This window comes from Haliotis rufescens, unplaced genomic scaffold (assembly GCF_023055435.1).
Source record: "Haliotis rufescens isolate VD_foot unplaced genomic scaffold, xgHalRufe1.0.p SCAF_24, whole genome shotgun sequence".
Classification (NCBI taxonomy): domain Eukaryota; kingdom Metazoa; phylum Mollusca; class Gastropoda; order Lepetellida; family Haliotidae; genus Haliotis; species Haliotis rufescens.
This window is the reverse complement of record NW_025963935.1, coordinates 9,517,601-9,661,779: the sequence shown is the minus strand read 5'-3', so window position 1 is coordinate 9,661,779 and position 144,179 is coordinate 9,517,601. Positions and strand designations below refer to the sequence as shown.

General features: G+C 43.7%; 1 protein-coding gene and 1 long non-coding RNA gene across 2 annotated transcripts; one reads left to right on the top strand and one right to left on the bottom strand.

Moving 5' to 3' along the window:
* Nucleotides 1-48,888: 48,888 nt before the first annotated feature.
* On the bottom strand, nt 48,889-106,748 carry LOC124127985 (serine/threonine-protein kinase SIK3-like). The gene is made up of 15 exons (XM_048402152.1): nt 106,605-106,748; nt 98,475-98,591; nt 95,451-95,514; nt 75,201-75,362; nt 71,241-71,365; nt 68,645-68,768; nt 65,541-65,776; nt 64,208-64,379; nt 62,734-62,876; nt 61,631-61,937; nt 60,867-61,155; nt 60,311-60,465; nt 58,243-58,487; nt 57,120-57,203; nt 48,889-52,706 (listed from the first exon to the last, which is right to left on the bottom strand). The coding sequence occupies exons 1-15, from the start codon at nt 106,746-106,748 to the stop codon at nt 51,357-51,359; spliced, it is 3,717 nt and encodes a 1,238-aa protein (XP_048258109.1). The 3' UTR covers nt 48,889-51,356.
* LOC124120814 lies at nt 78,946-81,546 on the top strand. The gene is made up of 3 exons (XR_007222833.1): nt 78,946-79,768; nt 80,457-80,579; nt 81,036-81,546. It is a non-coding gene; the product is annotated as an uncharacterized LOC124120814 (long non-coding RNA).
* Nucleotides 106,749-144,179: the final 37,431 nt, after the last annotated feature.

Below are 144,179 nucleotides of genomic sequence, written 5' to 3'. Positions count from 1 at the left end.
CCAACAGAGTCACCCTACACCCACAGATTCACCCTACACAGAGTCACCCTACACCCACAGAGTCACCCTACACAGAGTCACCCTACACCAACAGAGTCACCCTGCACCCACAGAGTCACCCTACACAGAGTCACCCTACACCAACAGATTCACCCTACACCCACAGAGTCACCCTACACAGATTCACCCTACACCACAGATTCACCCTACACAGTCACCCTACACAGATTCACCCTACACAGAGTCACCCTACACAGAGTCACCCTACACAGATTTACCCTACACAGAGTCACCCTACACCCACAGATTCACCCTACACCCACAGATTCGCCCTGTACCACAGATTCACCCTGTACCACAGATTCACCCTGTACCACAGATTCACCCTGTACCACAGATTCACCCTGTACCACAGATTCACCCTACACAAACAGAGTCACCCTTCACAAACAGAGTCACCCTACACCCACAGATTCACCCTACACCACAGATTCACCCTACACAGAGTAAACCTACACAGATTCACCCTACACCCACAGATTTAACCTACACAGAGTCACCCTACACAGAGTCACCCTACACAGATTCACCCTACACCCACAGATTTAACCTACACAGAGTCACCCTACACAGAGTCACCCTACACAGAGTCACCCTACACAGAGTCACCCTACACAGATTCACCCTACACAGATTCACTCTACACCACAGATTCACCCTACACCACAGATTCCTCCTGTACCCACAGATTCACCCTGTACCCACAGAGTCACCCTACACCCACAGATTCACCCTACACAGATCCACCCTACACCCACAGAGTCACTCTACACCGACAGATTCACCCTAGACCCACAGAGTCACTCTACACCGACAGATTCACCCTACACAGAGTCACCCTACACCCACAGATTCACCCTACACGACAGAGTCACCCTACACCAACAGAGTCACCCTACACCCACAGATTTAACCTACACAGAGTCACCCTACACAGAGTCACCCTACACCAACAGAGTCACCCTGCACCCACAGAGTCACCCTACACAGAGTCACCCTACACCCACAGATTCACCCTACACCAACAGAGTCACCCTATACCCACAGATTCACCCTACACAGATCACCCTACACCCACAGAGTCACCCTACACAGAGTCACCCTACACCAACGGAGTCACCCTGCACCCACAGAGTCACCCTACACAGAGTCACCCTACACCCACAGAGTCACTCTACACCGACAGATTCACCCTAGACCCACAGAGTCACTCTACACCGACAGATTCACCCTACACAGAGTCACCCTACACCCACAGATTCAACTACACAGAGTCACCCTACACCCACAGATTCACCCTATACAGAGTCACCCTACACCCACAGATTCACCCTGTACCACAGATTCACCCTACACAGAGTCACCCTACACAGAGTCACCCTACACCCACAGATTCACCCTGTACCACAGATTCACCCTGTACCACAGATTCACCCTACACAAACAGAGTCACCCTACACAAACAGAGTCACCCTACACAGATTCACCCTACACCCACAGATTCACCCTACACAGATTCACCCTACACCCACAGATTCACCCTACACCCACAGATTCACCCTACACCCACAGTTTCACCCTACACCCACAGATTCACCCTACACCACAGAGTCACCCTACACAGATTCACCCTACACCACAAATTAACTCTACACCACAGATTCACCCTACACCCACAGATTCACCCTACACCACAGAGTCACCCTACACAGATTCACCCTACACCCACAGATTCACCCTACACCGATTCACCCTACACCGACAGATTCACCCTACACAGATTCACCCTACACCGACAGATTCACCCTACACAGATTCACCCTACACCCACAGAGTCACTCTACACCGACAGATTCACCCTAGACCCACAGAGTCACTCTACACCGACAGATTCACCCTACACAGAGTCACCCTACACCCACAGATTCACCCTACACGACAGAGTCACCCTACACCAACAGAGTCACCCTACACCCACAGATTCACCCTACACAGAGTCACCCTACACCCACAGAGTCACCCTACACAGAGTCACCCTACAGCAACAGAGTCACCCTACACCCACAGATTCACCCTACACAGAGTCACCCTACACCAACAGATTCACCCTACACCCACAGAGTCACCCTACACAGATTCACCCTACACCACAGATTCACCCTACACAGAGTCACCCTACACAGAGTCACCCTACACAGAGTCACCCTACACAGATTCACCCTACACAGATTCACCCTACACAGATTCACCCTACACAGATTCACCCTACACCACAGATTCACCCTACACAGATTCACCCTACACCACAGATTCACCCTACACAGATTCACCCTACACCACAGATTCACCCTACACAGATTCTTCCTACACAGATTCATCCTACACCACAGATTCACCCTACACAGAGTCACCCTACACCACAGATCCACCCTACACCACAGATTCACCCTACACAGAGATACCCTACACCACAGATTCACCCTACACCACAGAGTCACCCTACACAGATTCACCCTACACGGATTCACCCTACACAGAGTCACCCTACACCCACAGAGTCACCCTACACCCACAGAGTCAACCTACACAGATTCACCCTACACAGAGCCACCCTACACCACAGATTCACCCTACACCACAGAGTCACCCTACACCCACAGATTCACCCTACACCACAGAGTCACCCTACACAGATTCACCCTACACGGATTCACCCTACACAGAGTCACCCTACACCGATTCACCCTACACCGACAGATTCACCCTACACAGATTCACCCTACACCGACAGATTCACCCTACACAGATTCACCCTACACCACAGAGTCACCCTACACAGATTCACCCTACACCACAAATTAACTCTACACCACAGATTCACCCTACACCCACAGATTCACCCTACACCACAGAGTCACCCTACACAGATTCACCCTACACCCACAGATTCACCCTACACCGATTCACCCTACACCGACAGATTCACCCTACACAGATTCACCCTACACCGACAGATTCACCCTACACAGATTCACCCTACACCCACAGAGTCACTCTACACCGACAGATTCACCCTAGACCCACAGATTCACCCTACACAGAGTCACCCTACACCAACAGATTCACCCTACACCCACAGAGTCACCCTACACAGATTCACCCTACAGCAACAGAGTCACCCTACACCCACAGAGTCACCCTACACAGAGTCACCCTACACCAACAGATTCACCCTACACCCACAGAGTCACCCTACACAGATTCACCCTACACCACAGATTCACCCTACACAGAGTCACCCTACACAGAGTCACCCTACACAGATTCACCCTACACAGATTCACCCTACACAGATTCACCCTACACAGATTCACCCTACACCACAGATTCACCCTACACAGATTCACCCTACACCACAGATTCACCCTACACAGATTCACCCTACACCACAGATTCACCCTACACAGATTCTTCCTACACAGATTCATCCTACACCACAGATTCACCCTACACAGAGTCACCCTACACCACAGATCCACCCTACACCACAGATTCACCCTACACAGAGTCACCCTACACCACAGATTCACCCTACACCACAGAGTCACCCTACACAGATTCACCCTACACGGATTCACCCTACACAGAGTCACCCTACACCCACAGAGTCACCCTACACCCACAGAGTCAACCTACACAGATTCACCCTACACAGAGTCACCCTACACCACAGATTCACCCTACACCACAGAGTCACCCTACACCCACAGATTCACCCTACACCGACAGATTCACCCTACACAGATTCACCCTACACCCACAGAGTCACTCTACACCGACAGATTCACCCTAGACCCACAGAGTCACTCTACACCGACAGATTCACCCTACACAGAGTCACCCTACACCCACAGATTCACCCTACACGACAGAGTCACCCTACACCAACAGAGTCACCCTACACCCACAGATTCACCCTACACAGAGTCACCCTACACCCACAGAGTCACCCTACACAGAGTCACCCTACAGCAACAGAGTCACCCTACACCCACAGAGTCACCCTACACAGAGTCACCCTACACCAACAGATTCACCCTACACCCACAGAGTCACCCTACACAGATTCACCCTACACCACAGATTCACCCTGTACCACAGATTCACCCTACACAGAGTCACCCTACACCCACAGATTCACCCTGTACCACAGATTCACCCTGTACCACAGATTCACCCTACACAAACAGAGTCACCCTACACAAACAGAGTCACCCTACACAGATTCACCCTACACCCACAGATTCACCCTACACAGATTCACCCTACACCCACAGATTCACCCTACACCCACAGATTCACCCTACACCCACAGTTTCACCCTACACCCACAGATTCACCCTACACCACAGAGTCACCCTACACAGATTCACCCTACACCACAAATTAACTCTACACCACAGATTCACCCTACACCCACAGATTCACCCTACACCACAGAGTCACCCTACACAGATTCACCCTACACCCACAGATTCACCCTACACCGATTCACCCTACACCGACAGATTCACCCTACACAGATTCACCCTACACCGACAGATTCACCCTACACAGATTCACCCTACACCCACAGAGTCACTCTACACCGACAGATTCACCCTAGACCCACAGAGTCACTCTACACCGACAGATTCACCCTACACAGAGTCACCCTACACCCACAGATTCACCCTACACGACAGAGTCACCCTACACCAACAGAGTCACCCTACACCCACAGATTCACCCTACACAGAGTCACCCTACACCCACAGAGTCACCCTACACAGAGTCACCCTACAGCAACAGAGTCACCCTACACCCACAGATTCACCCTACACAGAGTCACCCTACACCAACAGATTCACCCTACACCCACAGAGTCACCCTACACAGATTCACCCTACACCACAGATTCACCCTACACAGAGTCACCCTACACAGAGTCACCCTACACAGAGTCACCCTACACAGATTCACCCTACACAGAGTCACCCTACACAGATTCACCCTACACAGATTCACCCTACACCACAGATTCACCCTACACAGATTCACCCTACACCACAGATTCACCCTACACAGATTCACCCTACACCACAGATTCACCCTACACAGATTCTTCCTACACAGATTCATCCTACACCACAGATTCACCCTACACAGAGTCACCCTACACCACAGATCCACCCTACACCACAGATTCACCCTACACAGAGATACCCTACACCACAGATTCACCCTACACCACAGAGTCACCCTACACAGATTCACCCTACACGGATTCACCCTACACAGAGTCACCCTACACCCACAGAGTCACCCTACACCCACAGAGTCAACCTACACAGATTCACCCTACACAGAGCCACCCTACACCACAGATTCACCCTACACCACAGAGTCACCCTACACCCACAGATTCACCCTACACCACAGAGTCACCCTACACAGATTCACCCTACACGGATTCACCCTACACAGAGTCACCCTACACCGATTCACCCTACACCGACAGATTCACCCTACACAGATTCACCCTACACCGACAGATTCACCCTACACAGATTCACCCTACACCACAGAGTCACCCTACACAGATTCACCCTACACCACAAATTAACTCTACACCACAGATTCACCCTACACCCACAGATTCACCCTACACCACAGAGTCACCCTACACAGATTCACCCTACACCCACAGATTCACCCTACACCGATTCACCCTACACCGACAGATTCACCCTACACAGATTCACCCTACACCGACAGATTCACCCTACACAGATTCACCCTACACCCACAGAGTCACTCTACACCGACAGATTCACCCTAGACCCACAGAGTCACTCTACACCGACAGATTCACCCTACACAGAGTCACCCTACACCCACAGATTCACCCTACACGACAGAGTCACCCTACACCAACAGAGTCACCCTACACCCACAGATTCACCCTACACAGAGTCACCCTACACCCACAGAGTCACCCTACACAGAGTCACCCTACAGCAACAGAGTCACCCTACACCCACAGAGTCACCCTACACAGAGTCACCCTACACCAACAGATTCACCCTACACCCACAGAGTCACCCTACACAGATTCACCCTACACCACAGATTCACCCTACACAGAGTCACCCTACACAGAGTCACCCTACACAGATTCACCCTACACAGATTCACCCTACACAGATTCACCCTACACAGATTCACCCTACACCACAGATTCACCCTACACAGATTCACCCTACACCACAGATTCACCCTACACAGATTCACCCTACACCACAGATTCACCCTACACAGATTCTTCCTACACAGATTCATCCTACACCACAGATTCACCCTACACAGAGTCACCCTACACCACAGATCCACCCTACACCACAGATTCACCCTACACAGAGTCACCCTACACCACAGATTCACCCTACACCACAGAGTCACCCTACACAGATTCACCCTACACGGATTCACCCTACACAGAGTCACCCTACACCCACAGAGTCACCCTACACCCACAGAGTCAACCTACACAGATTCACCCTACACAGAGTCACCCTACACCACAGATTCACCCTACACCACAGAGTCACCCTACACCCACAGATTCACCCTACACCGACAGATTCACCCTACACAGATTCACCCTACACCCACAGAGTCACTCTACACCGACAGATTCACCCTAGACCCACAGAGTCACTCTACACCGACAGATTCACCCTACACAGAGTCACCCTACACCCACAGATTCACCCTACACGACAGAGTCACCCTACACCAACAGAGTCACCCTACACCCACAGATTCACCCTACACAGAGTCACCCTACACCCACAGAGTCACCCTACACAGAGTCACCCTACAGCAACAGAGTCACCCTACACCCACAGAGTCACCCTACACAGAGTCACCCTACACCAACAGATTCACCCTACACCCACAGAGTCACCCTACACAGATTCACCCTACACCACAGATTCACCCTACACAGAGTCACCCTACACAGAGTCACCCTACACAGATTCACCCTACACAGATTCACCCTACACAGATTCACCCTACACAGATTCACCCTACACCACAGATTCACCCTACACAGATTCACCCTACACCACAGATTCACCCTACACAGATTCACCCTACACCACAGATTCACCCTACACAGATTCTTCCTACACAGATTCATCCTACACCACAGATTCACCCTACACAGAGTCACCCTACACCACAGATCCACCCTACACCACAGATTCACCCTACACAGAGTCACCCTACACCACAGATTCACCCTACACCACAGAGTCACCCTACACAGATTCACCCTACACGGATTCACCCTACACAGAGTCACCCTACACCCACAGAGTCACCCTACACCCACAGAGTCAACCTACACAGATTCACCCTACACAGAGTCACCCTACACCACAGATTCACCCTACACCACAGAGTCACCCTACACCCACAGATTCACCCTACACCACAGAGTCACCCTACACAGATTCACCCTACACGGATTCACCCTACACAGAGTCACCCTACACCCACAGATTCACCCTACACCCACAGATTCACCCTACACCAAAAGATTCACCCTACACCCACAGAGTCACCCTACACCCACAGAGTCACCCTACACCGCAGGATTCATAACGAAGGTTGTATTTCGGGCTATACGATCAAAATAAATACTCTCCAAATTTATCATTCCAGACAGAGCCAAATATGTTAGTCTTCTTCTAGGTTGTGTGACGCATGCGCTGATCGACTCCACCAGTAGTCTGTTTATCTTGCCAACTCCTTCACGGCAAACACCACGACTTGTGATATGATAGTTAAATGCGCGACACTGTCGAGATGGCAAGGGCAGGGGGCTTGATGTATGGCTTTCCTAGCAACTACTATTAATAGCGTCCGTCTGGCGACGCTGTCAGACCGTCACGCCGCCACCACGATGATAGATTCCCGTCACTGAACAGTGAGGCGTCAGACATGGGGCGTAGTCAATGCAGTCGCCGCCACGTCCAGGCCTCGCCTCCATCGGGTCGTCTTGGTGACGCGAGGACGGGATCAGCTCCTCCATGAGCGTCATCGCTTTCACTGTTGTAATATTGATTTGAAACGTTTGGTATTGCTGCGGAATCAACTTGAGACCAGGTGAGCTAAGAAGGTATAAGTGTGGGTGAGGTAAGTTAAAAAGGAGGCTGGACGTGCATTCATAGGTAATATGGTTCACACAGTGTAAAATGATAACCACTGTATACTGTAAATCTTGAAATTAATGCGACCCCAAATTAATACGACTGCTGACCCCTAGCCAGAAATGCGACTCCCCCACCCCATCCCCAGTGGAATGATACATATCCTAACCTTAATCCATCCTCATGATCACCTCAACTCAATCAAACAGCAATTAGCTCCGCTTATTAGCGCTGAGTAGAGCTATTCCGTAAAAACAACAAAAAGTATTTTCCTAAAAACAACACACAGTTTATATGTTTATTCTGTTGACTGGCATAAATTGAGTGAGTGAGTTTGGTTTAACACCGCTTTTAACAGTATTCCAGTTATATCACGGCGTGTCAGCTTAATGTGGGAGGAAAGCCCGAAGTGATGCAGGTATACGACGTTTACCACTTCGGTGAAACCCATGAGCATGGGTATGGTGCTGACAAACCTAGAAACATAATCGGGGTGAAGCGGGATTCGAACCCACAATCATAGGTTTTTTGGTGTGCCCAAGGGACGCAACTCTGCACTCTCGCCGCGCCTGAGACGACTGGGCCACCCGTGCCTCCGACTGGCATAAAGGAAGTTCAAAGTATAATCTCTTTCCACAGTGGATTATACACTCACACACTGTAAGATCAGCATAACTACCCACCGAACACACACACACACTCTCTCCCTCTCTCTCTCTTTCTCCCCTCTCTTTCTCTCCCTCTCTCTCTCCCCTCTCTCTTTCTCTCCCTCTCTCTCACTCTCTCTCCCCCTCTCTCTCTCCCTCTCTCTTTCGATCCCTCTCCCTCTCTCTCTCTCCCCCTCTTTTTCCCTCACTTTCTCTCTCTCCCCCACTCTCTCCCTCCCTCTCTCTCTCCCCCTCTCTCTCCTCTCTCTTTCTCCCTCTCTCTCGCTCTCTCTCCCTCACTCTCTCTCTCTCTCCCTCTCTCTCCCTCTCTCTCTCTCTCTCACACACACAGACTGTGTGTAACCATCTTCCACGGTGTATATAATGAAGACAAACGAGCTCCCGTGTAATACCAATTTCATTAAAGAGTGAATAACTCTGGTATCTTACGAGCGAAAGCCAGTACGATACCAGAACTCATCACGAGGTTCCTAAGATTGGTATTACACGGGAGCTCGTTACTGTTGTAGTCAATACTTGACTATCAGAACTTTTTTTAAACCTCGTTTGAACGAATTATGAGACTTTCCGTCATAAACTAGGTCATGCGCATGAATGCAATATTTCACTGCCGTGTGTAAATATGCAGACATCGACGCGATGCACATTGATCCAATTGAAGTTGACAGATAAATACAACTTCAAAAACGTTGAAAGTTGACACGTATCAAATTATTACCATACCACGGCCTACCTTCACATATCAACATCAAAGCGTACAGCCATCGTAAATAACATTCTCACATACAGAATATTTGAATATAACATCCTCCCTCAATATATATCCATTGCATATAACCTCTTCCCTCAATTTATAACCACCGTGTATAACCTCCCCACACTGTATGATGATTGTTTATAACCACCTCCATTAATATATAACCATCATATATAACCGCCTCCCTCAATTTATAACCACCGTGTATAACCTCCCCACACTGTATGATGATTGTTTATAACCGCCTCCATTAATATATAACCATCATATATAACCGCCTCCCTCAATTTATAACCACCGTGTATAACCTCCCCACACTGTATGATGATTGTTTATAACCGCCTCCATTAATATATAACCATCATATATAACCGCCTCCCTCAATTTATAACCACCGTGTATAACCTCCCCACACTGTATGATGATTGTTTATAACCGCCTCCATTAATATATAACCATCATATATAACCGCCTCCCTCAATATACAACCATCATATATAACTTCCTCCTTCCGTACATGGGCGACGTATATAACCTCTCCCACAATGTATAAATATCGCAGATAACCTCCTCCCTCAATATATAACCAACGTGTATAACCTCCTCATACAGTGTATAACCACTGTATATAACCTCCTCCCTCAATGTTAAACCATCGTATATAACTACTCCCTTTGTATATAACCGTCGTATATAACCTACTCCCTTTTTATATAACCGTCGTATATAACCTCCCCATCAATGTTTAACTATGAGATATAACTTCCCTCAATATATATCCATCGTATATAACCTCCCCTACAATATAAAAAACATCGTATATAACATCCTCCCTCAATGTATAACCACCGAATATAACCTCCACCCTCAATATATAACCATCGTATATACCCTCCCTCAATGTGTGACCATTGTATATAACCTCCACCCTCAATGTATAACCACCGTATTTAACCTCCACCCTCAATATATAACCATCGTATATACCCTCCTTCCTCAGTGTATATTCTCCGTGGGTAACCTCCTCCCTCAATATATAACCACTGTATATAACCTCCCCCATCAATGTATAACCACCATGCAAAAGCCATGTGATACTCTCTCCGCCCATATTATATAACCATGTGATATTGTCTCCGCCCACAGTATATAACCATGTGATCTCACCTTCATAATCACTACCACTTTGGTGACTAGAGGGGTTCCAAACATATTCACATGAATCATATTCCGTTTGTTCAGAAGAAAGATTAAACTTTTATGGCAAACCCAGCACAAATATAAGGGTATACAAGTGTCTGACAAAGACGTAGATCCGCTATCTGTCGTAGATCTCCTACAGGCAAGACATGCAACAGCGAAGGCCAAACTAACTCTATTTCTGAGAGATGGACAGCTACTCGAACGTAAAAAACAGAGCAGCCAAGGATAAACATGAAATTATATCGATATACGGAAACATAAATCATATCAATACAAAAACAGGAATTTTGTGAATACCAAACTCGCAATAGATATGTGTACCCTACTCACACACATGAGTCCCAAAGAGCGACAGCTCAGCCGAAATTGCTTAGGCAGAATGCGACCTCTTAAACACTTAATGCAACAACAACAACAACAACAACAACAACAACAACAACAACAACAACGACAACAACAACATCGACATCGACAAAGACGTGTTGTACGGCGTCCAGTTTGTGCACATATATAGAAGAGGGATTGTTACTTGTTCACAGTTTGTATGGTGATAATATACGGGATGGCCAGCTGCATGTGACGTCATATAAATTTCAAAACTGACTCGGATGCCTCGTTATTCGGACGCTGTTTGGGGTCCATAGAGACAATTGGGGGCAGGTAGCGGGGGTTGGGGAGGTCTCAAAGGGTAATCTATATTGGTCGGGAATCTATATCCCGAGGTGAGGTGAGGTGAGGTGAGGTGAGGTGAAATGGGGTTTAAAAATAACGTCGCGTCCAAGATTATTGCACTTATATAGCGACGTGCATGCACGTGTGTGTGTGTGGCTGTTTGTACTAGTCCGGACTGATGCCGATTTATAGTGCTAGCACACTGAGATACCATGCCGCAGTTTAACATGAATCCCCCACCCAGACACAGTACACAGACTTCGAGCCGACCAGTCCTTGTTTTATCCCCTTAATGCCAAGCGCCAGACACGGTAACAACAAGTACCATCTTTTAACGTCTTTTGGTATGACGCGGCCGGGGATCGAACCCCGGAACTTCCGCTCTCCGGGCGGACGCTCTACCCCTAGACCACGGAGGCGGTCTCTTGATCCTGAGACACAGGTGAACCATTATAAGATGAGTGAGTGAGTGAGTGAGTGAGTGAGTGAGCGAGGGTAATCTATATGAGAATCTTGTTGCTGATTTTCTTTCGCCTTGAAATGATTTGTAAAAGTGATTTTCATAAATAATGTATTGCATTGTTTATTGTTTAACGCCGCATTTAGCAATATTCAATCTATATGACGGTGGTCTGTAAATAAAAAGTCTGGACCAGAAAAATCCAGTGATTGACATCATGAGCATCGGTCCTCGCAATTGGGATAGGATGACATGCATCAACCACCCAATCCCATCCGACCTCACCCGACCACACCCGATCCCTTCCGACCTCACCCGACTCCACCCGGCCCCACAAGCACACTATCCCCCAGGAGTTGCAGGGTCTACAATAACAGACATTGGTCCAGTTGCCCAAAACATTGAAATGATGCAAATGTCTAAAAATAGGTCCGTAGTGCCCGCGATACGCACATCAGTTTCACAGTGAAATACATGGGGTTTCCCCGGACTATATATAGGAGATTGCTTCATTCGGGGGACGCAAGGGAAGGTGGGTGAGGTTCGTTCACACCAACGGGGTTGTCCACAGCAACACGGACAGTGTGGACAGGTTGTCACCGGCTCTCTTTATACTGGGTATTATTGACAGTCGTGGATATAGATAGACGTGATATAGATAGACGTGATATAGATAGACGTGATGTAGAAAGACGTGGTATAGATAGACGTGGTACAGATAGACGTGATGTAGATAGACGTGATGTAGAAAGACGTGATGTAGAAAGACGTGGTATAGATAGACGTGGTATAGATAGACGTGATATAGATAGACGTGATGTAGATAGACGTGATGTAGATAGACGTGATGTAGATAGACGTGATGTAGAAAGACGTGATGTAGAAAGACGTGGTATAGATAGACGTGGTATAGATAGACGTGGTATAGATAGACGTGATGTAGATAGACATGATGTAGATAGACGTGATATAGATAGACGTGGTATAGATAGACGTGATATAGATAGACGTGATGTAGATAGACGTGACGTAGAAAGACGTGATGTAGATAGACGTGATACAGATAGACGTGATGTAGATAGACGTGATGTAGATAGACGTGATATAGATAGACGTGGTATAGATAGACGTGATGTAGATAGACGTGATATAGATAGACGTGATATAGATAGACGTGTTGTAGATAGACGTGGTGTAGATAGACGTGATATAGATAGACGTGTTGTAGATAGACGTGGTATAGATAGACGTGATATAGATAGACGTGATATAGATAGACGTGATATAGATAGACGTGATGTAGATAGACGTGATATAGATAGACGTGATGTAGATAGACGTGATACAGATAGACGTGGTATAGATAGACGTGATATAGATAGACGTGATATAGATAGACGTGATGTAGATAGACGTGATACAGATAGACGTGGTATAGATAGACGTGATATAGATAGACGTGATATAGATAGACGTGATATAGATAGACGTGATATAGATAGACGTGATACAGATAGACGTGGTATAGATAGACGTGATGTAGATAGACGTGATGTAGATAGACGTGATGTAGATAGACGTGGTATAGATAGACGTGATGTAGATAGACGTGATATAGATAGACGTGGTATAGATAGACGTGATATAGATAGACGTGATATAGATAGACGTGGTATAGATAGACGTGGTATAGATAGACGTGATGTAGATAGACGTGATATAGATAGACGTGATATAGATAGACGTGATGTAGATAGACGTGACGTAGATAGACGTGATATAGATAGACGTGATGTAGATAGACGTGATGTAGATAGACGTGATATAGATAGACGTGGTATAGATAGACGTGATATAGATAGACGTGATACAGATAGACGTGATATAGATGGACGTGGTATAGATAGACGTGGTATAGATAGACGTGATGTAGATAGACGTGATGTAGATAGACGTGGATATAGATAGACGTGATATAGATAGACATGGTATAGATAGACGTGGTATAGATAGACATGATATAGATAGACGTGGTATAGATAGACATGATACAGATAGACGTGATATAGATAGACGTGATGTAGATAGACGTGGATATAGATAGACGTGATATAGATAGACGTGATATAGATAGACATGATACAGATAGACGTGATATAGATAGACGTGGTATAGATAGACGTGATATAGATAGACGTGGTATAGATAGACGTGATATAGATAGACGTGATATAGATAGACGTGATATAGATAGACATGGTATAGATAGACGTGGTATAGATAGACGTGATATAGATAGACGTGATGTAGATAGACGTGATATAGATAGACGTGATGTAGATAGACATGGTATAGATAGACGTGGTATAGATAGACGTGATGTAGATAGACGTGATATAAATAGACGTGATGTAGATAGACGTGATGTAGATAGACGTGATGTAGATAGACGTGGTATAGATAGACGTGGTATAGATAGACGTGGTATAGATAGACGTGATATAGATAGACGTGATGTAGAGAGAAGTGATGTAGATAGACGTGATATAGATAGACGTGGTATAGATAGACGTGATATAGATAGACGTGATATAGATAGACGTGGTATAGATAGACGTGATGTAGATAGACGTGGTGTAGATAGACGTGATGTAGATAGACGTGGTATCATAGGTCACAATCATAGGTTTCTGGCATGCCCAAGGGACGCAACTCTGCACAGCGAATAGCGGCGCCTTAGACGACTTGGCCACCTGTGCCCCCAATCATAGCTGAAAAAAGATCAGGCTGATTTTGTTGTTTTAGTGTGCAATGGTCGTTATAATATTTTTATCACATCGGGACAAACCTTTGCACAGCGGCGGGGAAAACTGAGTAACGAAACTTTGTTATTTTTTCACGTCGAAATGAAAATTCGGGGTTGGTGGGAGATGGGAAGCTCAATATAAGGACTGCTTTAGAACGTATATAACTTAACTGTTTCTTATTTTCTATTTAATCCATTTTTGGTCTTCGCTATTATTAATGTGATGTAGATTTATTAACATAAGCTATCAATTCTACATACAGTTTTATCGAATTAATGCGAGTCCTTCACAGATGCACTGCCGCTCAACAAAACGGGGGAGAACACGTTAAAACTCTTTCAGAAGTAAATAATCGATTAATTTCGGTGAGAGGCATTCCTTCAAGTCGCGTCCGTGCTGCGAATTAATTAAATAAATATGATATCAATCGAAATACGTTTATACCTGCGAGATCGGTCGTCCTGGGTTTTGTTGGCTGCGATCGCCTTCAAACCAAGCACGTGATCAATGACGTCAATCGGTCGTGCCGGGACATGGTAGCTTGTGTTTCGGCAGCAGGTTTTTGTCCCAAAAAAATCATTTTCTCGCAAAAATCATGTTTGATTGCATTGCCGCATTCAAAGCGATATCAGGCTCTGATGTTTGCGCGCTATGACGTCATAGGGGATGACAATTAGCGTGCTGATTGGCTGTTAACAGTGATTGACGGTAATGGACGCGTGTAGACGGCACGTGACAGTTTCGACCATCGCAGAATGCAAGGAATTAATCACTAGATCTCCGCGATGTGCAACTTGTTGTATAAGTATGTTCCCAGCGCTGCTGGTGTTGTTCTGAGTCAGCCCCGTCGTTGTACCTACATGCTAGGGCTGGGACGGGTAACTCGGGTACTCGGGTGGGTACTGAGTAGGACCTGGGTACCCATTGGACTACCCGGACCCGTGGTTAGTCACGTGATTATATTGTTAATTGGCAAAAATTATCTAACTCTATGGTGACACTATAAGCGACAAATGTTCACATTTATTTCCGACTATGCGCATATTCCTTCTGACTTTATATGTTTGAATAAAGATAAAACTTCAGTCAACGTCAGTGTATACATGACCAGATCATTTTATACCTGTATCTAAATACATTTTGACAGAAGTACGGTCAAACGTTTCCCAATTGGACATTTTGTACCTACCTCTTGAGACCCACAGCGGGTACCTGGGTAGGGTTGGGTAATAGGGGGGTGGGTACCCGGGTAGTAAATTTGGACTCGTGCCACCTCTACTACATGCGTTGGATTATTAAAAATTGATAGAACTGAGTCAACCGAGGCTGACACAATTATGGCAACCAGGGTTTACTAACTTCAACCTGTGTCAACCATGGTTAACTTAGGGCAATACCCGAAATAAAGCGCATAAAATGCAACCTTAGATATAATACAAAATGGCCGCCAGGAAACACAACAGCCATGTGTGATGATATAATACTTAACAAAGCTGCCATTGTATATTTTCCATAAAATGAATGTAAAAAGACAAGAAAGTAAAAACAATAGCCCTTAAAATCACTGAAGCTGCATTGTTGACTCAAAAGTAGTTATATCAACAGTTGAATGTTTAATTTCCCTGAGGGGTGGTCGGGTAGCCTAGTGGTTAAAGCGTTCGCTCGTCACGCCGAAGACCCGGGTTCGATTCCCGACATGGGTACAATGTGTGAAGCCCATTTCTGGTGTCCCCGCCGTGATATTGCTGGAATATTGCTCCTGGCGGAAGTCTTACCGTAATGACATCATTAAATGCTTTTATTCATGATTGCCTCAATAACTGATACGAATAAGCTTTAGCGTTGACGTCGTAACGCCGTCTCTGGACGCTGCTGACCACGTGGCGCACCCCAGCGGCTCAGTGGGATGGTCAACTGAGGTCCACCGATGCATGATGTAATTATTTAACATGTCTACCACTGGTCACCCAGAGTTTACTTGGGTCATACCATGGTCAACGCGGGCCCACTTGGGTCGTCCAGGGTTTGGAAATCCAAAGAAAGCGCGGTTACTCTGGTGATATCCTACTTGTCCGACAGTCGGCAAACTGTGGGTGAGTTGGGTTTAACACCACTTTTAACAGTATTCCAGTTATATCGCGGCATGTCAGCTTAATGTTGGAGGAAAGCCCGAAGTGATGTAGGTCTCAGACGTTTACCACTTCGGTGAAACCCGCGAGCACGGGTACGGTGCTGACAAACCTAGAAACATAATCGGGGCGAACCGGGATTCGAACCCACAATCATAGGTTTCTGGCGTGGCCAAGGGACGCAACTCTGCACAGCGAATCGCGGCGCCTTAGACGACTGGGCTACCCGTGCCCCCGCCGGCAAACAGTTAATCCCCAGACAGACCGCACTACCTCGTCAGTTTCATCTGATCTCAGTTCTGAAACAGAAGCAAAATAATAAATATACAATGATCTACAAAGTATAACAATGTGAATCTTATCTGTGAATCCTCGTTTTGGATCATTTTTACACAAAAGGACAGTTTTACTTGCATACTTAGATAAATAACTCAACTGTACAATGTAATAACTGATTATACAAAATTGTTCAATGTATGGTGTACTTACTTGACAATTCCTCTTTGTACAGTCTGGGTTTGATTCTGTGCGCACTGTATTCTTCAAATTTGCCAGAAATTTGTCAACAGTAATTTGATTAGTGATATGAATTCATCAATTACCAATAACAACTTATCACCAGAGACCATATAATAGATTATTATATGGTCTCTGTTATCACTAACAGCGTAAAATGTGTTCACCCCCGAATTCATTACAGTGTGAAATTTGTTCACCCCTAGCATAAAATCTTGAGATGCCCCCCTAATCCCCCTATTGTTTGACCAATTAGTACGCCTGGGCGATTTTACTACTGAGACAAAAGGTGCCGGACAAGTAGGATAGTAAAGTAAATTCCAAAATTCTATATAAGCAACCCCTAAAACCCCCCTCTTGGGTTGCACAGACCACCTTCGCCCCTTTCGGAAACACATTAAATGGCCTGGCCGGGCCCGTGTGCGAAATACGCATCAGTCGGAAAGCGCACGTTAAATCTCCAAAGTAAGTAAGTAAGTTAGTTGGATGCCCCCTTTACTCTGTGTGTGTCACATCGAGAACCATGACGTTGGTGCTTAATTTATTTTACATTTACAACGTTCATCAAAGTAATTCTTGGATACTACAGATGAACTTCGTCAACAAACACAGGGATCCGTTATCTGTTAACCTGACTTGAGTGATGGGTGTAACCCGGGAGTATACAACATATATCACACCCTTGAACTCTCGTATAATTAATTACAATGCCCTTTCAGCCGTTGGCAAGAGGGCGTTTAGGTATGAATTTCCAACATCAGCACTTGTCTTCAGATCTTGTCACTAAATATCACGTCACTATGTATCACGTCACTATGTATCACGTCACTATATATCACGTCACTATGTATCACGTCACTATATATCACGTCACTCTATATCACGTCACTATGTATCACGTCACTATGTATCACGTCACTATATATCACGTCACTACATGTCATGTCACTGTATATCACGTGACTATATCTCGTCACTATATATCACGTCACTGTATATCACGTCAGTATATATCAGCGGTCGGGTAGCCTAGTGGGTAACTCGTTTGCTCGTCACGCCGAAGACCCAGGTTCGATTCCCGACATGGATACAATGTGTGAAGCCCATTTCTGGTTTCCCCCTCCGTGATATTGCTGGAATATTGCTAAAAGCGGCGTAAACCATACTCACTCACTTAGTATATATCACGTCACTATATATCACGTGTCAGTGTATATCACATGTTACTACCTGGTTGGCTTAGAGTCAGTATACTGTGTCTGAGTGGGATATTCATGTTAAACTGCGGCATGGTGTCTCATGGCCGGCACTATAAATCGGCATCAAGCACACACACACACACACACACACACACACACATACACACACACACACACACGTGCATGTACGTCCCTACTTCGTGCAATAATCTTGGACGCGACGTTAAACCCAGGTTACACAATAACATACTTTTTCGTTGGACAATGTCTTGAACAAAAACGTCCGGCTCCCCTTTGGAGGTAAATTTATATCTTCACGCAGTAGCCCACAGAATGCCTTGTCTGTAACACGCATCCATTGTTAGAGTAGGTCATTGCAAGTGTATTTGGTCTGTTGAAGCCGTCTGTACACTAGTGACAGCCAGTTGAACGCGATGGGGGTCTAAATGGACACAGAAATGGAAAAGAACGAGTTTTTGACTGAAGAGAAACGTACTCCCCAAGACATTCATGACCGCGTGTTGAAAGTCTATGGGGATAAGTGAACCAGCTATTCCACTGTTAAACGTTGGGCAGTTACGTTTAAGGCTGGCACTATTCCAATTCTCCGGCACCAAAGATATTAAAGTCTTCAAGATCAGTGAAGAAAGTTATGGTCAATATATTTGGGATTCAACAGGTAGGATCCTAGTTGATTACTTAGTATGTCAAAATACGATTGAATGTGCCTTCTATGCTGAACTGCTTCGTCGCCTGAGAGATTCTATCAAAGAAAGGCTGCGAGAAATGGTGACTGCTGGAGTTCTACTACTTCATGACAATGCCTTTTCCCACACCTCTCGACTTGCAAAGGCTGTGCTTCCTCACCCTCCATACTCGCCAGACCTGGCATAGTGATTTCCACCTGTTTCCTTAACTGAAAGAACACCTTCGTGGAAAGCGCTATGACCTCTAAGCTGCTGTGAATGGGTATTTCAGGGTGGCTTCAGAAAACTTCTTTCTGACTGGAATTGAAAAGGTTCACTATCGAAATGAGAAGTGTATTGAAAAGCAGGGAGATTATGTTGAAAAATATATTTAAAACAATTTAACAACTGTTGGTTTTGTTTGTTAGACTTAGAACGTTTTGACCAGCCCACGTATACTGTAATGATCAAACAGATTTCAGCCGTCATAAAAACAACCAGCTGTAAACCTTGAGCCAACATATTGTCTTCCAGTTTTACAATCAGCAACTGTTTCAGCTCTCATGTCTTTTTTTGTTTGTTGTTTAACGCCGCACTCAGCAATATTCCAGCTATATGACGGCGGTCTGTAAAATAATCGAGTCTGGACAAGACAATCCAGTGATTGACATCATGAGCATCGATTGACGCAATTGAGATCGATGACATGCATCAACCAAATCAGCGGGCCTGACCACCCAATCCCGTTAGTCGCCTCTTATGACAAGCATAGTCGCCTTTTACGGCAAGCATGGGTTGCTGAAGATCTATTCTACCCCGGATCTTCACGGGTCGTTCTTGTATGTAGAGTAATGCAATGTATAGGATGGTTATCAATATTATAAAAACACGAAGCATTTTGTGGACAACTTCTTAATTCTATTTTTTCCCCATTTTTGCAACTTTATTTCCCATAACGTCATTTCATGGCTACTTCATCAGGTGCAGGGTCAGGTGCATGGTCAGGTGCATGGTCAGGTGCATGAAGTTCAGGGCAAGAAGGGGGCAAGGGTGGCTCAGTCGTCTGAGGCGCCGCGATTTGCTGTGCAGAGGTGGGCACGCCAAAAACCTATGATTGTTGGTTCGAATCCCGGTTCGCCTCAATTATGATCCTAGGTTTGTCAGCACCATACCCATACTCGAGGGTTTCACCGAGGTGGTAAACGTCTGAGACCTGCGTCACTTCGGGCTTTCCTCCCACATTAAGCTGACACGCCGTGATATATCTAGAATAATGTTAAACGCGGCGTTAAATCAAACTCACTCACTCACTCATGGCAAAAAGTAGTCCTTTATGTTACAAAGAATAAGGAAGTTGTTATCCATCAAAAGCGTCAGCCTCCGTGGAGAGCGGAAGGTCCAGGGTTCGATCCCCGGCCGCGTCATACTAAAAGACGTTAAAAGATGGTACTTGTTGTTACCCTGTCTGGCGCTCTGCATCAAAAACAAGACTGGTCGGCTCGGAGTCAGTATACTGTGTCTGAGTGGGGTATTCATGTTAAACTGCGGCATAGTATCTCAGTGAGCTACCACTAGAAATCGGCATCAGTCCGGACTAGTACAAGTAGCCATACACACGCACAAACGTGCATGCAAGTGCAATAATCGTGGACGCGACGTTAAACCCAATTTGACCTCACCTTACCTCACCTCACCTTAATGTTCTTTCAAAGTCTAATTGCCTATCAAAGACTAGTACTTCTACGCCCCTGGATCGAACCTTATCTTTAATGTATTTATATTTAATGTATATTTTATCTCCAGCCATCACCTCTGTAATCCGAACCCTGTCTAGACCAGACGTATATTTCTGTCCAAAAGAACTCCGGTTTAGACAGGTTCAGGGGCATAAACAACTATTTCCAACCCAAATGGAAACACTAATTTTTTTCAAAATGTCAAAATGTCAAACAATTCAGAAATCAACTTCCAGTACACAGTTCGGGGTTTTATATATATATATGTTTCAAGACAACAACACGTATCACAAGAGAGATGACGTCAGTGGAATTTGTTTTCAAGAAAAGACATGACGCTGTGGTACGAGGTATACATGGCTACTATCTCTGTCGGCTTGAGTTCTTGGACTTGGGCGGACTGATTGAAAAGTCCTCAGCGTACGTCAGGCTATTGACGTCATAGCTCTGTTGATTGCCCGTGCAGCGCACAGTTATCGTGATTGAAAACCAGTCTAGGGGCATTTGGTGATCGTAATTAACCCCATTGATTTCAAGCCTCGTTTGGAGTTACCGCAATCTGGAATGTCATTGTTGTTACTTGCAAACTCTCCTCGGTCTGAGTTTAACCACTTTTTACGACACTGTGGAATCCATTACAGCATTGTTTAAAGGTTTTCACGACGTTAAATATGATTTATGCGTTACAGATTTTGTTGTTAGAGAATATGTACCTTGTGATTTATGTGCGTTAGCATAGTTACCAAAGTTTAGAAATTTTGCGGCCATTAGTGAAAGAAACTCTTTGAGCGAAAAATAGCTGAAATATTTATGTTTGTTTCTGACAAAATAACAACAGTTTATAAGTTAGGGGAGGTAACTCAACAGTTGGTGGTGAAACTACCCCCACCGCCTCCAGCTGACACTGCCGCTGGCCGGACTACACAGCACGGCCACATATCATACTCTGTAGACATAACTACATATCGTACATAATATACATAACTATGTAGACAGAATAATTCCTTAATATCGAAGAAACTTTTCTTTATATGGTATACATAACTACATATATATGGTATACATAACTACATATATATATGGTATACATAACTACATATATATGGTATATATAACTGCATATATGTTATATACATAACTACTTGTATATGGTATACATAACTACATATACATGGTATACATAACTACATATTTATGGTATACATAACTACATATATATGGTATACATAACTACATATATATGGTATACATAACTACATATATATGGTATATATAACTGCATATATGTTATATACATAACTACATATATATGGTATACATAACTACATATATATGGTATACATAACTACACATATATGGTATACATAACTACATAAATATGGTATACATAACTACACATATATGGTATACATAACTACATATATATGGTATACATAACTACATATATATGGTATACATAACTACATATACATGGTATACATAACTACATATATATGGTATACATAACTACATATATATGGTATACATAACTACATATATATGGTATACATAACTACATATATATGATATATATAACTGCATATATGTTATATACATAACTACATATATATGGTATACATAACTACATATTTATGGTATACATAACTACATATATATGGTATACATAACTACATATATATGGTATACATAACTACATATATATGGTATACATAACTACACATATATGGTATACATAACTACATATATATGGTATACATAACTACATATATATGGTATACATAACTACATATACATGGTATACATAACTACATATATATGGTATACATAACTACATATATATGGTATACATAACTACATATATATGATATATATAACTGCATATATGTTATATACATAACTACATATATATGGTATACATAACTACATATATATGGTATACATAACTACATATATATGGTATACATAACTACATATATATGGTATACATAACTACATATATATGGTATATATAACTGCATATATGTTATATACATAACTACATATATATGGTATACATAACTACATATATATGGTATACATAACTACATATATATGGTATACATAACTACATATATATGGTATATATAACTACATATATATGGTATACATAACTACACATATATGGTATACATAACTACATATATATGGTATACATAACTGCATATATATTATATACATAATAATAAATATTCCCAAGGCAATGATATCAGCACAGGCGAATGGGTTTCCCACTTATAAAACTCTTTTCGAATCAAATAGTAGTGATGTGGATATGGACCATGTACATACTACAGAGTGTGACCGAATTCGTGAAACCGATGAAGTCGTAACTGACATTTTAGATTCTCCAATTTATTCTCAGGAAATAATGAATAGCATAGATAATTTGAAAAACAATAAATCGCCAGGAATTGACAAAATGCTACCGGAATTCCTCAAACACTGTGCAGATATCATAATACCATATTTATCACTTGTTTTTAATCATATTCTACAGGGTGGGAATTTCCCCGAATCATGGACGGTTGGCATAATTGTCCCCATCCATAAACATGGTGATATTAACAATACCAATAACTACCGAGGTATAACACGTTTAAGCGTCTCTGGTAAATTATTCACATACATTATAAAAAAAAAGATAACGGAATTGGGCAGATATAATGGGGAAATGTAGTGAAGCACAAGCTGGTTTTCGACAGGGATATTCTACCATCGATAATATGTTTACACAACAGAGTCTAATAGAGAAATGTCTTCGTAAAAGGTGGAAAATTTTATGCACTTTTCGTTGATTTTTCAAAGGTGTTTGACAGAGTAGATAGAATAAAACTATGGACACTGTTAGAATCGCAAAATGAAAATGAGTAATCTTTTGAGAAGTATATACACCAATGTCAAAGCCTGCGTGAGAAATAATAACGAACTGTCAGAAAGTTTTACTATTGATTTGGGTGTTAGACAAGGCTGTATAATGAGTCCGTTTCTATTTTCCTATTTCATTAATGAATTTGCTAATCAAATATAAGAAAGTTGTCTCATGGTATACAGTTACATCCAGATCTTACGGAGATTTTTCTGTTGCTGTTTGCAGATAATGTCATACATTTCTCTACGACAGTGATTGGTTTGCAAAAATTCTGTAAAGAATCAAACTTAGTTGTAAATAGAGGAAAAACAAAAGTTATAGTCTTTAAAAATGGGGGAATACTAGCATCAACTGAAAAATGGTTTCACAATGGAGAAATTTTGGAAACCACATCTTCCTATAAATATTTTGGTGTTTATTTCACAAATCAACTTTCATGGCATTTTCACGTCAATCAAACTGCTATACAAGCTAAAATGGTTTGGACTGGTATATTTAGACAGTCTCCATTTCTAAGAGACATCTCATTTAGATCATATTTTAAAAGGTTTGATACAAAGATAATTCCAATACTACACTATGGTGCTGAAATCTGGGGTATAAAAATTCATGATCAAATTGAAAAAGTACATTTGTTTGTTTGCAAGAAATATTTAGGAGTTAAAAATAGTACGTGCAGCTTAATGGTATATAGAAAAACGGGACGATATCGCTGTATATTCAATCCTACTTCAAAGTTATGAAATACTGGCTTCGCTTGATAAACATGACTAATGATAGAAACCCTAGGAAGTGCTATGATATGTTAAAACTCTACGACAGTACAGGAAAACGAAATTTGGTAACAAACGTAAAAGAATTATTATTTATTACGGGTTTTAATTATGTGTGGTATAATCAGTGTGTAGAATCAGAACCGCTCTTTTTAATGTCCTTCACCGAGAGGCTAAAAGATATGTATTTGCAGAAATGGTTGGCTTAATGTCCAAATCCAATAAATGTTTATATTATAGAATCATGAAAAGTAATATTGAAATTGAGGCGTACCTCTGTAAACTTGAGTTTAAAAAATCTACAATTGCACTAGCACGATTTAGATGTTCCTCTCACAACCTGTATAAAGAGACTGGTAGATATAATCACACTGATAGAAGAGACAGAATATGCACATTGTGTAACACAAATTCAGTTGAAGATGAGTTTCACTTTCTCCTGGTATGTCAGGCTTACAAACATTTACGTGATAAATATTTGCCATCTTTCTACTCTGTACTCCCGAATGTCCACAAGTTTGTAGATCTTTTAACTTCATCTAATGATACTATGTTATGTAACTTGTCAACATATGTTTATCACGCGATGTCACATAGAAACAGAATTGTTAGTTAACAACCACGTCACCTACATGTAAATACGCATCGTACTATAGGCCTGTGGCCTTCTAAGTACTGAATAAAACTGCTTGGATATGTCACGTATAACTCCATATATATCATATACATTACTACATATACATTATATACATAACTACATATATATTATATACATAACTACATATATATGACATACATCGCTACATATCATACCTTGCATGCGTAACTTCATATCGTACATTATATACATCACTGCATATCGTACATTATATACATGACTGCATGTCATACTCTGTATTCATAACTCCATATACATGATATACATAACTCCATATACATGATTAACATAAAAACATAGATGCTCATGATATCAATCACTGGATTGCCTGGTCCAGACTCAACTAGTTACAGAACGCAGTCATATATCTGGAATATTGTTGAGTGCGGCGTTAAACAAAAAACAAATAAATAAACCCCATATAAATGACATACATAAATGCATAGAACACATTATATACATAACTCCATATACATGATAAACATAACGCCATATACACGAGTGGGTGAGCGAGTGAGTATGGTTTTACGCCGCTTTTAACAATATTCCAGCAATATCATTGCGGGGGACACCAAAAATGGGCTTCACGTATTGTAACCAAGTCGGGAATCGAACTCAGGTCTTCAGCGTAACGAGCGACCATTTTAACCACTAGGCTAACCGGTCGCCCCAATATACATGATATACATAACTATATATCACACTCTGTATACACAACTACATATCGTACATTATATATATCTACACATCGTAGATTATATACATAACTACACATCGTACATTTTATACATAACTACATATACATTATATACATAACTACACATCGTACATTATATACATAACTACATATACATTATATACATAACTACACATCGTGGATTATATACATAACTATACATCGTACATTATATACATAACTACACATCGTACATTATATACATAACTACACATCGTACATTATATAAATAACTACACATCGTACATTATATACATAACTACATATACATTATATACATAACTACACATCATACATTATATACATAACTACACATCATACATTATATACATAACTACATATACATTATATACATAACTACACATCGTACATTACATACATAACTACATATACATTATATACATAACTACATATACATTATATACATAACTACACATCGTGCTTTATATACATAACTACACATCATACATTATATACATAACTACACATCATACATTATATACATCACTGCACATCATACATTATATACATAACTACACATCGTACATTATATACATCACTACACATCATACAATAGAGCCTAAGTATCGACATCGGCCATATACTGACCAAGTATAGGTAGATAATCATATACCAGCAGAACCTAAACACCGACAGTGGATATATACTGACCAGGTATAGGCAGATATTCATATACCAGCAGAACCTAAATACCGACAGTGGATATATACTGACCAGGTATAGGTAGATATTCATATACCAGCAGAACCTAAATACCGACAGTGGATATATACTGACCAGGTATAGGTAGATATTCATATACCAGCAGAACCTAAATACCGACAGTGGATATATACTGACCAAGTATAGGTAGATATTCATATACCAGCAGAACCTAAATACCGACAGTGGATATATACTGACCAAGTATAGGTAGATATTCATATACCAGCAGAACCTAAATACCGACAGTGGATATATACTGACCAGGTATAGGTAGATATTCATATACCAGCAGAACCTAAATACCGACAGTGGATATATACTGACCAGGTATAGGTAGATATTCATATACCAGCAGAACCTAAACACCGACAGTGGATATATACTGACCAAGTATAGGAAGAGATTCATATACCAGCAGAACCTAAATACCGACAGTTGATATATACTGACCAAGTATAGGAAGAGATTCATATACCAGCAGAACCTAAATACCGAGAGTGGATATATACTGACACTGACCAGGTATAGGCAGAGATTCCTATAATCACCAGAGACGATGTACATTTATCAGTGGGGGCTATAGCAATATTTCAGCAGAGATGTGTATTTGAAAGATTCGTTGATTGTCTCAAGGCAAAGGGGTTACTTCAGTTGCTCGAGGCGAATAACGGAAAGGTAAAAACTACAAACTTTTTTTCTTATGGCCTACCATGGAGCTAACAAAGCTGCGGTCTTCACTCTGCCTCATTCTCTGATGTGTTTTTTTTCTACGCAAGACGCGCGAGCTGGGAGAGGTATCAGTGTCGCGATCAATATATCCCCCTCATCGAGCGGCCGTGTGCAGGCCACTCGCAAAAGTAAAAGACCGTTTGGCCAGTTGCGTCATTGTGACGTCAATGCAGAGTACAGAGGTCGAAGGTCGCAGATTGAATTTGTGTAAGTCATGCTCCAAAGCTATAGAATATTGTGCTGGAATATCGCATCTAGTCTCCCTTCACTTGTAAACGCAAGATTGCCAATAGATAGGTAAGCTTTCAGGCCGTTGCTTGCGAGACTAAAGCTGTCGATTACTCGGCGAGAATTCTATCGATGCTCAAAATGGGTTTTTGCTGAATGAAAGCTCCCGGCCTCGCCTAATGCTGGTACCAGGTAGTTCATTACTTCCGCGGTTTACAGAAAGTCAAAATTATTTCCGCAATGAGGCAATGACGTCATACGGACGCACGAGCCGGCTGAAGAGCACTGAAGGTATTCATGACTATCAGGGATCCATATGAGACGCCATATAGGAATTTTGATGGTTAAAACGCTCGTGAGAGAGAGAGAGAGAGAGAGAGGGAGAGAGAGAGAGAGAGAGAATGGGTGGGTAGCTGTCAGTGGTAGGAATGTTAGGCTGGGGTGTCTTGGTGTGTGTGTGTGTGTTGTGGTGTGTGTGTGTTGTGGTGTGTGTGTGTGTGTGTGTGTGTGTGTGTGTTTGTGTGTGTGTGTGTGTGTGTGCTTCAAGCAATATTCCAGCACAATCACCCTTAGAAAATGGGCTGCACACATTGTACCCATGGCGGGAATCGGACCTGGGTCTTCGGCGTGACGAGCGAATACGAGAGAACGGGTCGGTAGACGCATTAACGTAATTACTGTTACCACAACAGTCACTACACTCTACTGTAGTAACTACACTCAACTGTAGTCATGACACTCTAATGTAGTCACTACACTCTACTGTAGTCAAGACGCTCTACTGTCGTCACTATACTCTACTGTCGTCGCTACACTCTACTGTCGTCGCTACACTCAACTGTAATCACTACACTCTATTGTCGTCGCTACACTCTACTGTCGTCACTACACTCACCTGTAATCACTACACTCAACTGTCGTCGCTACACTCAACTGTAGTCACTACACTCAACTGTAGTCACTACCCTCAACTGTAGTCACTACACTCTACTGTAGTCACTACACTCTACTGTAGTCACTACACTCTACTGTCGTCACTACACTCAACTGTAGTCACTACCCTCAACTGTAGTTGCCACACTCAACTGTAGTCACTACACTCTACTGTAGTCACTACGCTCAACTGTAGTTACTACACTCTACTGTAGTCACTACACTCAACTGTAGTCACTACACTCAACTGTAGTCACTACACTCTACTGTAGTCACTACACTCAACTGTAGTCACTACACTCTACTGTCGTCACTACACTCAACTGTAGTCACTACCCTAAACTGTAGTTGCCACACTCAACTGTAGTCACTACACTCAACTGTAGTCACTACACTCAACTGTCGTGGCTACACTCAACTGTAGTTACTACACTCTACTGTAGTCACTACACTGAACTGTAATCACTACACTCTGCTGTCGTCGCTACACTCAACTGTCGTCACTACACTCTACTGTAGTCACTACACTCAACTGTAGTTACTACACTCTACTGTAGTCACTACACTCAACTGTAGTCACTACACTCAACTGTAGTCACTACACTCAACTGTAGTCACTACACTCAACTGTAGTCACTACACTCAACTGTCGTGGCTACACTCAACTGTAGTTACTACACTCTACTGTCGTCACTACACTGAACTGTAATCACTACACTCTGCTGTCGTCGCTACACTCAACTGTCGTCACTACACTCAACTGTAGTCACTACACTCAACTGTAATCACTACACTCTACTGTCGTCGTTACGCTCTACTGTCGTCGCTACGCTCTACTGTCGTCGTTACACTCTACTGTAGTCACTACACTCAACTGTAGTCCCTAAACTCTACTGTCGTCGCTACACTCAACTGTAGTCACTACACTCAACTGTAGTCACTACACTCAACTGTCGTCACTACACTGAACTGTCGTCACCACACTCGACTGTAGTCACTACACTCAACTGTCGTCGCTACACTCAACTGTCGTCACCACACTCTACTGTCGTCGCTACACTCAACTGTAGTCACTACACTCTACTGTCGTCGCTACACTCAACTGTAGTTACTACACTCAACTGTAGTCATGACACTCTACTGTCGTCGCTACACTCAACTGTAGTCATGACACTCAACTGTCGTCGCTACACTCAACTGTAGTCCCTAAACTCTACTGTCGTCGCTACACTCAACTGTAGTCACTACACTCAACTGTAGTCACTACACTCAACTGTCGTCACTACACTGAACTGTCGTCACCACACTCGACTGTAGTCACTACACTCAACTGTCGTCGCTACACTCAACTGTCGTCGCTACACTCAACTGTCGTCGCTACACTCAACTGTAGTCACTACACTCTACTGTCGTCGCTACACTCAACTGTCGTCACTACACTCAACTGTAGTCACTACACTCTACTGTCGTCGCTACACTCAACTGTAGTCACTACGCTATACTGTAGTTGCCACACTCAACTGTAGTCACTACACTCTACTGTCGTCGCTGCACTCACCTGTAGTGACTACACTCAACTGTAGTCACTACACTCTACTGTCGTCGCTACACTCTACTGTAGTCACTACACTCAAACTGTAGTCACTACACTCAACTGTCATCACTACACTCTACTGTCGTCGCTACACTCTACTGTAGTCACTACACTCAACTGTCGTCGCTACACTCAACTGTAGTCACTACGCTCTACTGTAGTTGCCACAATCAACTGTAATCAGTACACTCAACTGTAGTCGCTACACCCAACTGTAGTCACTACACTCAACTGTAGTCACTACACTCAACTGTCGTCGCTACACTCAACTGTCATCACTACACTCTACTGTCGTCGCTACACTCTACTGTGGTCATGACACTCTACTGTCGTCGCTACACTCAACTGTCATCACTACACTCAACTGTAGTCACTACACTCAACTGTAGTCACTACACTCTACTGTCGTCGCTACACTCAACTGTCATCACTACACTCTACTGTCGTCGCTACACTCAACTGTCATCACTACACTCAACTGTAGTCACTACACTCTACTGTCGTTGCTACACTCAACTCTAGTCACTACACTCAACTGTAGTCACTACACTTTACTGTCGTCGCTACACTCTACTGTAGTCACTACACTCAACTTTCATCACTACACTCAACTGTAGTCACTACACTCTACTGTCGTCGCTACACTCAACTGTAGTCACTACACTCAACTGTAGTCACTACACTGTACTGTCGTCGCTACACTCAACTGTAGTCACTACACTCAACTGTAGTCGCTACACCCAACTGTAGTCTTATTATAATTTATAATTTTCTCATTAGATGGAAATACAAAGTTCACCAGTACCTTAAATGACGTCAACAATTTGAAATATACACGTTAGTAAAATCAATTGCAAGCTTTTTATTTATTAATGCAAGATATGTTTATCTTCGAGTCAGCGTCCATCAGAGCATGCGGAATGAGCATATTATGTTGAAACTGCACATCAGCTGTGACGTTTTGTTACCATGGTGATGTCAGCGGTTAGCTCACCTGGACGTGACAGGACCGTGTGGAATCTCAGCCCCCACCTTTGTCTGTACCACGTGTTTTACCATTGCTTCAGTGATGTAAACGTCATCTTAATGTTGCTGTTGTTTGGTGTGTTTGATGTAGTGCCTCAGCCCTGTAGCAATGTGTCAGGGCCTTTGTTTCACCCTCCGTACTGGAAAGAGCGTCTGCCCTCGACGTGAAGGTCTGGGATTCGACCTCCGGCCGCGTCATACCAAACAACTTGTTGTTACCCGGCCTGGCGGTAGGCATTAAGAGGCCACAACAAGGACTGGTCGGCTCGGAGTTTGTATACTGTGTCTCAGTGTGGTATCCATGTTAAACTGCAGTGTAGTATCGCAATTGACTAGAACTATAAAACCGACATTAATCTGGACAAGTACATGCTAGAGTAATGCTGGGTGCGGCGTTAAACAGTAAACGAACGAACCTAAAACTAAATTGTTTGAAAGGCATTTTTTAGAAGTTTAGGGAATTTTAGAATTAATGGACACTCTGTAATTTCTGTAAGCAGTGTTTCAATGGTACTGTCTCCGTTCTCTAAGCAATGTTTCAATGGTATTGTCTCCGTTCTGTAAGCAATGTTTCAATGGTATTGTCTCCGTTCTGTAAGCAATGTTTCAATGGTGTTGTCTCCGTTCTCTAAGCAATGTTTCAATGGTATTGTCTCCGTTCTGTAAGCAATGTTTCAATGGTATTGTCTCCGTTCTGTAAGCAATGTTTCAATGGTATTGTCTCTGTTCTGTAAGCAATGTTTCAATGGTGTTGTCTCCGTTCTGTAAGCAATGTTTCAATGGTGTTGTCTCTGTTCTGTAAGCAATGTTTCAATGGTGTTGTCTTTGTTCTGTAAGCAATGTTTCAATGGTGTTGTCTCCGTTCTGTAAGCAATGTTTCAATGGTGTTGTCTTTGTTCTGTAAGTAATGTTTCAATGGTGTTGTCTCCGTTCTGTAAGCAATGTTTCAATGGTGTTGTCTCCGTTCTGTAAGCAATTTTTCAGCGGTGTTGTCTCATGGCACCAAGACGATGTCAGCGTATGAAATTGTCCTAAAAGCGGTTTCAATTCCGTACGGAAAAAAATGCAAAATATACAGAACCGGCCCAAAACATTCTGCGCTAACTTGTTATACACCCACAACGGGCTGGCCAATAGCCTTCCCAATGAGCTACCTCCGTCTTGTCATAAACACACACCATGTTGAGGTGAGCTACAAGAACTGGTAGACTCGGCTGCGTCAGACGTCATGGAGAACATTGATGACGTCACAGTACCCTTTTCAATAAAACATGATGTAAATGAAAGAAAAAACATTAAGTAGGAGTTAATGTTAAAGCATCTTCAAGAAGTGATTGTGACGTAGGGTAGGCGTCATTTATAGCAGGCGGGGGAGGGAGTTGGGGAGGGGGCGAGACTCCCAGTCCGTATCCAGCTGATGTTGGTGTGTTTGTCAAATATAGATTCTGCTTTCAAATATAACATCCTTGATCAGTGGGTAGATAAGGATTGACGTTATTACACTGGCACCTTGACCTTTGTCGACTGACGCAGCAACGAAGGTGTACCCGGTTAGAAACAATATGTATAAATTTACGATTGTTTCAGAAGTCAAAACCTTCATAGGTCCTTCGACGAATGGGGCACCATGATGCCTTGTGTACGAGGACCGACAGACACAGTAGGGCAACTCACAATGATGCCTTGTGTACGAGGACCGACAGACACAGTAGGACAGCCTTCTGTACGTGGACTGACACCAGTAGGATAGCTCACCATGATGCCTTGTGTACGTGGACTGACACAGTAGGACAACTCACCATGATGCCTTGTGTACGTGGACTGACTGACACCAGTAGGACAACTCACCATGATGCCTTCTGTACGTGGACTGACACAGGAGGACAGCTCACCATGATGCCTTGTGTACGTGGACTGACACAGTAGGACAACTCACCATGATGCCTTGTGTACATGGACCGACACAGTAGGACAACTCACCATGATGCCTTGTGTACGTCGACTGACACAGTAGGACAGCTCACCATGATGCCTTGTGTACGTGGACTGACACAGGAGGACAGCTCACCATGATGCCTTGTGTACGTGGACTGACACAGGAGGACAGCTCACCATGATGCCTTGTGTACGTCGACTGACACAGTAGGACAGCTCACCATGATGCCTTGTGTACGTGGACTGACACAGGAGGACAGCTCACCATGATGCCTTGTGTACGTGGACTGACACCAGTAGGACAACTCACCATGATGCCTTGTGTACGTGGACTGACACAGGAGGACAGCTCACCATGATGCCTTGTATACGTGGACTGACAGACACAGTAGGACAACTCACCATGATGCCTTGTGTACGTGGACTGACACAGTAGGACAGCTCACCATGATGCCTTGTGTACGTGGACTGACACAGTAGGACAACTCACCATGATGCCTTGTGTACATGGACCGACACAGTAGGACAACTCACCATGATGCCTTGTGTACATGGACCGACACAGTAGGACAACTCACCATCATGGTGAGCTGTCCTACTGTCAGTCAGTCAACGTATACAAGGCATAATGGTGAGCTGTCCTCCTGTGTCAGTCCATGTACACAAGGCATCATGGTGAGTTGCCCTACTGGTGTCAGTCAGTCCATGTACACAAGGCATCATGGTGAGCTGTCCTCCTGTGTCAGTCCATGTACACAAGGCATCATGGTGAGTTGCCCTGTGTCAGTGGACGTACACAAGGCATCATGGTGAGCTGTCCTACTGTGTCAGTTCAGGTACACAAGGTATCATGGTGAGCTGTCCTCCTGTGTCTGTGAGTCCACGTACACAAGGCATCATGGTGAGCTGTCCTACTGTGTCAGTTCAGGTACACAAGGCATCATGGTTAGCTGTCCTACTGTGTCAGTCCACGTACACAAGGCATCATGGTGAGCTGTCCTCCTGTGTCAGTCCATGTACACAAGGCATCATGGTGAGTTGTCCTACTGTGTCGGTCAGTCCACGTACACAAGGCATCATGGTGAGTTGGCCTACTGTGTCAGTTCAGGTACACAAGGCATCAAGGTGAGTTGTCCTGCTGTGTCAGTCAGACCATGTACACAAGGCATCATGGTGAGTTGTCCCACTGGTGTCAGTCCACGTACACAAGGCATCAAGGTGAGTTGTCCTCCTGTGTCAGTCAGTCCACGTACACAAGGCATCACGGTGAGTTGTCCTACTGTGTCAGTCCACGTACACAAGGCATCATGGTGAGTTGCCCTACTGGTGTCAGTCAGTCCACGTACACAAGGCATCACGGTGAGTTGTCCTACTGTGTCAGTCCACGTACACAAGGCATCATGGTGAGTTGCCCTACTGGTGTCAGTCAGTCCACGTACACAAGGCATCATGGTGAGTTGTCCTACTGTGTCAGTCCATGTACACAAGGCATCACGGTGAGTTGTCCTACTGTGTCAGTCCATCTATACAAGGCATCACGGTGAGTTGTCCTACTGTGTCAGTCCATGTACACAAGGCATCATGGTGAGTTGTCCTACTGTATCAGTCCACGTATACAAGGCATCATGGTGAGTTGTCCTACTGTGTCAGACCACGTACACAAGGCATCATGGTGAGTTGTCCTACTGTGTCAGTCCACGTACACAAGGCATCACGGTGGGTTGTCCTACTATGTCAGTCCATCTACACAAGGCATCATGGTGAGCTGTCCTACTGTCAGTCAGTCAACGTATACAAGGCATAATGGTGAGCTGTCCTCCTGTGTCAGTCCATGTACACAAGGCATCATGGTGAGTTGCCCTACTGGTGTCAGTCAGTCCATGTACACAAGGCATCATGGTGAGCTGTCCTCCTGTGTCAGTCCACGTACAAAAGGCATCATGGTGAATTGTCCTACTGTGTCAGTCAGTCCACGTACACAAGGCATCATGGTGAGTTGCCCTACTGGTGTCAGTCAATCCACGTACACAAGGCATCATGGTGAGTTGTCCTACTGTGTCAGTCAGTCCACGTACACAAGGCATCATGGTGAGTTGTCCTACTGCTGTCAGTCCACGTACACAAGGCATCACGGTGGGTTGTCCTACTATGTCAGTCCATCTACACAAGGCATCATGGTGAGCTGTCCTACTGTCAGTCAGTCAACGTATACAAGGCATAATGGTGAGCTGTCCTCCTGTGTCAGTCCATGTACACAAGGCATCATGGTGAGTTGCCCTACTGGTGTCAGTCAGTCCACGTACACAAGGCATCAAGGTGAGTTGTCCTCCTGTGTCAGTCAGTCCATGTACACAAGACATCATGGTGAGCTGTCCTATTGTGTCTGTGAGTCCACGTACACAAGGCATCATGGTGAGCTGTCCTACTGTGTCTGTGAGTCCACGTACACAAGGCATCATGGTGAGCTGTCCTACTGTGTCTGTGAGTCCACGTACACAAGACATCATGGTGAGCTGTCCTACTGTGTCAGTCCATGTACACAAGGCATCATGGTGAGTTGCCCTGTGTCAGTGGACGTACACAAGGCATCATGGTGAGCTGTCCTACTGTGTCAGTTCAGGTACACAAGGTATCATGGTGAGCTGTCCTCCTGTGTCTGTGAGTCCACGTACACAAGGCATCATGGTGAGCTGTCCTACTGTGTCAGTTCAGGTACACAAGGCATCATGGTTAGCTGTCCTACTGTGTCAGTCCACGTACACAAGGCATCATGGTGAGCTGTCCTCCTGTGTCAGTCCATGTACACAAGGCATCATGGTGAGTTGTCCTACTGTGTCGGTCAGTCCACGTACACAAGGCATCATGGTGAGTTGGCCTACTGTGTCAGTTCAGGTACACAAGGCATCAAGGTGAGTTGTCCTGCTGTGTCAGTCAGACCATGTACACAAGGCATCATGGTGAGTTGTCCCACTGGTGTCAGTCCACGTACACAAGGCATCATGGTGAGTTGTCCTACTGGTGTCAGTCCACATACACAAGGTATCATGGTGAGTTGTGCTACTGGTGTCTGTCAGTCCACGTACACAAGGCATCATGGTGAGTTGTCCTACTGGTGTCAGTCCACGTACACAAGGCATCATGGTGAGCTGTCCTCCTGTGTCAGTCCACGTACACAAGGCATCATGGTGAGCTGTCCTACTGTGTCAGTCGACGTACACAAGGCATCATGGTGAGCTGTCCTCCTGTGTCAGTCCACGTACACAAGGCATCATGGTGAGCTGTCCTCCTGTGTCAGTCCACGTACACAAGGCATCATGGTGAGCTGTCCTACTGTGTCAGTCGACGTACACAAGGCATCATGGTGAGCTGTCCTCCTGTGTCAGTCGACGTACACAAGGCATCATGGTGAGCTGTCCTCCTGTGTCAGTCCACGTACACAAGGCATCATGGTGAGCTGTCCTCCTGTGTCAGTCGACGTACACAAGGCATCATGGTGAGCTGTCCTACTGGTGTCAGTCCACGTACACAAGGCATCATGGTGAGTTGTCCTACTGTGTCGGTCCATGTACACAAGGCATCATGGTGAGTTGTCCTACTGTGTCAGTCCACGTACACAAGGCATCATGGTGAGCTGTCCTCCTGTGTCAGTCCACGTACAGAAGGCATCATGGTGAGTTGTCCTACTGGTGTCAGTCAGTCCACGTACACAAGGCATCATGGTGAGTTGTCCTACTGTGTCAGTCCACGTACACAAGGCATCATGGTGAGCTATCCTACTGGTGTCAGTCCACGTACAGAAGGCATCGTGGTGAGCTGTCCTACTGTGTCTGTCGGTCCTCGTACACAAGGCATCATTGTGAGTTGTCCTACTGTGTCTGTCGGTCCTCGTACACAAGGCATCATGGTGAGCTGTCCTCCTGTGTCAGTCCACGTACACAAGACATCAGGGTGAGTTGTCCTACTGGTGTCAGTCCATGTACACAAGACATCATGGTGAGTTGTCCTGCTGTGTCTGTGAGTCCACGTACACAAGACATCATGGTGAGTTGTCCTCCTGTGTCTGTCAGTCCACGTACACAAGGCATCATGGTGAGCTGTCCTACTGGTGTCAGTCCACGTACACAAGGCATCATTGTGACTTGTCCTACTGTGTCAGTCCACGTACACAAGGGATCATGGTGAGTTGTCCTACTGTGTCAGTCCACGTACACAAGGCATCATGGTGAGCTGTCCTACTGTGTCTGTCAGTCCACGTACACAGGCATCATGGTGAGTTGTCCTACTGTGTCTGTCAGTCCATGTACACAAGGCATCATGGTGAGTTGTCCTACTGTGTCTGTCAGTCCACGTACACAAGGCATCATGGTGAGCTGTCCTCCTGTGTCAGTCCACGTACACAAGGCATCACGGTGAGTTGTCCTACTGTGTCATTCCATCTACACAAGGCATCACGGTGAGTTGTCCTACTGTGTCAGTCCATGTACACAAGGCATCATGGTGAGTTGTCCTACTGTATCAGTCCACGTATACAAGGCATCATGGTGAGTTGTCCTACTGTGTCAGACCACGTACACAAGGCATCACGGTGAGCTGTCCTCCTGTGTCAGTCCACGTACACAAGGCATCATGGTGAGTTGTCCTACTGTGTCAGTCCATCTACACAAGGCATCATGGTGAGCTGTCCTACTGATGTCTGTCAGTCGACGTACACAAGGCATCATGGTGAGTTGTCCTCCTGTGTCAGTCCACGTACACAAGGCATCATGGTGAGCTGTCCTCCTGTGTCAGTCCACGTACACAAGGCATCATGGTGAGTTGTCCTACTGTGTCAGTCAGTCCATGTACACAAGGCATCATGGTGAGCTGTCCTCCTGTGTCAGTCCATGTACACAAGACATCATGGTGAGTTGCCCTACTGGTGTCAGTCAGTCCATGTACACAAGGCATCATGGTGAGCTGTCCTCCTGTGTCAGTCCACGTACAAAAGGCATCATGGTGAATTGTCCTACTGTGTCAGTCCACGTACACAAGGCATCATGGTGAGTTGTCCTACTGATGTCTGTCAGTCCACGTACACAAGGCATCATGGTGGGTTGTCCTACTGTGTCGGTCCATGTACACAAGGCATCATGGTGAGTTGTCCTACTGTGTCGGTCCATGTACACAAGGCATCATGGTGAGTTGTCCTACTGTGTCGGTCCATGTACACAAGGCATCATGGTGAGTTGTTCTACTGTGTCAGTCCACGTACACAAGGCATCATGGTGAGCTGTCCTACTGTGTCAGTCCACGTACACAAGGCATCATGGTGAGCTGTCCTACTGGTGTCAGTGCACGTACACAAGGCATCATGGTGAGTTGTCCTACTGTGTCGGTCCATGTACACAAGGCATCATGGTGAGTTGTCCTACTGTGTCAGTCCACGTACACAAGGCATCATGGTGAGCTGTCCTACTGGTGTCAGTCCACGTACACAAGGCATCATGGTGAGTTGTCCTACTGTGTCGGTCCATGTACACAAGGCATCATGGTGAGTTGTCCTACTGGTGTCAGTCCACGTACACAAGGCATCATGGTAAGTTGTCCTACTGTGTCAGTCCACGTACACAAGGCATTATGGTGAGTCGTCCTACTGTGTCAGTCAGTCGACGTACACAAGGCATCATGGTGAGTTGTCCTACTGTATCAGTCCACGTACACAAGGCATTATGGTGAGTCGTCCTACTGTGTCAGTCAGTCGACGTACACAAGGCATCATGGTGAGTCGTCCTACTGGTGTCAGTCAGTCGACGTACACAAGGCATCATGGTGAGTCGTCCTACTGTGTCAGTCAGTCGACGTACACAAGGCATTATGGTGAGTCGTCCTACTGGTGTCAGTCAGTCGACGTACACAAGGCATCATGGTGAGTTGTCCTGCTGTGTCAGTCCACGTACACAAGGCATCATGGTAAGTTGTCCTACTGTGTCAGTCCACGTACACAAGGCATCATGGTGAGTTGCCCTACTGGTGTCAGTCAGTCCACGTACACAAGGCATCACGGTGAGTTGTCCTACTGTGTCAGTCCACGTACACAAGGCATCATGGTGAGTTGCCCTACTGGTGTCAGTCAGTCCACGTACACAAGGCATCATGGTGAGTTGTCCTACTGTGTCAGTCCATGTACACAAGGCATCACGGTGAGTTGTCCTACTGTGTCAGTCCATCTACACAAGGCATCACGGTGAGTTGTCCTACTGTGTCAGTCCATGTACACAAGGCATCATGGTGAGTTGTCCTACTGTATCAGTCCACGTATAGAAGGCATCATGGTGAGTTGTCCTACTGTGTCAGACCACGTACACAAGGCATCATGGTGAGTTGTCCTACTGTGTCAGTCCACGTACACAAGGCATCACGGTGGGTTGTCCTACTATGTCAGTCCATCTACACAAGGCATCATGGTGAGCTGTCCTACTGTCAGTCAGTCAACGTATACAAGGCATAATGGTGAGCTGTCCTCCTGTGTCAGTCCATGTACACAAGGCATCATGGTGAGTTGCCCTACTGGTGTCAGTCAGTCCATGTACACAAGGCATCATGGTGAGCTGTCCTCCTGTGTCAGTCCACGTACAAAAGGCATCATGGTGAATTGTCCTACTGTGTCAGTCAGTCCACGTACACAAGGCATCATGGTGAGTTGCCCTACTGGTGTCAGTCAATCCACGTACACAAGGCATCATGGTGAGTTGTCCTACTGTGTCAGTCAGTCCACGTACACAAGGCATCATGGTGAGTTGTCCTACTGCTGTCAGTCCACGTACACAAGGCATCAAGGTGAGTTGTCCTCCTGTGTCAGTCAGTCCATGTACACAAGACATCATGGTGAGCTGTCCTATTGTGTCTGTGAGTCCACGTACACAAGGCATCATGGTGAGCTGTCCTACTGTGTCTGTGAGTCCACGTACACAAGGCATCATGGTAAGTTGTCCTACTGTGTCAGTCCACGTACACAAGGCATTATGGTGAGTCGTCCTACTGTGTCAGTCAGTCGACGTACACAAGACATCATGGTGAGCTGTCCTACTGTGTCTGTGAGTCCACGTACACAAGGCATCATGGTGAGCTGTCCTACTGTGTCTGTGAGTCCACGTACACAAGACATCATGGTGAGCTGTCCTACTGTGTCAGTCCATGTACACAAGGCATTATGGTGAGTCGTCCTATTGTGTCTGTGAGTCCACGTACACAAGGCATCATGGTGAGCTGTCCTACTGTGTCTGTGAGTCCACGTACACAAGGCATCATGGTGAGCTGTCCTACTGTGTCTGTGAGTCCACGTACACAAGACATCATGGTGAGCTGTCCTACTGTGTCAGTCCATGTACACAAGGCATCATGGTGAGTTGCCCTGTGTCAGTGGACGTACACAAGGCATCATGGTGAGCTGTCCTCCTGTGTCTGTGAGTCCACGTACACAAGGCATCATGGTGAGCTGTCCTACTGTGTCAGTTCAGGTACACAAGGCATCATGGTTAGCTGTCCTACTGTGTCAGTCCACGTACACAAGGCATCATGGTGAGCTGTCCTCCTGTGTCAGTCCATGTACACAAGGCATCATGGTGAGTTGTCCTACTGTGTCGGTCAGTCCACGTACACAAGGCATCATGGTGAGTTGGCCTACTGTGTCAGTTCAGGTACACAAGGCATCAAGGTGAGTTGTCCTGCTGTGTCAGTCAGACCATGTACACAAGGCATCATGGTGAGTTGTCCCACTGGTGTCAGTCCACGTACACAAGGCATCATGGTGAGTTGTCCTACTGGTGTCAGTCCACATACACAAGGTATCATGGTGAGTTGTGCTACTGGTGTCTGTCAGTCCACGTACACAAGGCATCATGGTGAGTTGTCCTACTGGTGTCAGTCCACATACACAAGGCATCATGGTGAGTCGTGCTATTGGTGTCTGTCAGTCGACGTACACAAGGCATCATGGTGAGTTGTCCTACTGGTGTAAGTCCACGTACACAAGGCATCATGGTGAGTTGTCCTACTGTGTCAGTCAGCCCACGTAAACAAGGCATCATGGTTAGTTGTCCAAATGGTGTCAGTCAGTGTGGACAGATGGAAGACATGCAGCAATATTTTAGCTGTATATCATTGGCCTGAATGTGATCAAGTCGGAACCAGACAAGCCATCAACTGAGCCTGACCACCCGATCCATTATGTCATCTCTCACAACCAGCACAGCTCACCGGCAACATATTCTTACCAAGAATCCACATGGGGCCCAATTGATGTGAGATGTCCTTCTCTTAAAACACAACACAAAGTCTGTCTGTACAATAATAATTCTGTTTATTCCCTTCAGTTGTAGGCGATGAGGGAGGAAATCCAGCACAACACCTGCTGGCAAGCTCCTCACAGCGATAGCCCGTTCGCGGAGCTCTCTATACTATTGCTGCCACCAGTCAAAACTCCCCACTGAATAGGTTGCCACAACCATGCTTGGAGTTGAACTCCCAACCGAATGACCGTTATGTTTACAAACAAGCGACGACTGTCGTGACGCCAAATACACTTATCGCTGCTAAATTACTTTCTTCGTTTGTCAATTTGAATTTCTGTTTCATTAAAACTATCGTGTTATTGATATAGATAGAATGTAAGGGAGAAGTTGATTTTCCGTTAGTCTGCAATCTCGAACCAATCTGATTATTAAAACAACAAAGTAAATTCATCTGGAAAACATGGTCAGTCATAAACCTTTTCAAAATGAAATATCATGGCATTCCCAATGACATAGACAATAGTATAAACAGTACTACATTTGGCCGCGCCCACACTGGTGGCAGCGATGTTACCGAGAGTGTAACGAAGGTGTCACGCGCTGGTAAGGAGCTTGACCTGCTGGGGGTGAGGGGAGGTAACTCAGTCTGAATGGGATCATGCCACTCAATGTCACAGCTGCCCCTGCCTCGATCACATATACTCAGGGACAGAACAAAAGGAACATAGTGGCCGATGATGACACCTCATACACCGAGGTAATGCTTTGATATGAACACTTCCTCTACATTAGGATTGCTCCCTTACTTGTATAACTATCACATCTGACTATCAAATGCTGTCTTATGAGATATTCTCTAGCTCCTACTTTAGGAACATTATTTTCCTCGAGAGCAGGAGCATCCTCTATTGTTGATATCTTACACTAGAATACATACTAGTTCGTTCAGGCAGGATTTGAGCTATTACTTTTGATTTGACCTACATGTGAAATTTATGTCTCAGCCTTCATAAAGACTGGTGAAAGTTTCTCCTGATTCCTTCTATCTTGATATCGTGGACACGAATGCCTCATTACAACACTCCAACTACTGTTCCTCTCCCTCAACATAAATCTAACTTCCTTTTCATGCCGATTTCAAAAATTGTGTCATAACTTCCTTATTACCTTAATTCCATTGTTTTCAATCAGAGAGGGTTTATTGTGATTTGACACCTCTGATTTGAAATACTTTAGAGACACAAGACAAGTGTAAGGAGGATGGAGGCAGGTGGTTGGGGTGATGAAGCAGGTGTAGGACAGTGGCAGGTGGGCAGGGCGACGGAGGCAGGTGGGTGGGGCGACGGAGGCAGGTAGGTGGGGCAACGGAGGCAGGTGGGTGGGGCAACGGAGGCAGGTGGGTGGGGCAACGGAGGCAGGTGGGTGGGGCAATAGAGGCTGATGGGCGGTGTGGTGGCAGGCGATCAGGCCCATAGAGGCAGGTGGGAGGTGCATCAGAGGCAGGTGGGCGGGGCAACAGAGGCAGGTGGCGGGACATGGGTGACCTGACCCCATCTGGACCCTGGGTTATCTCGACATGGGTAACAACAGTTTGGGGGGTGGGCGCAATCCCACCCCAATATAAGGAATAGCTTCATGTATATATACACATTGTTGACTTTCGTACACAGCTGAGAAGAGTTTATCTTCTCCACCCACCCTTTCACAGACATAAAGCAGTATGTACAACAGTAGGAACTCATCAGAAAACAACAAAGGGGGGATTGAAGGGCATGGGATCACAGTGACGTTCCACGCAGAACATCCAGTAATGTCAGACTGACGGAGATGGGACAATGTCGATCTCCGGCAGAAATATCATGACAATGTCATATGGCGGCAGACAGAATCCTGACAATGTCGTACAGCGGCAGACAGTATTGTGACAAAGTCAAGTATTTACATTATGTGACAATGCCATATATAAACAGATAAAAATATGACAATGTCAGATATCAACAGTCAAAACCATGTCATATAGTGACCGCCATAAATGTGATGATGTCATATGAACCGTCTAAAACCCTTGTCAGATATTGACTAGCACAAATATGACAATGTGACACGCTGACAAACAAAAATATGACAATGTTAAATATCAACAGTCAAAAATATGTCGCATACTGACAGGTATAAATATGAAAATGTCACATATTGACAAAAAACGTGACAAAGTCCGGACATACCAAAGCCACTAATATACTACTCAACAGTTGACAGGGAAACCCAGATTTTTCACAATGTGACATAACGCGACGACAACTTAGTGAACTTTGTATCTATGCTTAATCAAGTTGCACAGGTTTCAGTTCTGAGGCAAATTTTGAATACTATTCGTGTAACAACATATTGGAGCAACAACTCACACAGACCCCTCTTGGATGCGCCCTGTCCCTATCATATGCTGAGCAGTATATTCTGACAAAATCACACTTATGTATAACAACAAGACACACTAGATGTCCACACGCGACAGTTCATTAACACAGTAAGTACGACATAGTTGTCTCCCCTGCAACAGGCGAAGTCGTTAGTTAGCAATGGCAGCAGTTTCGTACTTCTTGTGACCTTGAATTTAACATGATTCTTGTTATCATAAAACATAAAACCCCTACAATGGTGAGAAAATGATTCAATGATTCAGTTGGTCATCAGTTCTCATTGTACAGTACTATATTCACCTTAAAACTGAATTCCAATCAAACAATACAGTAAAATAATGTATTCGGTGGTCATTCTGATATATAATAGGGAACGAGTGAGCGTTATCCTAGAAACTGACGCAGACCTATTTTGTATGATAAATTACGCTGATCGTCTGCACATGGCTTCTGTGTCTATACAACAAACCACTTTCAATGTCGACCAGCAAGGAGAAAGATGCATCTCAACATTTCTTTCAGCTCATCAAAGATTGAGAATGAAAGCCACACACAGGACTTGAACTTGAATTAGAATTTTTTAGGCTGAAAATCTTCTTAGTAAGTACATTTTATGTATGAATTTTTATAATTTTTTTAAAAATCAAGAAGGGAGTGACTATTTAGTATGCTTGTGTGTATGTGTGTGTGTGGGGTGGGTGGGTGGTGGGGTGGGGGGGAGGTTAGAGTTTTGTTTGCATGATTTTTGAATAAGTGGTAAAATAAAAATAATATTGCTCTTGGAACAATTATTTTAATTTATTTAGGATATTAGGAACAGATTCCTTTTTTAAAAAAAAGAACTTTCGCAGGCCACACCGGGATATCCCCTGGTGAGTCTTCGACAGCAGGTCTGCCGGTGGGTACATGCTAACAGACACCCACAGACTTCTTGCTCTCACTGACTGACCATCTTCACTGACAAGTACAGGATCACACAACAGCGTCATGCCATCGACATAACTTCAAGCATATTTCGATATCCATGTCTCATAACTCACTTATAAATACTAAGAAAAAATGCCATCACTGTAACAGAAACGCATTCTGTATCCATTTGAGTATGACACAATCCCCAATTTTGATGTCATAGCACTTTGATGACAATATACCAGGCCTAAACACAGCTAGAAAGAAAGCATCAGAACCACAAAAAAATAATTTACCGGGTATTTGCTTAAAGCAAGGATGAAGTTGACAAACTTGGAAACACAAAGATACGAATAAGCCCTACCCCCCCTCCCCCTCAACCCTTTGGCCCAAATATATGTTGTCTGTAGGAAATTATCCAGGAGGTGAGCATGGCCAGGTTTAGCTGAGTGAGTGAGTGAGTGAGTGAGTGAGTGAGTGAGTGAGTGAGTGAGTGAGTGAGTGAGTGAGTGAGTGAGTGAGTGAGTGAGTGAGTGAGTGAGTGAGTGAGTGAGTGAGTGAGTGAGTGAGTGGGCGCTCTAGACAAGCAGTAGTACTGGGCACCTGCTGTCACCCTCCTGTTCATGACATGTAGCCTGTTCGTGACACTGCACTGAATGGAATGGTAGATTGAGAATTAAAGTATGCATACAAAAGGTACTGAACTTACAGATAACAGTGACAAACAGGACCATGACTGATTTAAAAAATGAAACAAAAAGACCCGAAAACGGTTAAACTGCATGAAAGCAAAATTCTATTTCTTTGATTGAGTTAAGAATGGTGATGCAGCAGAGGACAACTCTGGACACGGGTCCCCCACAACCCACACTACTTTAACAGCTCCACTTATGTTCGGGGAAAAGGGGAATTGCTTGGAATCCACTTAAGTTCAGTTTAAGAGGGACATGCTTGGAATCCACTTAAGTTCAGTTTAAAGGGGAACTTGCTTGGAATCCACTTAAGTTCAGTTTAAGGGGGACATGCTTGGAATCCACTTATGTTCGGGGAAAAGGGGAATTGCTTGGAATCCACTTAAGTTCAGTTTAAGAGGGACATGCTTGGAATCCACTTAAGTTCAGTTTAAAGGGGAACTTGCTTGGAATCCACTTCAGTTCAGTTTAAGGGGGACATGCTTGGAATCCACTTATGTTCGGGGAAAAGGGGAATTGCTTGGAATCCACTTAAGTTCAGTTTAAGAGGGACATGCTTGGAATCCACTTAAGTTCAGTTTAAGGGGGACATGCTTGGAATCCACTTAAGTTCAGTTGAAGGGGAACTTGCTTGGAATCCACTTAAGTTCAGTTTAAGGGGGACATGCTTGGAATCCACTTAAGTTCAGTTTAAGGGGGACATGCTTGGAATCCACTTAAGTTCAGTTGAAGGGGAACTTGCTTGGAATCCACTTAAGTTCAGTTTAAGGGGAACTTGCTTGGAATCCACTTAAGTTCAGTTTAAGGGGAATTGCTTGGAATCCACTTAAGTTCAGTTTAAGGGGAACTTGCTTGGAATCCACTTAAGTTCAGTTTAAGGGGGACATGCTTGGAATCCACTTAAGTTCAGTTTAAGGGGGACATGCTTGGAATCCACTTAAGTTCAGTTTAAGGGGGACATGCTTGGAATCCAATTAGGTTCAGTTTAATGGGGGACTTGTCTCGACTCCACTGAAGTTCAGTTTAAGGGGAAATTCCTTGGAATCCATATAAGATCAGTTTGGGGGACATGCTTGGAATCAAATTAAGATCAGTTTAAGGGGGACTTGCTTGGAATCCACCTAGGTTCAGTTGAAGGGGGACTTGCTTGGACACCACTTAAGTTCACCGCTTGTGTTTTTGTTTCGCCACACATTCAATTGTGACCCTAAACTGTTTATAAATAACACCCTCCTCAAAACTGGAGTAAGAAACTCCTAAAGTGAGTGAAAGAAATTGTCAGCTGAATGTGAGCACCTCACTGATGGCACCCTGACATATGGCACACGATGAGACAACCACACACACAGTACGTACACAGATTTATCAAAACAGAAATGAAATCAGCCACATTTTCAATTCACAGCATGTGCTTACAAGTGACATAACAGATGAGAACTGATCTTACTGGTCACACCTAACTGACCACACATTCTCTCACTGACCACTCCTACTCTCACTGACCACTCCTTCTCTCTCTGACCACTCCTCTCTCTAACCACTCCTTCTCTCTCAATGACCACCCCTCCTCTCTCACTGACCACTACTTCTCTCACTGGCCACACCTCCTCTCTATCTAACCACTCCTTTCGTCACTGGCCACACCTCCTCTCTATCTAACCACTCCTTTCGTCACTGGCCACACCTCCTCTCTATCTAACCACTCCTTTTCTCAATGGCCACACGTCCTCTCTCTGTGACCATTCCTTCTCTCTCACTGACCACACCTCTCACTGACACCCGTCCTCTCTCACTGACCACTCCTTCTCTCACTGGCCACACGTCCTCTCTCTGTGACCATTCCTTCTCTCTCACTGACCACACCTCTCACTGACACCCGTCCTCTATCACTGGCCACACCCTCTCTCTCTGACCACTCCTTCTCTCTCTCTGACCATCCTCTCACGCCACCCGTTTTCTTTTCTTCTCATTCAGCCCCAGTAGACACCTGATTCTCTGTCTCTCGGCCCAATACACAAACAACAGGCCATGTCATTCTGTCACAAAGTCAAGAATCGAATAAAACAGCAAATTGTAAATAATCAAATCGCAAATATTTAAAAATTAAAACTATGAAATCAATATTTATCCTATGTTGGCTTGTGGATAAACGGGATAGAAAGAAACAACTGAACGTCATAGTAAACATTCATCTCACCCTGTTCAACGTCATCCAGTATCGTGACAAACATCGGTCGCAAACAACTGCACCGTGGAGTCTTATAGAACAATTAAATATATGTAAATATATATATGTATATATATAAAACACCAGCCAATACAAGCTGGGAGTGCTCTGACATTGGTATGGGCGGGGCCAGGTGAGGGAGTCACAGTGAATGAAATAGACATGTCTTTGTCTTCCCTTCAAAAAGAGTTGAAACTGAGTTGTCTCCCTTCAGTAATGTTGAAACTGAGTTGTCTCCCTTCTTTAACACTGCCATTGTTTGCTTGTTATTTAACGCTGCACTCAGCAATATTCCAGCTATATGACGGCGGTCTGTAAATAATCAAGTCTGGACCAGACAATCCAGTGATAATTAAAATAATTAAAATGGTCGGGATAATGAATTCCTGAGAGAGTGAGTGAGTTAGCCAGGTAAACACCGTTCTGATTCATATTAGTTCAATGGCAGCCTAAGACATGTAATTTTTTTAAGAATACCCCTGAGAACTAGTGAGAACATTATTTCACCAGTCCTCAAAGTTTGCATTTTCCCGAGGCAAGGGAGTTAGCTGACTGTAAAGGTCCAGTTTCCACCCTTGCCAAACTAGGCAGGAATTACTGGGCTCGATCGTAGCGCCACCAGTGGCTATTACCAGTTATGTCCCTTTTAAGCCTATCCTATGGACCAATCAGATTCCATCACTTGCGTTTGCTTTACACAAAATGGTGGCGCCCAGTCAGGACGATCTGATCGATAATCAAGATCTATATTGCATCGCGAAATGCATCAAATCACGTGAGCACCTTGATTAAAAACATGAAAAGATTTGGAAAATATCTGCTGATGAGACTGCGGTGCACATGCTTTGCAAAGCCTGCAATTGACCGAAATCTGCACGACAGTTTACAAACCGGATTTCGGTGCGCGATTTTGATTGGACTATGCATAGACTCGTTAGTCCAGCCACAATGTAACTCCATAATACCAGCCTAGTTCGGCAAGGGTGGAAACAGGACTTTTATAGTCAGTTAACTCTCTTGCCTCAGGAAGATGCAAAGTTTGTAGCTTGTCCTGTTTACATTTTCTGTCAGTTTTATTCAGTTCCAATTTGTAGAAAAATTGAAAGCATTGAGATTCATAACTATAACCCTGACATGCTTGCCCGTCTATGAGGTCTGGACTTATGTCCCCTAACTATCAACACTGCATTTCCTCATAAATCAGGGCAGAAGCTACCTTCTGCAAAGTGGAAAGTTTTGATAGCGAAGTTGTCTTGTTAGTGCATTGCATGATTCTATCAATACATATTTTATTCTAACACGAATGTGCTTCAGGTCGGCAGTGATCAAAATATTTTTTTTCAAAATGATAGTTATAATTTTTTTACAAATTTTCTCAGCATTTTGGGTCAAAGCATCTGTAAAGCATTAAAAGAAAAAACCCTGAGATATATCAAATCTCCACTGAATACAACAACTCAATATTCAACTCTCTTTGCTCTAGTCATGCTAAACATTGGCATGTCTACATTCCGCCTGTAGGTGTCCCCATTGTCTGGAGAGACATGGTTGATTATTGATGATCAATAACAGACAATTGTAGGTCAAACTTTCTGAAAAGTTCAGTCTTGACACCTTGGACCTGTGAGGTGCATGTGTAAGTATCATTTACCCTTTTTAAAGTCAGTTCCCTGGGACAGACTGTCATCACTCAGCGCTTCAAGACATACCGGATTTGACGTAATAAGCGCCCCGCTCTAATAATCGCCCACGGCGATATTTGCTAATATATTGGCTAGTGAACAATCCCAATTAGCACCCCTTCCGATTGATCAATGTACACAAGACTTGTTTATTCGTGTATAATACGCACTGGTGTGTTATATGCACCCTTAATTATTGGCAATTAAATTCTGGAAAATATATCTGTCGTGTATAAAATGCACAGACTTTTCTTTCGTATCATTTCATGCTTTCAGCATGAACCCTGAAATTTACGATCTTTCAACTCTGTTTTTTTTCTCACCAAAATTATATTTGAATAACAGCCCCCTATTTCTAATTTTGAGAGCACCCTGAGCGCTCATTACGTCGAATACGGGTTTGAAAGGAGGAACTAAACACTTGTTTGTACCCACAAAACAGTACTTATCTGGACATTTCACATGTCCGGTGATTGATTAAAATGTTTGTAAAACCGGGGGATAAGTGAATCTTTTCCCCAAAGGGACAAAAATAGTTATTAAAAATATTACAACCCTCCCAATATAAAATTGTCACCCTCAAACAAAAATCAACCGTGTCACTTCAAGACAATTTTTAAAAAGAGAGGCTTGTCTACAGGCCAGACTTTTAACATTGGCAAAAACACAAAGACTCTCCCTGCCACAGTCACAGCATGCAGTATACACAGCTTCAAACCATCACAGATCATCACCAGCCCTGACCATGGATAGATATCGGACATGGTCACAGCATGCAGTATACACAGCTTCAAACCATCACAGATCATCACCAGCCCTGACCATGGATAGATATCGGACATGGTCACAGGTTACAGGTCCCACAGGTTACTTGACACAATTATTTTGTTTCACATAAATATTTTAAAATATGTCAAAATATGAATCCACACAAAATTAACTACACTGAAGTGGCCGACAGGTTAAAAAAAAAAAATTAAATAATTTAAAAAAGAAAATAAATGTTTAAGATAGAAATATTATTTGCCCTACAAACGAACACATAGCAATACTTGAAAGACAAGCAGCAGTGTGATATCCAACATGACATGCATTATTGCTCTCTTAGTAAAACAGCACGTTACTGTTAGCGACAGAAAACAATCACTGCTATGCCCTATAACATTGTCACATTGAGTGAGTGAGTGAGTATTGTTTTTCCCCGCTTTTAGCAATATTCAATCTCTATCAGCGCGGAGGCACCAGAAATGTTCAAAATGTGATTTCTCAAAGTTACTTTTTTAATAGAGTCGAACCTCATTGTGTTGAACTCGTGGAGACCTGGGAAAAATTCTAGTTATACAGGGTTCGAGACATCAGTGGAATTTCACACTTAATTTAGATACTTTTGACTCCTAAATGAGTTCAAGAACACCGTAAATTCAACACATCCAAGCTCGACACAATGAGGTTTGACTGCATGTAACTTCTTTTCTGAAATTCAGAGATATTTAAACACTGTATTTTGAGATTGTATTCCACATAATGATATAAAACTAAGCACTTAGACCTCTTCCTATTTCTTCGTCCTGTTACACATAGCTGTGTGGTTGTGACATAATAGCCTATTGTTGTTGCTGCTGTAAGAGTTTACGAGGTCACCGTTTGCCTCAGCAATTTCAGCTGACCTGCCCCTCTTTGGGAACTGATAGCCTATACAACCTACACACACAGCTGCCTACATGTGACTGTGACAGAGAGTTTGGACAGTAATGACTTAATTATTCATGCAGGAGAGCAGATCATGACAGAGGCGGGAGTACTGGACACTGTCCCCGGACAGCTTCCGGACCTGCACCCCGGGAACGTCCCCGTCACATATCTCCAGCTCCACCTGGACGTCTGCGTTCTGGAGACGGAACAAGTTCTGCGAGCAGTGATAGTCCACGTCCGGACATCGAGTATCTAACATGTTTTTGATGGCAGACAACACATCGTCAACAGTTTTGTGCAAGTCGGGGTTGATGTGGATGACTACCTTGGAAGAGTCTATGCTTATCGGTGATGGGGAGGAGAAATAGCAGCCATTGACCGGCGCCGACACTACATTCTCCTGGCTGTGGGAGTGGGTGATGTGAGCGGCCTTGTGTTGGGGGGAGAGATCGAGGACCGTCCTCGACTGGAGGTCGGCCTGGTCGAAGCTGTGACCTCGAGGTATAGAGTCTGTGTTAATGAGGGGCGTGTTTTGAAGGGTGTACTGGAAGAATGGGTCACGGGCGTCGTGGAGGGTGTGATGGCGCCGGAACCGTGACTGGTTGGTTCGGTGGAGGCGGGAGCTGTTGAGGATGAACTGGGAGTTGCACAAGTTGACCACGCCCATCTCCGCAGCCGCATCCTCAGGTGGGAACAATGGCGGCTGGATGCCGGCCAGGTTTGTATTTACATAGTTATTAAACAGATACAAGGGATAGGTAGGGGCACCGGGTTGCCGGGGATGCTGACCTGTTTGAATGGGGTCGGAGGTCATAGGTGACTGCAGTGGACTGGCTCCGACCCCTGATGATACTCCTGAGGCTCCGGAAGCCACAGTCTTTGGCACATTCGTTCTATCTAAAACACGCTCATCGTCTTCGTTCGTCACATCGGTCACATGACCTTGTGTATCAGTGATGCTGATCTGCGGTTTCCCCGCAAACTGTCTGTGTCTCACTTCCTGTGCATTTTTTTCGCTGCTTGCTGTCGTATCTACAAACATGTCCTCTTCTTCCGTCCTCATGGGTTCGGCAGCGTCCCCCGCGTCCTCTCGGATCATGTGGAGATTCTGGAAGTTTGGGGGCGAGCTGCTACGCTGGTGGGTCTGGGGGTAGTTCTGGAGCAGGTGGGTGTAGGTCGGGGTGGGGGACTCGGAGCGCTGAGACGGTGGCAGGACAGAAGTCAAGGTCGGGGGCGAGGCTCGGCTGAATGGGGAAGAGGCACTCGATGTCTGGATCTGCTGTAAGTGCAGTCGCTGAAGGTGCTGATACAAGTTGCCAGGCAACACATCTGATGTGACTTGTTGCCGCTGGAAACTGGGGGATGCTGGGAGAGGTGGGGAAGGCACGGGAGATCTCTGCAGAGTGGATGTAGTCTGAAACAGAAAGTCACCATCATCATCATCACCATCACATCATCACCATCATCATCACCACCATCATCACATCACCATCATCACAATCACCATCATCACATCACCATCATCACATCACCATCATCACAATCACCATCATCACATCACCATCATCACATCACCATCATCATCATCATCATCACCACCATCACCATCATCACATCATCATCATCTGCGGCACCGTCCCAACTAGTCCGTGAAAACAATCACAAAAGAGAAAGATAAGTTATTCCTTGCAAACTACACTGAAAGTTATTAGTACCAGTTTGAGATAAAAACAATTTCTTAAGCATTCACATTTACAGGTTTCACGGGTGTTTTTACTAGGGGTGACTATTGGTCTGGAAATCACTATTGCGATAACTATTGATATTGCAAGCAACTATTGCGATAAGTATTGATAGTTTTCAGTGAATCATTTAGATGGATTTTAGAGTTGAATTAAACCTTGGAACTGAAGTTTCCTTTGAATGTGATGACCACAACAACAAATAAAAAGTAAACTTTGAGATATGACTGATTTGTTTTTTCTTTACCCAAATAATTTAAGAAAAAGAAACTTTCACATTACCATGTGTAAATTACTACCACTCATGATAAAAAAAATAAAAATTTTGAAAAGCATTGCATGTATTTTATTGATATGGTAAATGCAATCGAAACTATCGATATTCCTAACTGAAATTGATATTATTGATCGGAAACTGATTTAATAATCGATTTATTGACTTTAAGTGCTAACCAATAGCAATATATCGATAGTTTGATTTATCGTGGCACCCCTAGTTTTTACTGACAGACAACACAAAGCTACATTTCAAACAACGGAAGACAGGATAGAGGTCCAGGGTTGATGTAGAGAAAGCACACTGTCAGTGGGAGGTAGTCCACAACATAGACATGTCAGCCATACAGGACACCCTATACCCACTATCCTTCTCCTCGCCTGACATTTGGACTTTTTCTGAGTTTGCTTTAAAATTGACCTCCAAGGGTAAAAAAAACACACTAGACAAGACTGTGACACTGGAGAAAACTGTGACACTGGACAAGACTGTCACACTGGAGGAAACTGTCACACTGGACAAGACTGTCACACTGGACAAGACTCACATTAGAAGACTGTCACACTGGAAGACTGTCACACTGGACAAGACTGTCACACTGGACAAGACTGTCACATTAGAAGACTGTCACACAAAAAGACTGTCACACTAGAGAAGACTATCACACTAGAAGACTGTCACACTAGAAGACTGTCACACTAGAGAAGACTATCACACTAGAAGACTGTCACACTAGAAGACTGTCACACCAGAAGACTGTCACACTGGAGGAACACACTAGACAAGACTGTCACACTTGAGGAAACTGTGACACTGGACAAGACTGTGACACTGGAGAAAACTGTCACACTGGACAAGACTGTCACACTAGACAAGACTGTCACACTGGAGAAGACTGTCACACTGGAGGAAACTGTCACACTGGACAAGACTGTCACACTGGAGGAAACTGTCACACTGGACAAGACTGTCACACCGGAGGAAACTGTCACACTGGAGGAAACTGTCACACTGGACAAGACTGTCACACTGGAGGAAACTGTCACACTGGACAAGACTGTCACACTGGACAAGACTGTCACACCGGAGGAAACTGTCACACCGGAGGAAACTGTCACACTGGACAAGACTCACATTAGAAGACTGTCACACTAGAAGACAGTCACTAAAGAAGACTGTCACACTAGAAGACTGTCACACTGGGGGAAACTGTCACACTGGAGGAAACTCACTGGACAAGACTGTCACACTGGACAAGACTCACATTAGAAGACTGTCACACTGGAGAAGACTGTCACACTAGACAAGACTGTCACACTGGAGGAAACTCTCACACTGGACAAGACTGTCACACTGGAGAAAACTGTCACACTGGAGAAGACTGTCACACTGGAGGAAACTGTCACACTGGAAGACTGTCACACTGGACAAGACTGTCACACTGGAGGAAACTGTCACACTGGGTAAGACTGTCACACTGGACAAGACTGTCACACTGGAGGAAACTGTCACACTGGGTAAGACTGTCACACTGGAGGAAACTGTCACACTGGACAAGACTGTTACATTAGAAGACTGTGTGTGACACTAGAGAAGACTGTCACACTGGACCACTATCCTTCTCCTCGCCTGACATTTGGACTTTTTCTGAGTTTGCTTTAAAATTGACCTCCAAGGGTAAAAAAACACACTAGACCAGACTGTCACACTTGAGGAAACTGTGACACTGGACAAGACTGTCACACTGGACAAGACTGTCACACTGGAGGAAACTGTCAAACTTGAGGAAACTGTCACACTGGAGAAGACTGTCACACTGGAGGAAACTGTCACACTGGACAAGACTGTTACATTAGAAGACTGTGTGTGACACTAGAGAAGACTGTCACACTAGAAGACTGTCACACTAGAAGACTGTCACACTAGAAGACTGTCACATTACAAGACTGTGTGTGACACTTGAGAAGACTGTCACACTAGAAGACTGTCACACTAGAAGACTCTCACATTACAAGACTGTCACACTAGAACAGCCTGAAGATGCTATATACTTTTTCATCATACCTCCATGTCAGATCTTGACACGTGATCTTAATAAAACACTGTGTAACCCGCCTTGGAGGGTAATAATTATCTCTTTTACCCTGCCACGAGCAAAACAGGCTGCACGTGAATTTCCGAGAGACAGAATAAATCCCTTATACCCCGCTTCAAAGCAAAAAGCTGCAAGCTTTTTCTGAGTCAATAGAAGTCACGTGAGATAGCGCAAGTTAACCTCAAGCTCAATCGAACAACTGTTTTCTATCAATTTTGAATTTTTTGTTTTAATTCTTTGACAATGTCAGATAAAACATGTTGGTAAGGGTACATGGGGTTTTATGCTTCCCACGTTACTTGCCTCCGGTTTGTGGCATAAACCCCGACACAGGACTCTTGTACCCCGAGTGATACTGTGACAACTGATAACATGCGTTCTACTCTACGAGGTATATTGTGGGAGGTGAGTACAGGTCACGTCTACAGGTCTTGGGGAGGCAAGAATGAAAGCTGTCAAATCTGCAACTGCAACAGTTGAAATGTGATGTCCTGATTAGTACGGGGAAAGGTTCTCTTATTTTAGGCAGATTCATTCGCATAACAAAATCATCAATCTTCTGTGTCTGGGGCAAACCCATCTTTCCAAGGCAATGTGAGTTAACTGACTATAAAAGTGCAGTTTCCACCCTTGCCGAACTAGGCTGGTATTATGGAGTTACATTTTGGCTGGACTAACGAGTCTATGTATAGTCCAATCAAAATCATGCAACAAAATGGAAATCCGTCTCGTAAACTGTCGCCCAGATTTGGGTCGATTGCAGAATTTGCAATGCAAGTGCACCGCCATCTCGTTGTCAACAGACATTTTTAAATCCTTTCATGCTTTAAATCAAGGTGCTTGTGTGATTTGATGTAATTCACGATGTAAGACTCGTTTTATCACAATATAGATCTTGATATCGATCAGATTGTCTTGATTGTGCGCCGCCATTTTGTTTAAAGCCAATGCAAGTGATACAAGAGGTGGAATCTGATTGGTCCATAGGAGGGACATAGAAGGAACATAACTCGTAACAGCCACAGGCGGCGCTTTCGATTGAGCTCAGGAATACCAGCCTTGTTTGGCATGGGTGGAAACTGGACTTTTAAAGACAGTTAACTCTCTTGCCTCGGGAAGATAGGACAAAAACCCAATGGTCTAAGCCTGAGCTGTTAAATTTCTGTGACATCCTCGGCCATCCAGGGCATTACATTTCCAGTCATCCTGCTGAAAACACGCGTCCCATTTGCAACAATATCCTGGAAGTAATGGGTCATCGCAATCGCAATCTTTCTCATCACTAACTTGGTACAGACGTCTACTTTGATTCAACAGCTGTAGTTAGCATCATATATTATTTGAGTTGGCCTCAAAAACCAGTTACAGGTTTGACAGCTTCCGATGCCCAGGTTAACACAGAATCAAGAAGAGCAGGAATTGCAAGAGGAGGTAACTCTCACTACACCGTTCCATGCAGATTTGTTGCGGTCACTTAGCGCCGTGTTTTGGAGTCTAAAGTGAGATGAGAAAATTCAAAAGAAAACTGAACAAAATCAAAGGAAGGAAACAAAATCGTGACAAAAATATAAAGGGATACAAATAACAGTTTTACACAGGTTAAAAATCAACAGGACATGTCGGGCTCCTGCCCCCCTGCCCCCCTGCCCCTCACACAGAGGAGCTACACCGGGTGATGTCTGTGAGGGATGAAGGACGGAATACCCGACTCACCTGTAGAGATTGCTGAAACCGGGAAATAGTGTGTTTTTGCTGCAGTTCTGCTTGTTTTTCTACATCCACTGAACCAGCTTGTTTCTGCCAGGAAAACATCATCATCATCATCATCATCATCAACATTGTCATCATCATCGTTGTCATCATCATCATCATCAACATCATCATCATCATGTTCAGCACCCACCAAAAATTGAAATGCTTATAAATATATTCTTCCTGGATTTTCAGAACAATGCTTATTCCTTCAACATTGTGCCCTCCTCATATCAGTAACATAATCACCTAGATGGAACCAGAACATTGGTTACTTCTGACCAAGACGTTCCTTATACCGAAAACCCACCACCCCTGCCCCATACTCCACCACCCCTGCCCTATACTCCACCACCCCTGCTCGATACTCCACCACCCCTGCCCTATACTCCACCACCCCTGCCTTATACTCCACCACCCCTGCCCTATACTCCACCACCCCTGCCCTATACTCCACCACCCCTGCTTGATACTCCACCACCCTTGCCCTATACTCCACCACCCCTGCCCTATACTCCACCACCCCTGCCCTATATTCCACCACCCCTGCTCGATACTCCACCACCCCTGCCCTAACCCTCCACCACCCTTGCCCTATACTCCACCACCCTTGCCCTATACTCCACCACCCTTGCCCTATACTCCACCACCCCCGCCTGATACTCCACCACCCTTGCCCTATACTCCACAACCCCTGCCCTGATACTCCACCACCCTTGCCCTATACTCCACCACCCCTGCCCTATACTCCACCACCCTTGCCCTATACTCCACCACCCCTGCCCTATACTCCACCAACCCTGCCCTATACTCCACCACCCCTGCCTTATACTCCACCTATACTCCACCACCCCTGCCCTATACTCCACCACCCCTGCCCTATATTCCACCACCCCTGCTCGATACTCCACCACCCCTGCCCTAACCCTCCACCACCCTTGCCCTATACTCCACCACCCTTGCCCCATACTCCACCACCCCTGCCCCAACGCTCCACGACCCTTGCCCCAACACTCCACCACCCTTGCCCCGACACTCCACCACCCCTGCCCCGACGCTCCACCACCCCCGCCTGATACTCCACCTGCAGTTCTTGGCACTCCTGCTGGATGGCCTTGACACTGTTCTGACTGTTGTGTCTCGACCCCTGCCCCTGCTGCTGCTGCTGCTGCTGCTGCTGCTGGGCCCCGAGGGTCTGGTTGAAGATCTTCTCCAGATGCACTTGCTGGTACTTGGGCATGTTGGCCAGGCCTTCGCTGGCACGCCTCACCGGGGAAAAGCGCTCGTTGGGCAGGTGGAGTGAGGTGATGTCCTTGAAGGAGTCCCGTGCTGCAAACAATGCATGGTAGGAAGTTGGCTACAGGCTGTCAACTTGATGACTACCGTATTCTACGTGATAAGCGCCCTGCTCTAATAAGCGCCCACGGCGATTTTTGATAATATATTGGCCAGTGAACAGTCCCAATAAGCACCTCTTCCAATTGATCAATGTACACAAGACTTATTTATCCGTGTATAATACGCCCTCGTGTGTTATATGCACCCCATATCATGGGCAATGAAATTCTGGAAAAAAATATCTGTCGTGTCTAACAGACTTTTCTTTTGTATCATTTCAGGCTGTCAGCATAAACCACGAAATTTACGATCTTTTAACTCTTATTTTCACCCAAATTTTATTCTAATAAGAGCCCCCTATTTCTAATTTTGAGAGCGCCCTTGGCGCTTATTATGTCGAATACGGTATTCAGTTGTCTGCTTACATTTGTAGTTAGTTGTTCAACACTAGAGGTCTTCAAGTTATCTGGGCCCTATTCCACAAAGCAATCAAAGTGCTGCGACTGTCACAAATCTTTGTTAAAACATGCAAGATTCGATCACCTTAGTGCTGGGACTGTCACAAATCTTTGTTAAAACATGCAAGATTCGATCACCTTGGTGCTGGGACTGTCACAAATCTATGCTAAAACATGCAAGATTCGATCACCTTAGTGCTGCGACTGTGACAAATCTATGTTAAAACATGCAAGATTTGTTCACCTTGGTGCTGGGACTGTCACAAATCTATGTTAAAACATGCAAGATTCGATCACCTTGGTGCTATCTATGCTAATCTATGTTAAAGTATGGGAATTATGACCACCTTAGTGGAACTGGGCCCTGGACCAAACAATCCAGTGATTGGCAACGTGAGCAACTATCTGAATTGTGGTGCCGAGGCGACAGAACAGTACACTACAACATTTCATAACTTTACAAAACCCTCATGTTTCCTGTAAGGCGACATTTTTTTCTATTTCTTGGTTTACGGATACACCGCTCTTTCAAAGTCCAAATGTTGAAAACAAAATAAAAATGAAAATTACCCCATTTTTTAATTACCGCCGATCTTTTCGTCAAAAAGTAAAAAAAAAGAATTTCATTTCCTCGTCGAGCGTAAAGCAAAGGGAAGTCACTCTGATATTTCTGGCTGGGATCCTTCAAATACCATCAAAGCTTGCCAACGCTAAGCGTAGTGGTGACCAGTTTAACTCTTTCAACACTGTTAGCCGGTCAAGAAGCCACGAGTCACACCGCGCGTAGGGTAGACTGACCAAGTCACGTGAAAATAGATTATAATTTTAATAAGCTACTTGTCATATCATTCATTTATTAAATCTATCGCATTTCACAATATCCGAAATACGTATTCCATTTGATTTTATCATTTTTTATCGATAGATTAAAAAATAATTCACTATTTCCAGCAATGTAATTGAAAGTACAATTTTCGGACACACTTCGACAACGGGTCCTCATCGAACATGTCAAACAGCAAAATAAAGAAGTTTTAAGCAAATCTTCAAATATATTATACAAAGAAATAATGTCAACAAAAATATATCTAAAAGTTGCCAAACTGACATCTAAGTTATTATTTCCATCTTGTCGTGCGATCGCGTGTAATCCTAAGTCAAATGACATCACGGCTTTCCTCGCCTTGGTTTCTCGGCTCGGACACGATGTCTTTAATGCTAAAATGAATGCATAAGAAATCTTTGTCACAGCTCGTAACCTAGCACTATGCATCCATGAAATTCCATATTTTTAATATAGATCGTGATTTAATGCTTAAAACGTCAGAATAACATTGATGGTGGTGATCAACTCACTACTTGAGCGGTCTGTCGGGGACAGTAGGCCCCCGCCCCGCCGGTGTCGGATTGGCTGGAGAGACAGTTTCCGCTGTAGCTCTTCAGGGATCTCATTCATCGGATTGGCCATCGCTAACGTGTGTCGCTTGGACCATCCGCGATTGTTTAAATATCTGAAAGAAAAGTTCAGATGAGTGCCAGCTTTTGATATGCATATTGTCATAAGATGTAGGGTGGAGTGTGTGAGTGAGTGAGTTGGGTTTAACGCCGCTTTTAACAGTATTACAGTTATGTCGCGGCGTGTCAGCTTGATGTGGGAGGAAACCCCAAGTGATGCAGGTCTCAGATGTGACCACTTCAGTGAAACCCACGAGCACGGGTATGGTGCTGACAAACCTAGAAACATAATTGAGGAGAATCGGGATTCGAACTCACAATCATAGGTTTCTGGCGCACCCAAGGGACGCAACTCTGCACAGCGAATCGCTGCGCCTTAGACGACTGGGCCCCCAGATGCAGGGTGGAATGTCGGTAGATATCAGAGACGTTTGTAGTTTTATCTAAAGTCACGCACCTGTACACAGCATCAGCATCTGGCTCCTGGTCCGATCCACCATCCTCCACCTCCTCCACTGTGATGGAGTTCTGCAGGGACGGCGTGGGCAGTGGGATCCCCGTAGGGGACAGCGTCGACTGGCTCAGGGGTGACAACCCTGTCGGGGACAATGTTGTCTGACTCAAGGGAGACAACCCTTCATGACTTCCTGGTTGGCTATCAAAGTACATCTGACGTTGGAAGTGTTGGGAGAAGAGGTGGATGTTAGCACCGCCGTCAGACGCTCTTCTAGCCATCTGGGATGTACCTGAATGAAAGGGAGGTTAAAGTAAGAGCTCACCTGACAATGAGAGGCAGGTTAAGGTTAAAGTAACGGCTCACTTAAAAATCATATTATATGAATAACACTACCTTGATATCAGACCCGTGAAGATTCCGGGGTAGAAAAGGTCTTCAGCAACCCATGCTTGCTGTAAAAGGTGACTATGCTTGTCGTAAAGGGCGACCAACAGGATCGGGTGGTCAGGCTCGCTGGCTTGGTTGATGCATGTTATCGATCCCAATTGCGTGGATCGATGCTCATGATATTAATCACTGGATTGTCTGGTCCAGACTCGATTATTTACAGACCGCCGTCATATAGGTGGAATATTGCTGAAAGCGGCGTTAAACAACCAACCAACCAACCAACCAACCAACCTTGATATCATATGAAACCACAAATACGTAACCAAACAACCAACCAACCAACCTTGATATCATATGAAACCACAAATACGTACCTTGCCCTAATGGAATGGGAGGCTGCAGCAGGTTGTGATCGGTGATGGAGACGTTCTGGAGGGGGGATGAGCCTGGGGGGAGGTACTGGGGGAGGTTTGTGTTGGGGAACGTCGTGAACGGCATGAAGAAATTGGGCTGCGGTGTGGCAATGAGTGCTTGGTTCTGGGCCATCTTGACCCTGGCGTCTTCTGGCGCCTCGTGCCGGGGGTCCCCCACGCCCACCGTGTGGCGCCGCATGGCCAAGTACCGTGCCAGAGCCTCGGGACACGGCTCCTCATCCGAATCTGACTGATTGCTGTCCTCAGGCTGGGAAAGAAGGAAGGCAGAGTTATCTCCCCTTGAAGTCTCTTCCTGATCTAACTACTGTCTGTATACTGTATTCGACGTAATAAGCGCCCCGCTCTAATAAGCGCCCACGCCGATATTTCCTAATATATTGGCTAGTGAACAATCCCAATTAGCACCCCTTCTGATAGATCAATATACAAAAGACTTATTTATTCATGTATAATACATGTGTTATATGCATCCCTAATTGTGGGAAATTAGATTCTGGAAAAATACATCTGTCGTATATAAACATTTCAGGCTGTCAGCATAAACCACGAAATTTACGATCTTTTAACCCTGTTGTTTTTCATCAAAATAATATTCTAATAAGAGTCCCCTATTTCTCATTTTGAGAGCGCCTTGGGCGCTTATTATGTCGAATACGGTATCTTAAGTCTAAGTGGTAGAATGTACTTATTTTGCCCAAAAAAATATAAGACTTGCTGAACCATCCACCATTTAATATTCTACGGGTGTGGGAAGAAAAATCCCCAGAGATAAAGTTATCTTACTTAAAAAATATATCTCTACAAGATATATAAAGTAAAATGCAAATGGAGCCCAGAACAATCTGGCCTGGAGCTGGGGCAATCTAGACTTGCCAAATCATTCTAGACTTGAGTTGGATTTGTATTTTAATTTATTCTCCAGACTTCCAAACACACATCCTTTTCTGTGGCAGGATCAGATAACGCTTACATTGTCAAGCCAACAATTAAACCTTTTGGTAAAACATGGTCATTTTTATATATTTTGTTGTTGTTTTACTCACAGCTGAGAGTTGATTCTTGTCGTTGTTAAATTGCACTTGGGTAATGGCACTTAGATGAGCAGCTAGGAGGGGTAGGGTGGTTGGGGGTTGAGGCGACGCCCTCTCCCCTTCATGGACCTCGACAGGCACCTCCACTCGCTCCACTGAAACACAGAGACCACATCTTGACAATAAGACCACATCTTGACAATAAGATCACATCTTGACAATAAGATCACATCTTGACAATAAGACCACATCTTGACAATAAGACCACATCTTGACAAGATCACATCTTGACAATAAGATCACATCTTGACAATAAGATCACATCTTGACAATAAGATCACATCTAGACAATAAGATCACATCTTGACAATAAGACCACATCTTGACAATAAGATCACATCTTGACAATAAGATCACATCTAGACAATAAGATCACATCTAGACAAGAAGATCACATCCTGACAATAAGATCACATCTTGACAATAAGATCACATCTAGATAATATGAGATCACAGAGGGGTCATCACTTCTCACCCACACCCGGGGTGATGCTGGAACCCTAGAGGGGTCATCACTACTCACCGACACCCGGGGTGATGCTGGAACCCTAGAGGGGTCATCACTACTCACCCACACCCAGGGTGATGCTGGAACCCTAGAGGGGTCATCACTGCACACCCAGGGTGATGCTGGAACCCTAGAGGAGGCATCCCTACTCAACCACACCCAGGGTGATGCTCGAACCCTAGAGGAGGCATCACTACTCACCCACACCCGGGGTGATGCTGGAACCCTAGAGGAGGCATCCCTACTCACCCACACCCGGGGTGATGCTGGAACCCTAGAGGGGCATCACTACTCACCCACACCCGGGGTGATGCTGGAACCCTAGAGGAGGCATCCCTACTCACCCACACCCAGGGTGATGCTCGAACCCTAGAGGAGGCATCACTACTCACCCACACCCAGGGTGATGCTGGAACCCTAGAGGAGGCATCCCTACTCACCCACACCCGGGGTGATGCTGGAACCCTAGAGGGGCATCACTACTCACCCACACCCGGGGTGATGCTGGAACCCTAGAGGAGGCATCACTACTCACCCACACCCAGGGTGATGCTGGAACCCTAGAGGAGGCATCCCTACTCACCCACACCCGGGGTGATGCTGGAACCCTAGAGGGGCATCACTACTCACCCACACCCGGGGTGATGCTGGAACCCTAGAGGAGGCATCACTACTCACCCACACCCGGGGTGATGCTGGAACCCTAGAGGAGGCATCCCTACTCACCCACACCCGGGGTGATGCTGGAACCCTAGAGGAGGCATCCCTTCTCACCCACACCCAGGGTGATGCTGGAACCCTAGAGGAGGCATCCCTACTCACCCACACCCGGGGTGATGCTGGAACCCTAGAGGAGGCATCACTACTCACCCACACCCGGGGTGATGCTGGAACCCTAGAGGGGTCATCACTACTCACCCACACCAGTGGTGATGCTGGACCTTCTCTCCGTCCGCGTCGCTATGGGCAAGTTCTGGGGCAGAATGATACTGGGGAGTTTGCTGGTGAGTGTCTTTGGATGTTTCTTGTACTTCTCCAGGAGTAGATGGTAAATTGCACTGTGATGGTCGAAGCACTGCTCAAGCACAGACTGAAACATGGAGTGATTGAGTGAATTATATTTATATGAAGAAAGAGGTGAATCAAGAAAAACTGTTTCATCTTGCATGTCATTGTCCTCTGAAACTTTTGGATACCCAAGCCATTTAGAGTTATCTCCCTTACTCAGCTTCATTACAAGCAGTTCACAACCTTGTAGTTTTATATAACATGTGTAGATGTGTAGAAAGTTAACCCCCTACAACCCCACCTTCAAGGTCCTCTCCTTGTCGAAGCCCAGCTCCTCTAAATACTGCAGGATCTGGGGTTGGGTGATCCCCAACGTTAACCCCCTACAACCCCACCTTCAAGGTCCTCTCCTTGTCAAAGCCCAGCTCATCTATATACTGCAGGATCTGGGGTTGGGTGATCCCCAACGTTAACCCCCTACAACCCCACCTTCAAGGTCCTCTCCTTGTCGAAGCCCAGCTCCTCTAAATACTGCAGGATCTGGGGTTGGGTGATCCCCAACGTTAACCCCCTACAACCCCACCTTCAAGGTCCTCTCCTTGTCAAAGCCCAGCTCATCTATATACTGCAGGATCTGGGGGTTGGGTGATCCCCAACGTTAACCCCCTACAACCCCACCTTCAAGGTCCTCTCCTTGTCGAAGCCCAGCTCCTCTATATACTGCAGGATCTGGGGTTGGGTGATCCCTCACGTTTAACCCCCTACAACCCCACCTTCAAGGTCCTCTCCTTGTCAAAGCCCAGCTCATCTCTATACTGCAGGATCTGGGGTTGGGTGATCCCCAACGTTAACCCCCTACAACCCCACCTTCAAGGTCCTCTCCTTGTCAAAGCCCAGCTCCTCTCTGTACTGCAGGATTTGGGTTGGGTGATCCCCAACGTTAACCCCCTACAACCCCACCTTCAAGGTCCTCTCCTTGTCTAAGCCGAGCTCCTCTATATACTGCAGGATCTGGGGTTGGGTGATCCCCAACGTTAACCCCCTACAACCCCACCTTCAAGGTCCTCTCCTTGTCGAAGCCCAGCTCCTCTATATACTGCAGGATCTGGGGTTGGGTGATCCCCAACGTTAACCCCCTACAACCCCACCTTCAAGGTCCTCTCCTTGTCTAAGCCCAGCTCCTCTATATACTGCAGGATCTGGGGGTTGGGTGATCCCCAACGTTAACCCCCTACAACCCCACCTTCAAGGTCCTCTCCTTGTCGAAGCCGAGCTCCTCTATATACTGCAGGATCTGGGGGTTGGGTGGGACAGCATGGTGTGGGTCGAGGTCCGTGACTTGGTTGTACTCCTGGATCATCTCGTGAAACTCCACGTCCACGTCGCCGAGCTTCATCCACTTGTGGGTAACAATCTGGTCCACCGACAGCCGCTTGTTGGCATCAACAATCAGCATGTGCCGGATTAAGTGTTCACACTCTGAGATGGAATGAGAATGGGTCACATATTTTGCTCCAGCAAAGGGCTTTACAAATTTGTCAAATCTTGTAATTAACTGGGGCTGGGATGAGTCAAACTTTGCTGAGTACCTAACTGTCTATTACCCGACCCTATCCAGGTACTCACTGTAGATCCTAAGGGCTGGGTAAACAATGTCTGATTGGAAATTGTTTTACAGGAACCCAGGCAAAAACAATTTAGATACATGTATAAAATGATCTGCCCATATAGTCTGGAAGGTAATTTAAGGTATTGACGTTTACTACAATATCTGAAACACTATTGGACCTACTCCAGTCAAAAAAGTATGAGATTATTAAACAGTCATACATAACTGGATATTACATTTAAAGACAATCGGTGCATGAATAAAAAATCTGTCCATTTAGCTATTAATATATTTCATCAACAACCAGACCTGTTCGTCACGGTTGGAACGAGCATTCATTGAAACAGCCATCTGCATAATGCTACCCCTGCGTCACAGGGTCATACGACACAGTTGAACCAATCAACTCAACTCGAAAGGGTGCACGGGAACCACGCCCGCACCAATACCGTGTTAGTGTTGGGCGTCTCAATGTGCGTGATTCCCGTGCACCTTTTCGAGTTGAGTTGATTGGTTCAACTATCGTGTATAATATGCAGACTTTTCTTTTGTATCATTTCAGGCTGTCAGCATAAACCACAAAATTTACAATCTTTCAACCGCGTTTTTTTCTCACCAAAATTATGTTCAAATAAGAGCCCCCTCTTTCTAATTTTGAGAGCGCCCTGGGCTTATTACGTCAAATGCGGTAACCAAAATTCTAACCATGCAAAGGCAAACAGTAAATAAATCTGGACTAGACAAACCAGTGATTGATAATATGAGCAACGTCCCACATCATTGGGTTACCATGATAAACATACAACAGTCAGTCTGTTGTCAGCAAGGGGTAAGATCAATCAATATCTTTTGATGCTTACCTTATTTGACGTAACAAGCGCCTCGCTCTAATAAGCGCCCACGATGATATTTGCTAATATATTGGCTAGTGAACAATCCCAATTAGCACCCCTTCCGATTGATCAATGTACACAAGACGTATTTATTCGTGTGTAATACGCACACATGTGTTACATGCACCCTTAATTACGGGCAATTAAATTCTGGAAAATATATCTGTCGTGTATAATATGCACATACTTTTTTGTGTATCATTTCAGGCTGTCAGCATAAACCACGAAATTTACGATCTTTCAACTGTTTTTTTTTCACCAAAATTATGTTTGAATAACAGCCCCCTATTTCTAATTTTGAGAGCACCCTGAGCGCTCATTACGTCGAATACGGTATATGTTGGGTTTGAAAAGAGGAACTAAACACTTGTTTGTACCCACAAAACATTTCGAATGTCCTGTAATTGATTAAAATGGGTTTTTTCTCACCAAAATTATGTTCTAATAAGAGCCTCCTATTTCTAATTTTGAGAGTGCCCTGGGTGCTTATTACGTCAAATGCAGTAAGTAACATTCTAGCCATGCAAAGGCAAACAGTAAATAAGTCCTTATGCTTATAAGATGCTTATTTTTCGTAATTCAAATTTAAATATAAATAACAAAAGTTAATAATTTGATCTAATTTGAATGTGAGGAGGTCCATCACTTAAATGCTTGGTCCCATGTGAAATTTGTCCTTTCTTGGAATTTCATTAACTTACCAGGTTTGTCCACATTTCATTTGTAAAGGAACCTTTCTAACTGGTTCACATCATCACAAGGTATATTCTTGACCAATTATGATTTTAAGTGTTCCCTTTAGGGAACAGGAACATTATGATAAAGAGCAAACTTGGGTTTCTAAAAATGTAGAATCATTGCTGATGTTACAGAAATTTTAGAGTGAGTGAGTTGGGTTTGACGCCGTTTTTAACAGCATTCCAGTTATATCGTGGCGTGTCAGCTTAATGTGGGAGGAAAGCCCCAAGTGATGCAGGTCTCAGACTTTACCACTTCAGTGAAACCCACGAGCACGGGTATGGTGCTGACAAACCAAGAAACAGGATCGGGGCAAACCGGGATTGGAAGCCACAATCATAGGTTTCTGGCGTGTCCAAGGGACGCAACTCTGCTTGGTCCCATGTGAAATTTGTTCTTTCTTGGAATGTCATTAACTTACCAGGTTTGTTGACATTTCATTTGAAAAGGAACCTTTCTAACTGGTTCACATCATCACAACTGACACAAGGTATATTCTTGAACAATTATGATTTGTGTTCCCTTAAGGCAACAGGAACATTATGATAAAGAGCAAACTTGGGTTTCTGAAAATGTAGAATCATTGCTGATGTTACAGAAATTTTAGAGTGAGTGAGTTGGTCCACAGTGGTGTCCACAGTTTACTGGACTTGGAGTGAGTGAGTGAGTGACTTGGGTTTAACCCCGCTTTTAACAGCATTCCAGTTATATGACGGCAGGTCAGCTTAATGTGCGAGGAAAGCCCGAAGTGATGCAGGTCTCAGACATTTACCACTTCGGTGAAACCCACGAGCACGGGTATAGTGCTGACAAACCTAGAAATTTCTACATAATCAGGGCGAACTGGGATTCGAACCTACAATCATATGTTTCTGGCATGCCCAGAGGACACAACTCTGCACAGCGAATCGCGGCGCCTTAGACGACTGGGCCACCGGTGCCCCCAGAAATTTTAGAACCGGAAATGCATGTTTTAAGCCCAGGGCCACCACCTTTTTGGACCAAAACTAATCCGAAATTAAACTCTGGACTTTAATACAAAAACTATTAAAAATTACCAAACTGTCGAAATCAAACACGGATGAACCAAGTGGCCACAGCACTCACCTGTAGACATGAAAAATGGAATGCGGAATTTGCCGCTGAGCACCCGAGATCGCAGCGACTGCAGCGTGCTGCCATCAAATGGCAGAGCACCACACACAAGTACATACAGGACCACCCCGAGACTCTGGAAGTATACAGGGAGCAGGTGAGTTGGGTATACAGCATATATTATACAATTAGTGATGAAAATGATATTTACCTACAGAAATATCAATAATTCACTCAAGTGAAATAACACCTTCTACAAGACATCCATCTTACGGCATCATATTCCCTCCCCTCAAACTGTTCCGGAGCAGCATAGGGGGGACAAACTACTCACCCAGACATCCACCTTATGGCATCATTTTCCCTCCCCACAAACAGTTCTGGGGCAGCATAGGGGGGATAAACTACTCACCAGACGTCCACCTTATGGCATCATTTTCCCTCCCCACAAACAGTTCGGGGGCAGCATAGGGGGGACAAACTACTCACCAGACGTCCATCTTAGGGGCATCATATTCCCTCCCCTGAAATAGCTCCGGGGCAGCATAGGGGGGACAAACTACTCACCAAGACGTCTGTCCATCTTAGGGACATCTTTCTCCTTCCCCTTAAACAGTTCCGGGGCAGCATAGGGGGGACAAACTACTCACCCAGACGTCCACCTTACAGCATCATGTTCCCTCCCCTTAAACAGTTCCGGGGCAGCATAGGGGGGACAAACTACTCACCCAGACGTCCACCTTACAGCATCATGTTCCCTCCCCTTAAACAGTTCCGGGGCAGCATAGGGGGGACAAACTACTCACCCAGACGTCCACCTTACAGCATCATGTTCCCTCCCCTTAAACAGTTCCGGGGCAGCATAGGGGGGACAAACTACTCACCCAGACGTCCACCTTACAGCATCATGTTCCCTCCCCTTAAACAGTTCCGGGGCAGCATAGGGGGGACAAACTACTCACCAAGACGTCTGTCCATCTTAGGGACATCTTTCTCCTTCCCCTTAAACTGTTCCGGGGCAGCATAGGGGGGACAAACTACTCACCCAGATGTCCACCTTAGGGGCATCATATTCCCTACCCTCAAACAGTTCCAGGGCAGCATAGGGGGGATAAACTACTCACCCGACGTCCACCTTACAGCATCATATTCCCTCCCCTCAAACAGTTCCGGGGCAGCATAGGGGGGACAAACTACTCACCCAGACATCCACCTTAAGGGCATCATATTCCCTCCCCTCAAACAGTTCCGGGGCAGCATAGGGGGGACAAACTACTCACCAGACGTCCACCTTATGGCATCATATTCCCTCCCCTCAAACAGTTCCGGGGCAGCATAGGGGGGACAAACTACTCACCCAGACGTCCACCTTATGGCATCATATTCCCTCCCCTCGAACAGTTCCGGGGCAGCATAGGGGGGACAAACTACTCACCCAGACATCCACCTTAAGGGCATCATATTCCCTCCCCTCAAACAGTTCCGGGGCAGCATAGGGGGGACAAACTACTCACCAGACGTCCACCTTATGGCATCATGTTCCCTCCCCTCAAACAGTTCCGGGGCAGCATAGGGGGGACAAACTACTCACCAAGACGTCTGTCCATCTTAGGGACATCTTTCTCCTTCCCCTTAAACAGTTCCGGGGCAGCATAGGGGGGACAAACTACTCACCCAGATGTCCACCTTACAGCATCATATTCCCTCCCCTCAAACAGTTCCGGGGCAGCATAGGGGGGACAAACTACTCACCCAGACGTCCACCTTATGGCATCATATTCCCTCCCCTCGAACAGTTCCGGGGCAGCATAGGGGGGACAAACTACTCACCCAGACGTCCACCTTATGGCATCATATTCCCTCCCCTCGAACAGTTCCGGGGCAGCATAGGGGGGACAAACTACTCACCCGACGTCCACCTTACAGCATCATGTTCCCTCCCCTCAAACAGTTCTGGGGCAGCATAGGGGGGACAAACTACTCACCCAGACGTCCACCTTACAGCATCATGTTCCCTCCCCTCAAACAGTTCTGGGGCAGCATAGGGGGGACAAACTACTCACCCAGATGTCCACCTTAGGGGCATCATGTTCCCTCCCCTCAAACAGTTCCGGGGCAGCATAGGGGGGACAAACTACTCACCCAGACGTCCACCTTACAGCATCATGTTCCCTCCCCTCAAACAGTTCTGGGGCAGCATAGGGGGGACAAACTACTCACCCAGACGTCCACCTTACAGCATCATGTTCCCTCCCCTCAAACAGTTCTGGGGCAGCATAGGGGGGACAAACTACTCACCCAGATGTCCACCTTAGGGGCATCATATTCCCTCCCCTCAAACAGTTCCGGGGCAGCATAGGGGGGACAAACTACTCACCCGACGTCCACCTTATGGCATCATATTCCCTACCCTCAAACAGTTCCAGGGCAGCATAGGGGGGATAAACTACTCACCCGACGTCCACCTTATGGCATCATATTCCCTACCCTCAAACAGTTCTGGGGCAGCATAGGGGGGATAAACTACTCACCCGACGTCCACCTTATGGCATCATATTCCCTCCCCTCAAACAGTTCTGGGGCAGCATAGGGGGGACAAACTACTCACCCAGACGTCCACCTTAGGGGCATCATATTCCCTCCCCTCAAACAGTTCCGGGGCAGCATAGGGGGGACTGCCACACCAGGTCTTCAGTTTTGTCCCAGGTGAGAAGTAGTTGCTGAACCCAAAATCTGTAACCATGGTAACCAGGGAGATTTCAAAATCGATATTTAACATGGCATTCAATATTTCAAAACACTGGCTGTACATTATGGACAAAATCAAATGAAACCTTTCAAAAACAGGAGATGAAAGCACTTTGTGTTTGACGATATCTTGACCGTTTGACTTCTCTTCTTGATGAACTTTTCCATAATCATGATGCAACCGTAGATTTACCATGTTTACAACAAAAAAATCATCAAAGCATTTCTCAGTCGAGCTGTGCTGTGACCACGAAGAAAAGCGATATACTTCATACTAATACAAGTAGGGGCCTCATTGATTTGTTGGACAAAAACATGTCACGAAATATCAATACGTACTGATTAGTAATCAGATTATTCTGTATGTGTATAGATAAGTATGACCTGTAGACTTGCAATTAATCAATTTAATGCTAACTATGAAAAAGCAAATATTTGCCCGTTTTCACCATTTGTAAACTTTGATGGACACCTGTAGCGAACTTAAACTTGCTGACCTGCTGTCTGCTGTATAGGTAACCTATACCTAACAAGTATGCTACAAGACGTGCTACTCCATGTATAACTCTGTAATGTCATATACTGAATTGAATAAAAAATATTTTTAAAAAACCAAAAGAACTATGAAAAAGGCTGATCCGTTAAATATTCAAAATAAAATTGTCTCATTGACCATGTTAACAATAGTGAATTTAATAAATGTCATCATTTCTCAAAATAATTAATGGAGTAATTGAGCATCGACATAAAATGTACCTCGATACACAGATAACATCCCTACAAGTATCCCAAACATCATTAACTGTGCATAAATAACACTCAGAAATAGTCGTTTTGGGGAGCCAGGTGAAGGGAGACAATTCCTGCAACCAACATGCAAGTGAGGGTTGTTTAGTTGTCCCCACCAATGTCATGTCATGCAGATGAAGAGAAATGGATCGGGCAAAGATGATCCGTTCCCAACGAGCAATCCTCCAGTTTTTTCTGGACATGCAGTTGCCATTGTGTCCAACTGATCCACATTCCAGTCGTTACTTGAAACAGTGAGTGAGTATGGTTTTACGCCACTTTGAGCAATATTCCAGCAATATCACGGCGGGGGACACCAGAAATGGGTTTTACACATTGTACCCATGCGAGGAATCGAACCCAGGCCTTCAGTGTGACGAGCGAATGCTTTAACCACAGGCAACCTCACCGCCCCTCACTCGAAACAGGAGGGACTTTAGTGTGACAACCAATACCACCAGTAACATTGTTTTACGGACGCATAATTCCTGCAAATTCGCTACGGTTGGTTGGTTGGTTTGTTGTTTAACGCCGCACTCAGCAATATTCCAGCTATATGAAGGCGGTCTGTAAAAAATCAAATCTGGACCAGTCAATCCAGTGATTAATATCATGAGCATCGATCCACGTAATTGGGATACGATGACATGCATCAACCAAGTCAGCGAGCCTGACCACCCTGTCCCATAAGTCGCCTTTTACGACAAGCATAGTCGCCTTTTACGGCAAGCATGGGTTGCTGAAGACCTATTCTATCCCGGATCTTCATGGGTCCCAAAAAATCAAAATTCAGACTGAGCATTTACAATATTAGATACAGTGTTTGAAATTGGCACCAGTCCTATAGTCCTTGCCAAACTGCCCAATAGTAACGGTGTCATAGGTCCCAGTTAAAATTTGCCAATTTAAGGGTTTTTCTATGTTATCATTATAAGGACTAGTTGACTAATAATTTTAATTTCTACTGCTGATAAAGAAAATACTGACCTTTACTCTGCTTGTTTTAAATAAAATAAATCTACAAACGTTCAGAATTACGTGACTGAAAAAACTTACATAAAATAGAAACTTGGAATTTCCACTGTCTATTTATAGAGCGTTGTCACAATGCATAACTGACGTGACTACACAGTAGCCAATCAGCTGTGAGTATTTCCTATTTTTAAAAAGCAATCAAAAACCCTGAGTACAAGCTCAACTGTTTGTAATTAACAAATTCCAATTCTTCCAGGAAATGATGATATTTCTGCTATTTTGACAGGTCTGATTGTTAATTTAGGTCTACACAGTAGAAAACACCTAATAGCTATTTTGGTATTGAGGTTTGCGTCCAGCAGTAGAAAACACCTACCAGCTATTTTGATATTGAGGTTGGCGTCCAGTAGTAGAATGAACCTACCAGCTATTTTGGTATTGAGGTTTGCGTCCAGCAGTACAAAGCACCTACCAGCTATTTTCATACTGAGGTTTGCGTCCAGCAGTAGAATGCACCTACCAGCTATTTTGATATTGAGGTTTGTGTCCAGCAGTACAAAGCACCTACCAGCTATTTTGATACTGAGGTTTGCGTCCAGCAGTAGAATGCACCTACCAGCTATTTTGATATTGAGGTTTGTGTCCAGCAGTACAAAGCAACTACCAGCTATTTTGATATTGAGGTTTGCGTCCAGCAGTACAAAGCACCTACCAGCTATTTTGATACTGAGGTTTGCGTCCAGCAGTAGAATGCACCTACCAGCTATTTTGATACTGAGGTTTGCGTCCAGCAGTAGAATGCACCTACCAGCTATTTTGATTTTGAGGTTTGCCTCCAGTAGTAGAATGAACCTACCAGCTATTTTGGTATTGAGGTTTGCGTCCAGCAGTATTAAGCACCTACCAGCTATTTTGATATTGAGGTTTATGTCCAGCAGTAGAATGCACCTACCAGCTATTTTGATATTGAGGTTTATGTCCAGCAGTAGAATGCACCTACCAGCTATTTTGATATTGAGGTTTATGTCCAGCAGTAGAATGCACCTACCAGCTATTTTGATATTGAGGTTTGTGTCCAGCAGTAGAATGCACCTTCCAGCTATTTTGATATTGAGGTTTGCATCCAGCAGTACAAAGCACCTACCAGCTATTTTGATATTGAGGTTTGCATCCAGCAGTAGAAAACACCTACCAGCTATTTTGATATTGAGGTTTGCGTCCAGTAGTAGAATGCACCTACCAGCTATTTTGATATTGAGGTTTGCGTCGAGCAGTACAAAGCACCTACCAGCTATTTTGATACTGAGGTTTGCGTCCAGCAGTAGAATGCACCTACCAGCTATTTTGATATTGAGGTTTATGTCCAGCAGTAGAATGCACCTACCAGCTATTTTGATACTGAGGTTTATGTCCAGCAGTAGAATGCACCTACCAGCTATTTTGATATTGAGGTTTGTGTCCAGCAGTACAAAGCACCTACCAGCTATTTTGATACTGAGGTTTATGTCCAGCAGTAGAATGCACCTACCAGCTATTTTGATATTGAGGTTTGCGTCCAGCAGTAGAATGCACCTACCAGCTATTTTGATATTGAGGTTTGCATCCAGCAGTACAAAGCACCTACCAGCTATTTTGATATTGAGGTTTGCGTCCAGCAGTAGAATGCACCTACCAGCTATTTTGATATTGAGGTTAATGTCCAGCAGTAGAACGCACCTACACGCTATTTTGATATTGAGGTTTATGTCCAGCAGTAGAATGTACCTACCAGCTATTTTGATACTGAGGTTTATGTCCAGCAGTAGAATGCACCTACCAGCTATTTTGATACTGAGGTTTATGTCCAGCAGTACAATGCACCTACCAGCTATTTTGATATTGAGGTTTGCGTCCAGCAGTAGAATGCACCTTCCAGCTATTTTGATATTGAGGTTTGCGTCCAGCAGTAGAATGCACCTACCAGCTATTTTGATATTGAGGTTTGCATCCAGCAGTACAATGCACCTACCAGCTATTTTGATATTGAGGTTTGCGTCCAGCAGTAGAATGCACCTACCAGCTATTTTGATATTGAGGTTTGCGTCCAGCAGTAGGTTTTCAGCTTTGAGATCCCTGTGGACAATTTGACGACAGTGGCAGTACGACACTGCAGCAACAATCTGTTTGAATTTTTTTCGTGCTTCTTTTTCATTCATTCTCCCATGAGCAACAAGATGATCTGAAACAACAAACACAAAATCTTCACCATTAAATCATCACAAAATCATCACCTGAATAAACTGAACCAGGAAAGCAACTCTACTTTCAGCAGACTAACTTGAACTCAAAGTTTCAACCAATTTTCCACTATTCTTCACACAAACAAAATTTACCATGGACAGATTCACTGAAGGTTTCCTGTGCATTGAGATGTCAATCAATTTCCTGAAGGTTTCCTGTGCATTGAGATGTGAATCAATTCACTGAAGGTTTCCTGTGCATTGAGATGTGAATCAATTTACTGAAGGTTTCCTGTGCATTGAGATGTGAATCAATTCACTGAAGGTTTCCTGTGCATTGAGATGTGAATCAATTTACTGAAGGTTTCCTGTGCATTGAGATGTGAATCAATTTACTGAAGGTTTCCTGTGCATTGAGATGTGAATCAATTCACTGAAGGTTTTCCAGATTATTGCACTTACACAGCGACGTGTATGCATGCACCTGTATGCATGCATGCATGCATGCGTGTGAGCGAGTTAGGGAATGAGTCTGGACTAATGCTGTTTTTGTATAGGTTAGTCCACGAGGACCCAGTGTCTAATCCTTGAAATGGTTAGTTAAACCACGAGGCACGCAGTGCCAAGCGGTTTGATAAACCATTTCAACGATAAGACACTGGGGTGGTCTAACATACTTAAACCATGTCCAACATTTACGGCACCTAAAATGCTTAAAAACCTTGTTTTGTTGAATGTATTTTGAAAGATATTCAGGAACTCTATGCTCAACTTTGAAAACACTGTGTGAGTCGGCTAGGGGTGTCACGATAAATCAAACTATCGATATATTGCAATTGGTTAGCACTTAAAGTCAATAAATCGATTATTAAATCAGTTTCCGATCAATAGTATCGATTTCAGTAAGGAATATCGATAGTTTCGATTGCATTTACCATATCAATAAAAATACATGCAATGCTGTTCAAATTTGAATTTCTTTTGATCATGAGTGGTAGTAATTTACATATGGTAATGTGGAAGTGTCTTTTTCTTAAATTATTAGGGTAAAGAAGAAACAAATCAGTCATATCTCAAAGTTTACTTTTTATTTGTTGTTATTGTTATCACATTCAAAGGAAGCTTCAGTTCCAAGGTTTAATTCAACTCTAAAATCCATCTAAATGATATACTGAAAACTATCGATATGCATCGCAATAGTTGCTTGCAATATCAATAGTTATCGCAATAGTTTCTTTCAATATCAGAGTCCTTATTCACTAGAGTGCCCACTTTGATACCTATGAATTTCAAACAGTTGTAAATTTAATTCCAAGGAGAGTATCTGCAAAATCTGAACTACATTGGATACATCATGAATTTTGGAGATAGTAAACATATTTTGAGCTTTTTAAACAATGTATATAAATTAAATAAAAGAATTTTTAAATTAAAACAAGTGTGTTTTCTGAGTTCTGTTTGTTACATGTCTGTGCATACCTCCAATCTGTAGGCTGTATTCCACATTCAGTTCAATAATAATGTACGATTTTAACAGAATGTAACAGGTACCTTTGTACTTTAACAGATTTCAATAAAAAAAAAATTGAAAAAAAAAATAAAATTAATACAAATGTACAATTAATTTGACAAGTGTCGGACGTAACAATGTCTGTCCTCGATGGGTGGTGAACAAAAACATCATTTTGTAACGAATTGTGAAACCACAGAAAGTTACTTCGGAAGCAGAATGAAAGTTGGTGATCAATGTATGTTAAACCTAAACATGAAATCAAAACAGGTTTGCAACCACAGAAAATAAATGCAAATCATAAACGTCTATAGAAAACTCTGTCCCACTGTTACGGGCGAATTGTCGATCATAATTTAACTTTTCTGATCGCTACACGTCATCTGGTTTATATTCCGTCATCGGATTTGCCAAGTTCCGGTTGGTTTCCACATGATACGAATTACATGATTGCCGAAATTTGGTCAGCAGCAGAGATGGCGCCAAAGAAGAAGGATGCTTCCACGTCTGTCTCGGTAAGTGTAAATGTTACAGGCGACCCAATGTTACGGGCGAACATTGAATTAGTCGATTTATATACGATAGTTCAAGTTTTCACCAGTTCGGCCACAAGTACTTTAGAAAAGTAATTCAAACACACAATTAAACACGACTACTAGAGTTTGCTTCGCACTATGAATAAGAACAAGCTTTGCGCAAAGCCTCGCATAGAAAAAGTTGGACAGACTTACTTCGTTCGGGCATAACATTGAGACAGACATTTTATTGTCGGTCGTAACAAGTGGACATATTATCTGACGGTCGGACAAACTGGTAGACAGACGACTTCGGTCGGGCAAAATAGTATATATTTTTATGGACCTACCTGTAATATCATTCATTTATTTAATCTATCACATTTGACAATGTCGGAAATACGTATTCCTTTTCAATTTATCATTTTACATCGATAAATTAAAAAAGTATTCACTATTTTCCGTGATGTTATTGAAAATAAAATTATCGCACAACGGGTCCACATCGAACATGTCAAAGAGCAAAATATAGACGTTTTAAACAAACTTTAAATATATTATACAAAGTAATAAATAAAATCAACAAAAATATATATAAAAGTAATCAAACTTACATAGATGGGTTATTATTTCCATATGTTCGTGTATCGCGTGTAATGCAAGTCAAATGACATCTCGGCTTTCATCGCCTTGAATTCTCGGCTCGGACACAATGTTTAATGCCAAAATATATGCATGAAAAATCTTTGTCACAGCTCATAACCTAGCACGATGCATTCACGAAGTTCCATATTTTTAATATATATCATGATTTCCTGCTTAAAACGTTCAGAATAATACGATTTAACGAAAATCTTTCGTCAACTTCTGAAAATTATCAAACACGAACTTGTTATCACAGCTGTAATTTGATTGGCTGCCTTAGGTCACGTGCTCAAATTTGGCTAATCGCGAACCTTGTAGCAGATTTCGGCAAGAAAGCCTCATAAGAAACCAATTTTATTCCAATGACATCGATTGTTATAACTACGGAACAAAAACCAGACCATGTTACGAGCGTGTAGATGGAGGAATAAGCTTTCCAGCGATGTGTCATATGCCATTCTTCAACGAACGTGTTATTCATACGAAGTCTCGAAAACGGGGGTATTTCTTCATGTTACTGAGCGGACAGCCGCTGTTATCGGGAAATGGGTGATGACAGAAACTATTTATAATTCTTTTTAAAATGATTTTCCAATTACGTAAACAATGAAAATAAAACAGAAATGGGTAAGTGGATTTTATGAAATCTTATATTTGCCGAAAATCGTCAAGTTTACGCTTCCTTGGTCCTTAATCTGGATGTTAACTACGTGTTAGCTTACATTTTATTTATTTACAACAAACTTATGCATTATTTTAAATAATGTGAAAAACATAACTTTCATATTTATAAAATATAGGATTATAGGATCAGACCTTTCAATTGATGTATAACATGTAGCAGCAAATATATTTTACAAGCAGATATCTTCTTTGATGAATGTTGGCTTCATCTATCACACAAGAGTCTCTGGGAACTTGTGAGTGAGTGAGTGAGTTGGGTTTAACGCCGCTTTTAACAGTATTCCAGTTATATCGTGTCCCAGCAGTAAACACTTCTGGTTGACTGGTGTTGAAAGAGTTAATTGACTCATTTATATCTTGGAGCTACTTTAATCTTCCATGGGGCTATGTAAAACATGTTAAACATTTACATACAAGGGTTAAAACAATAAATGACATGAAAAAATGTGAACATGAATTTAGGTTAGGATGGATGACTTTTTGTAAATTAAAACCTGAGAACTGTACTGTTTCAAAGAAAATTATACCTCCATATAAAAATTACTCATTCAAAACTATATTATAGTTTTTTTAATTTGAATGCTGACATTTTTCAAAGTAGGGCCGAACAAAATTAATTGTGCGTTTCCTAGATTAGGATTTTAAGTGTGTAGGTCTACATCAAGCTTTATAAAAGTGAGTTTAAATTAAAAAAATAATGATAAAAAAATTCCCTATTCCTTAATCCTGGGAACATTTCATAAAAAATCCAAATATCTCCCCCCTCCCCTTTTCAGTTTTTTTAGCTTGGCGTAACAGAATATAAGTGTTGTCCTAGTTTGTTTATGAATAAAATATAGATCTATATGTTTATTGACAGTGCAATACGCATTGCTAAGGGTAACATTTTGCTTTATTGTAAATTAATGAATGTACTTATTGGTCTCATTAGAATGGTGAGAGGTGTAGGCGATGGGAGGCAGCTGAAAAAAGGTGACCAAGACTACATCGAACAGGAACGAAAGCGAAAAGCTGATTATAGGGGTCGGATGAATCCTGAACAAGTTGACAGGTAACAAACTTCAGAATTAACTTTGTGTTTTCCAATATAAAAACAAGATGGAGTTACTCCAAGTCAACAAGGGAAATATATATAGTCCGATATGTAGTAGATTAATAGATGGGTCCATTTCTCTGTTTATCAGTATGATCACATTGGACTCAACAATATACTTTTGGTTTTTAACAAAATGGAAACTCACATCCTCCAAAGGGAAGTAATTATACACAATATCATTACAAAATCTCATTTATGCTTAATAAATTAATCTTAAAAATAAAATACCACCTGGATATTAAACAAAACTTCAAATTTATATTTACTATATGGATGTGCTTCACTTTGGTAAAAGCATGGTAAATTACAATTATTACTTGTCTTGATACTTCCTAGATCACAATTAAATTCAGTTATACAGTCTATATTTTGCTTATTAGAACCACTGTGGCAAAGTGGTTAAGTCTAGAACTCAAAATCCACAGGAAATTTGGGTCTGGGTTCAAATGAAAAGTTGGCCGAGTTTGTGGCAGCCCCATCTAAAATTAACCTGGTTGTTCATGGGGCAATATTTACATTTTCAGTCTTCTGTCTAAAGTCTGCTTTCGTGAATCCTTCAATAAAATTAAACTGTGCAGCTTGCTTATGAAATCATGTTGAAGTAGCAAATACATATTATATATTATAATTTTGATTTCAACAGGTGGATGATTGGCCATGGGTGACTTTTTTCACTAAAGTGAAACAAAGATGGCTGGCAAAGGACATCCACCACACTGTCATGTTCGAAGACGTCAGAATAGCAATTGATTGGACATTATTTGATGTAGGACATTTAATAGAACTTTATCTAACTCAAAATATTGCATCATATTTCTGACTGTTGTACTGAAAGAATTCAAGTTTTTGGTCATGAATATAATGTTGTTTAAAGGGACAGTCCCCGAAAACACTGTTTTTATGGTTAGATATGTTAGCATGTGCTGTGCATTGGAGCTGTACAACAATTTCAACAATAATCTTCATCTGCACATAGATAATAACAAAATAGCAAATTAGATTCACTATGAATGGACCGATTTTCACCAAACTTTACCATGTGTTGCACAAGTGTATCTTGCAAAAGTGAAGTGTAGCATACTAAAGTAGGTCACCTTACCTATATATTATTGACTTATTATCTTTCGATGAGGGACTATGAATTGCCTTGCCTTGTATGTTAATGTTCTTCAATTTTTAACATTTTATTGGTGATGCAATTATATATATCTTGTTGATACAGGAGATGACTAACGCCCTGTCCACCTTTAGAATGGACTACGAGATCAAGAACCAAGAGGACACCAATAACCAGTTTCTGAATAAACATAAAAAGGAGTATGGCAAAACTGATATTGGTCATTGAGATAAACAATATTCAAGATACAGGATAGCTAATGTTTAATTGCACAGTGGAAGACTTTCAAAGTTAAATTAAATTAAATTAATTTTTCTAAAATGATTTTTCATGTGGATACAAAATAGCAGCAATTGTACAGCTTTGCCTAGGAATAATTTATTGTGTCGCAGTTTTTTCCTGATTAAGTCTTGCGATAATACTTTGAATTCATCAACAATTTGAAGTGGTTTGTAAAATATTCAGTACAATGAATAATTGTCAAACAGTTACTGAATATATAAATTATAAAGGGTTATTCCTAAATGAATGTTTGAGAGGGCTGGGATGTACATTTAAAAATATTTAATGAGTGGTGGGGATATCAAGATTCCACAATCTGTTATTTTTAATATACAACTTGCAGACAGCATTATAGTTTTAAAATTTGATGGGCGTGTGGGGTCCCTGAGTCTTAGAAAATATCTTCCTGCCCTGCCCACATTAATTTCTGGAAAACCCCAAACCACATTCCAGGCTGTTGGGAATCTTGTCTACCGATAAACAATTGTACTTGGAATGAAATTATGTATTAATACAGTAATGGAATGTGTTATCACTATATATTACAACTTCATTACAATGTAATTACCCTGGTGTGTTAATTAGTAACTTAATGTCAAAATAATATCTAGAAACAAAAGAATTTTCTTCTAGAACATATTTCGGGCATACCATGAGGCACAAGCATTTTTTTTTACAAAGTAGACACATTTATAGTTGGTTGTAAAGAAGACATAATTGCATGATACTTCATGAATTTTTATGCTAAATTAGATATTATTGATATGCATATGATTTAATTCAGAAATAATGAACAGCTGTTATTTTCCGGCGATGGGACAGCCTTATTGGGTTGTTTATATTGAAAAATATTCCATGGTTATAGACCAGTTAGAAATTATTTTGAGATACATCGTCATCACCATTGTAGAATTTGTGACTTGTCACACAGTATGATTTGGAATATGAAATAAAAGTGGTTTGCAGACTGTATTTTATCCTGTTTTGCTTTGTATGTCCTTTGTTCGTCCTGACATCACAAATGTCTGTCCTTTGTTCGTCCCGACATCACAAATGTCTGTCCTTTGTTCGTCCCGACACAAAACCCTGATTTTTATTTGTCTTGTGCTGCTTAAATAGTTGTAATTAACCTTTAATTGTTTGATTATATCTTAATGTACTTGTAATGTTTCATTCCATACTTCAGGGAACATTTAATTTTTCTTGTAAATTGCTATTTTAAAGCATCATGTCTGTCTCCGTTTGTCCCAACACTTTTTGATTTTTTTTTAACCTTGAAAGAGTTTCAAGACATTGATATATTCACATGTATTAATCCCATTTTGGGTGGCAAGTTGTACCCACTACCCGAAATGCAAATGAATTAAAACAGATTTATATGAAGAAAACTTAGGTTTTGTCTGTCCTCGTTCGTCCCAACATGTCTGCGTACCATCAGTGTTTTCATGTCAAAATTAAACAAACTGAGCCAGATATTATCTTCCCATGTCCAAAGATGAAAAAAAGAATGTTTAAACTTGTCAAAAATGCCGCCACCTTGTCTTTTCATAAATATCTAAATACTGACTCCAATGTAACACTTCAATGGGCATAAAAGTGAATAAGGACTCTTCAATAGTTATCGCAATAGTTGCTTGCAATATCAATAGTTATCGCAATAATTGCTTGCAATATCAATAGTTATCGCAATAGTTGCTTGCAATATCAATAGTTATCGCAATAGCTGCTTGCAATATCAATAGTTATCGCAATAGCTGCTTGCAATATCAATAGTTATCGCAATAGTTGCTTGCAATATCAATAGTTATCGCAATAGCTGCTTGCAATATCAATAGTTATCGCAATAGTGATTTCCAGACCAATAATGTGTTCCCTGAGCCTTTCAAACGTGCACCTTGCACTTTCCTGATTTGGGTTATGAAAAACAGTGAGATACCATGCCACAGTTTCACATGGATACCCCACTCAGATACCATGCCACAGTTTAACATTGATACCCCACTGATATACCATGCCACAGTTTAACATGGATACCCCACTGAGATACCATGCCACAGTTTAACATGGATACCCTACTGAGATACCATGCCACAGTTTAACATGGATACCCACTGAGATACCATGCCACAGTTTAACATGGATACCCTACTGAGATACCATGCCACAGTTTAACATGGATACCCACTGAGATACCATGCCACAGTTTAACATGGATACCCTACTGAGATACCATGCCACAGTTTAACATGGATACCCACTGAGATACCATGCCACAGTTTAACATGGATACCCCACTGAGATACCATGCCACAGTTTAACATGGATACCCTACTGAGATACCATGCCACAGTTTAACATGGATACCCACTGAGATACCATGCCACAGTTTAACATGGATACCCCACTGAGATACCACGCCACAGTTTAACATGGATACCCACTGAGATACAATGCCACAGTTTAACATGGATACCCTACTGAGATACCATGCCACAGTTTAACATGGATACCCACTGAGATACCATGCCACAGTTTAACATGGATACCCTACTGAGATACCACGCCACAGTTTAACATGGATACCCACTGAGATACCATGCCACAGTTTAACATGGATACCCTACTGAGATACCATGCCATAGTTTAACATGGATACCCACTGATATACCATGCCACAGTTTAACATGGATACCCTACTGAGATACCATGCCACAGTTTAACATGGATACCCCACTGAGATACCATGCCACAGTTTAACATGGATACCCCACTGAGATACCATGCCACAGTTTAACATGGATACCCACTGAGATACCATGCCACAGTTTAACATGGATACCCCACTGAGATACCATGCCACAGTTTAACATGGATACCCTACTGAGATACCATGCCACAGTTTAACATGGATACCCACTGAGATACCATGCCACAGTTTAACATGGATACCCACTGAGATACCATGCCACAGTTTAACATGGATACCCTACTGAGATACCATGCCACAGTTTAACATGGATACCCACTGAGATACCATGCCACAGTTTAACATGGATACCCCACTGAGATACCATGCCACAGTTTAACATGGATACCCTACTGAGATACCATGCCACAGTTTAACATGGATACCCACTGAGATACCATGCCACAGTTTAACATGGATACCCCACTGAGATACCACGCCACAGTTTAACATGGATACCCACTGAGATACAATGCCACAGTTTAACATGGATACCCTACTGAGATACCATGCCACAGTTTAACATGGATACCCACTGAGATACCATGCCACAGTTTAACATGGATACCCTACTGAGATACCACGCCACAGTTTAACATGGATACCCACTGAGATACCATGCCACAGTTTAACATGGATACCCTACTGAGATACCATGCCATAGTTTAACATGGATACCCACTGATATACCATGCCACAGTTTAACATGGATACCCTACTGAGATACCATGCCACAGTTTAACATGGATACCCCACTGAGATACCATGCCACAGTTTAACATGGATACCCCACTGAGATACCATGCCACAGTTTAACATGGATACCCCACTCAGATACCATGCCACAGTTTAACATGGATACCCCACTGAGATACCATGCCACAGTTTAACATGGATACCCTACTGAGATACCATGCCACAGTTTAGCATGGATACCCCACTCAGATACCATGCCACAGTTTAACATGGATACCCCACTCAGATACCATGCCACAGTTTAACATGGATACCCCACTCAGATACCATGCCACAGTTTAATATGGATACCCTACTGATATACCATGCCACAGTTTAACATGGATACTCCACTGAGATACCATGCCACAGTTTAACATGGATACCCCACTGAGATACCATGCCACAGTTTAACATGGATACCCTACTGAGATACCATGCCACAGTTTAACATGGATACCCTACTGAGATACCATGCCACAGTTTAACATGGATACCCCACTGATATACCATGCCACAGTTTAACATGGATACCCCACTGAGATACCATGCCACAGTTTAACATGGATACCCCACTGAGATACCATGCCACAGTTTAACATGGATACCCAACTGAGATACCATGCCACAGTTTAACATGGATACTCCACTGAGATACCATGCCACAGTTTAACATGGATACCCAACTCAGATACCATGCCCTAGTTTAACATGGATACTCCACTGAGATACCACGCCACAGTTTAACATGGATACCCCACTGAGATACCACCCCACAGTTTAACATGGATACTCCACTGAGATACCATGCCACAGTTTAACATGGATACCCAACTCAGATACCATGCCACAGTTTAACATGGATACTCCACTGAGATACCATGCCACAGTTTAACATGGATACCCAACTCAGATACCATGCCATAGTTTAACATGGATACCCCACTGAGATACCACGCCACAGTTTAACATGGATACCCTACTGAGATACCACCCCACAGTTTAACATGGATACTCCACTGAGATACCATGCCACAGTTTAACATGGATACCCAACTCAGATACCATGCCACAGTTTAACATGGATACCCAACTCAGATACCATGCCACAGTTTAACATGGATACCCCACTCAGATACCATGCCACAGTTTAACATGGATTCCTAACTCAGATACCATGCCACAGTTTAACATGGATACCCCACTCAGATACCATGCCATAGTTTAACATGGATACCCCACTCAGATACCATGCCACAGTTTAACATGGATACCCCACTGAGATACCACGCCACAGTTTAACATGGATACCCCACTCAGATACCATGCCACAGTTTAACATGGATTCCCAACTCAGACACCATGCCAATGTTTAACACGGATACCCCACTGAGATTCCATGCCACAGTTGAACATGGATACCCCACTGAGATACCATGCCACAGTTGAACATGGATACCCCACTGAGATTCCATGCCAATGTTTAACATAGATACATTCAGACACTACATATACACTGATCCTAGTACGACCAGTCCTTGTTTTATCCCTTGATGCTGAGTGGCAGGAAGGGTAGCAAGTACAGCGGCATCAATTGGCACTAGTGTTGACAGTACATGTTTTCTCTTAAGAGTACTGCATCACTTGAAACTGCATTGTATGCAGAATTATTCAAAACACATGTCTACTGATTGGTTTCAAAACAGCCAAAAGACTGGATCCAAGCATACAGTGACTCCCCAAAGTTTATTTATTGTTTAACACCGCACTCAGCAATACTCCAGCTATATGACGGCAGTCTGTATATAATGAAGTCTGGACCAGACAATTCAGTGATTGATGCCATGAGCATCGATCCACACAATTGGGATACGATGACATGCATCAACCAAGTCAGCGAGCCTAACCACCCAATCCTGTTAATTGTCCCTTACGACAAGAATAGTCACCTCTTAGGGCAAGCATGGATTACGGAAGACCTATTCTAACCTGGGGCTGAATACCCAAAGAAAACTACCAAACATCCAGTGTGAATAATAACTTGACAGCTATTATTCAATGGCTCAACAACCTTTCTGTAGACCCTCAAACATGTAATATGGCATAAAACACAATCAAGTTTTTTATCTTTGCTTTTTGAGAGACAACATATTTTTCAGTCAGCCCTTCAAATCATACTATTTCTCCACAGAAAGAAAGAGCCGAAAAAATTGTATTTCACCCATTACACATTTATTTTCAATCATTGCTCAATATTTTTCACCCACTACACATTATTTTGTCTTGAAAACAAGATATTTTTTTCTATAAAATCTGAGGAGAAACTATCGTTCTAGCATTTTGGGAACCGCTTCTTTTTTTTCTCTAAAATACCCCAGGCCCCTCCCACAATATCAATGGTCAACCCCTAATCCCTCAGTGTGTGATAATCCTTAGAAATAATCCAAACTATTGACTTTAACCCGCCATAACCGACAGTCCTGAGTCCCATCTCAGCCCCATCTCCCCATTATAACAAGCTCCGTACCAACCAACGTCTAACTCAAGCAGTCCTGATTTTCCAGTCAAAAACTGAGCAGAACCATATCTGATCCAGTCGTTGTAGAAAACCTGTTCTATTCATTCCAGTCGCCATCAATAAAACCTTATAAAAAACAATCCATTAATGTGAGGAAAATTCAATACGATATTTTCATTAATCAGCATAATTTCAATGTTCAGTCATGATGCACTGGCAGTGACAATGGCTTCCTCGAACTAAGGCAACGAGCAGGCATGGAAGTCTGTGAATGCACCAGGGACGCTGTCTGTGACAGCGCGGGAGATGGCATCTACGTCACTCTGACGCAACTACAGCCGAAAAAAACTGCAATATCCTTTGGCAAGTTTTCCCTGCAGGCTTGTGGTTGAGAATGAAGTGACGCTGGCTTCCCAGCAGGAGAGGAAGGGTTGGCTAACCTTTCCAGTGCTGAGTTTCAAGTCCTGGACTAGACATGCATCGGTGGTACAACCAGAAACGTATATTGACGGATGTGACTTGGACCAGCAGTGGACGGTCAACAGTGCCATAGTTTCTCAGGCAGTATTCATCGACATTTGATGATTTTCGTTTGGTGGGTGGGGTTTAGTGTGTAGTATGTGGTGATGCGGGGGGGGGAAGAAAGAAATAGAGTGTGAAGTGATGGGGAGTGGGGAGGAAAAGGGTGTCTAGTTGATACTCACACAGAAACTCAGTTCAATTGTTAACTGATGTCCCCACACAGACCTAGCAGTTCAATTGTGAACTGACATCCTCACACAGACCTAGCAGTTCAATGGTTTACTGATGTCCTCACACAGACCTAGCAGTTCAATGGTTAACTGATATCCTCATAGAAACCTCGCAGTTCAATGGTTAACGGATGTCCTCACAGGCCTAGCAGTTCAATTGTTAACTGACATCCTCACACAGGCCTAGCAGTTCAATGGTTTACTGATGTCCTCACACAGACCTAGCAGTTCAATTGTTAACTGACATCCTCACACAGGCCTAGCAGTTCAATGGTTTACTGATGTCCTCACACAGACCTAGCAGTTCAATTGTTAACTGACATCCTCACACAGACCTAGCAGTTCAATGGTTTACTGATGTCCTCACACAGACCTAGCAGTTCAATGGTTAACTGATATCCTCATAGAAACCTCGCAGTTCAATGGTTAACGGATGTCCTCACAGGCCTAGCAGTTCAATTGTTAACTGACATCCTCACACAGACCTAGTTCAATTGTTAACTGATGTCCTCACACAGACCTAGCAGTTCAATTGTGAACTGACATCCTCACACAGACCTAGCAGTTCAATGGTTTACTGATGTCCTCACACAGACCTAGCAGTTCAATGGTTAACTGATATCCTCATAGAAACCTCGCAGTTCAATGGTTAACGGATGTCCTCACAGGCCTAGCAGTTCAATTGTTAACTGACATCCTCACACAGGCCTAGCAGTTCAATGGTTTACTGATGTCCTCACACAGACCTAGCAGTTCAATTGTTAACTGACATCCTCACACAGGCCTAGCAGTTCAATGGTTTACTGATGTCCTCACACAGACCTAGCAGTTCAATTGTTAACTGACATCCTCACACAGACCTAGCAGTTCAATGGTTTACTGATGCACTCACACAGACCTAGCAGTTCAATGGTTAACTGATATCCTCATAGAAACCTCGCAGTTCAATTGTCAACTGATGTCCTCACACACACCTAGCAGTTCAATGGTTAACGGATGTCCTCACAGGCCTAGCAGTTCAATGGTTAACTGACATCCTCACACAGACCTAGCAGTTCAATTGTTAACCGATGTCCTCACACAGACCAAGCAGTTCATTGGTTAACTCATGTCCTCACAGGCCTAGCAGTTCAATGGTTAACTGATGTCCTCACACAGACCTAGCAGTTCAATGGTTAACTGACATCCTCACACAGACCTAGCAGTTCAATTGTTAACCGATGTCCTCACACAGACCAAGCAGTTCAATTGTTAACCGATGACCTCACAGACCTAGCAGTTCAATTGTTAACTGATATCCTCACACAGACCTAGCAGTTCAATGGTTAACCGATGTCCTCACAGACCTAGCAGTTCAATGGTTAACTGATATCCACACACAGACCTAGCAGTTCAACGGTTAACTGATGTCCTCACACAGACCTAGCAGTTCAATTGTTAACTGATGTCCTCACACAGACCTAGCAGTTCAATGGTTAACTGACATCCTCACACAGACCTAGCAGTTCAATGGTTAACCGATGTCCTCACACAGACCAAGCAGTTCAATTGTTAACCGATGACCTCACAGACCTAGCAGTTCAATTGTTAACTGACATCCTCACACAGACCTAGCAGTTCAATTTTTAACTGACATCCTCACACAGACCTAGCAGTTCAATGGTTAACCGATGTCCTCACAGACCTAGCAGTTCAATGGTTAACTGATATCCACACACAGACCTAGCAGTTCAACGGTTAACTGATGTCCTCACACAGACCTAGCAGTTCAATTGTTAACTCATGTCCTCAGACAGACCTAGCAGTTCAATGGTTAACTGATATCCTCATAGAAACCTCGCAGTTCAATTGTCAACTGATGTCCTCACACACACCTAGCAGTTCAATGGTTAACAGATGTCCTCACAGACCTAGAAGTTCAATTGTTAACTGACATCCTCACACAGGCCTAGCAGTTCAATGGTTTACTGATGTCCTCACACAGACCTAGCAGTTCAATTGTTAACTGACATCCTCACACAGACCTAGCAGTTCAATGGTTTACTGATGTACTCACACAGACCTAGCAGTTCAATGGTTAACTGATATCCTCATAGAAACCTCGCAGTTCAATTGTCAACTGATGTCCTCACACACACCTAGCAGTTCAATGGTTAACGGATGTCCTCACAGGCCTAGCAGTTCAATGGTTAACTGACATCCTCACACAGACCTAGCAGTTCAATTGTTAACCGATGTCCTCACACACACCTAGCAGTTCATTGGTTAACTCATGTCCTCACAGGCCTAGCAGTTCAATGGTTAACTGACATCCTCACACAGACCTAGCAGTTCAATTGTTAACCGATGTCCTCACACAGACCAAGCAGTTCAATTGTTAACCGATGACCTCTCAGACCTAGCAGTTCATATGTTAACTGATATCCTCACACAGACCTAGCAGTTCAATGGTTAACCGATGTCCTCACAGACCTAGCAGTTCAATGGTTAACTGATATCCACACACAGACCTAGCAGTTCAACGGTTAACTGATGTCCTCACACAGACCTAGCAGTTCAATCGTTAACTCATGTCCTCAGACAGACCTAGCAGTTCAATGGTTAACTGATATCCTCATAGAAACCTCGCAGTTCAATTGTCAACTGATATCCTCACACAGACCTAGCAGTTCAATGGTTAACTGACATCCTCACACAGACCTAGCAGTTCAATGGTTAACTGATGTCCTCACAGACCTAGAAGTTCAATTGTTAACTGATGTCCTCACACAGACCTAGCAGTTCAATGGTTAACTCATGTCCTCACGCAAACGTAGCAGTTCAATGGTTAACTGATGTCCTCACATAGACCTAGCAGTTCAATTGTTAACTGATGTCCTCACACAGACCTAGCAGTTCAATTTTTAACTGACATCCTCACACAGACCTAGCAGTTCAATGGTTAACTGATGTCCTCACACAGACCTAGCAGTTCAATGGTTGACTGATATCCTCATTGAAACCTCGCAGTTCAATTGTCAACTGATGTCCTCACACACACCTAGCAGTTCAATGGTTAACTGACTTCCTCACACAGACCTAGCAGTTCAATGGTTAACCAATGTCTTCACACAGACCTAGCAGTTCAATTGTTAACTGATATCCTCACACAGACCTAGCAGTTCAATGGTTAACTGACATCCTCACACAGACCTAGCAGTTCAATGGTTAACCGATGTCCTCACACAGACCTAGCAGTTCAATGGTTTACTGATGTCCTCACACAGACCTAGCAGTTCAATGGTTAACTGATATCCTCATAGAGACCTCGCAGTTAAATTGTCAACTGATGTCCTCACACAGACCTAGCAGTTCAATGGTTAACTGATGTCCCCCTCATAGAGACCTCGCAGTTAAATTGTCAACTGATGTCCTCACACAGACCTAGCAGTTCAATGGTTAACTGATGTCCCCCTCATACAGACCTAGCAGTTCAATGGTTAAATGATGTCCCCCTCATACAGACCTAGCAGTTCAATGGTTAACTGATGTCCCCCTCATACAGACCTAGCAGTTCAATGGTTAACTGATGTCCCCCTCATACAGACCTAGCAGTTCAATGGTTAATTGATGTCCCCCTCATACAGACCTAGCAGTTCAATGGTTAACTGATGTCCCCCCTCATACAGACCTAGCAGTTCAATGGTTAACTGATGTCCCCCTCATACAGACCTAGCAGTTCAATGGTTAACTGATGTCCCCCTCATACAGACCTACTTCCCTGACCTTAAGCTACACCTCCAGCCAGTCTCCAGCACAGTCAAGGATGAGACTTGTCTCTGTATTAATTACTGCATGCAAGTAAACAGGCCCTGTACATCAAACACTGCCTCCACTGTGCGAACAGTAGCCTGGCGAAAGCTCCATCGCACACACAGCTTGGATTGCCCGCTCGCCGGTGTGTGGAGATTATTGTTTAATCTGAAGAGCATGGAGGACGGGTGGAACAGGGAGGCAGGAGCTGCCAGGGAAGGCCTTCGTCCAGAGATGATGATCTACCTGTGTATTTGAGCTATGTATTTCAATAAATCTGGGCAATAAGGGACGGGTTGAAACTGCCTCAATGACAATGAGGGGCTTGTTGTCTGAGAGGATTAAGACTGGAGGAATGGAAAGGAATGTTCCCGTTGCCTTGAGTGAAGTGGAGGATTGCAGGCTGGGGGAGGCAGTGATGGGGTTAATGTGACTGGCTGTGTTGCTTGTCATGACAGTTGGAGGAGGGTGTTGCTTGTCATGAGAGTCAGAGGAGGGTGTTGCTTGTCATGAGAGTCAGAGGAGGGTGTTGCTTGTCATGACAGTTGGAGGAGGGTGTTGCTTGTCATGACAGTTGGAGGAGGGTGTTGCTTGTCATAAGTGTCAGAGGAGGGTGTTGCTCGCATGACAGTTGGAGGAGGGTGTTGCTTGTCATGACAGTTGGAGGAGGGTGTTGCTTGTCATGAGTGTCAGAGGAGGGTGTTGCTTGTCATGAGAGTCAGAGGAGGGTGTTGCTTGTCATGAGAGTCAGAGGAGTGTGTTGCTTGTCATGACAGTTGGAGGAGGGTGTTGCTTGTCATGAGAGTCAGAGGAGGGTGTTGCTTGTCATGAGAGTCAGAGGAGGGTGTTGCTTGTCATGACAGTTGGAGGAGGATGTTGGTTGTCAAGAGAGTCAGAGGAGCGCGTTGCTTGTCATGAGAGTCAGAGGAGGGTGTTGCTTGTCATGACAGTTGGAGGAGGGTGTTGCTTGTCATGACAGTTGGAGGAGGATGTTGCTTGTCATGACAGTTGGAGGAGGGTGTTGCTTGTCATGACAGTTGGAGGAGGGTGTTGCTTGTCATGACAGTTGGAGGAGGGTGTTGCTTGTCATGACAGTTGGAGGAAGGTGTTGGTTGTCATGACAGTTGGAGGAGGGCGTTGGTTGTCATGACAGTTGGAGGAGGGCGTTGCTTGTCATGACAGTTGGAGGAGGGCGTTGCTTGTCATGACAGTTGGAGGAGGGTGTTGGTTGTCATGACAGTTGGAGGAGGGTGTTGGTTGTCATGAAAGTTGGAGGAGGGTGTTGGTTGTCATGACAGTTGGAGGAGGGTGTTGGTTGTCATGACAGTTGGAGGAGGGTGTTGGTTGTCATGACAGTTGGAGGAGGGTGTTGGTTGTCATGAAAGTTGGAGGAGGGTGTTGGTTGTCATGACAGTTGGAGGAGGGTGTTGGTTGTCATGACAGTTGGAGGAGGGTGTTGGTTGTCATGACAGTTGGAGGAGGGTGTTGGTTGTCATGACAGTTGGAGGAGGGTGTTGCTTGTCATGACAGTTGGAGGAGGGTGTTGCTTGTCATGAGAGTCAGAGGAGGGTGTTGGTTGTCATGAGAGTTGGAGGAGGGTGTTGGTTGTCATGAGAGTTGGAGGAGGGTGTTGGTTGTCATGAAAGTTGGAGGAGGGTGTTGGTTGTCATGACAGTTGGAGGAGGATGTTGCTTGTCATGACAGTTGGAGGAGGGTGTTGCTTGTCATGACAGTTGGAGGAAGGTGTTGCTTGTCATGACAGTTGTAGGAGGGTGTTGCTTGTCATGAGTGAGTGAGTGAGTGAGTTGGGTTTAACGCCGCTTTTAACAGTATTCCAGTTATATCGCGGCGTGTCAGCTTCATGTGGGAGGAAAGCCCGAAGTGATGCAGGTCTCAGACGTTTACCACTTCGGTGAAACCCACGAGCACGGGTATGGTGCTGACAAACCTAGAAACATAATCGGGGCGAACCGGGATTCGAACCCACAATCATAGGTTTCTGGCGTGCCAAAGGGACGCAACTCTGCTGTTGCTTGTCATGACAGTTGGAGGAGGGTGTTGCTTGTCATGAGAGTCAGAGGGGGTGTTGCTTGTCATGAGAGTTGGTGGAGGGTGTTGCTTGTCATGACAGTTGGAGGAGGGTGTTGGTTGTCATGAAAGTTGGAGGAGGGTGTTGGTTGTCATGACAGTTGGAGGAGGATGTTGGTTGTCATGACAGTTGGAGGAGAGTGTTGCTTGTCATGACAGTTGGAGGAGGGCGTTGCTTGTCATGAGAGTTGGAGGAGGGTGTTGCTCGCATGACAGTTGGAGGAGGGTGTTGCTCGCATGACAATTGGAGGAGGGTGTTGGTTGTCATGAAAGTTGGAGGAGGGTGTTGGTTGTCATGACAGTTGGAGGAGGATGTTGCTTGTCATGACAGTTGGAGGAGGGTGTTGCTTGTCATGACAGTTGGAGGAGAGTGTTGCTTGCCATGACAGTTGGAGGAGGGTGTTGCTTGTCATGACAGTTGGAGGAGCATGTTGCTCGCATTACAGTTGGAGGAGGGTGTTGGTTGTCATGATAGTTGGAGGAGGGTGTTGGTTGTCATGAAAGTTGGAGGAGGGTGTTGGTTGTCATGAGAGTCAGAGGAGGGTGTTGGTTGTCATGAAAGTTGGAGGAGGGTGTTGGTTGTCATGACAGTTGGAGGAGGGTGTTGGATGTCATGAAAGTTGGAGGAGGGTGTTGGTTGTCATGACAGTTGGAGGAGGGTGTTGCTTGTCATGAGAGTCAGAGGAGGGTGGTGTTGCTTGTCATGAGAGTCAGAAGAGGGTGTTGCTCATCATGGGAGTCAGAGGAGGGTGTTGGTTGTCATGAGAGTCAGAGGAGGGTGTTGGTTGTCATGAGAGTCAGAGGAGGGTGTTGGTTGTCATGAGAGTCAGAGGAGGGTGTTGGTTGTCATGAGAGTCAGAGGAGGGTGTTGGTTGTCATGAGTCAGAGGAGGGTGTTGGTTGTCATGAGAGTCAGAGGAGGGTGTTGGTTGTCATGACATTTGGAGGAAGGTGTTGGTTGTTATGACAATTGGAGGAGGGTGTTGGTTGTCATGACATTTGGAGGAGGGTGTTGGTTGTCATGACATTTGGAGGAGGGTGTTGCAGTTCAATAACTGACTACCAATGATCATTGGAACATCTCTCTAGGGACAAAATACTGCATCCTATGTGCATCAACGTTAAGAAACAGGCGCTTATCACATACAGGGTGTGTCCAACAGGGTGTGTCCACGCATCCTAATGCATGAGGATTGAATGCTGATATTTCATAATTTGTTTGTTGTTTGATGCTGCACTCAGAAATATTCCTGCTATATGACGGAGATCTGTTAACAATCAAGTCTGGACCAGACAATACAGTGATTGATATCATGTGCATGGATCCACGCAATTGGGATACGATGACATGTTTCAACGAAGTGAGCGAGTATGACCACCAGATCCCATAAGTCGCCTCTTGCGACAATTTGTCTAGTGGACCAGTGAACTTGTCCATTGTTTAGTGGACAAGTGTTTTGTATGGAAGGCCAACTCATGAGAGGTGTCAAGATGGTACTATTTACAAAAAGTATTTTGAATAAGACCATTTATTTATAATCTTTCACAGAAACATCACTAGTTGCACAAGTTTGTTTCCAAGAACATATTCATAGTAACTAAACTCACCGAATATCTCCCCTCCACTCGCATACTCGGTGACCAAATACAACATCCTCTCTGTCTCCATCACCTGCAACATCATCATCAACATCATCATCATCAACGTCATCATCATCATCATCATCATCATCAACGTAACATCATCATCGTCATCATCATCATCAACGTAACATCATCAACGTCATCATCATCATCATCATCATCAACGTCATCATCGTCATCATCATCATCATCGTCATCATCATCATCAACGTCATCATCATCATCATCATCACCATCAACGTTGTCATCATAATCATCTTAAAAAAATGTTCCTTGACCAAGGGCAAGTATGACAAACATTCGTACTTGCCCTATTTTAAAATGTACTTGCCCCGAATCACGCTAATAAATTCAGTTAAATGCATGCACCATTTGTTTCAAGTACCCAAACATACACGCTTGCAATCGTAAGAGATAGTTTATTAATGGATGTTCAAATTTCAGAATTTTATTCTCAGTTCTGCAGCAGTAACATTTTACTGAATTTATTAGCTTGATTTTGGGCTAGTACATTTTAAATAGGGCAAGTGAGAATGTTGGTCATACTTGCCCTTGGTCAAGTAACATTTTAAAAAAAATTTCAACCCCTGGTGATTACCCTTTAAATGTTTGTTACAGGTAAAATGATGATCAACTTAGAAAATATTCGTTTGTTGTCATGCATGTATGAAATGGCCTATAACCTGAGGTAATTACCTAACACCTGTCCCGAGGTGATGACCTCACACTGTCCCGTGCATTCTCACAGGTGCAAATGTCACCGATTTGGGGGTGGTCTCAAAATATTGCTGTTAATGTATACTGAACAATAAAAATTCCTGTGACATTGAATAAGATTTAATGAAAAGTTATGTTTTTAGCAAATCTGAAACAATTTCGGTTTGCAGCAGATAAAAGACTCCTGTAAGTGTTCAAATGATTTAATTTGCCATAATGACTTCAGAAAATGTGTGATTTCATAAAAAAAACCATGAATATGCCAAAATGTTAATTTACAAATCAATAGCATGTGTGTCCACCTCGTCGCAGTAGCGCTGTCCATTGAGATTTCCCTCTACCACTATCAAACGGCTCCTCTGTCTTGCAGTAATCCCACCCCCATACCATAACGCTGCCGCCCCCGATCCGATCTTCTTCCATGACACAATGGTTGACGTAGCGTTCACCTCAACGTCGGTACACTCGAATCCGTCCATCACTGTGGCTTAGGTGAAAATGAGACTCGTCAGTGAATAGAACTTGTCCCCACTGCATGGCCGTCCAGCGTAGACGCTGTCTGCACCACTGTAGACGTGCTTGACGGTGGTTTCCTGTCAAAATGGGACCTTTGGCGGGTCTTCTGGCGACAATCCCTTCACATCTGAGGCGATGACGTACGGTTTGTGAAGATATTCGTCGAAGGCCAAGGATGCTTCTTGCAGCCACTGTAGCTGGCTGGAATCGATTTCGATTTCGTAGGTGTGTTGTTCGAATCCAGTTGTCTTGTCGATTATTGGTTACGCGTGGCCTGCCACTCTGAGGATGGTCTTTGACTGCATTGGTCTGTTGCCAAAGTTGCCATAAACACCAAATGGTGTTTATGTGGTTGTAAAATTGTCTTGCAACATCACTTTTGCATGAAGTGCATGCTTTTCTGTAGCAGTTGCATTTTTGTGACTTGATTCCATACATATACTACAATATTGAGAACCAAACTTTACTTGTTTGAAAAATGCAGTAAAATATCGATGTCACAGGAACTTTTATTGTTGAGTATATGTACTAGTGGGCTAAAACTGTTAGTTTCCATCACTGTTGTTGATGTTGGTTGTTGTTTAACACCGCACTCAGCAATATTCCAGCCATAAGACAGCAGTCTGTAAATAGTGATTGACATGATGAGCATCAATCCACGCAATTGGGATCGATGACACACATCAACCAAGTCAGCGAGCCTAACCACCCAGATCCCATTAGTCGCCTCTTATAAACCTACTGGCTGTTTGTGTAACTCGGAATGGAGTTTTGGAAATTGTTGTAACACCTCGCAGGAGGTATAACAACGATTGTAACACCTCGCAGGAGGTATAACAACGATTGTAACACCTCGCAGGAGGGCTTACAATCATTATAACTTCCGTTCAGATTGTAACATGTAATGAAATGTAAAATCAAATGACAAATGTTTTCTTTATATTCCCGAGGATCGAACTCGCAACCTTCATATCTGTAGCCCAGTGAGTGTACCACAAAGCTACAGAAGTGTTGATAAGCAGCAACAGGCAGTACAATTAATAAGCGTCAGTCAAAGCAAAACGTGTAATAGTCTCAGCCTACGAGACGCACGTGCAGATTTCTTGCCATTGCGAGACACACATGCAGAATTCGCACCATTGCGAGATCCAAGTGCTGAGGTCACCGGTTTCATTGAACCGAGTTCACGACTGCAGGCGATATTTCATCTCCGATACAGGTTATACATTTGAGAGTTTTTATTAGTTATTTAATTAAAAACGTTGTCTGTGCGATGAGTCGGTTTATAAGTTGGACAAACCATGTCTCCTCGAGATTACTAGAGATTGTAAACCCTCACATTCGGGAATGTCCCTCATGTGAGGGTTTACAATCTCTAGTAATCCCTCGGAGACATGGTTTCTCCTACACACAGAGTCGCCTCTTACAGCAAGCATGGGTTTTGTGTAGGGTTGCTGTAGAGTATGTAAATTCTGATAAGTACAGGAATAATCTAGTGAACAAAACTGGGTATTTGACTGATAAGCAACAACCTATTTCTAACAAGTGACAAAATGACAAGATCGCTTCCGTGTAGTTAGGGCTATGAACAAATGATGAAGGACATGTCATGTGGCAATGACACTCACGTGCAGCAGATTTGGAGAAGATCATATTGAATGTTTCAGTTCTAACGGGCGGACAGATGCACAAGCTCACACTGACCATGTCAAGATGAGCTAAAAATGTTGAAACATAGTCACCATGGTTACTCACCTGATGAAGACGAATAATGTGTGGATGTTTGAGCAGCTTCATAATCTTTATTTCACGGAATATTTTCTTCAAATTATCTTCACATAGCTGTGTTTTATCTATAATCTTGATAGCTACCTGAAACACACAAGGGTTATACTTTAGTCATGATATGATACATACAGACAGCGATACTGGAGTCACAATACATATATCTAATCCACATGTTGACACATTCTACAGTCACTGACCATCTAATCCACATGTTGACACATTCTACAGTCACTGACCATTTAATCCACATGTTGACACATTCTACAGTCACTGACCATCTAATCCACATGTTGACACATTCTACAGTCACTGACCATCTAATCCACATGTTGACACATTCTACAGTCACTGACCATCTAATCCACATGTTGACACATTCCACAGACACGGACCATCTAATCCACATGTTGACACATTCAGTAGACACGGACCATCTAATCCACATGTTGACACATTCAGCAGTCACTGACCATCTAATCCACATGTTGACACATTCTACAGTCACTGACCATCTAATCCACATGTTGACACATTCTACAGTCACTGACCATCTAATCCACATGTTGACACATTCCACAGACACGGACCATCTAATCCACATGTTGACACATTCAGTAGACACGGACCATCTAATCCACATGTTGACACATTCAGCAGTCACTGACCATCTAATCCACATGTTGACACATTCTACAGTCACTGACCATCTAATCCACATGTTGACACATTCTACAGTCACTGACCATCTAATCCACATGTTGACACATTCTACAGTCACTGACCATCTAATCCACATGTTGACACATTCCACAGACACGGACCATCTAATCCACATGTTGACACATTCAGTAGACACGGACCATCTAATCCACACGTTGACACATTCTACAGTCACTGACCATCTAATCCACATGTTGACACATTCTACAGTCACTGACCATCTAATCCACATGTTGACACATTCTACAGTCACTAACCATCTAATCCACATGTTGACACATTCTACAGTCACTGACCATCTAATCCACATGGTGACACATTCAACAGACACGGACCATCTAATCCACATGTTGACACATTCTACAGTCACTGACCATCTAATCCACATGTTGACACATTCTACAGTCACTGACCATCTAATCCACATGTTGACACATTCTACAGTCACTGACCATCTAATCCACATGTTGACACATTCAACAGACACGGACCATCTAATCCACATGTTGACACATTCAACAGACACTGACCATCTAATCCACATGTTGACACATTCAACAGACACGGACCATCTAATCCACATGTTGACACATTCAACAGACATGGATCATCTAATCCACATGTTGACACATTCAGTAGACATGGACCATCTAATCCATATGTTGACACATTCAACAGACACGGACCATCTAATCCACATGTTGACACATTCAGCAGACACGGACCATCTAATCGACATGTTGACACATTCAGCAGACACGGACCATCTAATCCACATGTTGACACATTCTACAGACACGGACCATCTAATCCACATGTTGACACATTCAACAGACACGGACCATCTTATCCACATGTTGACACATTCAACAGACACTGACCATCTAATCCACATGTTGACACATTCAACAGACACGGACCATCTAATCCACATGTTGACACATTCAACAGACACGGACCATCTAATCCACACGTTGACACATTCAACAGACACAAACCATCTAATCCACAAGTTGACACATTCAACAGACCATTTAATCCACATCCACGACCCCGGTAAAACAACCTACCTATTATTTCCGAACAGAACCCTTTAGAACACAACACCAACATCTATTTCCTCCGTCATAACCTTATTGAACACAACACTGACATCGTATTTCCTCCGTCAACTCTATTGAACACAACACCAACATCGTATTTCCTCCATCATAACTCTATTGAACACAACACCCACATCATATTTCCTCCGTCATAACCCTATTGAACACAACACCGACATCATATTTCCTCCGTCATAACCCTATTGAACACAACACCGACATCATATTTCCTCCATCATAACTCTATTGAACACAACACCGACATCGTTTTTCCTGTCATAACTCTATTGAACACAACACCGACATCATATTTCCTCCGTCATAAACCTATTGAACACAACACCGACATCATATTTCCTCCGTCATAACTCTATTGAATACAACACCGTCTATATGTTCATTCAGCCGTAACATGGCGATGGTATCAGCATGGCTATGATTTATCAGTGCTGATGTACGAGCAAGTGGACCTGACAGTCATTCTTTGAAATATGAGTCACAAAGTTACAGCCATAACTATTTACTGACCCCAGTGATTGCGAACACGTCAGTGGGACGTCACCGGTGACGAGGCTACAGCCCCCGGTCATACCGGGCTGCACTTAGCCTCCGATGACCCCATACCTAACAGAGTTGTCTGCTTCTTGTGGAGCTCTTTTGCCTCTTATAGGACATGCCTTAAAAGGATAGCAGATCACAGCTTTTGAAATTGTCGGGAGGTTGGCATGTTGGATGCGTTTACCCAGTCGTAACCAGCCATATCAAAACTACCAGTTTGTTACCAGTACAATTAGGCTTGGACCAGTAATTCATATGACTGCCAGACCCTGTGGGCTGGCAAACAAAGTATCTCATCAATCTTTCTTGAACAAAACACAGGTAATATTCATATAAGTTAATTTTTCGAACGATGTCAGCTTGTCTGTTACCATCAGGGTTTCCCCTTGTCTATTTTTAGTGCAAGGAAATAAAGCTTTGCTTTGCTTCGAGGTTAAATATATATTTGTTGCAATTTAGTCTCGAAATATTTTTTTTCAAAAAGAGTGAGTGAGTGAGTTTGGTTTTACGCCGCTTTTAGCATTATTCCAGCAATATCACGACGGGGGACACCAGAAATGGGCTTCACACATTGTACCCATGACGGGAATCGAACCCGGGTCTTCGGCGTGACGAGCGAACGCTTTAACCACTAGGCTACCCGACCGCCCCTTTTTTTTTTTCAAAAAGAGAAATTGTGACTAAGCTTGAATGATGAATGATGTGTAGCTCTAACTAAGTTACTTCAGAGGTGACGTCATTGCATTGAACATGATGTTGAAAGAATTAAAACCAGGGCCCTCTTGCACAAAGCTTGGTTGGTTGGTTGGTTGTTTAACGCAGCACACAGAAATATTCCAGCTATATGACGGCGGTCTGTAAAATAATCGAGTCTGGACCAGACAATCCAGTGATTAATATCATGAGCATCGATCCATGCAATTGGGATCAATGACATGTATCAACCAAGTCAGCGAATCTGACCACCCGATCCCGTTTGTCGCCTTTTACGACAAACATAGTCACCTTTTCATAGGTTAGGTTGCTGAAGACCTATTCTACCCCGGAATCTTCATGGGTAACAAAGCAATCTTAGCAGTAAGATGATCATAACTCCCATACTTCAACATTGGCTTACGGCAGTCTTTGCGCTAAGATGGCTTTGTGCAAGTGGGCCCAGGTAATTTTCATACATTTTTGAGTCGTTTGAAAGTTGGGACTGACAACAGTTAGTGGGGACTGGTAAATTTTGAAGTTGCCATTCCACCAGGAACACTGATCTCATGTCTGCACTGAGTCTATTCACCTTGTAACATCTCATTCACTTCACTATTGACACATGTTACCATGGTAACAACAGTTAAAGAAACTTGATTTCAATGAAAAATGTTTGTGTGACATTTATCAGCTGTATCCACTCATCTCCAGCGTAATTGAAAATTAGATCAGAGTCAGTTGTGATTGACAGACAAGAGATGACACCTCCAGCTTGAATGGCATCTTGCTTCCCAACCAACCAGACAAGCGAGATATCATTACTTATTAAAGAATTGGACCGTCATTGATTAAGATGATGTTTCTGACAGTTCATGGTCTGAAAAATACTATCATGAAAGTGTATCCCGTGGATAACAGCGGTAGAAGCTAACAGTTTCAGTCCACTAGTCCTTATAATGATAGCATGTAGCAAAACCTTTAAAAGTTTCAAAATTCTACTAGTCCTTAGGATACCTTTACTATTGGGCACTTTGGCAAGGACGTTAGAACTAGTGCCAATTTCTAACCCTGGTATAAGCCCATCCCTTTCTACAGAATCTTTTTTTCTGGCCCTCAAAATTTGGCTTATCTGCGGACATTCTGTAAATCGTGAAATTAATGTATCTCCAAAAGAATGCGACCGCTGGTCCCGAACCAAAAGCTGACTCAATATGAACGAGACACCCCCCTCCTCTCAAGCATCAGTGGATTAATATCTAAAGAAAATGTCCTTTATCAGGTTTACAAGAGAATTCTCACCTTAATCCAACCTTACATTAATCCAATTACACACCAAATAGCACCGCTTATTAGCGCTGAGTAGAGTACATGCGCACTGGCTCGTGTCGGCCTTTGACACAGTCGCAAAGAACAAAGACACCATGATGGTGGTGTCTGTCTGGACTTGTAGGTGTGATCAGTGATGACGTGAGTGAGTAGAACTCTTGTCTTACCCCAGCAGTGACAATTCACAGGATGTAATTAGTGTTTGAATGACATTGTTTATATACTTGTTACAAGTGCTGCTCAATAAACAGTGATGTGGAATATATAGTTGTTTGTTTTCAGCGTATGTCTGAGTTGGTATTTCTGCTACCCAAAATGTCTTATTGTTGATATAAATGCGATGTTTAACAATGCGAGCAAAGACCACTCTCATTTTTCGCATTTATTCATGCTCGCGTTGATTTCAAGATCTACAGTATACGGAAGCTATCTGATGCTAGTGAAAGACCAGCTGCCATCTTGTTTGTTTTTCATTGTAGTATATGCCGCACTCAGCAATACTCCAGCTATATGATGGCGGTCTGTAAATAATCGATTCTGGACCAGACAATCCAGTGATTGACTTCATGAGCATTGATCTACACAACAGGGATACGATGACATGCATCAACCAAGTCAGCGAGCCTGACCACACAATCCTTTCACTAGTGTTTGTCAGCCCTCCAAGTTTGTTTTTTATTAGGGAGCGAGTGGCTCCTGATCTGAATATTTTAGGAGCCAAAGCTAAGTTTTTACACGTCAAGGAACCAGGCTAAGAATCTGAGATAGGACAAACGTCCCAATGTTTCATATATGATATATGCTTACAGGAGCTTATTGTGTGAATTCTAAAGATTGGTGTTCAATTGTAATCATGGTAATGGACAGGTAAATTAAATATTAACGTGAATTTTAACTTTTGGTACAATATCGCTTGAGTTCATGCAAATGCAGGGGCGGTCGGGTAGCCCAGTGGTTAAAGCGTTCGCTCGTCACGCCGAAGACCCGGGTTTGATTCCCACATGGGTACAATGTGTGAAGCCCATTTCTGGTGTCCCCGCCGTGATATTGCAGGAATATTGCTAAAAGCGGCGTAAAACCATACTCACTCATGCAAATGCAACAGAGTAAAAAATACTCAAATTACTAATTTTGGTTTTTTGTTGGTTGTTTTACGCCACACTCAGCAATATTCCAGCTATATGACGGCGGTCTGTAAATAATTGAGTCTGGACCAGACAATCTAGTGATTGACATCATGAACATTGATCCACGCAGTTGTGATCGATGACATGCATCAACCAAGTCAGCGAGCCTGACCACCCGATCATGTTAGTCGCCTTTTAGTTTTACGAAAAGTACTGTATTCGACGTAATAAGCGCCCTGCTCTAATAAGCGCCCACGGCGATATTTGCTGTATGTATACGTTGGCTAGTGAACAATACCAATTAGCACCCCTTCCGATTGATCAATGTACACAACACTTATTTATTCACGTATAATACGTACGTTTTATATGCACCCTTAATTAAGAGCATTTAAATTCTGGAAAAATGTATCTCTTGTATATAAACAGTTTAGGCTGTCAGCATAAACCACAAAATTTATCTTTCAACACAGTCTTTTTCACCAAAATAATATTCAAATAAGAGGCACCTATTTCTAATTTTGAGAGCGCCCTGGGCGCTTATTTCGTCGAATACAGTATATTCCCCTTTTACAGCAAGCATGGGTTGCTGAAGATCTACTCTACCCCGGATCTTCATGGGTCCAAATTACTAATGAAACTCTTGTGACTTAACATGATTGGTAATTAATGTCTATTCATCGCTTAAATTGAAATTGTTGCCAGTTATGTTTACTTTTAGGTAGCCAAGTGGTGTGCAGTAGACAAACTTTGGTCATCAATCATGGATTAATGTCACAGTGACCACCAAAATTGTCTCTTCTTAGCAAGGATGCTGGACCGAATGACAGCATAATGTTTGGTGTTATGTCAAAAGCTTGTCACACTCACGGTTACCATGGTTACCATGCTGGACATCTGATGGCTGTTTCATCAAAAGTAAGTCTCTTAACTTGTAACTCATGACAATAAATTTTTTACATCTTTGGCCTCATGGTTTACTGATCACAAAATCCCATACACCCGTTTAGTGACAGGAATGATCAGGTCATGCCGAAGACCTATCATGGGTATAATGTGTGAAGCTCATTTCTGGTGTCCCCCGCCGTGTTATTGCTGGAATATTGCTAAAAGCGCCCTAAAACCATACTTACCCACTGTTAGTGACATGTAACTCATAGTTCACCCATGGGTCTTCATCAACCCATGCTTGCCGCAAAAGGTGACTATGCTTGTCGTAAAAGGTGACTAAAGGGATCAGGTGGTCAGACTCACTGACTTGGTTGATGCATGTCGTCGCATCCCAATTGCGTAGATCGATGTTCATGGTGTCAAGCACTGGATTGTCCAGTCCAGACTAGATTATTTACAGACCGCCGTCATACAGCTGGAATATTGCTGAGTGTGGGTTAGAATAGGTCTTCAGCAACCCATACTTGCCGTTAAGGCGACTATGCTTCTCGCAAAAGGCAACTAACGGGATTGATACATGTCATTGATCCCAATTGTGTGGATCGATTCTCATGATGTGAATCACTCATGACTGGATTGTCTGGTCCAGACTGGATTAATTTACAGACCACCCTCATATACCGGTAGCTGGAATACAGCTGTGTGCGGCGTTAAAAAACAAACAAACAAACAAAACACAAATCATGGTGAACTGGACCTGGGTTCGATTCCCGACATGGGTACATTGTGTGAAGCCCGTTTCTGGTGTCCCCCGCCGTGATATTGCTGGAATATTGCTAAAAGCGGCGTAAAACCATACTCACTCACTCGTGGTGTACTGATCATAAAATCCCATACACCCTGTATAACTCATAGTACACCATCAAGTGACATCATAGTCTGATGTGTGAGACGTAACTCTGAACAGCACAAACCTTAGACGAGTGGTCTGCTGTGTCCCCCTTATGAGAAGTTTGGATAACATATTACAGAACCTGACATTCCCACACTGATCTACACAGACAATTTGTGTGACGTGGATGATGTAAGCAACAAATAAACAGACAATTCAACAACAATAAGAGCTATTGACCCAACACAGAACTGAAAAGTTGACAAGTTTTCTTCCATTTCACCAGACAATAGTCATAACACTGATCTCCCATAGCCATTGGGTCTGTGACGACTTTGTTTACATGGCCGCTCTGGTCCCTAACTCACGGACAGGGGTTGGTTTGGTTGGGCAGATACTAGTGTGTGATGACGAACCTCGGGTACTGCGTGGGGGGAGCGGGCTTAGAGTCATGTATTTGACAAACATGACATGCATGCACTGATTTCCTTTCGTAAACAAACAATTTGTCAGCATGGCAGTGGGAGCTGATATTGTTAACTGAAAGGGACAAGCATGTCCACCGCAGACAGGCCCTCTTTCTTATCAGTCAAACCAGTTCTGACACCACCTGCTGCCAACCGCTCTGCTTAAAACACTACGTAACATGACATCTGAAGGATTCACACGTGCACTTTGATTATGGCGAAAATCGCCAAATCGCACGCATTGACACAAAATCTTGATCGAGATCTTTCGCTCGACGACCAAAACAGTTGAGTTTCTCTGGCATTTTCCGACTTACCTTGGTTTTAGTGACTATGTGGGAAGCCCTTTTAACCACAGCAAAGTTGCCTTTGCCGATTGTAGTTTCCATTTCATAGTATCCAACTCTAACTGGCCCACCGGAGCCGGGGACACTTCGGCTCGTCGACTTGGCGGCCGCCATTTTGTTTACCCTCTGAGATTACGCATGTACGTAGCCTCGAAACCACAACGATTATATGTATGTCAAACTCTCGACGCCATATTTTCCGGTAAATCCCCTTTATAAGGCGACCGGGATTGCGTCACAACTGATGTCAAGTGTGTTGTGTTTATAATACGGCTTGTACAAATATCTTCATTCCGCCAGTTTGGGCTTGGAAAATGTTTTTCAGGAGATGGTTGCAACATATAAGACAATTAACTGCTTGCTGTAAGAGCTGGACGACTATAAGCTTGTAATAGGCGACCAACGGGATCGGGTGGGCAAGCTCGCTGACTTGGTTGATGCATGTCATCGTATCCCATGCGTAATCTGTCAAGGCTCATGGAGTTAATCAATGGATCGTCTGGTCCAGACTCGATTATTTACAGACCGTCGTCAAATAGCTGGAATATTGCTGAATGCGGCGTTAAACAACAAACAATCACGTCTAAAAGTAATAACAAATATCGCTCTGCTGACGAACGTATAGCAGTCGGGATCCTGAACGAGGCAATGCGGATAGTGATATTTATTCCCTGTGTTATAACGGACCAGTTGTGTGTGAAGTGGACTGTTACTTCATACGTACGCGTGTGTGACGAATGTATTGTTACGTCATCGAATTATGACATCATTGTCTATTGCAGCGGAACTTCACTACAATCGTGCCATCTTGACGTCTTGAATAATGATCAATTAGTCAAGCCCTAGTTTTTCTGTAACTGGGATGGGCTCTAATTTACACCTATTTTGGGGTACGCGTGTACAGGGGTGCGCTAGTCCAGCCAAACTGGGATTGTCTAAACGTCGGACCGGGCCAAGACGGGCCAAAGTTATTATTGGCAAATTACTCCATTATCGACGACCATACCTACATATTATTGATGCAATATACAGGCATAGCATTAATCCACAATCACAATCCAAAAACGAGTAGCATAATTAAATTATTGCGAGTAAATCGTCTGACAATCTGGAATTCGAGCCATATGTGAGCCTAGCTGAGTGAGGTTACATGTAAAAGAGGATTCATGAACGAAATAGGATTTGAACGTATCAACATTTTCAACTATCGTGACACAACATTCCATCTGTCCGGCATAGCATTTACGTCTGTAGAATGTGAACGTATCTAAGTAAATGTCACTTTATAATGTCGCTGTTCATCGTATTTAAAGTAGACGCGCTGATAAAAGTGAACATCTTTTCCCCACACTCTCAACATTCTCTCCGTCATCAGTTTTAACCACGTGTCGTGTCAGTCACCTTGGGACATCGCAAATATCCACATCCAGGAAAACAACACCCCGTCTTTGCTTCAAATGAATGAGTAAAGGTTAAATAGAGAGGTCTAAGATGGTCAGCAGGGAGGTCCAACATGTCATCAGGGAGGACCAGCATGCCATCAGGGAGGTCCAACATGTCATCAGGGAGGACCAGCATGGTCATGAGGGAGGACCAGCATGGTCATTAGGGAGGACCAGCATGGTCATTAGGGAGGACCAGCTTGGTCATTAGGGAGGTCCAACATGGTCATTAGGGAGGACCAGCATGGTCATTAGGGAGGACCAGCATGGTCATTAGGGAGGACCAGCATGTCATCAGGGAGGACCAGCATGGTCATTAGGGAGGTCCAACATGGTCATTAGGGAGGTCCAACATGGTCATTAGGGAGGACCAGCATGTCATCAGGGAGGACCAGCATGTCATTAGGGAGGTCCAACATGGTCATTAAGGAGGACCAGCATGGTCATTAGGGAGGACCAGCATGGTCATTAGGGAGGACCAGCATGTCATCAGGGAGGACCAGCATGTCATCAGGGAGGACCAGCATGGTCATTAGGGAGGTCCAACATGGTCATTAAGGAGGACCAGCATGGTCATTAGGGAGGACCAGCATGGTCATTAGGGAGGACCAGCATGTCATCAGGGAGGACCAGCATGTCATCAGGGAGGACCAACATGGTCAATAGGGAGGTCCAACATGGTCATTAGGGAGGACCAGCATGGTCATTAGGGAGGACCAGCATGTCATCAGGGAGGACCAGCATGGTCATTAGGGAGGTCCAGCATGTCATCAGGGAGGACCAGCATGGTCATTAGGGAGGACCAGCATGTCATCAGGGAGGTCCAACATGGTCATTAGGGAGGACCAGCATGTCATCAGGGAGGACCAGCATGGTCATTAGGGAGGTCCAACATGGTCATTAGGGAGGACCAGCATGGTCATTAGGGAGGACCAGCATGTCATCAGGGAGGACCAGCATGGTCATTAGGGAGGTCCAGCATGGTCATTAGGGAGGACCAGCATGGTCATTAGGGAGGTCCAACATGGTCATCAGGGAGGACCAGCATGGTCATTAGGGAGGTCCAGCATGGTCATTAGGGAGGACCAGCATGGTCATCAGGGAGGTCCAACATGGTCATTAAGGAGGACCAGCATGGTCATCAGGGAGGTCCAACATGGTCATCAGGGAGGTCAAACATGGTCATTAGGGAGGTCCAACATGGTCATTAGGAAAGTCCAACATGGTCATCAGGGAGGTCCAACATGGTTATCAGGGAGGTCCAACATGGTCATGAGGGAGGTCCAACATGTTCATTAAGGAGGACCAGCATGGTCATCAGGGAGGTCCAACATGGTCATTAGGGAGGTCTAACATGGTCATCAGGGAGGTCCAACATGGTCATTAAGGAGGACCAGCATGGTCATCAGGGAGGTCCAACATGGTCATCAGGGAGGTCCAACATGGTCATTAAGGAGGACCAGCATGGTCATCAGGGAGGTCCAACATGGTCATCAGGGAGGTCCAACATGTTCATTAAGGAGGACCAGCATGGTCATCAGGGAGGTCCAACATGGTCATTAGGGAGGACCAACATGGTCATGAGGGAGGTCCAACATGGTCATTAAGGAGGACCAGCATGGTCATCAGGGAGGTCCAACATGGTCATCAGGGAGGTCCAACATGTTCATTAAGGAGGACCAGCATGGTCATCAGGGAGGTCCAACATGGTCACGAGGGAGGTCCAACATGGTCATGAGGGAGGTCCAACATGGTCATTAAGGAGGACCAGCATAGTCATCAGGGAGGTCCAACATGGTCATCAGGGTGGTCCAACATAGTCACAAGGGAGGTCCAACATGTTCATTAAGGAGGACCAGCATGGTCATCAGGGAGGTCCAACATGGTCATCAGGGAGGTCCAACATGGTCACGAGGGAGGTCCAACATGGTCATTAGGGAGGTCCAACATGGCCCTAGAGAGGTCCAACATGGTCATCAGGGAGGTCCAACATGGTCATCAGGGAGGTCCAACATGGTCACGAGGGAGGTCCAACATGGTCATTAGGGAGGTCCAACATGGCCCTAGAGAGGTCCAACATGGTCATCAGGGAGGTCCAACATGGTCATCGGGGAGGTCCAACATGGTCATCAGGGAGGTCAAACATGGTCATCAGGGAGGTCAAACATGGTCATCAGGGAGGTCCAACATGGTCATTAGGGAGGTCCAACATGGTCACCAGAGAGGTCCAACATGGTCATTAGTGAATTCCAACATGGTCATTAGGGAGGACCAACATGTTCATTAGGGAGGTCCAACATGGTCATCATGGAGGTCCAACATGGTCATCTGGGAGGTCCAACATGGTCACCAGAGAGGTCCAACATGGTCATCAGGGAGGTCCAACATGGTCATTAGTGAATTCCAACATGGTCATTAGGGAGGACCAACATGTTCATTAGGGAGGTACAACATGGTCATTAGGGAGGTACAACATAGTCATTAGGGAGGTACAACATAGTCATTAATGTAAAGACGTATATATCTTTGGAAGAAAGGTTGTCAAAGCACTGTCACGTCCTGCCCTGGACATCATTATACCTGATACGGAGTCCCGTCACTTGCCTGGCACCTATTGGTCTCTAGTCCCCAAACAATGGGCACACGGGGTATCAGACACACTGAAAGCAAAAAGCATTTAAGGAAGAGAATTTACATCTTCCCGAGGCAAGAGAGTTAACTGACTTTAAAAGTCCAGTTTCCACCCTTGCCGAACTAGGCTGGAATTTCTGGGCTCGATCGTAGCGCCACCAGTGGCTATTACCAGTTATGTCCCTTCTAAGCCTCTCCTACTGACCAATCAGATTCCACCTCTCGCATCACTTGCGTTTGCTTCACACAAAATGGTGGCGCTGAGTCTGGACGATCTGATCGATAATCAAGATCTATATTGTGATAAAACGGGTCTTATATCGCGAAATGCGTCAAATCACGTGAGCACCTTGATTAAAAACATGAAAAGATTTGGAAAATATCTGCTGACAACGAGTTGGCGGTGCACATGCTTTGCAAATCCTGCAATCGACCGGAATCTGCACGACAGTTTACGAACCGGATTTCGATTTCGGTGCGCGATTTTGATTGGACTATGCATAGACTCGTTAGTCCAGCCAAAATGTAGCTCCATAATACCAGCCTAGATCGGAAACTGGACTTTTATAGACAGTTAACTCTCTTGCCTCGGGAAGATGGAGAATTTATTGATGTCAACTATGACGGGGAACGCAACGTTTCGGCTTCCATTGTCCATTGCTAATCACTTATCAGTGCTAATTAACTGTTGGCTTCCCTTGTTAATTTTAAATCTTTGTTATCTTTTCACGTTTGTTGTTCTTACAGGTAACTGATTGGCATTAAGCAAACAAACAAACAAACAAACATATAGTCCTGCACCAGGACCGTGGAATATATTTATTTATGAAAAAATAATAATCTAGAAACGCATACAAAAGCAAGTCTAGCCAGCTCAATCTAGCTCTATTTCTGAATCAGCATAGGGATTTTTTTATATCTTTTGAGTCAAGAAGGATATTGTGTAATATAAGATTTGAGAGACTAAACAACTTCTCGTTTGTTGCATATGCATAAAGTACGTTTTCTCTCTTCTGACAGGTACATATTATTTATGTTCTCTGCTTCATAACATCTGTTCACCTGATGAAGGAGTAAGTATCTACCCCGAAACGTTGTGTTCCTCCTAATAAAGAAGTTGACATCCTTAAAATCTCTTCCTTGTGTGCAACACTTCTAAATGCCTTTCAAAGACTTGATTATAACATTTGTTCATCCGTATAACATTTAGATTGACGATTATTTCATTATTTATATTAAAATTTATTTAGAGATAACTAAAGAGTTATATATATCATTATTTATATTGAAATTTATTTGGGGATAACTAAAAAATATAAGCTCTTGAAAATCACATGCGTGAAACCGGTTGAGTAAATTATACAGCTCATCTTTTGACTTTTGTATTTTATATATATTCTTCAAAAAAAGAAACTTGACACTGACTTTCAAAATGTAATATAATGCGATTGTTTCAAAATAGAACACAGAAACCATAATTGAAACACTGTTTGAAGATCAATGTACACAATGTTCAAACATTAATCGTGTCACCTAGACAGACACACGTACACGATACAGTTAATGTCACAGGGGTACAGAAAATGTCAGTATCGGTTGTGCCCACCACGTGCATCAATCACCGCTTAACACCGACGACCCATAGATGCAATCAAGTTGTCAATAACACGCTGTTGGATGTGCTGCCATTCATGCTGAAGTGCATCAAGAAGCGCCGGAAGTGTTTGGGGCGGTGGATTCCTTCTGCGAACGCGTCGATCCAACTCGTCCCACAGATGCTCAATCGGGGACAAATCTGGTGACCGGGCTGGCCAAGGTAATGTCTGGATGTTGTTGTGCTGTAAGAAGTCCTGAAAAACACGTGCAATATGCGGTCGAGCGCTGTCCTGCTGGAACTGTCCGCCATGAACGTTGACGTGAGGAAGAACGTAAGACTGTATAGGATCAAGTCAATGCACCTGCCACATGCACGAGAGGCGTCCTACCACCGTGATGAATTCCGGCCCATACCATGACACTCCCGCCGCCAAATGGGCAACCTGCTGCACACAGCTGGGGCGTAACGTTCACCCCGACGTCTGTAGACACGTGCGCGCCCATCAGTAAACAGTACATTTCTCCACCTTGCACGTGCCCATCTAACCCTCTCTTGGCACCAAAACAGACGGTCCGCCAGATGACGTGGGGTCAATACATGACGTCCCTCAGTCTGTTGCGTAGCGTTTGATCTGATATTCTGCGTACCCCAGGGATCTGTGTGGTTGTAGACGTGGCTGTGGTAGTGCTGTCTCGGAGGTGTCGCAGCCGGAGGTATCGATCTTGTGCTTGGGTTGTCTCCCTTGGTCCTCCTGACCTTGGTCTGTGGTCAACTCTGTTGGTGTTGTTGTATCGGGTCCACAGTGCGGAGATTGTCTGTCTGGATACGCCAAAGTGCCTGGCCACTTCTTGCTGAGTTGCTCCAGCTTGTAATCTCCGAATGGCGTTGTTCCGTTGAGCTGCATTCAGTCTTGGCATTCTGTCACTGCCTCTACTGCCGTTATAAGGACTGTATGAACAGCCGTTGATGTGGATTTTTATACCCATTCAACAAGGGGGGGCCTGCATGCCTAAATGCAGGATCCTGTGCTGCACGTTTTTTACAGGTGTTTGCGTTTGGATGAAGCTGTAAAATTGATCCCCAAACGCTACGTTTATGTGCTTTGCATGCGTTTTCGTGAATTATAGACACATCATCTTTCTGTTTGACTTATTTGGTTCTCATTTAATGTAATTATTTTAGATATTTGGCAAAATGTGGTTTTACATCTATGTCAAGTTTCGTTTTTTGAAGAGTATATATACACTGGGCGGCAAAAGAAAGTATAGGTCGAGTTCCATGATGGATAAAAAAAATAACAAGAAGAGGTTTTGTTGTGAATTATAATATAATCCAGGGAGGGGTAACAAATGATTCATCAACCACAGTTTGAATGAACTTGTGCAATCACAGGTAATGTGAGCTCAAGGTTAACAATGGTGGGGTAAGAAATTTCATTTTCAAAAGTTGTCTGAAATGTCACCAAACAATTGTCAGACACACTACAAGTTCATTGTCGACACAGTTGCCTTCAATAGCGTGTATGACCTCCAGCTGCCTAAATGCATGCTGTCATCGATGACGTCATTCTTGTGATGACGTGGACTGGAATCCGTTGCCACTCGTCTCTCAGGGCCTGCTGCAATTCTTGTCTGTTGACGGGAGGCATTTAGAGAAACGGATTGGCAAGACCATATATAAGATGCACTCAAAGTGAGGATATTAGATGATTTCCGTTTAAAATTATTCACTACATTCTTACAACAAACAAATATTTACATAAAATTGGATATGTTGTTTCTCTTATGTGTAGTTTCTGTTAAAATCAACCTAAAAGAACATGTAAGAAAGAAACTTTACATTTGGATAAAATCCGTTGTGGAAGGAACCATTGCTTTGAACAGAGAAAATGTTTTGTTCGGATTTGTTATTGAATATTGTAATAACAGAATAAGTAATATACAGACAATGAAGGAAAAATTACTGCCACATTTTGAACATGAGATAAAAAGTTATTACAATGCTACAAAGGTAATGTCATTCACAAATTGTAACTATGCAAACTTTTTTAGTTTCTGGTCTTCCTTCTCTCTTTGTTTAAAACCAATCTGAAAGACACACTGATACAGTACGTTGACTTTATAGGCAAGAATTTATACGTATGAAAAGATGTTCACATCGTGAATACAATGTACCACCATTTTACTGACATGCCATGTATATACTGTATATGCTGTACCTGCTGAGATGAGATCTGTGAAGATCCGGGGTAGAATAGGTCTTCAGCAACCAATGCTTGCCGTAAAAAGCGACTATGTCGTAAAAGGCGACTAACGGGATCGGGTGGTCAGGCTCGCTGACTTGGTTGATGCTGAGTGCGTTTTTAACAACAATCCAACCTGCTGAGATGCATCAAGAAGGGGGGAAATTGCAACATATTTATAGTCGTGCTTAATCTAACGATTATTTCTAATTATGACTTCATTTAGATTAGGGGCGGTCGGGTAGCCTAGTGGTTAAAGCGTTCGCTCGTCACGCCGAAGACCCGGATTCGATTCCCGACATGGGTACAATGTGTGAAGCCCATTTCTGGTGTCCCCCGCAATGATATTGCTGGAATATTGCTAAAAGCGGCGTAAAACCATACTCACTCATTTAGATTAATATTTAGTGTGAGTAATGAACTACTCCTCACCTGGCCTTATCAGTACACAGCTCGCTCTGTGCGGGGTCCTCTATACACACACAGACTATAACGCAGTGTCTTCTCTGATAGGCATTTAGAAGTTGGAGTACTAAGTAAGGGTAAGAATTTATGGATGCACAACTTCTTTGTTACAATTAAGAGCGACCTTTCGGTGTAGGTTCTAACACCGTTATCAAGAAAGTGATATACAGAGTGTGGTTACTTACTTACTTACTTACTTTGGCGATTTAACGTGCGCTTTCCGACTGATGCGTATTTCGCACACGGGCCCGGCCAGGCCATTTAATGTGTTTCCGAAAGGGGCGAAGGTGGTCTGTGCAACCCAAGAGGGGGGTTTTAGGGGTTGCTTATATAGAATTTGGGAATTTTGAGATTTGGAATAGATGCCGATGGGATTAGGGAGGAGAACTAAGGGAGCTGGGTATGGTGGATGTTTGTTTGTTTATGTGATTTTGATTTGGTAGGTTATTGTGTTTTTAGATGCGTTTTATTAGTTCCGTTTTTATTAAGAATACGCCTAAGGCCTTGAAGTTTTCTAGTTTATTTTGTGGGTTTAGTATTGCTTCTAGAGTTAGAGCCTTGTTTAGATTGAGGGTGGTTTGTAATGCGGTTCGATGTGTTAGGTAGTGTGTGCAGTGGATGAGTGCGTGTTCTGGGGTTTCTGGTTGTTTGCAGTTACCTGTAATGTGTTTTTTAAATGTTTTTAGGTGGTTATTTAGGTTGGTGTGTCCTGTTTGGAGTTTAGTGATTACTCTGTCGATTTTTTTCGATGGATTGAGAATTTTGGGTTTGGTTAGTGGTTTGCTGAGCACTTTTTTGATTTGGCTATTTGAGTTTAGATATAGGTTATGCCATTTTTTTGTGAGTTTTTGCTTGTTTACACTTTTAATTTCTGATTTTGAGATGGGTAAGTTTAAGCTTATTTCTGGGATTTTGAGGGATAGTTTAGCTGCTTTATCGGCGTTTTCGTTACCGTATATTCCTACGTGGGCGGGTATCCACAAGAAGGTTATTTGTTTGCCTGCCTTAGTTAGGTCGTTGGAGCTTTTAAGTATTTGATTTATTAATTTAGGTCGGTTTTTGGTATTTTTGTTTTGGAGGGCTTGCAGTCCACTTAGGGAGTCGGTAAGTATTAGGATATTTTTGTGTTTTTTGGATTCTTGATTATGGAGGGCTGAGGCCATGCCCATTAGTTCTGCCGTGAATATTGATTGGTTGTTTGGGAATCGGAAGGATTGTGTGGTTTTAGTTGGTTGTGTGGTATGAACTCCGAAACCTGTGTGTTTGGAGGTCGGATCTGAGGATCCGTCCGTGTAAATGTGACACCAATTTGGCCAATTTTCTTGTATGTATGCTAGTGTGGTAGTTTTAGCTATGTTTGGGTCGGTTTGTTTATTTATTTGGCTAGCTAGTATTGTGTCTATTTTGGGTATTTTAAGTTTAGGGGTGAAGATATTTGATTGTTTGCAGTTTTGTTTAAGATTTTTAATTTGGTGTTCATTTAGGTAGTTTGTTATTTTTGGGATATTGGGGTAAGTAAGGGGTGTTTGCGAGCTAGAGCTTGGTTTTTGGGGCTGATGTTTTGGTTTATTAAGTTTTGGATGAGAGGGTTTGATTGGGACGCGGCCCAGAAATTTAAGCTTAGCTGTTCCCTGCGTAGACTTAGTGGCATTTCTCCTGTTAAGGCCTGAAGTGAGGTGTAGGAGGTGCCATGTTGGGTGCGTGTAATTAGTTTGAGAGCCTGATATTGTATTGAGTCAAGTTTTTTAGATAGAGAGTTGTTTAGGGTGTTGTATATGGCGCAGCCGTAGTCTAGTTTTGATCTAATAAGTGATATGTAGAGAGAGAGGAGGGTATCTTTGGATGCTCCCCAGTTAGAGCCAGTTAGGCATCTTAGGGTGTTTAGGTCTTTACTGCATTTAGTTGTTAGGTTTTGGATGTGAGCATCCCAGGTGAGATGTTCATCGAAAATAAGTCCTAAGAATTTGGTTTGTTTTTGAAATTTGATTGTTTGATTGTTTAGCTGGAGGATTGGGGAGGCGGGTTTCATGTTTTTATGTTTGAATACTATTCCTGTTGTTTTTTCTGAGTTAAGGGAGAAGCCCCATTTGTCAGCCCATTGTTGTATTTTATTAAGAGATTTTTGGAGTAGATTTTGGACCATGTTCATGCTTTTAGTGCGGATCCAGATGGCTCCATCATCCGCGAATTTTGATGTGTTCACTTTAGGGGATAGGCCCTCGAATAGATCGTTTATCATTTTATTGAAGAGGGTGGGGCTGAGGATACTGCCCTGTGGAGTACCATTTTCTAGGGGACATTGGTCCGATAGAGTTTGGTCTATACCCACGGTTATTTTACGATTGTTTAGGAAGTCCTGGATGTAGTTTATTATCTGACCTTTGAGTCCTATTTTTTTAAGTTTTTGTATTAGCCCACAGAGTGTGGTTGACAAGTATATATACACGTAGGAGGCAATGTTTATACAGTAGAGTAGATATTGTTATACTGGGGTAGAGAAGCCTGTTGTGTACACACAAGGGTAGTGATGACAATCATCGGTGAAGTCAGTGCCATAAACAAAGGATGAAGCCAGTAATATAAACAAAGGGTTTATGGCTGATTGGGGTCTTTGATGAGTTGGTGGTACGCCGGGGGTATGTGAGTGAGTGAGTGAGTATGGTTTTACGCCGCTTTTAGCAATATTCCAGCAATATCATTGCGGGGGACACCAGAAATGGGCTTCACACATTGTACCCATGTCGGGAATCGAACCCGGGTCTTAGGCGTGACGAGCGAACGCTTAAACCACTAGGCTACCCGACCGCCCCCCGGGGGTATGTAATAGCCTTGGTCACGGTTGATTGACGGCTGGAGTCTTTTGGTGTTGATGGCTTCTTGTAGCTTCCTGATCTTGAAGTCTTTGAGGTTGGTGGCGAGGGTTGTGACTCTCTCCCACTGAATGCTGTGGCTTGGGTTGTCACGGATGTGGTCTGATGGAGCTGGTTTAGAGTCATCTTTGAGACTGAGCTTTGATGTTCCTTTATTCGGGTTTTGAGAGGCCTAGATGTTTCTCCTGTGTAAGCTTGTCCACAATTGCATGGAATGCGGTACACTGCTCCTGATGGTTCTAGCTTGTGGCTGGATGGTGGTTTCCCTGTGGCTTTAATTGTATTCTGAATGGTTATACGAATATCTGAATACAACGCTGTGTTCATCCAAGCAGAACAGATAATCCCTTCTAATCCGTGCTGAACCCCTCAAACGCTAAGGTCAGTCAGATCTATATACGTATTTGGACATACCAAAGGTAAACACATAGAATCTAGAAACTGCTTCTTCTACGAGGGCTCTCGGTATTAGTCATAGTTATCACTTGATTATTTCGTTGAAAATACATTTAGATTCTAACTCAGTTCCTTGAGCAAAACTATGCTTCCAAAATGTCCTTTAGAGATATATTTGTACAGATACACACGTTTCGTTTTAATTTTCTGCAATCCGTTTTTAGTATTACCCGCTGGCCCGGCCCGGCTTTTTCGCAATCCCATTATACAAGCGGGGAAAGAGTAACTGTGCTTCGTATAATGTTTAAAAAATGCGTTTATGCTGAAATTTAATAGGATATTAGATATCTCATTATCTGCAAATCGCGCAATGGTTCAATATTGGTCCACATACAGTATAAGTAATACAAAAAGCTGGACTGAACTTTAGTGTGAATACAGATCCCTGCATTTCATGAATGAGTGAGTGAGTTTGGTTAAGCGCCGCTTTTAACAAAATTCCAGTTATATCACGGCGTTGTCAGCTTAATGTAGAAGGAAAGCCCGAAGTGATGCAGGTCTTAGACGTTTACCACTTTGGTGAAACCCACGAGCACGGGTATGGTGCTGACAAACCTAGAAACATAATCGGGGCGAACCGGGATTCGAACCCACAATCATAGGTTTCTGGCGTGCTCAAGGGACGCAACTCTGCACAGCTAATCGCGGCCCCTTTCATGAAAGCTATAACAAGGCTATACCCAAGCGCACCGCGGGATAATGATGTTTCTCTCGGTTGAGTGCATTATGAATAAGAGAGAAACTGCTTTCTCTTTAGCGGTATGCAATGGCTAAGGGAGGTAATTAGCCTGGGTATGTTACGGGTATAAATAAGGGGCGTGGAAAGCAGCTCGTCTCTATCGCTAGTCAGCACGGCAGTAACACTGAACGTAAGTTTGTGTAATCCATTATTAATATGTATGATTGAACAAAATATTTATGTATGTTTCTGTTTGCAGAATTTCAATTCTGACGAGAAGGACTGTGCGATCTGGGAAGTGAAGTGAATGTGAAGTGTGGGAATTTTCATTGAGCGGGTTGGTTTATATATGTACCTAGACACCCCATTATGTGTCTAATTTGTCTGAATAGTCGTAAGAATACGTGGAAAGGTTATTTGTAATCCAATCAGTTTTGGAAGTTAGGCTGGCGAGCCGTCATAATACGTTCATGCACGGACTTGTATAGGTCCGTGGTTCGTGGAATAAATGATGTAAATGTATATTCCGTTATGGATAGGGCTGACGAGTCATTATAATACGTGCAAGAATTATGGCCTAAATGTATAATCGGTGATGGAGTAGGCTGGTGAGCCTTTATAATACGAGAGTAATGAATGTATATTCCATTATGTAATTGGCGGAAGTCAGTATACCTTGCTAACAAGCTCATTTTAAGTCATAACACTGTATACCTCTTTGGGTTTATGTACATCAAATAGATATTCTATAAACTCCCCAGAAAAGGGACTGTTGACTTCGTTGGGAGAACACGGTCCAGAGCAATTTTCTCTTAATCTTGTTTTTGATCTCTGGTTTACGTGTCCGGCAACAGTTCCGTATATAATGATGTATTATGGGAGTGTTGGAGTATTTAACATGGATGTTAATAAACTGCCCGTGTCGACACTGCGACCGGGCCATTGTAAATATTGGTGTTATGTTGCATGGGCGGTTATAGCTTTTTTGAAAAGGGTGTGTGCACATTTAAGAGCTATTTATTGTCTTTGGTGGTAATTTATACAGAAATAAAGATTTTTTTCGAAATAAAAAGGGGGGTGGGGTGTGGGGGATGGGTGGGGTGGGGGGTGGGGGGGGGGGGGGGGGGGGTGATCTAACCCAAGCGATATCTCCTGTGGTAGCCAGTTTTGGATGATAAATAGATATACAACGACATTTCTTATTATACATTCATTATTATTATTATTCATTATATTATACAATCAAAGAGATGAATACAATCAGTTTTGAAGGGTAGGATGGACATAATATTGTAAAGGTATATACTGTTTACGAAAAGTTTTACAGACGCTTTCTTCATGCCATGTCTTACATGTATGTTCCATCCTTCCTACGATAATGCGCAAACGGTATCCATTAACTGTTAACGTCAACTATCTTCAGTTATGACGTCATTTCGTGTGTGACGTCATTCCGACCTCATGTCACAATAAGATTCGAATGACGTCAACAATGCAGTCCGGATGACGGAAACAATACACACGTGATATGACCTCAGCTCACATATGATTCTTATGAACCCCGATATGTTTGCCTTCGAAGGTAATAAATTTATATATACTACGGATAAGAAAATACTGCAGCGTTTACACTGCAGTTCTTATCGAGATTTAACCCTCTTGGTGCCACGGGACCATATATGGTCCCTTACTTTTCACACCCGCACAGTGCCAAGGGACCACATATGTTCCCGATAAAATGCCCTTTTTGAAATCGTGAATTTAGATATCAAACACTGAGTGCACAAAGTCAAAATTATAACCATCATCACCCAAATCATCTTAGCTATAACATCGTGTAACTCATACTTTAAACAATGCGAAATATGGAGAGATTGGTAAAGTGGTTTCCGCGCTTCTCGGCCTTTCTCTGCCATGTTTGAACACCAAGCGAATGACGGCGAATTTTGATTATGCACCCATGTCACATACACGTAGATATTTTCAGACAAAATCCTTGTTCATGAGGAATAATATGACCAGAGTGGTCAGAAAGACATGTTTCTCACACCTGTATATTTATTCACGTAAATATATTTCTGTTCACTCCTTTGCGAACAAGTTTATTTACACGTTTTGTATATTTTTATCGACTGTCGGTAATGGCGGAATGGTCGGTACACATGAGAAAACGACAGTGTATATTTCAATTACATTTATGACGTTCGTTGAATGAATTTACAACCATTATCACCCTAATCATTTCAGCGTTAAAATCGTGTAACTCATATTTTATGCAGTGCTACGGATTGCGAAATATGGCGAGATTAGTAAAGAGGTTACCGCGCTTCTCGATCTTTTTCTGCTATGTTGAACTTAATGCGAATGAAGGCATTTTTTTATTATGCACCCATGTCACATACATGTAACTATTATTATATCAGACAGCCAATTTGAAAAAGAAATCTGATCGGACTGGTCAGAAAGATTTACTTGTCCCCACTGTACAGTTATTGGCGTAAGAGTACTAACGTTTAGTCGGCCACGGAATTTTTTTGTTCAAGTATTGCATATGTTTATCAACTGTTTGTCATGGCGATTTAGCACGGCGCTAGAGACGAAACGACAGCGCAGATTGTCTTTTTGTTTATGATGCTGATTTACATAAAATATTCAAATCAAAGATATGGAAAGATAGCTATAATCGTTAATATTAAGGTGGTATAGTGTATATTTATGGGCAGGAAGTTCATGATCAAAACCTAAACATTGAATGGCCAAGCCCGAGGTTATCGACGACAAGGCACGTTCGCATCATAGCTGTGCCGCGATTTCTTGTCTACCGGTTGTCCTACATGCTCGCCCGTTCAGACAAATAACTGCTACTTTTTTCATATGAAATGACTAAGAGTCATGTGTGATTGCTCAAACTACCTGACCGTGTGAGTGACTTGCCCTAACTGTTTCACATTTTGTCGCAAATGGAGATTTCAAAAGTGTGGCCACGACATCTAACGTGAGTCGACGCCATATTGTAAACAAATTGTGTCAAGGTCAGTTCCACATGTGGTAGCTCGGCCCCCGTTTCTGTCAATGGTACACGCGATACAAACATAATACAACTACTGAAAACATCAACATAACTTCTACAATGATGACCGCAATTCCTTTTTGTATTTGGGTTAACCGCTTATGGATACGCTGTGCTGTTAAGTTCGATTTCGATTTGTTTTTCCTTTCATTGAAACTGTGATAATGGCGCTGTGATTGGTTTGCTGAAATAGTATTTTCCATGAGTCTAGCGTACATGGTACATGCTGTGATTGTACAAGATAATTGCTAACCAATTGTGTATACATATATATCATCAAATACACATTAGTAATCTCTTCAGAAAATGGAATATATTATAGCTCGTATTTCAAACATTCTGCCATGGATATTAGATCTAATATTAATATTAGATTTACAAATTATTGATGTACACTGTACTCTTGATTAACGTATGATTATCTATTGCAAGTCTTCAACTCTTATTTGATATGTCATCTGAAATATCAGCAATGAGTAAATTTAATTTTATTTCGTTACAATCTGCAATTTTAATCGAATAGGCTTAAAGACGGTCGGTGATTTTCCGCCGCTGTGAATTTGTCGTCAGGACAGGTGCGCGTGATTTGACCTCGCGTGTTGTGACGTGGATGACGTCACATGAAACAGCTGATCTAATGTTGTGGTAGTATAAATGGATACACGTGGTTTCATTTTCCAAATAACAATTTTCTCTTTGACTGAACTAGGAAGCAAATCTAGTACATCACGATTGGAAAATGTCCACGGCGACCGACGAGTGAATGAGACCGCTTTTCATTTGACTAACAGTGTTAGAATATTTGGCTCAGTTTTCTAATTTTGATATGTTGACATGTGCTTTTCATATCTGTTTGAAGGCTTGATATTCCAAAAAAAATAATGTGCATTTAGTTGAGTACAGAGAGAAAGCTGTCAAAATGGATCCAATATTAAACAATCTCGACACTTTTGAGACAATGTATACGTTTTTGAAACAGCGACGTCATAACAGTGCGGCACTGAGCGGTATGCAGGCTGACTGACGTCCAGGCACCATGAGGGTTAAGCTCGATATGATAATTAGGAAAAGGCACGTGCATATCGTGGAAGCCGTCTTGATAAACGGAAGCACTGACTATATATTACCTGCGAGGGCAAACATATCGGGATTCATTAAAATCATTTATTACTTGCCCGTGAAGAGATCACCCGTTTAATAAACATACAGCTGTATTACACATTGTGTAATACCAAAACGCGTGCTTATGTACTCTCGGAACACGTTTCACGAACAAATATTGAAAGCTCTCAACATCCCTTGGCTTATTCAACGACATTGCGTGTGGAGATGATAGATCACTGAGAGGAGTTTATGCACACTCGATGACCCCAGCAACTTTGTTGCTAGGTTGACGTCACATGGCATTGTTTCGCCGAAGGATCTTGCAACAAAATTCCACAAATTACGTCATCGGGTATTGTGACGTGATTGTAAACTTTGAGGTGCAAGGCCCCGTTCCACAAGGCCATCGTACGGTAGCGCAACGACAGTCGTTGGTCTAAGTTAAAGTATATGAGTTGCGATAACCTTAACGCTACGATAATTTTGTGGAACGGACGCCTGAATTCTAAAGGTGGACCGTTGGATGGTATTAAATTCATACGTTTCAACTTTTGACGTATTTGAAGTATTACTGAAGTATTACCGTGTTAAACTCAGTTGGATTATGCCGTGGATCGTGTAGGTGTCAGCCTATTCACACTCAACAGTATAATTCTAAAAACGTTATAAATGGCCAGTAATATATAAAATACTAAACTCGCTCCCGTGTAATACCAATTTTATGAAACTCGTGAATAATTGTGGTATCTGACTCGCTTTCGCTCGTCAGATACCACAACTATTCACTCGTTTCATAAAATTGGTATTACACGGGAGCTCGTTTAGTATTCCGTAAAAGGCGACTGTGCTTGTGGTAAAAGGCGACTAACGGGATCGTGTGGTCTGGCTCGCTGACTTGGTTGATGCATGTCATCGATCCCAATTGCGTGGATCGATGCTCATGATATTAATCACTGGATTGTCTGGTCCAGACTCGATTATTTACAGACCGCCGTCATATAGCTGGAATATTGCTGAGTGCGGCGTTAAACAACAAACCAACCAATCGTTTAGTATTCTATATATATATGCCCCACGGTCATATCACGTCACGAGACAACAATGTATTGTTTCCGTCATCCGAACGTTTTTGTCGACGTCATTCGAATCTTATTGTGACCTGACGTCGGAATGACGTCACACTAGAAACGACGTCATAGCTGAAGATTGTTGACCTCATTCGACAAATTGTGGTTCCGCTACTGTTGCGACTTGCTGTCCTTGTAGGCAAACACTAAAATTCGTCTCTGTATGTAGACATCTTCGTCGGTAATAAATAGAACATTATATTCGTGTTCATGTCATAATATATTTACGACACTCGTGCCTAAATTCCGGCATTTCCCTCACTTCCGCTCGAGAAATACCGGAATTTAGACACTCGTGTCGTGAACATAGTCTGATATGAACACTCATTTAATATCCTCTGTATATTTGATTAACTCTCTACAAAATACATGCATCTCACGACTTTCATCTATCCAGAACACAATCTGCAGATGACAGATTGTTCTTACGATAATGTTTAAATTCATTTCAGTATTCGTACGACATTGACGTCCCCGTATTTTCACATATTCACTTTAATACTGGCGGCGAGCGTTTTTCGTTTTCACTTTTTGTAAACGTTTGGCATTTCTCCCCTATTCTTTTCCCCTTTCACTTAAGGCAGATATGTCTATCTGCTTTATTTATGTTTTCCTAATTTCATTGTTATTCTCTTTTATTTCCTTTTGTGTTTCTTATCCTGTTTGTTGTTCAAAAAAAGAAAACCGATTTATTTTATGTTTATGTTCCTTGTACCAAGCTAGACATGTTGTTAGGGTGTGTCCGAATTATTGTTCTGTTTTCTCAAGACCGACTGTCTGTTTGATTCATATATATTTTCTTTCCCGACGTCGGTTGACATATGGGTACATTGTGTGAAGCCCGTTTCTGGTGTCCCCCGCCGTGATATTGCTGGAATATTGCTAAAAGCGGCGTAAAACCTCACTCACTCACTCACCCATCCACCCACCCACCCACCCACTCACTCACTCACTCACTCACTCACTCACCCACTCACCCACTCACTCACTCACTCACTCACTCGGTTGACATAACGCAAAATAGACCAGCAGTGGTACCTTTGCAGTTTTAATTCACACAAAGTATTTATCCAAATTCCTGATTTTCTTACAAGTTTCAAAATTTCGCTGCTGTATAATCCCCATGTGTCTATTTTCGTTTACTTTAGTCTCTGTTGTGGATTGAGTGAGTATGGTTTTACGCCGCTTTTAGCAATATTCTAGCAATATCACGGCGGGGGACACTAGAAATGGTCTTCACACATTGTACCCATGTGGGGAATCGAACCCAGGTGTTGAGCCTGACGAGCGAAGGCTTTAACCACTGGGCTATCCCACTGCCCCTGCATTTGCAGGAACTCTGAAAGAAAGAAGATACCGCACCAAATTGAAGACATTTTATAAAATGAGTGATTGAGTGAGAATTATTTTATGCCGCTATTAGCAATATTTCAGCAATATCACGGCGGGGGACACCAGAAATGGGCTTCACACATTGTACCCATGTCGGGAATGGAACCCGGGTCTTCGGCGTGACGAGCGAACGCTTTAACCACTAACCACCTGACCGCTCCTTATAAACGAATACACATATTGCACCTGCATATTTCAGTGAACGCATTCCGGCTCAAATCTCAGATAATAATGATTATAATGTTAGGGATGGATCTATAAACTGTACGACCCAATGGTCAACAAACTCGTGTCTTCATCAAACGGTTCGCCCCGATTGTGTTTCTAGGTTTATCAGCACCATACCCGTCCTCGTGGGTTTCACCGATGTGATAAAGGTCTGAGACCTGCATCACTTCGGGCTTTCCTCCCACATCAAGCTGACACGCCGCGATATGACTGGAATACTGTTAAAAGCGGCGTTAAACAGAACTCACTCACTCACTCACTCTTCCTCATACGATTCAACTGTTGAACGCTCTTGCTCATTATAAATTACGAGAATGTAACACTCTAATCAATGGCCCTGACACTACAAATAAATACAACTTAAACTTAAATTTTTAGATTCCGTCAGATTATGCATTGACGCGTCAGCCTCGGCTGCAACGAATTAAACGCTCATAAATGTAATCGACACGTATCAGACAGATGAGACTGCAAATATGGGTATCATTTCAAGGATGCATTTTCCATTCACATGCAGAAACTACACAAATATTGGAATGATATATATTTTTACACCTATGGATATAACTTGAAAACTGTTTTATACAGCAGCTTTTCATTTAGAGACGCAATTATACTGAAATCAGCAGTTATAATATTCTAAATACGTTTTGGATAAGTATTGAAATCGATAAACTGCATTCCTTTAGCTCGGGCACCATTAGCAGGACCGGCTCCGTGGTCTAGTGGTAGAGCGTCCGCCCGGAGAGCGGAAGGTCCGGGGTTCGATCCCCGGCCGCGTCATACCAAAAGACATTAAAAGATGGTACTTGTTGTTTCCCTGTTTTGTGCTCGGCATTAAGGGGCTAAACTAGTCTAGTCGGCTCGGAGTCAGTATACTGTGTCTGAGTGGGGTATTCATGTTAAACTGCGGCATGGTATCTCAGTGAGCAAGCACTATAAATCGGCATCAGTCCGGACTAGTACAAGCAGCCACACAAACACACGTGCATGCACGTCGCTATATAAGTGCAATAATCTTGGACGCGACGTTAAACCCACTTTCACCTCACCTCACCTTACAGTTACAAGTTAATCTACTGAACTCTACATATAGATTCAACATGAAATGTAATCTGGTTTTCCTGGAGCGGACTTAGATCCTGCTTGTTTACCAGTCACGTATTAAATCAAAATATGTTTGAATCACATTCATTTGTTAAAAACACATCACAACAGTTATTCTTGGTAGGGTGACATGATATTGTGAGTGAGTGAGTGAGTTGGGTTTAACGCCGCTTTTAACATTATTCCAGTTATATCAGGGCGTGTCAGCTTAATGTGGGAGGAAAGCCCGAAGTGATGCAGGTCTCAGACGTTTACCACTTCGGTGAAACCCACGAGCACGGGTATGGTGCTGACAAACCTAGAAACATAATTGGGGCGAACCGGGATTCGAACCCACAATCATAGGTCTCTGGCGTGCCCAAGGGACGCAACTCTGCACAGCGAATCGCGGCGCCTTAGACGACTGGGCCACCCGTGCCCCCTGACGTGATATTGAGAAGGTGTATACTGTTAACTGAAATTATCAAACATATGACACGGTAATAAAAATGCTATTCATTTTCAATGTCACTCTGTTTATGTTTATGTGACGTAATCTTTGCGCTCATGTTGTTTTGATACTATCTTCCTGTCTCCATATTATGTGTATGAGAGCTTCAGCGAACCTGAGCTGACATGCATCATTTGTTGTCAGAGCAATATAACGCTCTACAACAAATCCAGTGTGGAACGGTGGATAAGTAAACAGTTTAGAGGTATTTGTTATAGTGAGGAATGCAAGTCTTTAGCATACGAAAATTGTAAACGTTAAACAGTGAATAAATTTTCAAAAAACAAAGTCTTAAAAAAGAAAAACAAAAAGAAAAAAAGCATGAAACAGGAGAAAAAAACTTTAAAAATTCAGATACAAATCAGAGTCATGTATGTGAAGTTGAGGTGACTATTAGTCTGGAAATCACTATTGCGATAACTATTGATATTGAAAGAAACTGCAAATGTATTGCGATAACTATTGATATTGAAAGAAACTGCATATGTATTGCGATAACTATTGATATTGCAAGCAACTATAGCGATAAATATCGACAGTGTATCACTTTAGATGGATTTTAGAGTTGAATTTAACCTTGGAACTGAAGTTTCCTTTAAATGTGATAACCATAACAACAAATTCAAAGTAAAGTTTGAGACATGACTGATTTGTTTTTTCTTTACCCTAATAATTTAAGCAAAAGAAACAGTTTCCCCCACCCACCCACCAAACACGAGATTTTTTTTACAGAAAACAGTTTTATTTGAATCAAGTTGGAGCAAGTGATACTTGTACAAATATTTGCCGTACCCCCGTAAAAAAAAGTTAATAACGGCTTTGGTATGGTCTGTGTAGTTGCTAAAATAATCCCAGAAAAAACTTGCAAGCTAACAAGTGTACATATTCATGTTCCTTATCGTTGTTCAGACCGATACAAAGAACAAGCCAAAGTTTAGTGTAGAATACTGTATGGAATAGGCATAAGGCTAACAAGAGTTTTTAAGACAGTGAACAACGCAAACCATTGTTCTGTCACGACGCCATTTCTGGTGATTGGAACACACGCTCGCAATTGATGATATTATTCGTCTCAAGTCAGTCGGGACTTAACCGCCTACACCTTCCGGCTGGAGTGAACGAAGTGACCCGTTTTTCTGTACTCACCCGCAACTCATGGGTATTTTACGTGCGCTGCGTGGAGCTGGTAAGGGGAGATAACCTGCAGGCTGGTTCCGGATCGATATGGTCCTCGTTATACAGCCTCCGCTCGTAATGTCGCGGAGACGTCATTCCGCAATGTACACGTCCTCGCCAGTGTGACGTCAGTATCACAGTATGACACTTACACCATTTTGTACTCATTGTACTCCATGCTTTATTTCAGACTGGTGTCTATTGTGTAGCTGTCAATCAACCACTTACACATATACGTGAAGGTCCGGGGTAGAATAGATCTTCAGCGACCCGTGCTTTCCCGTGAAGGTCCGGGGTAGAATAGGTCTTCAGCGACCCGTGCTTGCCGTAAAAGGCGACTATGCTTGTCGTAAGAGACGACTTACAAGATCGGGTGGTCAGGCTCGCTGACTCGGTTGATGCATGTCATCGTATCCCAATTGCGTGGTTCGATGCTCATGATATCAATCACTGGATTGTCTGGTCCAGACTCGATTATTTACAGACCATCGTTATATAGCTAGACTATTGCTGAGTGCGGTGTTAAACAACAAACAAACAAACAAAATTCATATACTGGCGGGAGACAATATAGGCACCCCACATAATAAGTCAATTTATAGGTACCAAATTCCGTGAACCAAGTGAATGTTCATGCCACTACATCGTTATTACTCTCGTGAATGGATCAGTGTTCAATATTACACGTATGTAAGACACGACATCATCAGAGGCGAAATTACCCTTGTAGTAGAAAAGCAATTGCTTACGCCTTAAAAAAATCTCAATCCTTTTTACACCTAAAAAACCCAATGGAAAGGAACACAATAAAAACAACCGCTAGTGAGCTTTCGCAAAATTGGTTTGCTTACGCTTAAAATTACCCTGCATCTAAACAAAACACAAACACATTCACAAAGCACAACATTTTCCAGGTCAGCCATAAATGAGGTGATCTGAGTTTCCAGGTCAGACATTAATGAGGTGTTCGGAGTTTCCAGGTCAGACATAGATCAGGTGTTCGGAGTTTCCAGGTCAGACATTAATGAGGTGTTCGGAGTTTCCAGGTCAGACATATATGAGGTGTTCGGAGTTTCCAGGTCAGACATATATGAGGTGTTCGGAGTGTCCAGGTCAGACATATATGAGGTGTTCGGAGTTTCCAGGTCAGACATATATGAGGTGTTCGGAGTGTCCAGGTCAGACATATATGAGGTGTTCGGAGTGCCCAGGTCAGACATAAATGAGGTCACGGTTCGGGGTTTCCAGGTCAGACATAGATGAGGTGTTCGGAGTGTCCAGGTCAGACATATATGAGGTGTTCGGAGTTTCCAGTTCAGACATTAATGAGGTGTTCGGAGTTTCCAGGTCAGACATAGATGAGGTGTTCAGAGTTTCCAGGTCAGACATTAATGAAGTGTTCTGAGTTTCCAGGTCAGACATAAATGAGGTGTTCTGAGTTTCCAGGTCAGACATAAATGAGGTGTTCTGAGTTTCCAGGTCAGACATTAATGAGGTGTTCGGAGTTTCCAGGTCAGACATAAATGAGATGTTCGGAGTTTCCAGGTCAGAAATAAATGAGGTGTTCGGAGTTTCCAGGTCAGACATAAATGAGGTGTTCGGAGTTTCCAGGTCAGACATAAAGGAGATGTTCGGAGTTTCCAGGTCAGACATAAAGGAGGTGTTCGGAGTTTCCAGGTCAGACATAGATGAGGTGTTCGGAGTTTCCAGGTCAGACATAGATGAGGTGTTCGGAGTTTCCAGGTCAGACATTAATGAGGTGTTCAGAGTTTCCAGGTCAGACATAAAGGAGATGTTCTGAGTTTCCAGGTCAGACATTAATGAGGTGTTCTGAGTTTCCAGGTCAGACATAAATGAGGTGTTCTGAGTTTCCAGGTCAGACATAAATGAGGTGTTCTGAGTTTCCAGGTCAGACATTAATTAGGTGTTCGGAGTTTCCAGGTCAGACATAAATGAGATGTTCGGAGTTTCCAGGTCAGAAATAAATGAGGTGTTCGGAGTTTCCAGGTCAGACATAAATGAGGTGTTCGGAGTTTCCAGGTCAGACATAAAGGAGATGTTCGGAGTTTCCAGGTCAGACATAAAGGAGGTGTTCGGAGTTTCCAGGTCAGACATAGATGAGGTGTTCGGAGTTTCCAGGTCAGACATAGATGAGGTGTTCGGAGTTTCCAGGTCAGACATTAATGAGGTGTTCAGAGTTTCCAGGTCAGACATAAAGGAGATGTTCTGAGTTTCCAGGTCAGACATTAATGAGGTGTTCTGAGTTTCCAGGTCAGACATAAATGAGGTGTTCTGAGTTTCCAGGTCAGACATAAATGAGGTGTTCTGAGTTTCCAGGTCAGACATTAATTAGGTGTTCGGAGTTTCCAGGTCAGACATAAATGAGATGTTCGGAGTTTCCAGGTCAGAAATAAATGAGGTGTTCGGAGTTTCCAGGTCAGACATAAATGAGGTGTTCGGAGTTTCCAGGTCAGACATAAAGGAGATGTTCGGAGTTTCCAGGTCAGACATAAAGGAGGTGTTCGGAGTTTCCAGGTCAGACATAGATGAGGTGTTCGGAGTTTCCAGGTCAGACATTAATGAGGTGTTCGGAGTTTCCAGGTCAGACATAAATGAGATGTTCTGAGTTTCCAGGTCAGACATTAATGAGGTGTTCTGAGTTTCCAGGTCAGACATAAATGAGGTGTTCGGGGTTTCCAGGTCAGACATTAATGAGGTGTTCGGAGTTTCCAGGTCAGACATAAAGGAGATGTTCGGAGTTTCCAGGTCAGACATAAAGGAGGTGTTCGGAGTTTCCAGGTCGGACATAGATGAGGTGTTCGGAGTTTCCAGGTCAGACATAGATGAGGTGTTCGGAGTTTCCAGGTCAGACATTAATGAGGTGTTCAGAGTTTCCAGGTCAGACATTAATGAGGTGTTCGGAGTTTCCAGGTCAGACATAAAGGAGATGTTCGGAGTTTCCAGGTCAGACATTAATGAGGTGTTCGGAGTTTCCAGGTCAGACATAAATGAGGTGTTCGGGGTTTCCAGGTCAGACATTAATGAGGTGTTCGGAGTTTCCAGGTCAGACATTAATGAGGTGTTCGGAGTTTCCAGGTCAGACATAAAGGAGATGTTCGGAGTTTCCAGGTCAGACATTAATGAGGTGTTCAGAGTTTCCAGGTCAGACATAAATGAGGTGTTCGGAGTTTCCAGGTCAGACATTAATGAGGTGTTCAGAGTTTCCAGGTCAGACATTAATGAGGTGTTCGGAGTTTCCAGGTCAGACATAAAGGAGATGTTCGGAGTTTCCAGGTCAGACATTAATGAGGTGTTCGGAGTTTCCAGGTCAGACATAAATGAGGTGTTCGGGGTTTCCAGGTCAGACATTAATGAGGTGTTCGGAGTTTCCAGGTCAGACATTAATGAGGTGTTCGGAGTTTCCAGGTCAGACATAAAGGAGATGTTCGGAGTTTCCAGGTCAGACATAAATGAGGTGTTCGGGGTTTCCAGGTCAGACATTAATGAGGTGTTCGGAGTTTCCAGGTCAGACATAAATGAGGTGTTCTGAGTTTCCAGGTCAGACATTAATGAGGTGTTCGGAGTTTCCAGGTCAGACATAAATGAGGTGTTCGGGGTTTCCAGGTCAGACATAAATGAGGTGTTCGGGGTTTCCAGGTCAGACATTAATGAGGTGTTCGGAGTTTCCAGGTCAGACATAGATGAGGTGTTCGGAGTTTCAAGGTCAGACATTAATGAGGTGTTCGGAGTTTCCAGGTCAGACATAAAGGAGATGTTCGGAGTTTCCAGGTCAGACATTAATGAGGTGTTCGGAGTTTCCAGGTCAGACATAAATGAGGTGTTCGGGGTTTCCAGGTCAGACATTAATGAGGTGTTCGGAGTTTCCAGGTCAGACATAGATGAGGTGTTCGGAGTTTCCAGGTCAGACATTAATGAGGTGTTCGGAGTTTCCAGGTCAGACATAAATGAGGTGTTCGGGGTTTCCAGGTCAGACATTAATGAGGTGTTCGGAGTTTCCAGGTCAGACATAGATGAGATGTTCGGAGTTTCCAGGTCAGACATAAATGAGGTGTTCGGGGTTTCCAGGTCAGACATAAATGAGGTGTTCGGAGTTTCCAGGTCAGACATAAATGAGATGTTCGGAGTTTCCAGGTCAGACATTAATGAGGTGTTCGGAGTTTCCAGGTCAGACATAAATGAGATGTTCGGGGTTTCCAGGTCAGACATTAATGAGGTGTTCGGAGTTTCCAGGTCAGACATAAAGGAGATGTTCGGAGTTTCCAGGTCAGACATAAATGAGATGTTCTGAGTTTCCAGGTCAGACATTAATGAGGTGTTCTGAGTTTCCAGGTCAGACATAAATGAGATGTTCCGACACCTTGGAAAGAGGCATAGGTCATTCCAATACCAAAGCCAAAAAAAACAGCCGACGAGGCCAACTCATATACAGTATACTATTTTTATAACGAACACGCTTATAACAAACTAACGGATATAACGAACTGACGGATATAACGAACTTTTTTTTGGCCCCGTCCATTTGCTGTATATATGCTGTATATATATATGCTTATAACGAACTACGGTTGTTACGAACTAAATTTTGTGGTCCCTTTATGTTCGTTATAACCGTAGTTTACTGTAAATAAAGCAACCAATCCCAAACCGCCAAAACCACCACACTGAAAAATGGCCAAATTGATGCCACAATTAATTATGCCCCGATCTATCGGTACAATGCATATGGATAGCCTGTAGCTCGAATATATAATGTCTGTAGTAGCTCTATGCATAACTAGTATTTAATGCAAAGCGAATTTGATGCCTGTGACGATCTTGTTTGGTTTGATAAAGTGTGTGTAAATGTTTCTCGGTTTCATGAAATTCCTTCAGTTCAGTCTTGTATAAGTGAATGACATCTCGTGATTTTTTTATGATTATATATAATTGCAATATCGGTGGCTAAAAAACTGCTGTGATATAAGTCTAATATCACTGAATTTCTATGCTGTGATATTAGTGTAACATCTCTCATCATATTTCTCTCGTCGGGGTGAGGTGGTGGTGGGGTGGGGTGTGTGTGTGTGTGTGTGGGGGGGGGGGGGGGGGGGGGGGGGTGTGTGTGGCTACACGGGAGGCAGAACTTTGGGTTACAGGCCGACTTGCGGTATTTCTTTGATGTGAATGGTGTTGTTACAATAAAGTAAGTGTTTTTACAGTTGTGGCCGAGCTCACGATGGCAGGTGAGAGATACTCGTAAGGTAATCATTACTTGATTGGATTAATCAGCTGATGGTTAATTGAGTCATGCCAAAATAAATTCATACATCACTCTTATATATAGCAAAATGGGGACATGAAACTCAGCCCTCCAAAACAAAAATACCAAAAACCGACCTAAATTAATAAATCAAATACTTAAAAGCTCCAACGACCTAACTAAGGCAGGCAAACAAATAACCTTCTTGTGGATACCCGCCCACGTAGGAATATACGGTAATGAAAACGCCGATAAAGCAGCTAAACTATCCCTCAAAATCCCAGAAATAAGCTTAAACTTACCCATCTCAAAATCAGAAATTAAAAGTGTAAACAAGCTAAAAATCACAAAAAAATGGCATAACCTATATCTAAACTCAAATAGCCAAATCAAAAAAGTGCTCAGCAAACCACTAACCAAACCAAAAATTCTCCATCCATCCAAAAAAATCGACAGAGTAATCACTAAACTCCAAACAGGACACACCAACCTAAATAACCACCTAAAATTTTTTAAAAAACACACTACAGGTAACTGCCCACACTGCAAACAACCAGAAACCCAAGAACACGCACTCATCCACTGCACACACTACCTAACACATCGAACCGCATTACAAACCACCCTCAATCTAAACAAGGCTCTAACTCTAGAAGCAATACTAAACCCACAAAATAAACTAGAAAACTTCAAGGCCTTAGGCGTATTCTTAATAAAAACGGAACTAATAAAACGCATCTAAAAACACAATAACCTACCAAATCAAAATCACATAAACAAACAAACATCCACCATACCCAGCTCCCTTAGTTCTCCTCCCCAATCCCATCGGCATCTATCCCAAATCTCAAAATTCCCAAATTCTATATAAGCAACCCCTAAAACCCCCCTCTTGGGTTGCACAGACCACCTTCGCCCCTTTCGGAAACACATTAAATGGCCTGGCCGGGCCCGTGTGCGAAATACGCATCAATCGGAAAGCGCACGTTAAATCTCCAAAGTAAGTAAGTAAGTAAGACATGAAACTCAAAATAACATCATAAACCCAGATCAAAGTGGTTTCACTCCTGGCCGCTCAACCTTAGATAACCTCGCCCGTTTAGAGCAGGAAATTAAAACAGGACAACTCAGCAAACATTATACTACAGGCATCTTCTTAGACTTCTCCAAAGCTTTCGACATGGGCTAATACAAAAACTACAAAAACTAGGACTCAAAGGTCAAATAATAAACTACATCCAAGACTTCCTAAACAATCGTAAAATAACCGTGGGTACAGACCAAACGCTATCGGACCAATGTCCCCTAGAAAATGGCACTCCCCAGGGCAGTATCCTCAGCCTCACACTCTTCAACATAATGATAAATGATCTATTCGAGGGCCTATCCCCTAAAATAAACACATCTAAATTCGCGGATGATGGAGCCCTCTGGATCCGCACAAAAAGGATTAAAATGGCCCAAAACCTACTTCAAAAATCTCTAAACAAAATACAGCAATGGGCTGACAAATGGGGCTTCTCCCTTAACTCGGAAAAAACTACAGGAATAGTATTTAAACACAAAAACATGAAACCCGCCTCCACAAAACTCCAGCTAAACAACAAACCAAATTCTTAGGACTAATTTTCGATGAACATCTCTCCTGGGACGCTCACATAAATAATCTAATAACTAAATGTAGCAAAGATCTAAATACGCTAAGATGCCTCACTGGCTCAAACTGGGGGGCCTCCAAAGACACCCTCCCCTCACTCTATATATCACTAATTAGATCTAAAATAGACTACGGATGTGCCATATACGACACCCTAAACCAATCCCTAAGCAAAAAACTAGACTCAATCCAATATCAGGCTCTAAAACTAATAACGCGCACTCAACATGGCACCTCCTACACTTCACTCCAGGCCTTAACAGGAGAAATGCTACTAAGTCTACGTATGGAACAATTAACCCTAAATTTCTGGGCCGCGTCTCAATCCAACCCCCTCATTCAAAGCCTAATAAACAAAAATATAAGCCCCAAAAACCAAGCCCTAGCTCGAAAACACCCTCTACTTACTCCAATATCCCAAAGAATAACCAATTACTTAAATGAACACCAAATAAACAATCTTAAACAAAACTGTAAAAAATCAAATATCTTCACCCCAAAACTTAAAACACCCAAAATAGACATAACACTAGCTAGCACAATAAATAAACAAACCGACCCAAACATAGCCAAAACCACCACACTAGCATACATACATGAAAATTGGCCAAATTGGTGTCACATTTACACAGACGGATCCTCAGATCCGATCTCAAAACACACAGGTTTCGGAGTCCACATCACACAACCAACTAAAGCCACACAATCCTACCGACTCCCAAACAATCAATCAATATTCATGGCCGAACTAATGGGCATGGCCTCAGCACTTCACAATCAACAATCTAAAAAACAACAAAAAATCCTAATACTTACCGACTCGCTCAGTGGACTACAAGCCCTCCAAAATAAAAACACCCAAAACCGCCCTGAACTTATAAATCAGATACTAAAAAGCTCAAACGATTTAACTAAGGCAGGCAAACAATTAGTATTCATTTGGATCCCCGCCCACGTAGGAATATACGGCAATGAAAACGCCGATAAAGCAGCTAAACTATCCCTTAAAATCCCAGAAATAAGCTTAAACCTACCCATCTCCAAATCAGAAATTAAAAGTGTTAACAAACAAAAAATCACCAAAAAATGGCATAACCTATATCAAAACTCAAATAGCCAAATCAAAAAGGTTCTAAAAAAAACCCCTAACCAAACCAAAAATTCTACATCCGTCCCAAAAAATCGACAGAGTAATTACTAAACTCCAAACAGGACATACCAACCTAAATAACCACCTCAAAATAATAAGAAAACACGCAACAGGAACCTGCCCACATTGCAAACAACAAGAAACCCCAGAACACGCACTCATACACTACACCCACTACCTAACACACCGAACCACACTACAAACCACCCTTAATCTAAATAAGGCTCTTACTCTAGAAGCAATCCTAAACCCACAAAATAAAATAGAAAAATTCAAAGCCTTAGGCGTATACTTAATCAAAACAGGACTAATAAATCGCATTTAAAACCCCAATAAACTACCAAAACCAGACCACATAATCAAACTAACAAACTTCCATACCCAGGTCCTTTAGTTCGTCCCCCAAACCCTCTTGGCATTTTTTCAAAATTTCCAAATTTCCAAAATTCTATATAAGCAACCACAAAAACACCCTACTGGATTGCCAAACAACTTTTTCCCCTTTTCGGAAACACATTAAATGGCTTGGCCGTGCCCGTGTGCGAAATACGCTGCAGTCGGAAAGCGCACGTAAAATCTCCAATATAAGTAAGTAAGACATGAAACAGTTTGTTCACTGCATTAAAATATCAAGTGTCATGTACAATGTAATTTTAATATCACTTTTTTACACTTCAGAAAACTCTTTCACACTGATTAAAAGTGTAATATCGCTGGCTATAGACCACTGTGATATAAGTGTAATATTGCTGACTATAGACCGCTGTGATATAAATGTAATATTGCTGGCAATAAACAGCTGTGATACATTGTAATGGTGCTGACTATAGACCGCTGTGATATAAGTGAAAAAATTGCTGGCAATAAACAGCTGTGATATAAGTGTAATATTGCTGGCAATAAACAGCTGTGATACATCGTGATGGTGCTGACTATAGACCGCTGTGATATAAGTGTAATATTGCTGGCAATAAACAGCTGTGATACATCGTGATGGTGCTGACTATAGACCGCTGTGATATAAGTTTAAAATTGCTGGCAATAAACAGCTGTGATACATCGTGATAGTGCTGACTATAGCCCGCTGTGATATAAGTGTAATATTGCTGGCTATAAACAGCTGTGATACATTGTTATGGTGCTGACTATAGACCGCTGTGATATAAGTGTAATATTGCTAGCTATAGACCGCTGTGATATAAGTTTGATATTGCTGGCAATAAACAGCTGTGATATAAGTGTGATATTGCTGACTATAGACCGCTGTGATATAAGTGTAATATTGCTGGCAATAAACAGCTGTGATACATTGTTATGGTGCTGACTATAGAAAGCTGTGATATAAGTGTAATATTGCTGGCAACAAACAGGTGTGATATAAGTGTAATATTGCTGGCAATAATCAGCTGTGATACATTGTGATGCTGCTGACTATAGACCGCTGTGATATAAGTGTAATATTGCTGACTATATACCGCTGTGATATAAGTATAATAGTGCTGGCAATAAACCTCTGTGATATAAGTATAATATTGCTGGCAATAAACAGCTGTGATACATTGTGATGGTCCTGACTATAGACCGCTGTGATATAAGTGTAAAATTGCTGGCAATAAACAGCTGTGATACATCGTGATAGTGCTGACTATAGACCGCTGTGATATAAGTGTAATATTGCTGGCAATAAACAGCTGTGATACATTGTTATGGTGCTGACTATAGACTGCTGTGATATAAGTGTAAAATTGCTGGCAATAAACAGCTGTGATACATCGTGATAGTGCTGACTATAGACCGCTGTGATATAAGTGTAATATTGCTAGCTATAGACCGCTGTGATATAAGTTTGATATTGCTGGCAATAAACAGCTGTGATACATTGTGATAGTGCTGACTATAGACCGCTGTGATATAAATGTAATATTGCTGGCAATAAACAGCTGTGATACATTGTGATGCTGCTGACTATAGACCGCTGTGATATAAGTGTAATATTGCTGACTATATACCGCTGTGATATAAGTATAATAGTGCTGGCAATAAACCTCTGTGATATAAGTATAATATTGCTGGCAATAAACAGCTGTGATACATTGTGATGGTCCTGACTATAGACCGCTGTGATATAAGTGTAATAGTGCTGGCAATAAACAGATGTGATATAAGTATAATATTGCTGGCAATAAATAGCTGTGATACATTGTGATGGTGCTGACTATAGACCGCTGTGATATAACTGTGATATTGCTGGCACTAAACAGCTGTGATACATTGTTATGGTGCTGACTATAGACCCCTGTGATATAACTGTGATATTGCTGGCAATAAACAGATGTGATACAGTGTGATGGTGCTGTCTATAGACCGCTGTGATATAAGTATAATATTGCTGGCAATAAACAGCTGTGATACATTGTGATGGTGCTGACTATAGACACTTGTGGTGCCGATGTGATGTTCTTCATTTTACTCCTTAGAAAAACAGGAAGTAAAAAGAATAAGAATATGACATTTTTATTGAAATAGAAATATTGCAATCTCATGACCGCGCATGTCACATAAAACATCGTGAAAGGAAATAAATTATATCAATATATTACAATATAAATAGTAAAGTTGAAAAGTGCATGAATCATGACGGTTTAGTTGATTTACAGACATATTGTGGCGCTGACAAATCTACAAACATAATCGCGGTGAACGGGGATTCGAACCCACGATGTAAGTTTCCTGAGTACGATGTGTGAAGCCGTTCCCCCGCCGTGATATTGCTGGAATATTGCTAAAAGCGGCGTAAAACCATACTCACTCACTCACCCACTATAGTTCATGGACATGTTGATGAAAAAATAAGGCACATCTTAAGACCATCATCCCAGACAAGATTTGAAGGACACGGCCTGTTGTCTAGGAAGTGCCCATGGATACATGTTGCAAAAGAGCCGCAGGAGTAACACGATTGGAAGTTTCCATCAGACAGACCGTCACAGTTCATAATACATTTGGACCGTGGAGCAACACGCGGTGGCAGTGGGTGGACAAGACGGACCTTTTGCACTGGTAGAGCTGTCAGGTCTTCTTTCTTAATAGTCTTTTCTTTCTGTTGGTTTTGGGCGCCGACAGGACTGGTGGCGCTGGTGGCACTAGTTGCACTCGTGGCACTGGTAGCGCTGGTTGGACTTGTGGCACTAGTGGCACTGGTAGGACTGGTGGCGCTGGTAGGGCTGGTAGGACTAGTGGCACTTGTAGCGCTAGTAGGACTTGTTGCACTGGTGGGGCTAGTCGCACTAGTTGGGCTTGTTGCGCTGGTGGCACTTGTGGCGCTGGTAGGACTGGTGGCGCTGGTGGCACTAGTTGCACTCGTGGCACTGGTAGCGCTGGTTGGACTTGTGGCACTAGTGGCACTGGTAGGACTGGTGGCGCTGGTAGGGCTGGTAGGACTAGTGGCACTTGTAGCGCTGGTAGGACTTGTTGCACTGGTGGGGCTAGTCGCACTAGTTGGGCTTGTTGCGCTGTTGGCACTTGTGGCGCTGGTAGGACTGGTGGCGCTGGTGGCACTAGTTGCACTCGTGGCACTGGTAGCGCTGGTTGGACTTGTGGCACTAGTGGCACTGGTAGGACTGGTGGCGCTGGTAGGGCTGGTAGGACTAGTGGCACTTGTAGCGCTAGTAGGACTTGTTGCACTGGTGGGGCTAGTCGCACTAGTTGGGCTTGTTGCGCTGGTGGCACTTGTGGCGCTGGTAGGACTAGTGGCGCTGGTTGGACTTGTTGCACTAGTGGCGCTGGTTGGACTTGTTGCACTAGTGGCACTGGTAGGACTGGTGGCGCTGGTAGGGCTGGTAGGACTAGTGGCACTTGTAGCGCTAGTAGGACTTGTTGCACTGGTGGGGCTAGTCGCACTAGTTGGGCTTGTTGCGCTGGTGGCACTTGTGGCGCTGGTAGGACTGGTGGCGCTGGTGGCACTAGTTGCACTCGTGGCACTGGTAGCGCTGGTTGGACTTGTGGCACTAGTGGCACTGGTAGGACTGGTGGCGCTGGTAGGGCTGGTAGGACTAGTGGCACTTGTAGCGCTAGTAGGACTTGTTGCACTGGTGGGGCTAGTCGCACTAGTTGGGCTTGTTGCGCTGGTGGCACTTGTGGCGCTGGTGGCACTGGTGGCACTAGTTGCACTCGTGGCACTGGTAGCGCTGGTTGGACTTGTGGCACTAGTGGCACTGGTAGGACTGGTGGCGCTGGTAGGGCTGGTAGGACTAGTGGCACTTGTAGCGCTAGTAGGACTTGTTGCACTGGTGGGGCTAGTCGCACTAGTTGGGCTTGTTGCGCTGGTGGCACTTGTGGCGCTGGTAGGACTGGTGGCGCTGGTGGCACTAGTTGCACTCGTGGCACTGGTAGCGCTGGTTGGACTTGTGGCACTAGTGGCACTGGTAGGACTGGTGGCGCTGGTAGGGCTGGTAGGACTAGTGGCACTTGTAGCGCTAGTAGGACTTGTTGCACTGGTGGGGCTAGTCGCACTAGTTGGGCTTGTTGCGCTGGTGGCACTTGTGGCGCTGGTAGGACTGGTGGCGCTGGTGGCACTAGTTGCACTCGTGGCACTGGTAGCGCTGGTTGGACTTGTGGCACTAGTGGCACTGGTAGGACTGGTGGCGCTGGTAGGGCTGGTAGGACTAGTGGCACTTGTAGCGCTAGTAGGACTTGTTGCACTGGTGGGGCTAGTCGCACTAGTTGGGCTTGTTGCGCTGGTGGCACTTGTGGCGCTGGTAGGACTGGTGGCGCTGGTGGCACTAGTTGCACTCGTGGCACTGGTAGCGCTGGTTGGACTTGTGGCACTAGTGGCACTGGTAGGACTGGTGGCGCTGGTAGGGCTGGTAGGACTAGTGGCACTTGTAGCGCTAGTAGGACTTGTTGCACTGGTGGGGCTAGTCGCACTAGTTGGGCTTGTTGCGCTGGTGGCACTTGTGGCGCTGGTAGGACTGGTGGCGCTGGTGGCACTGGTGGCACTAGTTGCACTCGTGGCACTGGTAGCGCTGGTTGGACTTGTGGCACTAGTGGCACTGGTAGGACTGGTGGCGCTGGTAGGGCTGGTAGGACTAGTGGCACTTGTAGCGCTAGTAGGACTTGTTGCACTGGTGGGGCTAGTCGCACTAGTTGGGCTTGTTGCGCTGGTGGCACTTGTGGCGCTGGTAGGACTGGTGGCGCTGGTGGCACTAGTTGCACTCGTGGCACTGGTAGCGCTGGTTGGACTTGTGGCACTAGTGGCACTGGTAGGACTGGTTGCGCTGGTAGGGCTGGTAGGACTAGTGGCACTTGTAGCGCTAGTAGGACTTGTTGCACTGGTGGGGCTAGTCGCACTAGTTGGGCTTGTTGCGCTGGTGGCACTTGTGGCGCTGGTCGGACTGGTGGCGCTGGTGGCACTAGTTGCACTCGTGGCACTGGTAGCGCTGGTTGGACTTGTGGCACTAGTGGCACTGGTAGGACTGGTGGCGCTGGTAGGGCTGGTAGGACTAGTGGCACTTGTAGCGCTAGTAGGACTTGTTGCACTGGTGGGGCTAGTCGCACTAGTTGGGCTTGTTGCGCTGGTGGCACTTGTGGCGCTGGTAGGACTGGTGGCGCTGGTGGCACTAGTTGCACTCGTGGCACTGGTAGCGCTGGTTGGACTTGTGGCACTAGTGGCACTGGTAGGACTGGTGGCGCTGGTAGGGCTGGTAGGACTAGTGGCACTTGTAGCGCTAGTAGGACTTGTTGCACTGGTGGGGCTAGTCGCACTAGTTGGGCTTGTTGCGCTGGTGGCACTTGTGGCGCTGGTAGGACTGGTGGCGCTGGTGGCACTAGTTGCACTCGTGGCACTGGTAGCGCTGGTTGGACTTGTGGCACTAGTGGCACTGGTAGGACTGGTGGCGCTGGTAGGGCTGGTAGGACTAGTGGCACTTGTAGCGCTAGTAGGACTTGTTGCACTGGTGGGGCTAGTCGCACTAGTTGGGCTTGTTGCGCTGGTGGCACTTGTGGCGCTGGTAGGACTGGTGGCGCTGGTGGCACTAGTTGCACTCGTGGCACTGGTAGCGCTGGTTGGACTTGTGGCACTAGTGGCACTGGTAGGACTGGTGGCGCTGGTAGGGCTGGTAGGACTAGTGGCACTTGTAGCGCTAGTAGGACTTGTTGCACTGGTGGGGCTAGTCGCACTAGTTGGGCTTGTTGCGCTGGTGGCACTTGTGGCGCTGGTAGGACTGGTGGCGCTGGTGGCACTGGTGGCACTAGTTGCACTCGTGGCACTGGTAGCGCTGGTTGGACTTGTGGCACTAGTGGCACTGGTAGGACTGGTGGCGCTGGTAGGGCTGGTAGGACTAGTGGCACTTGTAGCGCTAGTAGGACTTGTTGCACTGGTGGGGCTAGTCGCACTAGTTGGGCTTGTTGCGCTGGTGGCACTTGTGGCGCTGGTAGGACTGGTGGCGCTGGTGGCACTAGTTGCACTCGTGGCACTGGTAGCGCTGGTTGGACTTGTGGCACTAGTGGCACTGGTAGGACTGGTGGCGCTGGTAGGGCTGGTAGGGCTGGTAGGACTAGTGGCACTTGTAGCGCTAGTAGGACTTGTTGCACTGGTGGGGCTAGTCGCACTAGTTGGGCTTGTTGCGCTGGTGGCACTTGTGGCGCTGGTAGGACTGGTGGCGCTGGTGGCACTGGTGGCACTAGTTGCACTCGTGGCACTGGTAGCGCTGGTTGGACTTGTGGCACTAGTGGCACTGGTAGGACTGGTGGCGCTGGTAGGGCTGGTAGGACTAGTGGCACTTGTAGCGCTAGTAGGACTTGTTGCACTGGTGGGGCTAGTCGCACTAGTTGGGCTTGTTGCGCTGGTGGCACTTGTGGCGCTGGTAGGACTGGTGGCGCTGGTGGCACTAGTTGCACTCGTGGCACTGGTAGCGCTGGTTGGACTTGTGGCACTAGTGGCACTGGTAGGACTGGTGGCGCTGGTAGGGCTGGTAGGACTAGTGGCACTTGTAGCGCTAGTAGGACTTGTTGCACTGGTGGGGCTAGTCGCACTAGTTGGGCTTGTTGCGCTGGTGGCACTTGTGGCGCTGGTAGGACTGGTGGCGCTGGTGGCACTAGTTGCACTCGTGGCACTGGTAGCGCTGGTTGGACTTGTGGCACTAGTGGCACTGGTAGGACTGGTGGCGCTGGTAGGGCTGGTAGGACTAGTGGCACTTGTAGCGCTAGTAGGACTTGTTGCACTGGTGGGGCTAGTCGCACTAGTTGGGCTTGTTGCGCTGGTGGCACTTGTGGCGCTGGTAGGACTGGTGGCGCTGGTGGCACTGGTGGCACTAGTTGCACTCGTGGCACTGGTAGCGCTGGTTGGACTTGTGGCACTAGTGGCACTGGTAGGACTGGTGGCGCTGGTAGGGCTGGTAGGACT

Excerpts from the sequence above, each read along its gene's own strand:
- LOC124127985 (XM_048402152.1), bottom strand. The coding sequence starts at position 106,748 with ATGGCGGCCGCCAAGTCGACGAGCCGAAGTGTCCCCGGCTCCGGTGGG. Across the intron at positions 65,777-68,644 it reads TCCATTTTTCATGTCTACAG|AGTGTGAACACTTAATCCGG; the intron begins GTGAGTGCTGTG and ends ATTCCATCTCAG. Across the intron at positions 52,707-57,119 it reads GGTTTCAGCAATCTCTACAG|ACTACATCCACTCTGCAGAG; the intron begins GTGAGTCGGGTA and ends TTTCTGTTTCAG.